This window comes from Hemiscyllium ocellatum, chromosome 32, assembly GCF_020745735.1.
Source record: "Hemiscyllium ocellatum isolate sHemOce1 chromosome 32, sHemOce1.pat.X.cur, whole genome shotgun sequence".
In the NCBI taxonomy this organism is placed as follows: Eukaryota; Metazoa; Chordata; class Chondrichthyes; order Orectolobiformes; family Hemiscylliidae; genus Hemiscyllium; species Hemiscyllium ocellatum.
This window is the reverse complement of record NC_083432.1, coordinates 33,438,018-33,566,388: the sequence shown is the minus strand read 5'-3', so window position 1 is coordinate 33,566,388 and position 128,371 is coordinate 33,438,018. Positions and strand designations below refer to the sequence as shown.

Genomic DNA, 128,371 nt, shown 5'->3' with positions numbered 1-128,371 from the left:
AGGGGCCTGGCTTTGATTCCAGCCTTGGCTGACTCCGAACTACATTCCAACCAACAAAATTTGGACCCAACCAGGACAACCTGTAAATCCCACAGCTACCTGGACTACACCTCCTCCCACCCTGCCCCCTGCAAAAACTCCATCCCATATTCCCAATTCCTTCGTCTCCGCCGCATCTGCTCCCAGGAGGACCAGTTCCAATAGCGCACAGCCCAGATGGCCTCCTTCTTCAAGGACCACAGAATCCCCCCAGACGTGATCGACGATGCCCTCCACCGCATCTCCTCCATTTCCCGCTCCTCCGCCCTTGAGCCCCGCTCCTCCAACCGCCACCAAGACAGAACCCCACTGGTTCTCACCTACCACCCCACCAACCTCCGCATACAACGTATCATCCGCCGTCATTTCCGCCACCTCCAAACGGACCCCACCACCTAGGATATATTTCCCTCCCCTCCCCTATCAGCGTTCCGCAAGGACCACTCCCTTCGTGACTCCCTCGTCAGATCCACACCCCCCACCAACCCAACCTCCACCCCCGGCACTTTCCCCTGCAACCGCAGGAAATGTAAAACTTGCGCCCACACCTCCACACTCACTTCCCTCCAAGGCCCCAAGGGATCCTTCCATATCTGCCACAAGTTCATCTGTACCTCCACACACATCATCTATTGCATCTGCTGCACCCGATGTGGCCTCCTCTATATTGGGGAGACAGGCCGCTTACTTGCGGAACGCTTCAGAGAACACCTCTGGGCCACCCGGACCAACCAACCCAACCATCCCGTGGCTCAACACTTTAACTCTCCCTCCCACTCCACCGAGGACATGCAGGTCCTTGGACTCCTCCACTGGCAGAACATAACAACACGACGGCTGGAGGAGGAGCGCCTCATCTTCCGCCTGGGAACCCTCCAACCACAAGGTATGAATTCAGATTTCTCCAGTTTCCTCATTTCCCCTCCCCCCACCTTGTCTCAGTCGGTTCCCTCAACTCAGCACCGCCCTCCTAACCTGCAATCTCCTTACTGATCTGTCCTCCCCCACCCCACTCCGACCTATCACCCTCACCTTGACCTCCTTCCACCTATCCCACCTCCATCGCCCCTCCCCCAAGTCCCTCCTCCCTACCTTTTATCTTAGCCTGCTTGGCTACTCTCTCTCATTCCTGATGAAGGGCTTATGCTCGAAACGTCGAATTCCCTATTCCTGAGATGCTGCCTGACCTGCTGTGCTTTAACCAGCAACACATTTTCAGCTGTGATCTCCAGCATCTGCAGACCTCATATTTTACTTACTGACTGTCTTTGGAGTTTGCATGACCTTCCTGTGTATGCTTGGGTTTGCTCCAGGTGTTCTGGTTTCTTTCCAAAGTCCAAAGATGTGCAGGTTGGGTGGATTGCCCATGTTAAAGTGTCTATAGTGTCCAGGAATGTGTAGGCTAGGTGGATTAGCTAAGGTAAATGCAGGATTATGGGGATTGGGTGTGGGTCTAGGTGGGATACTCTTTGAGGGTTAGTGCAGACTCACTGGGCTGAATGGCCTCTTTCTGCACTATAGGTACCCCATTCTAAGTGATGAATCAAGTAAAGTAACATTGCCAGTAGTTTCATGATAAACTAATTGTCTTACTCCAGGGTCAGGAGAAAGAAACTAAATTGCACTTATGTAGCATTTTTCATTATGATAGAGCATCCCAAAGAGCTTTACCACCACTTAGTTTTTTTTTAAAGTATAGTCACTTCAGTGTTTTAAAAGATACACAGCCATTAATTTGATCTCAGCAACCTTTTGCAATTAGAATATAATAGTGTCACAATAACCTGATTTTCTTTTCTGATTGAGGGATAAATGTGGCAGATCCCCAGGGATAACACCTCTACTCTTCTTTTAAACACCACAATGGAATCTTTTATGAGAGAACAAATGGGACCTCATTTTAATAATTCATCCAACATCGCCAACAGTGCAACACTCCCTCAGCACTGCAGTGGGAAAATCACCTTTGGGGTTTATGTTGAAATTTAAAGTGACACTTTAACCAATAACCTTGTAACTCAGAAGCAAGAGTGTTATAAACTGGCGAGGAGAAAGTGAGGTCTGCAGATGCTGGAGATCAGAGCTGAAAATGTGTTGCTAGAAAAGCGCAGCAGGTCAGGCAGCATCCAAGGAACAGGAGATTCGACTTTTTGGGCATAAGCCCTTCTTCAGGAAGGGCTGAATAAGGGCTCATGCCCAAAACGTCGAATCTCCTGTTCCTTGGATGCTGCCTGACCTGCTGCGCTTTTCCAGCAACACATTTTCAGCTGTTATAAACTGGCAGCTGACACCTACATTGTTTTGAATTTTTTTGGGAGGGCCATGCTGGCAAGGCCGGCATTTGGTTCCCATTCCTAATTGCCCCTGAGAAAGTGCTGGTGCGCTACCTCCTCTTCAACTGTTGCAGCCCTTACAGTGTAGGTACTTTCAGATTGTTGTTCGGTAGGGAGTTCCAGAATTTTGATATATAGTCATGGATCCAGATCATAATGATGTATTTTCAAACTCACAGGGATGAAAGTGGAACTATCATTAAAGGTATTCGACCGAGATGGTGATAAAGACATATATTTGGCTCTGACGAGAAACTTTACTCTGCACCTAAGTTTATATAGTTTTTGACCTGTTTCCAGTTTTTGGGATTCCACTTTGAAGCAAGTTATAATGGTAACCAGATAATGATAACAATGACTTATGAAAATAATTTGTACATCATGTACTTATTTTGGGTTAAGCATTTCAGCTAAATGAAGGTTTGAATTAACTGTCAAACCCTTCATGCATGTGTTTATCACCACCAGTCTCGAGTTGTCTAATGCTCCCATTCTCCATAAATGCTAGCTCATTTAATGCAATGCTGGCTCTGTACTTTCCTTGTGCTTAATGACCCATTTTTGCTCCCTTCTCCTCAAGTTCCTTAATTGTCTCACCCCTCCATCCCTCAATCTCCAGAGCTACAACCTCTCCCTGCAGTTTGGATGTATCAATTTATAAAAGACAGGAAGCAATGAAGAAAATGACACTTTGTGTTTCACATTGATCAGAGGCAACCATGACTAATTTGTGCGTTTAGCTACACTATCACCTGATGAAGGAGCGTCACTCTGAAAACTAGTGTGCTTCCAATTAAACCTGTTGGACTATAATCTGATGTTGTGTGATTTTTAACTTAGCCCAAATAAGTGATACTTCTGAAATATGAGATCAGTATGAACTGTAACACGAAAAAAATTCAGAATTGAGTCAATTATTAGAAAAACCTTTTCAAATTATATTGTGTATGAGTTTGCCCTTTATTTGGCCTGAATTGGAAAGGATTCTTGTTATTCATTAGATCTTTATGGAAGTTCTTTTTCCATGATAAACATATTTGGCATTAAGTGTAGCACATTGGCAAAGAGTTAAACTGTACATGATCTGAATTATAGGACTATGTTCTGACCTTGAAATCACTTCCTACTATTGATGACACTGAAGATATCGTGTGTGTAATTTGTAATGTTGTAACTCTCAGTATACCTTTGAGACATGTTCATGACACAATGATTGTATCATAGCATGTGACATGAGGGTATAAAGGTCTCATAGTCCATCTTACAAAGGGATCAATTGAAAGCATGCTGCTCAATTTTAATCCAAAGTTTGCTTATAATAGCTGTAGTAAACATCTGTGTAATACTTCAACATTGGATATCCAGATATCAGTTACTTGTGTTTGAGTGATAACATAAACATTGCTGCAACAGGCAAAATATCCTGCAGAAGACAAAAATGCATCATAATTGGCAACAGTGGCTGTCTTTATGGCAGATATTTAGAAAACTAATTAAATACTAACTGGACAAAAATTTTGGACCATCAGCCATATCAACTTCTGAGGGTATGGACAGCTGTACAAATCTATTGATAGCAGGATAAATGGGTAACATAGATAGCAGAAACCTTAGTGGATTGGGCAGAATCCAGTGACACCTTTACTGACTTGCAACTGTTAAAACAATGAATGCAGTTCTGCTTGATAGATGAAGCAATAGATGAGCCAATTGGCAAGGGAAGATTTTGCAGAATTAACACACACAGTCTTTCGAACAGAAAGATCCAGAAAAGATTAGGAAAATTCTCAGAAAATGTGACTTTTCGGACGATGAACTGTTGGAGAAGTTAACTGATTTCATCATTGCTTCTATATCAATTAAAGCTTTTAAGAAGGATATTGAGCTAGAAAAAGTCTCCTGTCATTGATGCACTACTTGATGGATGCAAGTATGAAGTTATAATCGCAACAGTCTATGCTACAGGTACAGCCAACGCCAAACACACACATGTACACAGACATGGTTAGCAAAACACAACAAACTAATAAAATCTGTAACAGATGAGTTTGCTGCACTCAGCTGAAAGATTTCTACTTTTTCTTTATCTGTCAAGCATGTGGCAACTGAGGATATCGAGAATCCATGTGCAAGAAATCCGCTTCCAAAGGCCAAACCAGATTCCAGTACAAAACACAGGTGATCAACAAGACAGTACAATGCAACACTGACAGCAAAGAAAGTGTTAAATGTTACATAAATGCAAAGTCAGCTGATCCAACCATGCAAAAGGCAAATTTAAGAAGATGATCCAGATTTCCTTTTGATAACGTCACTTGCTATGTCAACAGTATAGGCAATCCAAAGCTTTTACAATCTTTAATATCATATGTCCTGAAAAGACAGGATGATTTACATTAAAGACTCTAACTTCTGGGCTTGCACCAACATATTACCACTGCACATCCTGAAAGACATGTTCATCAGCAAGTGGCAGTGCATGGTACAGCAGATGAGAGACCATTTCACAGCATAAAATAGAGCACCAATTCTGTGAATTGGCAGAATCACACAGCAGTGCCAATACACCAGTTCATCTTGGCTTCCTGAAATCTTCTGCCTAATGGATATCAAATGGCCTGTGTGAACAGTTACAATCATCAACTGCTGAAGATGAACAACTACAAGAGTTGCAAATGAACGTTTTCCAGGGATGGCCTGACCATATTCAAAAATCCACCTGAGATGATTAGTTGAGTTTGGCCATACAGAGACCAACATGGTATAGCATGACAAACTGTTTTTAAGGGGAAACAAATCCTAACATCAAATGCATTACACCAGAATGTCATATACCTGTGAAATCAAGGGCAGGGTACTGAGGGCATAGGATGGCTAGCAAGTGAATTGATGTACTGGCCAGGAATAAATCAGGATATTCAATTACTCGTGAAGGATGTGAGGCATGCCAGTGGTGGAGGAAACCTCTACATTGACATGGTGTTCCATCTCCTCCATGAATGAAAATAGCAACAGACCTAAATTTCCCATTATTCAATAACTTGATGAGCATGACCATTGCTGACACAGTGAGCACTATTCTCAATTTATTCAGTAGCCTAGAATAGACAGTGCCTGACAATGGACTGCATAACACTGGCAAACTCTTTTAAGATATGTGTACTCGGTGAGGAGGAATCTGCATCACATCGCCACTCCACTCTCTGCATTCAAAACATCTAGCTGAACGTGTTGTAGGTACTATCAAATTAATGGAAAGTTATCTATTGACTGATGAGTTTTACAGAGAAAATTTTATGCATGTAATGACTGTTAGTAACCTTTAGTTATAAGTTATCTACTCACAATATTGCAGTTTAATTTTCATCAAAATGTTAGTCTCTCAGATTTAGGAGCTGGTTGCCTAGTTATGAAAGCTATAGAAGTATCCATGAAATACAGCCAACTGTTCCAGAGGAAGTCTTAAACTCATGAAGGCAAGACACAAGTGATCTAAGATGATTTTATATTAGTGAAGATGCTCATATTCAGTTGTAAAAGGCTTATTGTAAGTTTGTTCCTCATTAAGGCGAGTTACATATGTAAAATGCACCTAAATATTTCTAATATAGTGGAATTGTATAATGAGAACTACTAAATTTTAAAAAATATTTAAGCTTCTAGAAATGATTTAGCCACAACAAAATTTCTATTTCAACATATTGTTAACATGCATAATGGCTGTTTGGTAAATTTTTCCTGCTTCACCCAATTTAGCAGTTTACATACATCCTCTTTGTACCTATGCATTAAACTAATTTTCAAAAATGTTCACACTCAGCAGGGGGCCTTACTTGCTGGCAGTACATGTTCAATACAACTGGCTTTATTGTCTTTAATTGGCTGCAGCATCCTTTCCGTTATTTCTACGGTACGTTATGTATATTAGAAGGAGAGGTGCGATTTTCTGATTGCTCAACTCTTCCCTTTTGCAAAGGTTGATCACTTCATTATTTATTTAGTCAGTAGGGCTGAGCTGGGAGAAGATTTTCTCTGGGGTTTCGGTAGAGTATGAGGGTAAATACCTCTTTGAAGGAGAGGCTTCTAATACCTCGAGGGAATATTCTTCACCCTATTGCCCTTTCCTTCCTAGCCCCCAAATATTAACATTGAACTTGAAACTCTAAGTAATCCTCATCAATACAGCATTACTTTCAGAACTATTATATTTCCAGATGAATTAATTTTTGTTCATAACTTATATTGTTTAAAGATACTCCTTTATAATACATATTCCCATAAGCAATCAAAAATAGTGCCATATTGATTTCCTGCGCTTAATTGGGGTGCATTATATTTGTTTTTTTATGTGGATAAGCTATCACCAATTTCCAGTCATTTATCTTAAACCACCCATCAGTTTTTGATGGTCAGAGTGTGGTACCACATTAAGCTCCTCTCATTAGGTTGGTACAGCTATGAACGGACCCAACTTGCTGGTACCCAGAACGTATCCCTTTCTATACTCTCCAGAATTGTTTTCAATTCACTGCATGCGGTCTGAAGGTCACCCTTCACCAGGACTTTATCGATGAGATGACCATACTGCTCTTCAATATAAGCTGCTGACTGGACCATTTCCTGATATTTGTCTTCCTGCAATCAGGGAGAACAGAATTTTTACTGTAAAACCAATACTATGTTGAATACAAACACATTAGCAAGTACAGAAAATGCCACTGGAAAGGGAAATCTTTTCACAAGTATGAAAACTGAAACCACATAAGTGTCACAGATGATTATCATAGGCCATTTGTAAGTCATTTGTATGTTAGGAAGGATACTGTGTTTCACATGGATTTGAAGTCTGAGTGAATTTTATCACTAACTGTACCAATTGAATGTTGAAATTACACTTATTTTAATGTAAACTGCAAACTTTCCAAGTGATCTGCAGAACATTGTAGGGTTAGAAAACTGGCATTCTATTGTTAGACTGGAATGCTATATACTTACATGGAACCAAAGTAAGGGGTTTTTTTTACTTCTTTTCACACCCATTCTCTTCTCTGTCTCTACATGGATAAGTTAAACTTAACACAAATACCTTTAGATACAGCTTTGAACTGATTGAACTTACTTCTAGTTCTTGAACATTGTTATTTCCTGATGTTTCTGCTGTTGATGTGTTTGCCTTTGGTTCTTGAAGAAATGGTTTAACAAGTATCACATATGGTTTAAATTCTGCTGTCCTGAGGTTTTTAATTGTCTGTAAATTGACCAGCAGAGTAACTTGTTAATATTCAAATCATAACAATTCCACAACTATGTTTTATGGTTACTATTTCCAGTGTGAGGCAGTATTCTATCTCAGTGTATTAAAAAACTTTCATTATACAGTGGCTTCTTGATCATCTCAAATTGTTGTAAAATTACTTACATTGAATAACTCTGTTATGCAGCATCAACTATTGCAAGCATTTTCCATAAGTAGGACCCAATAAATAACAATGAGATAAATAAACAGCTAATCTGTTTTTGCTTACACTAATTGGAGATAACATTGGCTAACAATCAAGATGATTCCCTGCCCTGAGGTCTGCCCAGGAATCTGACTTAAATCCGCCCAAATAATGCAAACCTTGTTAATGCTGTTCTTGCCTAATGCACACTCTTTGCGATGTAACCTGTATGCCTCTATCTAAGTCTTTTTACACCATATGACATATAAATCCTTATTAACTATGATCTGCCTGTACTACTCATAAACAAAGCTTTTCACTATATTTCTGTACAGGTGATAATAAATCATTCAATCAGTTACAGTATTACGAACAGAGACATGTTAACATCTGAAACATATAGTATGACAGAGAACACATTACTAAAGCACTTTGTTTAGATTGTTTATTTACTTAATAAGAAAATCTTCCTTTTAACCAGAAAAATCAACGCAAAGAACTGCTATACCTGCTGTGTTTCTCCAGTACACTCTAGTTTTGTTCCTTTTAAACAGAATTGAGTAGATGCAATTTACATCACACTATAAATTTAACTTATTGTGTAATTAAATCGGGACCTAAAGATAACGTTTTTCCAAGAGTGTAAATCAAAGAAGAACTGGTCCCTGTTCTGCCTCAGGATGAGTCCTAACTCTCATCTTGCACAACATTCTGAATCATCTTATTTGAAAATGAGTAGTTGATCTAATTTCCTGTTGGCTGCGTCATGGCTTCCATTTTCAAGCTATTGTTTCCTAAGGGATGCTGCAACCCAGGATTAAACTTCCCACTCCCCTTTAGGATGGATGCCTGGGGGTGTTGGCGAAGGAGTGTTTGGGACAGTGTAGCACCCACTTGCATTAAAAGTAAGTACCTCTGCTGAATGTCAATCCTGCTTCAGGAGTCTGACATCAGGACTAAACGTCCACATTTGCTAAGAGTCAGACCAGGACAGCAATTTTCCCTTGGGGGCTATCTAACTATTCTTGCAACCCCCTCAGTTGAGCATGGGGCCTCTGGCTCTGATGAATTCCTCCCTCCCTCCCTCCCTCCATCTCCCTCCTCCCCCCCCCCCCTCCCCTCCTCCCCCCCCTCTCCCCCCCTCTCCCCCCCTCTCCCCTCCTCTCCTCCCCCTCTCCTCCCCCTCTCCCACCCCCTCCCCCTCCCCTCCCCCCTCCTCTCCCCCTCCCCCTCCCCTCCCCCCTCCTCTCCCCCCCTCCCCTCCTCCTCCCCCTCCCCCCTCCCCCCCCCCCCCCGCCTCCCCCCCTCCGCCCCTCCCCCCTCCTCCCCCCCTCCGCCCCCTCCCCCCTCCTCCCCCCCTCCGCCCCTCCTCCCCCCCCCCCTCCGCCCCCCCCTCCCCCTCCCCCTCCTCCGCCCCCCTCCCCCCTCCCCCTCCGCCCCCTCCCCCCTCCCCCCTCCTCCGCCCCCTCCCCCCCCTCCTCCGCCCCCTCCTCCGCCCCCTCCCCCTCCCTCCTCCGCCCCCCTCCCCCCTCCTCCGCCCCCTCCCCCTCCCTCCTCCGTCCCCTCCCCTCCCTCCTCCGCCCCCTCCCCCTCCTCCGCCCCCTTCCCCCTCCATCCCACCCTCCCCCCTCCGCCCCTCCCCCTCCTCCGCCCCCTCCCCCCTCCCTCCCCCCTCCGCCCCCTCCCCCCTCCCCCCCTCCGCCCCCTCCCCCTCCTCCGCCCCCTCCCCCCCTCCTCCCCCCTCCGCCCCTCCCCCCTCCCCCCCTCCCCCCTCCCCACTCCGCCCCCTCCCCCCTCCCCCTCCCCCCTCCCCCCTCTCCCCCTCCCTCCCCCCTCCGCCCCCTCCCCCTCCTCCGCCCCCTCCCCCTCCGCCCTCTCCTCCGCCCCCTCCCCCTCCGCCCCCCTCCCCCTCCCCCTCCGCCCCCCTCTCCCCCTCCCCCTCCGCCCCCCTCCCCCCTCCCCCCTCCCCCCTCTGCCCCCTCCCCCCTCCCCCTCCCCCCTCCGCCCCCCCCCTCCCCCTCCCCCTCCCCCCCCCCCGCCCCCCTCCCCCTCCCCCTCCCCCCCCGCCCCCCTCCCCCTCCCCCTCCCCCTCCGCCCCCCCCTCCCCTCCCCCCCCTCTCCTATTGTACGCATGCACTTGACATTGAGCTAGAGGTCTCCTCTGGCTCCAGGATGCTGTTCTGGCAAAATGCCAGTGAGCCTGGAAAGTTGCCCTCATTTGAGGCCTTAATTATTAACACTCATGAAGCAGGCAATTGATCTGTATATTAGATTGCCCTGACAAGACTAATCCAACCATCATGATGTGGCTTCCCTTTATTCTCATAAACAAAGCCTCATTCCTCACTTTCAGCCCTGCCTCTGTATGGCCATGAACCTTTAGTCCCATGGGAGTGAGTGTCAAACCTTTAACCTTTAAGTATGGAGATGGAACTGATATACCATTAGTTTGAAGATTCATTTTCATGCAATGCAAAGTTAACTTTCCTTTAGGAAAAATAGACTGAATCTAGAGGATTGTAGAGGTGATACTCATGTAAATAAGCTCCAAGATGCAATAAGCGTGTCTTGTTGGACAACACATTACACGATACTGTGCATTGTTCTCCTTCAATTTATATTGCTTTGACTGTTATGGTGAGCAACAGTTACCAAAGTGCTTACTTCTGGATTTGCATCCAATAAGCAAATCTTTTTTTTCAGCATAATTGTACGAATGGAATCTACATTTATTCCATATAGATTGTCTTTGTATTCTCCGTGTTCAACAAATCTAAAATAAAGAGGAAAGAGCAACACTTTATTCGGTTTAATCAATTTTGAACCATTTCAGTTTGAAATACATGGTCACAATGGCCTAAGATTTGTGTTGATGGAGAGGTTCTCATCTTATCCAGAATGGTACCGCAAACACAGGTCCAGCCTCAATCCCTGGACCCGATCTACATTACTTTCATGGAGTGTTTGTGGATCAGACTTAGCAGATCCACAGTTCACAATGGCAACTACAAATATTAAAGTGCAGATACCGTTAGTTAATGTGGTTTTTGTTGGTGGGATGTGCTAAACATGTCTTGTGCTTAAGTCTTAACTTATTGAAATTCTTTAGATTAGATTAGACTTACAGTGTGGAAACAGGCCCTTCGGCCCAACAAGTCCACACCGACCCGCCGAAGCGCAACCCACCCATACCCCTACATTTACCCCTTACCTAACACTACGGGCAATTTAGCATGGTCAATTCACCTAACCCGCACATCTTTGGACTGTGGGAGGAAACCGGAGCACCCGGAGGAAACCCACGCTGACACGGGGAGAACGTGCAAACTCCACACAGTCAGTCGCCTGAGTCGGGAATTGAACCCGGGTCTCCGGCGCTGTGAGGCAGCAGTGCTAACCACTGTGCCACTGTGAAGGGCCTGTTTCCACACTGTAAGTCTAATCTAATCTAGAGAAGTAGGTTTCCCTTTTGAAGAGATAAGTTACACTTTTGAATATGGTCTTGGGAGTCCTTAGGGAGATACCCTTTCAGAGAGGTAATGTGCCCTTTCGGATTCTTAAAAGTAGACATGATTCTCTGTTGAAAGTAGACTCATTCAAATTGTCAAAGGGAGCTCTCAAGTTGTCAACACATTAAATCCTCATCCTCTTTAAGTATATGAAAGAAAATAGTGCAGTTTAAAAAAAAACTACTTGCTATTTCACTCTTTTTTTGACATTAAGTTGAGGGGTTGTGTCACAGGATTAATACTACATTATTAATTTTATGAACTTTCACTCTCATGGTGGGATATCTGCATCTCACAATTTGACACCTCCAAGTGGCTTTTAAATCGGCATATAATAAAAATACTTGGGGTTTTACTCGGGGTTAGAGGAGATTTCATTTTCAATTGGCAGCACAGAACCTAAGTATTGCTGAAAGAAAAGATTCATTTTGTTGAATCTTTTTGTCTTATGCTCATCGAGATAATTTGCAAGAATCCCAATTTAAGGGAAACACATTCCTATAAGCTACGAGAGGTGTGTGCTGATTGGGTGGCAAGTGCACTCTGATTGGTAGAGACATTGCCATGGACAATGCACCAATTTATGATGACTGACAGGTTTGTTTAAATTTGATATCAGTCAGGTCGATTCTGATTGGTCAAGGCATTGCCCAGAGAAATGAACCAGTGAATGTCTGTCACCTACTTTGAGTTGAGACTGGTGGAGTGAGTGTTCTTTCTGTTTGCACACACAAGGCTCCGTGTGTTAATGTAGTTTCTTCCAATTCACCTGGCTGACAATCCCAAATTGTTGTCAGTGTAATTATTCCCACTCTTTAGCAACATGAGAATTGCTGGATGAAAAAAGAGCAAGGTCTATTTATTTCACCCACTGCTCTGGTTGGCACACGATATAGCAATAATGGACTTATTATGTAATACAAACAAGAACTACTTAATAGTGTTGTAGTTGTCAGATCAATTGGTTAACTTGAATCCCTATCTTAAAAATTAAATTGATGTGGAGGACTTCATTATATAATGGACTTCATGATGTTTAAAGATAATTCCTTTACTAAAATGACCTTACCTGTTCTTCTGAATATCTGCTTCAAATGAAAGTTTACTGACAAAATGATATTCCAAGCCTTGCCTCTCATGGACTTTCTTTTGCCTTGTTGTTGCTGCATTTAAGTAAAACTAGTCATTAGAGTTATAATAATCACTGAATGTGAAACACATGATTGCTTCTTTATTTGTCTGGAATGGCAGGCTCCATATGGTATGGATGGTTCAATCAATTGGATATTACACTTGGAAGCAGTAGCTTTGGGGTTCAAATACCAACAGGATTATCTCATCCTTGTGTGTTTGTTTTGTGATGAAGAAAAGGAATAATAGGATGTGGAACAAGAAACTGTCCACTGTTTTTATCCCATCACCTGTCTCTAAACACTTCGGGGATTAACATTGGAGTCAATAATTCATCAGAATTTTGGGACATTAATCTCTACAGGTAATCTGTCTTTAAAATTATCCCTAAAATTCATACCACAGTTTGAGGTCTAACTTATTGTCTTTCTACTATAGGTCTGAGTAAATTCTGGTCTTCCTGGACATCATTAGGTCATTGCTATGTCATTCCTCAGGACTTTATGAACAGATTTCTGCATTACAGGTTTGAAAAGGAAAATCCAATTTTCATTTTTTTTAAAAATCAAAAGATATTCTAAAAAATAGATTTAAAGACAATTAAGTGCTGTTCATATGCACATTTTAAACTGCCTTCTGACAAACCGAGCAATTAGAAATGCAGTAACTTCCAAAGTAATCAGAAAACACCAACTGCAGTGCAACCATCATAGTAGTACTGATATCAATGACACCTTAATGTTGGGTATCTTCTGAATGAACCTTGATGAGTAATTTTTCATCAAGGGTGAGGACACAAAGTGGCTTGAAAACAAGTTTGTAGTTATCGAAGTTTGTTTGGGTCAGAGCATCATATAATGCCACCTGCTGGTTAGTTCCATTAAACATAACAGTAGATCAATCAACCTAAAAACTTCAAGATTTGGAGATGCTGGCATTGGACTGGGGTGTATAAAGTTAAAAACCACGCAACACCAGGTTATAGTCCAACAGGTTTAATTGGAAGCACTAGCTTTTGCAGCGTTGCTCCTTCATTAGGTGGTTGTCAGAGCAGTGGTTTGAAAGCTAGTACTTCCAATTAAAACTGTTGGACTATAACCTGGTGTTGTGTGATTTTTAACTAAAAACTTCAAGCATAGCAAGTTGAAGAAAGAATCTATATCTGAAATAAATATTTAAATTTCCTAATCAGGCTAATCTCCATTTTATACCAGTGCAAGGGCACCAAGAAAGTAAATTTGTTTTTCTACTGCAGTAAAGGGAATCTTAAAAATTGCTTCATCTGTCTATAGGTACAAAACGTTCACTTTTAACAAGCTAAAATTGTTACAAGAATGTTTGATATTTAATGTTACTTGGAGAACTTAGGTTTTGAAGGACTGTGGAAAATGGATTTCAATTTTTGTGAAAATACCTGGACTATATTCCTAAAAGATATCATTGAAAATTCATTGTTTCACTGAAAATTCAGTGACCTTAGAGACTTTTACTACAAACAAACTTTGCTATAAATCACATGCCTGGTGATCACAGCTTGTTTCGTTGAAGATCTCTACTGGTGTCATTTCACACAGTGACTGGCTCTGAGTAATATTGGTTTATCTGGCTGGGAAAGGAGGGAAGCCTTCAAGCAACAAGCTGAGTTGCAGGAAAACAAGTGAAAAACATGCTGAATTGGAGAAAAGCTTACTATGAAGAAGCAGCACAGCTGATCCCCTTCATTTGTGAAAGAGAACCCTTTTGTTGAGTTCAGGGTGAAACTGGCTTGATCTATTAAAAGAGTGATTGAAAAAATATTCCAAGAGAGTATTTCATAAGCTATTTGTACTGCAAGATTTTAGAGGTAGCCATTTGTGATTAGTGACTTGACTACACCAATCAGAGCATCAGATGAAATGATTTCGGAATATTTTACATTTTATTTTTTTGCCTATAAGAGTAACCCATTGAGCAAAGTTTTTTTTTTCAGAAAGCAAGTTTCCACAGAGAATTTCTTTTGCAGTTTATAAGTCTGTGTGTATGTTTATGTTTTGGGGATATTTAGAGGGATAAGCATTTATACGTCTATATTATTGACTCAATGTTAACCAATTATTGTTCTTTATTGAATACGTTTTTTGTTTTGATATTCATGCTTATTGTTTAGTAAGAATGGTTATTATCATGCTTAATAAGAAACCTGGTTGACAGATCTTGTTGTTTAAAACCTGATACAAATGAGATTTATTAGTTATCTCGGTAACTGAGTAAAGGTTTTTATTTTATGTTGTAGTTACCAAGATGGTGCCTACCCTAGCTTGATTGTAATAATATCCCAATATCTTTTATAAACTAACTCATTATAAAGGGAAATAATGAAACTTATTAAAATAGTTATACGTGTACTATATAGACGTGTACTATATAGACTCACTGAGAGCCTGCTATTGGGTGCAATACAATCTTGGACCCTGAAAGTGGTATTAATCTTGGATAGGTTTATATTGAAAATTTCTATGTAGCATAATGTAATTCTAATCCTGCAGTTCTAAATATTCCAAATTTTATTTAGGAATACTGTAATGATGAGTCATTGTCTGTTCATTTTACCAAATTCTAATTTTGAACAGAAATTAGTTTACATCAGTCTATCACTCATCTACATCAAACCCAAATCTACTTAAGTTTAAATGATTAAATGCCTTATACTTACAAGGAACGGCCACATTATAGCGGTTGGGATTCTCTGCTACAATCCTTTGTCTCATCTCATTAACCTTAGCTCCTATAGAACCTGCATAGATGCACAGAGACAGGAAATAAATTTTATTGGCTCAAATTAGTTATGGTGTCCACATTATTCTGTACTGTTAATCATTAAGTCATAGAGATCAAGAGCACGGAAAAAAACACTTTGGTCCATCAAGTCTGCACTGATCAAAAACAACCACTTGAGAATTCCAATCCCATTTTTCCACACTTGGCTCTTAATCTTGTAAGCTTTGGCATTGCAAATGTATGTCTAAACACTTCTTACATATTATGAGGGTTTCTCCCTCTACTACATTTACAGGCAGTGAGCTCTGGATTCCCACTACGCTCTGGGTGAAAACATTTTTCCTCACAGCTCCTCTAAACTTTTTGACATTTACCTTAATATACCTTTAGATTTTGATTAGGACTCAAAAGGTTTATTTTCATCCAATTTAAGCTGTTACAATTCTTATACGAGTTCAGCAATGAGCTTGATGCAGTAATATTCCTGAATGATTTCTTTAGAACTTTCCATCTGTCGTTCTTTAATTGCGTGGGATTAAAACTTGGAAGAAGTCATGTGATTGTTCTATATGTACTGATTCTGGTACATACCAACAAGCACCACCAGCCTGTGCACATCATTGGGGCGGCGTTGGTAGGCAACCACTTCTTCATAGGTTAGATATTCTGCATCTTTCTGCTCAGTCTGTTTCTGTTCATTTTGATTTGCATGTCGGTCTTTCCTACTGAGTCGAAAACTTCTCCGTAAACCAGCTGAAATGCATCATTAACAACAACTTAAAAATAAGCAACTGCACAATGTAGCTATATAAGTGATATACCCGTACATGCAATACAATATTAATACAATGGCAAGTGACATGGAAATTTTCTATTAAAATAAGCAGATGCTCTGCTTCCTTTGAGTAGATGGCATAGATTTATGTTTAGTTCATATTGCCAGTCCTTCTGCATACCCAGGATGTTTTCATATTGTTCACATCCTGGTTTCCAAAGCCCTCCATAGCCTTGCCTGCTCCCTACCTCTGTAATCTTCTCCACAATAGCTGCCATCCTTTAATTCTAGCATCTCTGATTTTTAATACTTCACGAGTGGTGTCTTAACCTGAAAAGATTCTAAGTTTATATTCCCTACCATATAAATCCTCTTCTTGACCTCTTTCCTCATTCAAGATGCTAATAGAATGACCTTTTGTGCTAGGTTTTTGGATATGTGCTTTAATATATCCATAAATGATTTAATGTCAGATTGTGTTTTATAATGTTCATATGAAGTGTCGTAGGATATTCCTTTATGTTAGGAAAGCTATATAAATCTGAGGTGTTTTTGTTAATTACAACTTACTTATGTTTATTTGTATATAAGTAATTCACAAACTTCCTCCTCTTGACTGACACCTTTATTTTGACAGTAGTGAAAGACTTGAGGGTTTGTAGTTACTTAGTTATTTTCTGACTTTGGAGATGTTTATTTTCTTTTTGTGACTTAGTTGCAATAGCACAGTATGCCTCACAGTTGTTTTATTCATCCTTTTCCATACAAGCTTTGTCAGCTTTTTTGTTTTAATGTCTTGGTATGGCCATACTAAAAGATTTTAGGGTCAAGATTTTAACCTGTACCCATTAGGCCTTGGCATTTACTTATCCAGCATGGTACAATTTCCATAACTTTGCTGTCAATTCACACTTTCTCTGGTATTATTCTTTTACTACTCCCAGTTCACTTTCTTAAACTTCTCTCATTGCCTTGAAATTGGTGAGTTTAAAGTTGACTTTCTGAATATTGATTTCAGATATTTACATATGATCCTGTCAAATTTATACAATTTGTTGCCTGAAATGTTACGATGGCCATTTCTAGTACATTTTTTGAGTGTTGCTAATTGGCAAAGGACTGACTTGAAGGCTTGTAGCCATTTCCCATCCATTCCAGGCAGAGAATGGACTGAAAACAGTCTGGCTGCTAACATTACCACGGTCTAATAATGCTGTGGGTGGCTGGACAATTAATCAAAACTTGTTAGAAACCTGCTTGAAGTTATAATTCCTTGCTTTACCTCCATTAATCTATTTGCTCCATAATAAAAGAAACTGGGAGAAGATACTATGGTATTGAAGAATCCAACGGACATTTATTACAAGCAACTAATATGTACAGACTTTACATGCCCTAGGCATATAGGTGTCTGGGTTAATATTAAACCCTTACGTTACAACAGAGGAGCATGTTTCCCATAGAGTGTCACGCGTCAAATGATCCAAGGTAAGAGGAAATGCAAGATGTTAATGTACTCATGTCACATGGTGTGATTTCATGGCTATGTTTCTTAGAGGTATACTGAATGTAAGACAAAATGCATGGATGTGTTAATCTTCATGCGTTATGAACTATGTGTGGGCCTTTTTGTAGAGCAACCTGCCTACTTTGCCTTTGGGTATTCTTCTAAGAAATCTTTACATTTGTCAGTAGTCTTCAGTGTATATTAAAAAAAAAAGTTCCAAAGTGACTTTGAAGCCAGTTTTGCATGCAAATGGAAACCCAGATATATATTCACTTTTCAGTGCACTGCTTCAGAGGTCAAGGATGTGAATAGTTACCTTCTAATCACTATCAAGGAAACTCTTCTAGAAACATGAACCTGTGTGGGCAGTATTGATCTCAGCAATGATAACCTACCCAGTGACACCCTTTGATTCAAATCTAAGTTTTCCAATTGATGGTAATCATTTTGAAATAAATCATTTAATGTCAGCATTAAAATAACAATGATCAGAAAATCTAGGCACCACTCTGTAAGCTGCAACCTGAACCTATTTGACGAAGGCAGTGGAAGCAATTGGCACAATGGAATTTTAACCTTTGGAGTGACTTGAAAGAGAGGGGCTTAAAGGAGAGAAACAAGAGAAGAGAAAGCGAGAAATGTTGGTACAGTTTGATAGTAATTGACCCAGGTAGTGGTTTAGATGGAAGTACAAAGCTAGTAACTATGTAATTGTTTAGCAACAGCTCTGAATAAAGAGTTAGAAAAGAAACCAATCTTAATTCACACTTTTTTTGGGGAAAAAAAAGATAAAAAAATAGCAAAATACTAAGGTTCTAATGAAATTATATTTTTGAATAGAAAATTATTGTCAGAAGCCTTCAAGGGATAAAAAAATTCCTTGAAGAAGCCTTGAAAAGCATAGATAACCAGGACCTCTGTTTCATGATTGTTGAAGAGGTCAAATCCTGTTTGATTATTTCAGATTCTCCAACTTCTCTCATGTTATTAGTTTTATCACAGTCAAAGATTTTGTTAAGTCATAATTGAGTGATTGGTTTATACAATTATTCATTACTACTGGAGGATCAAATTGGGATTTGTTTTCTGATTCTGAGCTGTTTGCTGGCATTATGAGATTGAATGTTATGGGTTTCCTAAAAAAAATCACAAATCAGTGGGCTTGACTTTAACTTTAAAAGATGCATGAGATGGATTAGCAGAATCTAGATTCTCACCTATGTACAGCCCATTCAAATACCCATCACAATCACAGTCATCTGAAGAGACAGGGAAGCAGTAAATTGAAAGAGAAGAAACAATCAAGGTCAGAAAGCAGAAATGTTTTGTCAAGAAAATCTATTTGTGTTTGACAACAGTAAATCAATAGCAATTACAAAGCAGTCACATGCCAAGGTGGGAAATAGGAAAAATTGCAGGATGATTAAGTCACAATATATTTTCTGGAGTTGACCAGCTTGACCTGAATAATAAATCCTTGAGTAATTTAGAGACCTAGAGTCAGATGGGTTTATGTCATGGAAACAGGCCCTTGTCCATGCCAACCAGCTTTCACAATTAGGCGCAAGTGAGGACTGCAGATGCTGGAGATTAAGAGTCGAGAGTGTGGTGCTAGAAAAGCACAACAGGTCAGGCAGCATCCGAGGAGCAGGAGAATTGACACTTTGGGCAAAAGCCTTTCATCAGCAATGAGGCTGGGAGCCTTGGAGGTGGAGAGATAAATGAGAGTGTTGTGGATCTGGGGGAAGGTAGCTGAGAGTGCAGTAGGTGGATGGAGTTGGGGGCAATGATGATAGGTTGGAGCGGATAAGTGGTAAAGAAGATGGACAGGTAGGACAGGTCATGAAGGCAGTGCTGAGCTGGATGTTTGCAATTGGGATAAGGTTGGGGGAAAGGGAAATGAGGAAACTGGTGAAATCCACATTATTGTGTGGTGGGGTCTGTTTGTAGGTGGTGAAAATAACTGTGGGATAGACAGTTCCACGTAGCCAACAAAGAGACAGGAAGGCTGGGGCCCTTCTGGGAGAGCATGGCTACGGCTTTCATCTGGAAGAAGTGGGTGGATACAAAGGATAAATTGTTGAGGGTGAGGACCAGTTCAGCCAAACAAATTAGAGTGTCAGTGGAAGGGTACTGGTGGGGACATCGGGAGAGGAAGAAACAGAGGTCTTGGAAGCCCTGGTCATGGTGGATGGAGGGACTGGATATCCATGGTGAAGATGAGGCATCGGGGAGCCAGGAAAACACAAGTCTTGGGGGAGGTGGAGGGTATGGGTAGTTACCCGAACATATGTGGGGAGTTCCTGGACTGGGGAGATAGGATAGTATCAAGTTATGTGGAGACGAATTTGGTGGGGCAAGAGCAGGCTGAGATGATGGTTGGCCGGGGTGGTCACGCTAATGGATCTTGTGGAGGAGGTAGAAATGGGCAGTACAGGGTTCTCGAACTATGAGGTTGAAAGCTGTGGGTGGGAGATCTCCTGAGGTGATGAGGTGGTGTATGGTCTGGGAGATGATGGTTTGGTGATGGGAGGTGAGGTCATGGTTGAGGGGGCAGTAGGAGGAGGTGCCTTCAAGTTGGTGCCTGGCTTCAGTGGAGTAGAGGTCAATGCGCCAAACTACCACTGCACCCCCCTTGTCCACGGATTCAATGGTGAGGTTGGGTTTGGAGCAGAGGGAGTGGAGGGCTGTGCATCGTGAGGATGAGGGGCTGGAGTGGGTGAGGAGGGTAGACAGTTTTCACAAGTAATCTAGTCCCATTTGCCTACATTTGATCTATATCCATCCACTCCTATCCTGTCCATGTATCTGACCAAAAATTTCTTAAATGACAAAATTGTACTCACCTCCACTCCTGCCTCTGGCAGTCTGTTCCAGACACTCACCACCCGCTGTGCCAGAAACTTGTTCTTCTGAACCCTTTTGCATTTTCCCCTCTCACCTTAAACCTATGCACTCTAGTTTTAGACTTCCCTACCATGGGAAAATGCTGTTGCTATCTGTTGTATCTATGCCTCTCATGATTTTATAGACATCTATAACATCATCGCTCAGTCTCCTAAGCTCCAAGGAAAAAGAAATCCTAGCCTATCCAGCCTCTCCTTGTAACTCGAACCTTCAAGTCCAGGTAGTATCGTAAGAAATCTTTCTCAGTCCTCTTTCTAGTTTAATAATATCCTTTCTAAAGTAGGGTTACTAGAATTCCACATGTGGCCTTATGTTTGCAGTGTTCTATATGTGGCCTTACCAACATCTTGTACAGCTGCAACAAGACATCCTAACTCCTATACTCAATGCTCTGACTGATGAAAGCAAGCATGCTGAAAGCCTTCTTCACCGTCCTGTCTACCTGTGATTCCACTTTCAAGGAGTTATGAACTTGTACCCTGAGGTCTTTTTGTTCTATAACACTCGAGTAAAAAGTGAGGTCTGCAGATGCTGGAGATCAGAGCTGAAAATGTGTTGCTAGTTAAAGCGAAGCAGGTCAGGCAGCATCCAAGGAACAGGATATTCAATGTTTCGGGCAAAAGCCCTTCATCAGGAAACATCCTGATGAAGGGCTTTTGCCCGAAACATCGAATTTCCTGTTCTATAACACTCCCCAGGGCTCTACTCCACTTATTGAGTGTGTAAGTCCTGCTCTGGTTTATTCTACCAAAATGCAGCACTTTGCATTTACCTAAATTAAACTCCATCTGCTATTCTTCAGCCCACTGGCCCAGTTGATCAAGATCTTGCTGTATTCCCAGATAACTGTCTTCACAGTCCACTATACCACCTATTTTGATGTCAACTGCAAACTTACTAACCATACCTCTTAAATTCTCATCCAAATCATTTACATAAATGATGAATAACCGTGTACCCAGCACCAATCCCTGTGGCACACCAGTGGTCACAGGCTTCCCAACCCTCTAGCACCACCCTATGTCTTGTACCTTTAAGCCAATTTTGTATTCAATTGGCCAGCTCTCCCTAGATCCATGAGATTTCATCTTACTCAACAACCCTCCATGTGGTACAGGTGCACAATCGGAAATGCTCAGGACTAGCTGGTTTTCAGAATTCAGAAATGTTTGAATTTCAGAATACGTGACAGTTTGATGGTGAAATTTTTAAAAATCTTACTGAAGACTAGACTTACTGTGAGTAAAACGGGCCCTGAAACACAATTGAGGCCTGCCAGTGTTGGACCATGCCTCCCCCACCCCAACCACATTGCATCTGAGTGACATAGATCAAGTGGGTGTGGAGTTGGGTTAACTGTTTACACGCCAAACAACCTTGTTAATGAGAAAAAAAATCTTCATAAAAAGACCTTCGGACTTTGGAGCGTTTTGGATTTTGGGATTTCGGATCAAGAATTGTCTACCTGTACCTTCTCAAACACCTTGCTATAGTCTATGTGGGTAATGTCTACCGCACTGCCCTCATCTACGTTCTTGGTTATCCCTTAAAAAAACTGAATCTAATTTGTGATACACTATTTCCCATGCACTATTTCCCATGCTACCCATCCTAACAAAGTCCTTGCTTCTCCAACTGCTTGTAGATCCTGTCTCTCAGAATCCCTGTTCACAATTTACCCACCACAGATGTTAGGGTCACTGGTCTGTAGTTCCTAGCAGCCTTTCTTAAATATGATGCAACATTAGGCACCCTCCAATCTTCGGAACTTCACCCATGACTGTTGATGATACACATAACTCCGCTAGGGGCCCTACACTTTCCTCCCTTGCTTTTCACAAAGTCCTTGAATATACTTTATCAGGTCCTGGTGATTTATCTACTTTAATGCATTTAAGACTTCCAGCACCTCTGTTTCTATAATGTGGACTCTTTTCAAGACATCGTTATTTATTTCCCCAAGTTGCCTAGCATCCACACCTTTCACGAAGTAAATATTGACATGTGATATTCAGTTACGATGTCACTCATCTCTTGTGACTCCGCACAGAGACAATCTTGTTGATCTTAAAGAGGCCCTACTCTCTCCCCAGTTACTCCTTACCTTATTTGGCAAAGCCGTCTCGTGTCCCCCTTCTTTTGGTGGCACGGTGGCACAGTGGTTAGCACTGCTGTCTCACAGCACCAGAGATCTGGGTTCAGTTCCCGCCTCGGGCAACTTCTGTGTGGAGTTTGCACATTCTCCCTGTGTCTGCGTGGGTTTCCTCTGGGTGCTCCGGTTTCCTCCCATAGTCCAAAGATGTGCAGGTTAGGTGAATTGGCCATGCTAAATTGCCTGTAGTGTTAGGTAAAGAGGTAAATGTAGAGGAATGTGTCCAGTTGGGTTGCTCTTCGGAGGGTCAGTGTGGACTTGATGGGCCAAAGGGCCAGTTTCCACACTATAAGTATTCTAATCTAATCTAAAAAAAAACCTCCTGATTTCTCGCTGAAGTGTACTCTGACACCCTCTATACTCAAGAAATTCACTTGATCCCAGCTGCCTATACATGTCATATGCCTCCTTTTTTGTGATCAATGTCTCAATAACTCTCGTCACCTATGTTCCCTCCTCCTGTCACATTTTATTAGGAACATACTAGCCTTGAACCCTCATTAATTCACTTTTGAAAGTCTCCCACTTCCCAGACATCCTGTTGCCTGCAAACAGTTTTCCCCACTCAATCTTTGAAAGTTCCTGCCTAAGACTATCAAAATTGGTCTTGCCCCAATTTAGAACGCTCAATGTATCTTTTTGTAACTTTACAGAGAGAGCAACAATAAGGATGGATTTGTGTTTGAATTGGTTGATCTTTTCATTATCTACTTTATCAGTAGATAGTTGTTTTCAAGTTAGTATTGAGACTTTTAATGTTGAATCTTTAACATTTTTCATTACAGTTAATGAAGGTAGGTTCATTTTTGAAAACAATTATAAAGAATTTGTCACGATTCAAATTTATGAAAAGTTAGGCAGAAATCTTTTCAGATTAGTGCAGAAATTATATTTCCCAATTAATAAACATTTTTTTTACATTAATGCTCCTTTATGTCACTTTATGGGTTGTGTTTGTTAGGAAATTGCTGCCTGAAAGGGTGGTTGAGGCAAGATCAACACTCAAAGAGAATTGAATAAACGGAGAAAGAGGATTAGATTCTCTACAGTGTGTAAACAGGCCATTCAGCCCAATAAGTCCACACTAACCCTCTGACGAGTAACCCACCCCGACTCATTCCCCTAACCCATATTTACCCCTGACTAATACACCTAACACTATGGGCAATTTAGCATGGACAATTCCCCTGACCTGCAGGAGGAAACCAGAATACCCAGAGAAAACCCAAACAGACACAGGGAGAAAATGCATACTCCACTCAGACAGTTGCCCAAGATGGGACTTGAACCTGGGTCACTGGTGCTGTGGAGCAGCAGTGTTAACCATTGAGCCACCGTGCTGCCCTGAAAATGTATTGTAATCAGCGGGGAAACAGGAGCAATGGATCGAAAACTAGATAACACTGTCAAAGAACTAGCACAGAGACTAAGTTGAGTAGCCTTCTATGCTGTAAAGTATTATGATTCTATAAACCACCCATCAGAACTCTCAATGTCTTTGATCAATGAGACTAGGTTCAGGATTTTAGGTGGAAGATTGGTAGATAGAGATGAAGGGCTTATGCTCGAAACGTCGAATTCTCTATTCCTGAGATGCTGCCTAACCTGCTGTGCTTTGACCAGCAACACATTTGCAGATAGAGAGAAGGGCAAGACAGAACAACTGAGCCACTGAGGTGAATGGAGACATGAAGAAGATCATATGGGAATGGACTGGAGTTTGGGTAGTTGAAGGCAGGGGCAGGCTGTGATGCTGAAGAGGAAATCTGTTCCATATTGGTCTAAAAGTGTCAATACCTAATTGAGTGCCGGAAGTACCGCTCAATGTGATGGGCACTTGGGCAAAGACAAAGAAGCAATTCCAAAGAGACCTGAAATTAGTGTGCTCCAAAATGTCTCTTTCATGACACAACTCAAGTTCTAGTCTCACAAACTTGATTGAGATTTTTGAAGAAGTAACAAAGAGGATTGATGAGGGTAGAGTGGTAGATGTGATCTATATGGACTTCAGTAAGGCGTTCGACAAGGTTATCGATGGGAGACTGATTAGCAAGGTTAGATCTCTTGGAATACAGGGAGAACTAATCATTTGGATACAGAACTGGCTCAAAGGTAGAAGACAGAGGGTGGTGGTCGAGACTTGTTTTTCAGACTGGAGGCCTGTGACCAGTGGAGTGCCACAAGGATCGGTGCTGGGTCCTCTACTTTTTATCATTTACATAAATGATTTGGATGCGATCTTAAGAGGTACAGTTAGTAAGTTTGCAAAATTGGAGGTATAGTGGACAGCGAACAGGATCTGGACCAGATGGGCCAATGAGCTGAGAAGTGGCAGATGGAGTTTAATTCAGATAAATGTGAGGTGCTGCATTTTGGGAAAGCAAATCATAACAGGACTTATGCACTTAATGGTAAGGTCCTAGGGAGTGTTGCTGACCAAAGAGACCTTGGAGTGCAGGTTCATAGCTCCTTGAAAGTGGAATCGCAGGTAGATAGGATAATGAAGAAGGCATTTGGTATGCTTTCCTTTATTGGTCAGAGTATTTACAGGAGTTGGGAGGTCATGTTGCGGCTGTACAGGACATTAGTTAGGGCACAGTTGGAATATTGTGTGCAATTCTGGTCTCCTTCCTATCAGAAAGATGTTGTGAAACTTGAAAGGGTTCAGAAAAGATTTACAAGGATGTTACCAGGGTTGAAGGATTTGAATTCTAGGGACAGGCTGAACAGGCTGGGGCTGTTTTCCCTGGAGCATCGGAGGTTGAGAGGTGACCTTATAGAGGTTTACAAAATTATAACTGGCATGGATAGGGTGAATAGGCAAGGGGTCGGGGAGTCCAGAACTAGAGGGCATAGGTTTTGGGTGAGAAGGGAAAGATATAAAAGAGACCTAAGGGGCACCCTTTTCACATAGAGGGTGGTGTGCGTATGGAATGAGCTGCCAGAGGAAGTGGTGGAGGCTGGTACAATTGCGACATTTGAAAGGCATTTAGATGGGTATATGAATAGGAAGCATTTGGAGGGATATGGGCCGGGTGCTGGCAGGTGGGACTAGATTGGGTTGGGATATCTGGTTGGCATGGACAGGTTGGACTGAAAGGCCTGTTTCCATGCTGTACATTGCTATGACTCTAAGTAATCTGTAATTAGTTGCAGTAATGGATTAAACTTTATTTGTTTACTCATCGAGGGCTTCTAGTTCGACCAGGAAGCTAACTGTCCTCATTCTCACAACAAAATAAAAAATAACACTGTAGAAAAGAAATAACAAAACAAAGAGGGGAAGGTATAATAATAAGATTGAGTGAAATTTTGGGAGCAGTGGCAAAAAATGAGAAAAATGCAGCAAAAATCGAAAAAAAAAAGGAACAGTTTCTGGACATTGAGAAAAAAAGCTGCATTTGTCCCTTAGGTTAAAGCCATTAGTTCAACTTCTCACTAATAAGCAAAAAACATCTAATTTCCATATATTTGCATCTCATTATTACAAACTCACATGATTTCTGTCCAGATCCCAATTCTCCTCTCCTTCCCTAAGAAACTAGACGTTGCCAATTGACAACATGAAAGTCAATGGTTACCTGGCAGCAGCAGCTTATTGTTTGCTTCTCTTGGCTTTCAGACAACTCTGTTCACAACAACATTGTTGCATGCTCCATGTAAAGTATCCTCTTACGCTCTTTGTCTCTGTAAGTAGGCCTCACCAAATCACTACCCTCACTACTTCCCCATTGCCTCTTTCAGACAACTCACATAGCACTTCAGCCTTTCAGGACTTTTCTTTGTAGCTCAGGGACAGTTATGAATTGTGAGCTTTTGCCAAGGTCCTTTTACCTGCAGGATCACCCATGTATCTGCCCGGGCACTGGATGTGGTGGATCGGGGTCTTCATGTTAGTAGCCAACCTGTTCATTGAAGTAGCCACATGTATGCATCTGGATTAAAACAGTGCTGACAATGTTGGTGGACTCCATTCTTTGAGATGTGGAGACCTCCATGGACAAACAAAACAGAAAACTTCATTGTGTTGTGCTGCGCTGCTCTCCCATTGCATAACTCATTCTTAGCTTGCAACATTTTTTGATCCAGTTTACTGAAATCCTTTGACAAATCAATGTGCTATTCCCGTGCCTATCAGTGCATTTTGACAAAGTCATTAACAACAGAGACTGAGGATCGTCCTCTGCCTGGGGCTGAGCAAGTGCCTGGTCTCTGACAATCCTGTCAGTGACAGAGAGCTGGACATTTCCTTTTCAACTAGCTATGGAGATGCATCAATGACGTGCTCACCAGATTGTGCTCCCAGGGCTAATCTAGATTGAATATTCAATGAGGTGACAGATTAGACCTGGTGGAGGGTATGAGCGAGAGTTTTGCCCTGTGCATCCTCTGTGGCTTCCTTCCCCTAGATGGAGCTGGATCTGAAGCTTAAGGTCTCCAGCACAGACCTCTTCCTGGCCGAATTTCACTGTATACCACTAGTGCCTGCGTAAGAATGGAGATGGAATGAGATGTGCTAAAAGGGGTAAAAGCTTTTGCAGGATAATAATGAGTTAGTTTTGGATGCAATGGGAGAGTAGCACAGCACAACACAATTAAGCTTTCTGGGTTGGTTGTCCATGGAGGTCTCCACATCCCCAATATAAGCAAGTCTGTCCTTCTCTGGGCCAGTTTATTATCATCTTGTGCAGGGAGGAGACTTGTGTCCCCACCTCTGACTGGTTTTCACCCTCCTGACCTGGTTGTGAAATATTTTCATTGTCATAGAGTCATAACCATAGAAGCAAGCCTTTCAGCTCATCATGTCAATGTCGCCCACCAAACACTAAACTGAACTAATTCCATTAATCTGCACTTGACCAATAGCTATTTAGTCTTTCAGTGACAGAAAGAGAGGCATTGAGTATAATGAAAGTAGATGGAAGACTCATTAGTGAAAATGCATGAGCAAGAGAGGAGTTGAGTGAGTGAGTAGAAAACACGGAGAGCAGTAGGGTTACTATTTTGGGAGGGTGAGAGCTATTGACAAGTCATACTTTATGCAATTGTGAGAGTTGTAATCCATGATGAAAGACATGTACAGATGCAGTGTTCAAGTGCGTGGCTTGTGTTTGTGAGGTAGTAGAGAGAAAATAGTAGCACTTACCCTTGTGGAGTTACAGAAAGTCTTTCACCTCTGTCTGCAGTACTGTGCATTGCTTTAAAGTCCAGATAATGTACTGCTCAGGCTGCTGCATGGGACTGGTTGCTGTCTGGGACTGAGCTGCTGTCTGGGACTGACAGCTGTCTGGGACCAGGCTGGTAGTGGTGGTATGACCACCTTTGCAGATAAAAGGAATGGCTTTCCTATCCACCACTCCATTCACCAGTACCTTGAGGATTCCAGTCCACAAAGTCAGTTCCAGACCATTTCTGTGGGGAAAATGCTGTACACCAAGTATGGAAGCCAGTTCCTGGCTGGCAGTGCCTGATGTGCCACGGAGTTGGGGTATAAATATGGCACCCACAGAGTGAACATGGTAACACCATAGCTGCAGTGAGCACCCTCGCTTTTCCTGCTGCATGATTCTCCAAGATGGCCACAAGGAGGCCTATTGCGTAATTAATGAGATGCAGAGTGGAAGATTGTGTGAGGAAAATTCATCATGGCTCATGGTGCACCAGGCATCATGAATCTCACTCTTATAACAACACATTGCTTTCAAAAAAAAAGAAAATGCTAATTAAATCTAAAAAATTAGCTCAAGGGACTTAGAAATAATGTAAATTGAAAAGTTACACATATCAAAGACTTTGCATTTGCTGTGCATAATTGATCTCACAAACCTTGATTATAGAAAGTGTATTAAAATATCTCAACAATTTAACAGTTGCTATATTTGATGTATTCATGCTTGACTGTTAATGCAAATAATATTAAGAAAATGCAGGCTCATCAGGTTTTGTGAGCAATGATGGATTGGTGCCAAAAACAAAGTTTTCAATGCAATCTGTAAGAAAGGAAAGGACCACAGCTGCCAACTGCCTCTTTCTGCATGAATCAGTGACCTCAATTGCAATACCAAACCTGGAGTGTTGAATTAGATCCAAAAGTCCAGTCTTAATAATAATTTTTGACTTGTAAATCATGTCCTGTATTACTAAAGGCAAATTGTCAGTGCTCCTGAAAGATTAATGGATTGAATAGATCATAAGACCATAAGATATAGGAGTGGAAGTAAGGCCATTCGGCCCATCGAGTCCACTCCGCCATTCAATCATGGCTGATGGGCATTTCAACTCCACTTACCCGCATTCTCCCCGTAGCCCTTAATTCCTTGTGACATTAAGAATTTATCAATTTTTGCCTTGAAGACATTTAGCGTCCCTGCCTTCACTGCACTCTGCGGTAACGTATTCCACAGGCCCACCACTCTCTGGCTGAAGAACTGTCTCCGCATTTCTGTTCTGAATTGACCCCCTCTAATTCTAAGGCTGTGTCCACGGGTCCTAGTCTCCTCACCTAATGGAAACAATTTCCTAGCGTCCACCCTTTCCAAGCCATGTATTATCTTGTAAGTTTCTATTAGATCTCCCTTTAATCTTCTAAACTCCAATGAATACAATCCCAGGATCCTCAGCCGTTCCTCATATGCTACACCTACCATTCCAGGGATCATCCATGTGAATCTCTGCTGGACACGCTCCAGTGCCAGTATGTCCCTCCTGAGGTGTGGGGACCAAAACTGGACACAGTACTCCAAATGGGGCCTAACCAGAGCTTTATAAAGTCTCAGTAGCACAATGGTGCTTTTATATTCCAACCCACTTGAGATAAATGACAACATTGCATGCGCTTTCTTAATCACGGACTCAACCTGCATGTTTACCTTCAGAGAATCCTCGACTAGCACTCCCAGATCCCTTTGTACTTTGGCTTTACGAATTTTCTCACCATTTAGAAAGTAGTCCATGCTTGTATTCTTTTTTCCGAAGTGCAAGACCTCGCATTTGCTCACATTGAATTCCATCAGCCATTTCCTGGACCACTCTCCCAAACTGTCTAGATCCTTCTGCAGCCTCCCCACATCCTCAGTACTACCTGCCTGTCCACCTAACTTTGTTTCATCGGCAAACTTTGCTAGAATGCCCCCAGTCCCTTCATCCAGATCATTAATATATAACGTGAATAGCTATGGCCCCAACACTGAACCCTGCAGGACACCGCTTGTCACCGGCTGCCATTCCGAATGAGAACCTTTTATCCCAACTCTCTGCCTTCTGTCAGACAGCCAATCCTCAATCCATACCTTTGAACAATATCAAAGGCAGTTGATGCGATTCTTGTAATTATTCTTCAGCTGAGCTCAAAAATAAAATTAAAATAATAGCTGTCAATTGGAAAGATTCTCAAACTGTTCAGTTGAAGTTTTAAAAGGAATTCAGCTCTGACCTATAAACAATAACCTTGCTGCTTTCGCAGTAACATGTAACATGAGATTTGAACACACGCAAGTCCCAAAGATCATGGAGCAAGGATTCAGTATTCTACTGGCATCAATTAATTAGGGTGTGTTTACAATATTTACATAGAATAAATGCAGTGGTGTTTGTCGAGGTTCGTCCCGAGCAACGCCGTGACACGGGACTCTGTGTTCTACGGCCTGTTCCCCGGAACGCACACCGAGACGAATATCAACTGTGCCTGGAGGATCATAAACTCGGTGAAGGACGCTCTCTGGGTGGTCCGAAACCTGTTGATCTTCCAGTTGAAGGAGTTGACCCTGACTGAGTGTTGCAGACTGGCACATTCCAACGTCCAGGACTACGTGTTGAGGGACGCGCTGAAGCTTGGGGCAGCTGCCGCCAAGGCGCGGTGGGGAAAGACCACCGCTTAACATCTGCCTAACGAAGCACAGGGGGCCCATGCAGTCATTTGGGCTCTGCTGACGCCTCAGCTAAATATATGGGCATATGAGTGAGAAATGCACAGACCTATATATAATAATGATAATTCTGAGCTGTGTATGTAAATGTTGACATATGTATGGCATTTCCAAATGTACAGTCCATCAAGTTATTTTATGAATATTTTACGAATAAAGTATATTTTTGAAATAAAATAAAATTTACATAGAAGAAAGCCTGTTGTATTTAAAAGGTTAAGGAATTCTTCTTGAGAGCCCTCTTTCCCATAGAGAGAACCCTTTTTCTCTCCAAAGAGGGTCTGTTTGACTGGTCCAGCTACCCTCTCAGTGTCGCCACCTGCTGCTGGAGATTCTGCTGCATTCTTCCTTGCTTGAAACTTGACATTCTGACAATTACACAGTTAGTGAATGTTTGCTAAGCTATTGTATGATAAGCAGTTTGAATTGCATCAAGTTAGCTAGAATGTTCGAGTCCACATTAGTGGCAGCATTCTCTTCATGCATCACAATCTGAGCAAATAGTTATGGTTAGGATGATATCCTGCATTTTCTCAAGAAGATCTTCTCAGCCTCTTCCTGTTCTGGTACCTTCCAAGGTATCCAGGTCACACGGTGGATCACCCACACTGGAGTAGGTTGGTCAGCACATTAGGAATCATGTGATCAATAGCACTTATTGCTTCAGTTTTGGCCTCCCAGCAGGTCCTCTTATGCCTTTTTCCAGGGCTGAGGTAGGCCTCCCCACACTTGATTCACAAGTTACTGTTCACTCCAGGATTCCCCATCACTCTCTGATTCCCCTCCACTTGAGCTATCATGCACTAACACTTAAAGTTCTTCAGCACCAGCAGACTTCAGGCCTCAGGCATCTGCACTTCATTTTCTGAGGTTTCCCTGAAAACATACATGTGGCTACCTGTGTACAGCTGTTTGACTCTGTGAGGTTCAGGTTCCCATGGATCCTGTATCCTATTCTGACCCCTGATTTCGCAGGAATAACCTGCCACGATTTGGAAGGTCAATCCTGACAGCTTTACAATTATTCAGTACTTTACTTTTTTTCTTTCTTAGTCCTCTTTGATATTATTGTGAACAGAAGGGTTATCATTGTGCCTCCTGTGATGCTCGGTTATCCATTTATTGACCTGACCATCTCCATCATAAGATATGCTAAGCCCATGGAGATCCACAGGAAGGTCTGGTCTTGTCCAAAGGAGAGATGGCGAATAGCCTGTGCATGTGTGTGGTGTTATTATAAACATAAACCAGTTCCAGAAGGTACTTGGACCACTTGCACTTATTCTCAAGAGGCAAAGTGTACAAACAGTCATGCAGCTTACAATTGAATTGCTTGCTCTGTCCACTACCTACTAGATAATGGGGGCTGATGTGGCTCTTGGCAATGCCATTGACCTTGCAAAGCACTTGTAGGATCCTGGTTTCAAAGTTGTGGCCCTGATCACTGTAAATACTGAAACATACAAACCAAGAATGCGCACATGCTCTGGCTACAGTTGGTCAAGGATGGGAATGGCCTGCAGTGAACTTGGTGAAGAACTCAGCACAATTAATACAATATAATTCAATACAACAGGAACAAGCCCTTTGGCCCACCAAGCCTGTGCCAATTTCAATCCTTATTAAGACCCACTATTTATTGCCCATGTGCAGTTTCTATCCTCCTGTTTGGCTCTCATTCATGTGTCTATCAACATTTTAGCCTTAAACATTGCTAACATGTCTGCTTCCTCCACCACTACCACTGGCAGTGCATTCCAGACACCCAGTGTGTACATAAAAGTGCTCAATCCAGAAACTATAGTGATCAAGGACCTGAAAATCCACCACGAGAAATTCTAGAAATCTTTTCATGACAAGGAATCCTCTGCTGGGGTGAAGATGCTTCCCTGCTGCTGGAGCTCCTTTACACATGCATTTTTGGTTTATTCCCTTTTAAAATGGTACATTTGTAAGTCAGAAATAAAGCAATTTTTTATAACCTCTGTCCACTTTATACTTTCATTTGAATGCAAAGTGAAGTAAAGTTTCTCTCTTACTTAATCTGAAGTGCAATTCTGTTTCAGCACATGAAGTTTAAATCTTAAATATTACAATCATGCCCTAAATTTTGTGCTTTAATACATTGGTAATCTTCTTGATCTACTTAGAAACTTAAAGCATTAATATATGAAAATATTAATATTACTGAAGATTTACAAACATTGCTACACATAATTCTGTGTAAATTTCATGCAATTTAGAAGATAATGCAGCACCCACCTTTCTCACAACTTTGGTCATCTGAGTGTAGCATTAATAAGAGAAAAGGAAAATATTCATGAGTGTTATCCTGCCAGTAAACATTAAGTTGGTTTATTTGGTTAGACAGAATATAAAGGTAAAATCAATGCTGTTCAAACATGCAAATTTATTCTAGTTGTAACTTTCTTTTCAAACAAAATGCTTCAGCTGTAACATGATGAACCTTTACCTACTAAGAGACAGAAGTTGACCTCTATGATAAGAATTTTGTGCGTCCACTCTTTATTGGATTCAGATTTTTCTGATGACGAGGACATATGCAAAGCTCATAACCCATCTTTTCTCTTTCCAGCTGTTGACTGATCTGCTGAGTATTTCTGACAACTTCACTTACACTTTTAGTTTGGCATGATTTTCAGTTTTCCTTTTTTCCATTCCAGTTGACAATCTTTAGAGATGAGAATGGTTTTCACTCAGAGTTGTCAGAATCTGAACTGCTTGTGCTGAAAAGGTGGCAGAAGCCAATTCCTCAAAAAAAGTTCGAAGAGAGTTGAACAGGTATTTGAATATGAAGAGCTTGCAGGTTTACTGACTGAAAGCAGAAATGTGGGATGGCAAATGACTGCTCTTTTGAAGTAAATTTCTATGCATTGGATTTAATGCATCAAACCACTGAGGGAACAATGGCAGCTCACTCAATTGTGGGAGATGTGCCATGTCAGTCTCTAGGCGGCAGCAAACCCCTCTGCCCAACCTCCCACCCACCCCACCACCACTTACCCTGCATTAAATCATAAAGTGAAAGGGGCAGAAGATATGGCACCCAACAAGGTCCCAGTTAGGTTCATTATCAAATCAACTGACACCATTATCCCTAAGCCCACAGCAATTTATTGTCCACATATTGATTAAACGTGCCTCCCCTGCAACCTGGGATGGGGGGGGATGGGTGCCCATTGTGAAAAGGGAACCCAGCATATGTTTCAGCATTCCGATTTACAGGTGCTGTTCTCACTCATGAGTTATCTAATCCTGGTAGTTTTAACCAAAAAGAATAATTACAATCAACACAACTGAATCCATGCCCGAGCAGAATTGAACAGCAGTGGTAGGCGTTATTCTGTTTTTATCCTTAATAGTGTGGAAGCATGGACATCAGTTGTGGTTCCCAGGTGCCATTGTACTGGCATCAACTAACTCATGGATTTTGGATTCTAGTGATATTGTAGTACAATGGTAGTGTACCTGCTTTTGAGCCAGGCAACCAAGTTTCTAATCCCACCTACTTCAGAGGTATGAAATAACATGTCTGACCAAGCTGATTAGGACATGTAAATTTACAGAGCTTTGTTTTTGGTCTTTGTATCTGCTGTACAGATGTTTAATCATTATTTTTGCAAAATCAGTTATACACAATGATTTAGGTTCCAACCCCAAATGGGTGGCACGGTGGCACAGTGGTTAGCACTGCTGCCTCACAGTGCCTGAGACCTGGGTTCAGTTCCCACCTCAGGCGACTGACTGTGTGGAGTTTGCACGTTCTCCCTGTGTCTGCGTGGGTTTCCTCTGGGTGCTCCAGTTTCCTCCCACAGTCCAAAGATGTGCAGTTCAGGTGAATTGGCCATGCTGAATTGCCCATAGTGTTAGGTAAGGGGTAAATGTATGGGTGGGTTGCGCTTCGGCGGGTTGGTGTGGACTTGTTGGGCCGAAGGGCCTGTTTCCACACTGTAATCTAATCTAAACCCCAGAGCCTGTCTTTTCTGATTTTTAAAGTATATTTCAGACAGTAATGGTCCAAAATTGTAATATTACATATTGATAAAGGCTAGCCTTGTCTTCCTGGGGAAAAAAACTGTTTTGTTGCTATGAATAAATGGAATATGTTCATCTTGCATCTAGATGAACACCTTTGAGTCAAATCTTGAAAAAGACGTTTGTATTCTTTAAGGGCTATTTGGAACTTTGAACCGTTTCATTAATATATTGAAAAAGAAATTCAAACTAATGTTTAAAGTATCTTGTTTTAAAATGAAAATGCTGACAATATTTTGAATATGGTCTTCTTGCCATAGTCAGGTTCATCCTTACACTGAGGTAAACAAGCAAGAGTTGGTCTCAGGTGCAGCATCAGTATTACTGTGGTACACAATTCTTGCAGAAGTAAGACAATTACACTTAGATAGAACAACAAATGTCTGTACAGCCCAACAGATGAGACCCGAAGAGCTTGCCCAGATGAGGCATGTTGGAATCTCCATTATTTCTGTGATTCATACTCAATGACTTAACTGCTTCAGTAACTGGGAATGACTAACAGGAACCTCAACATTTCAATCCTGCACAGCATTGCTTTCAGGACCTCACTAAACCTTGGACAATTAAAGCATAGATAGCAGGAAACAAAATGAAAGTAAGTTTATTTGTTGATTCCTTACAGGATGATCTTTTACTGCTTTTCTCTTGTTCCAAATTCGCTTTTTTTTGCCTGTAGGCAAGTCGTCTGAAAATAAAAAAAAAGGGAATATTGAGAAAGTATTCTGTCAACATTGTCAAATCAAAGAAAAAGACACCTATGTTGGTACTCACACACTCATATATTTCAAGTTGCATATCTACTCTTCAAAGCCTATATATCTGGAAAGTGCTCTGTGGATACGTCAATGGCTTAGCTTGGAAATATAGCATCCAATGTCATACAGGTCATTCTGCTTTAGCACAGCAGTTGTATTCCTCTCCAACCTTGCGTTATAGAAAATCACTTATAGAAAATCATTGTAGTCATTCAATGGAAAGTTTATTTTATCCAAACAATATCCACAATCCGTCAAAATGCGTTATAACCAATTTGTGCCAACTGTTATAGCAGAATGACCTGTATTGAGTCATAAAGCTCATGAAGATATAAGATTTGAAACCAAATTTTGGGTTAGCTCATCTCAGCTGGGGCAATGTGCATAATATTTGTCTCTGATTTATGGTGTAGGAATTGCTTCTGCTTGCTTAAGAGTAAGAATAGGATTTATTTGCTTTTGTTGTCCTGTTATTGGCATTCTGGAATTAATTTTCCAGAGTCTTATATGAAACTAAGCCAAAGTATCAGAGAATAATTAACAACTCTGCACTCATACCCCATCTTGAACTATAAATTACTGTACTGTGTATGAACAAATTAATGCAGATGTTGGAATCTGTACAGAAAACAATAAATGTTTTAGGGTATACTATATATTATTTTCATATGGGAATTTACAATGATAAGATAGAAGGAGACGTGTGGTTTCAGTTCTGTGAGAATAATTGATTTTTAAATGGTCAGCAGGTCTTTTTGTTTTACATACTAAAATGCTAAATTCTAAGAAGACACTGATGCAGAGAGATGCCTAGCAGGGGATCTGTGGTGTTGATGAGTGCAGGGTTTATACTGCTGAATTTAAAACAATCAGAGAAAGACAGATCCACAGCCAATAGTTTGGTTTGAATTCAGGGCACAAGATTTCCATAGAGAAGAGAATTTTACAGGAATATAAGTGTTTTAGGTTGGGAAGCCTCCAAACTTTGAGACTTTATGCAGACGTTCTCATATTTTCAGAAGTGAAAAGTGGTTTAGGCCATCAGAATTGAAATCCTGGTGTGGGATATCATAAAACCGTCCCAACAGTCTAAGAAGGATAGAGTCAATAAAGTAAGAAATGAAAGAGTTAATGTAGGGTAATATTTCTTCGGGATTAAGTATGTAAGAAATAAATTGCTGGGAAATGAGTTAAAACTTTGTTTTGTTGTCTATATTAACATATTTCCCAACTGTCTTATTCACTTCACTTCTTTTTTTTTGTGTAACAAACTTGTGTTCTTTCATTAAAGAACATTGGCAGCCTTGTGTCTGTGTGTTCAATGATTGACCACCATAGTAACTGCTAAAATTAAACCAATGATTTATCAAGCCTGTTTTCATTCTGGGATTTGATTAGTCCAACATTACCATCATCTGGGATCATAACATTTTAAATCCACCCCAAACAAAATACTTATCATTCCAGTCTAACTATCCTTTTTAATAAAATAGTAAGACTTAACTATTATCATTCACTTGGTATAATGATTCTCTTGGTATAATGATTAACGATTGGTATAATGTTATTTCATTGGAAAACTGCATCCAATAATTTTATGGCAGATAACATGAGGATAAAAGAATACCATAGAATCTCATTAGTGGTGCATATACCTCTAAAATAGTATAATTTTGTGCAATATTTACAATAAATTAAGTTATAATAGTCTCTTACAAAACTTGACCAACTGAAGGAAACACACAGTTGTCTCAAATACATCAATTCTGGCTGCAAATATAACATAGCAATATTTTACAGGCCAATCTCTTCTGATTATTAACAAGATGGAGCTACCTTGAACATGTTCAGCTTTAATTCTACTGTAATACTACCAAACAAAAGAACCAATGCCAGTGTATTGGATAAATATTTGTGTTGCATTGTTGATGGAGTTAAACTTTTGTCATTTGAGAACAAACATAATTTAAGTGGATAGCATATCGAGAGAGATAAGGCATCAAGAGATAATGATCTTCAGACTTAAACTTCAGTGTAGCTAAATATCTGTTGTTTAGCTACTGAATTTGGTAGATAAGCCAGATAATGTTAATGGTAAATTCTGAACCATCCTTGATCTATAAGCCATGAAGGACAATAATATGCAGCAACCTACTTCTCTTGAAACTTTTTGGATGGAATCAGGCCTGCCCTCAGGTTTACGTCTTCCACACGCTTTGCTTGCCACCACACAGAGTCGTCCTGGCTTACAACCTGAAGGACATCCCCTTTCCTGAAAGGTAACCCTGCTTCTTTACAGGGAATCGCTTTATCCTCACTTGGGTCATAGTCAAACAAGGCTCTCACGTGTACCTATGGAAAAAACATCAATGCGTAATTTAGAATCAATTGCCTAAAAATGCTGCTGTGGCTTTCCCAGGTAACCTATTCTGCAAATCTATTGTTCCTTTTTAAGTGAGAAAAGAATTATCTAATTTTTATTATTTATTCAGTTTTAATTTATCTACTGTAGTAAACATTCACCAGAGTGGATAAAATTTTGTCATAAATTTGCAAACTTCCATGAGCACACATCAGTGACTTTTATTTCATTAAAGAATCCCAGGTTCCTTAGTGATTACTGAACTTTCTGATAGCTGAAATAGTCCTTATTTCTTACCTTTATACTTTGACAAGATTAATATCCTTCCTATGGATAGATGGCCAGACCAGATGGGTCTGACACCTTATAAAACACTTTTGATGATTTTCAATCTGTAAATACTGTTGCTACTTTTCCCCTTGTTGATAGGTTTGTATTCTTTTTCACTGTGACCAGAAGTGGTTGCTGATCATTGTGACTCATTATTTTATCCATCTAAACCCTATTATCTTGTTTTGGTCCCTCGCTCCATTCTGATTACTTGAGTTACCCAAATTAAATTGTGTCTGTAACTACTTGCCCTGCTTCCTGCAAGGTTTAAAATAGTAATGCTTCAAACTTTAAACCTTGGGCCTGGGGCAGGGGATCTCATTCATACCTCTTTCCAGCCTGTAGAGTTCCCATTTAAAGCTAAGTTGTTTCCTAATTTTGAGCTAATTACTTAATCAGCAGCATACTTTACCTCCTATTCCGTGGCTCCTTACCTTAGCCCTTAATCGTCGACGTGGAGCCTTGTGTAAAGCTTTCTGAAAATCCAAGTATAAAATATCAACTTATAATGCTGCTGTATTTCTTGCATCTTTGTTTACAATCAAGAGAATTATCTTAGAACTTAAGTTATTTGACTATAAATTCAGTTGTCATCAGTTTTATCTTGATGTATAGTTTTATACAGGGTTTAGGTTCACCTGCCTCTATCTACCTCTTTTGTTTGAGTAATTGAGCTGATCCCCAAAAAATCCTTAATCTCCTTCTTCAGAGAGCATTGAATGCAGAACTCAGCTCCACAATGGTTGAGACTGATGAACAGAAAAACCTCTGGCTTACCTCACTATATGCAATACATCTTATACTGCTGTTTGTTTTTCTTTGTCTAAATTTACCCTTTTTACTTCCATTGTATAGTCAGAAGGTAAGAAGCCTTGAGCATGGCATGACAAGGCATGATCATGTCATACACTGCAGTACAGGTAAGTCATTCACAGCCAAGAAAATAATACTATACTGTCGTATAAAGTTTCAAAATTTGGTGCATTTCAGCCCCTTCCTGGAACCAAGAATCAAAACTGGCATTGAATGGTTTGTGGAAATCTAACCGACTGATAGTTTTATAAAATCTATAGCAGCAACTAACTTCGAAAATCTGAATGGTCTTGTACAATATTATAGTCAGTAAAAGCCATGATTTCTACTGGAACTTCACTTAAAAAAAATGCAACCAGGGCCTGAAACCAAGCTGTTTATGACCAGTTTCCTGATGAAGGGCTTTTGCTCAAAACGTCGATTGTCCTGCACCTTGTATGCTGCCTGACCTGCTGTGCTTTTCCAGCACCTCACTCTCAACTCTAATCTCCAGCATCTGCAGTCCTCACTTTCACCTATTTATGACCACAGCTAAGTAACAGTGGGAATTGATTTCAATGGCACTGGATTAGAGATGAGAAAGAAAAAGTAGCTGGGGTTCCATTTAGACTGATGAACCAGTAAAACCTGCTGGTACGTGTGCAGGTGTGAGCATCAGATAAAAATATAATTACATTTGGCTGTGATTTTCCGTAAGAGAGTAGCCCCATTTTCCGTAGACTTTTGTGTTAAGAATTGGTGTGTGAATGAGGTCCTGAAAAGCATCAAATGCTTATAAAGTCTTACCTCAGCATTGATCAACACCTTCAGGAGCATAACAAAGATAATGGATAGAGTAAATAATTCTGGTAATAATGTTTTTAAAAATAATATTAATTGTAGGTGGTTTGTATAATAATAACAGATGCTTCCTGTACTCCAGTGAAATATTGGATAGTATATGTTTGTATGTATCTAAAACTTATAGAAGCAAAATAACTTATAAATGCATCACAGGGTCTTGTACAATTTGTTCCATGCCTGATAAGCTTTCTCATATCGAAATGAGTTAAATTAGAATTGCATTTTGATAATGTGCTGCACAATGAACAATTAGAATTTTAGTGGTAAGATGAACAGATCAATAAGATATAAACATCAGCCTGTAATGGACTGTGATTTATTTTATTTAGATGTCAAGTTTTGAATCACAGGACACCATCAATATTGAAAATTTAGGATAAAGAAAATCTAAGTCAGTATATTTAGATTGCATTAAGCTTGAGTTTAATGATGATTATAAAGGAGGAGGATAAAACTGATGAATATCAAGAACTATAGAGTTTTGAGGCTGTAGAAAATTGTGAAATATATGTAGAGGCTGTGTGCCATAAAAATCAACTGGACGAACAGTTAATGTGTAAACTGTGGTCTCTGGACTTGGTTTCAGCTGTAGGGTCTGAGGAAAAGTTGCAGAGTTTTTTTTTGTCTTTTTGAACCTTTTGTTGCCTCTCCTGGTGTTGGGTGGTGATGATGCGGAGATGGCTATTAGGAAAAATCTCTTCTCCTTACTCCAGGCTCCATGATTGCAGGCCAAGTTTGATGAGCTTACTGATTTCTCTGATATGTTATTTTCCTTTGTTTATATTTGGAGAAGAGAATGAAATATAGGCTACCGTTATATTGATGTACTAGAAGATTGAAATACAGGGAATGTTGGGGCTACAATATCAGATCTTTCAGCCTAACTAAAAAAAGATTAAAATTTTATTGGAGCGACCTTCTCAGGCATGATTACAGGTTGCAAGCCTTGAAGCGATGAGTTCAGAATTGTTAAGGTAATAGATGAAAGAAAAATAACATTACTGGAGCCAGCTATAGCAATGGAGGAGATATGAAAATTTTATTTACAATCATGGGAGATAATAGAATAGGGTGAAGCCTATGAAGATTCAAACTATTAGATGTTGTTTTGGCTTATTAGATACATGAAGAAACTGCGTATTTTTAGACTTGGAAGAACTAACAATTTCATCAAGAGCATAGGAAATTAGAATATAGCTACTGAGTTATAGCATTGTAAAAAAGATTACCGACTACATTCAGTCTAGAGGAAGTTGCTGATTGCAAATATCTGAAAAGCAAGCTGAACTGTCTAGATGATGTTTGGAGTTGGTCATTTCAATGAAGAAGGAAGAGAGAATGAACAAATATCTTTCCGAGTTATTTGGAAAGAAACTCCAGATGAACTGCAGCCCACAAAACACACAAGGAAGATAGGAATGGCGGTAAGAGTTTGAAATGATGATATAAGACGGGTAAGGTCAGAAGCACACATTTTGAGGCAAAGAGGTGAAATCGGGATCAGAGACCTTACTGCAATCCAGAAAGGCAAGTTGTTAACAAACCCATTGAAGGTGAAACTTGCTATCAGCCACAGCTGGGAACATGACAATAAGACTCATAAGAGCAGTCTTTGAAAAAATGAGCAACTGTACCATCAGAATTGTAACTGAATGGTTAAGAAAAGCATAAAATTTGTGAGCTGCAACTTCAATGTGAATGATTTGGGGAAAAACACCGATTGGAGCTTCATTTTCTAAAGATGAAGTTTTCAATGTTGATAACAGAATTTAGATGCATTTGAGTGGAAGTTATGGTTTAGATTTTTAGAAGGACCCAGTGACATCAAGATGCTATAGTATATCCAACAGTAAAAAAGAAAGAGACATTACCCTTCCAGACCTGCTGAGTAACATCACTTGTGCAGGTCAGAAGATGATAAGAATTAAACTAAATGAACAATATCAGCAGTTGGACCAATTGGTCACCAACGGCAAGATAAAAGTACTACAGTGATATTTTCTTAAAGGTATCAATTTTTCTGAAAACATTAGACCTTTATTTTAAAGAGACTTTCATCCACCTACTCCCAACTTTCATCTTGGTGCCCAATATGGACAAATGTTCCTGTCCAAAATTTAGCAGCAGACATCTTTTGCATCAAATAATGGGAAAAGTGGGAAAACACTGACAAGTTGTCTTGTGACAAAACCCATCTTTAAACTGCCATAATACAGTTGTCCTTGCTAAAGAGGTATACAACACAGTGGGACATCCAAGCTCCACTGCTGAGTGCAATTCCCTTATGCACTTGTTGGGAGAGACATAAATAATTCTGCATTGTGTCTCTACAAACTAAGCAGCACATTAGCTGCCCGAAAATCAGCAAATGAGGAGACAAAAATTTGTCTGAAGATTTGTCTTCACTAAACCCTACCCAATTTCAATCATTTCAACCATACTTTGTCTTCTTCAGCCTAACCCTGAATCTTTTCTCCAATAGCACCTTCATTTGCATTGGTTTGTTGACATGTAAGACTTTCCTTGTTGTGTATACTGGGGGTAATTTTATGGATTTAATGGGCATTTCAGGCCTTAGAGAGTTAATGAAAGATATGACAAATTGTGAGGCAATTAACAGGTCACCAGCAGGCCTTCCATTGGGATCAAGATCTGGGAAGTAAGAAATCCCAGCTACTGGTTAATCAGATATCATGGAAGTAGTGACTGTTGTGAGGAACATATTCACTATCGGACCAGTATTCGGAGTAAGTGATGGCAGGAAGGGTCTTGAACAGTTAGTAGCATGGGGAGGTTGAGGGTAGTCAGTGGGACTTTCAGACTGCTTATGAATGAGGTTTCCAATCCCATTGCCACCCCAGGAGACCACAAGCAAGCTGCTGGGGTTTCCTGCATGATTACAGATCTGCCTACTGATGGCTGTATACAAGCAAGGGTTAAAATCCTTCAATTGGTGAAGTGTGGGCATGTCTCCATGGTTCTTCCCATTACGGACATAATTAAGTCGAAGTAGAAAGGTGACAAGGTCCTCAGCAGCTATACTCCTGCCCCATTAAATACCCACCATGCACCTCCAAGCATGGCACAGGTGGCCATTAAATCCTTCCCAGTGCTTCCAGATCAGCTTCTCTAATTTGCATTCTTATTTAGAAAACCTGTATTAAATCATTTATTTTAACCTTCTCATCCCTTTCATTAATTGACAAATATCCAGCTATTCACTAGTTCAAGTCTAATACATATTAGTGTTCATTGCTAAAATAATATTTTTCCAGTGATTGGTCAAGCTATTGACATTACAACATTATCTGCTAAATTAATACAATACAGCATCTTTAATACTACTTGAGTCTGTCCAAAAATCATTGTCACAATTCTAGTCCCTTTTCTTCCTGAAAGCTGTTTCTTGGCTCAAGGAGATGCTGTCCTTGATTTTTTTCAGAGGGGGTAATAAACCGGGCCGAGATCCGATCAGTCTGATTTGGTACAGAGAGGCCTTTTGTTTATATGTAAACAGATGAGACTTCAGGCCAAAGTGGTCATGCTTTAGAAGTGACCTGCATAATGAAAGGGGAGTGGTCAGCTCTCTAGCTAGCTGAGCTGAGCAGTTTTAGTTCAGTCTTGAACTGGAAAGTTAAACAGGGAGCTGTGAGGAAACTCTTTCTCTTTTTCAACCCTTCAACTTCAACCTGTGTTCCACTTATACCGGTTTTAAAAGGGAGTTTGCTTATTGAGACTGTTGTACATATTCGGAACAGCATCATTAAGCCTAGTTGGATGGACTGAGTTAGGTAGGGATTCTTTATTCTGTTCTTTGTGTTTCATTGTGTAATTTTGTGAATACATTTTTTGCTTGTTTTAAAATCTTGTAGTCAACCTAGCTATTTTACTCCAGGTAACTTTCACTGTACACTTACCAAAACAAATTGCAAAGTTAGGTCTAGGGCTGCCTGCTTAAGAATGTTTTGAATGGTCTGGCCTAGTCCATAACATCATACACTCTCCTTACCTTTGTTTCATTTAGCTGGTCCTCTTCTTTGACAGCTGGAATTAGCTTTAACGTTATTGAACCCTGACACTGGGCCTGCACAGATAAAATATTTGAAACATCAAACTGTTGTGTCCGATGAGATCTGTACCCTTCCCTTCAGTTCATGTCAGTTTTGTTTTAAATCTGAAGTCAAGACATGTTAAATGTTCTACAAAAATTGTTTTACAAACAATTCCAGGTTTGTTCATATTTTTCACTGCTGTCAGATCATGTTGAGGAATGATTTAAAGCAATGAGATAACATACACATTGTCAGAAGTGTACTATCTACTATCTTCATGTTACTAAATGTTAGTATGTCTTCATCTGTGCATGAGGTCTGCTGCTGAGAAGACATTAAAAAGTGTGCAGAAAGATGAATATAAGTGGTCCCAGAGAGGAGGAACTTTAATTACATGAATAACATGAAGAAAGTGATATTGTTCTACTTAGAGAAGAGAAGACTAAGAAGCGATTTGATAGAGATTGTGACGATGCTATCACTTTATAAAGGTTATTTTGTCCTAGGTTTTTTTTGAAGAGATGTTTTAAAGGCCAAGGTGCCGAAGTGTCTAGGTTTAAGGAGCCTTTAGGTATTGTTTTAAAACAATTTAATAATGGAAGGGGAGTGGCCAGTTCTTCCAGTCGGCTTTCTCTTAGTTTTTTCTTAGCTATAGCTGTCGCAGGATGTGTGAATACCCGAAATGCTGCAAGCTTCAATAATTAATTCCTAACTGACTTTCTCTGCAATCTCTTTGGATTGATATTGTAAGAATCTGTGTTTGAATTTACCTTTTTGCCAAGGGCGGTGTTTATGGGATGTTACTATGTTGGAACAGTCAATTAATTAAGTTTTCCAATGGTTAAGTTATTCTAAATTCCGCTTTATATTGTTGGTGTTTCAACAATTTCTGTTTTGCTTAAAGCTGAGTGGATTGACCATTTGCATCACACATGAAACACCCACTTCATTTTTAAAATTAGAAAAAGTTAGGGTCTAGGCTACCTTCTTAAAATATTTTGATGGGGTCTGGCCTATCCCATAACAAGGTGTTCAAAATCACAAGGGGTTTGGACAGAATTAGATGGGAAGAAACTGCAGCCATTGCTGGGGTTCTGAGAGCCAAACAATATTGATTTAAGGTAATTGACAAAAGAAGAAAAGGTGATATGAAGGGAGTTTCTTTTATGTGGTGAGTGATTAGGGCTTGGAATGCACTCTCTGACAGTGTGATAGAGGCAAATTCAATCATTGATTTCAAAACAGAATTGGATAATTATTGCAGAAAAACATTCGCAGGTGTACTGGGAAAAGACAGGAGAGTGGGACTAGGTGAATTGATGCAGAGAGCTGGTACATGATAGGCCAAATGACCTCCTCCTGTCCTATAATCATCATGTGGTTCCTATGATATGGAAATGACTGATTTCATATCATCATCAAATGGCGATTTTATCTGCAAATTATTTTCTTTGCTATTTTTGAAAAGGTTTTAACATGTGTTAAGTGTTTAATGGCAACAAGGGCAGGTGGTAGCATAGTGAAAACAGCACTGGATTAAGTGATCCAGGGACCCAGGCTAATATTCTGGGGACAACAACAAAAATTGTTAAAAAGGCTGAGCAGGTCTGGTAGCATCAGTGGAGAGAAATCAAAGTTAATGTTTTGGGTTCAGTGATCCTTCCTCAGAACTGGGTCTTTGGATCCGAAACATTAACTCTGATCTTCTCTCCATAGATGCTGCCAGACTTGCTGGAGCTTTCCACAATTTCTGTTTTTGTTTCTGATTTCCAGCATCCACAGTACTTAGCACTGCTGCCTCACAGCACCAGGGACCCAGGTTCGATTCCAGCCTCAGGCGGCTGCCTGTGTGGAGTTTGCACCTTCTCCCTGTGTCTGCGTGGGTTTCCTTTGCGTGCTCTGGTTTCCTCCCACAATCCAAAGATGTGCAGGTCAGGTGAATTGGCCATGCTAAATTGCCCATAGTGATAGGTGCATTAGTCAGAGGGAAATGGGTCTGAGTGGGTTACTCTCCAGAGGATCGGTGTGGACTTGATGGGCCGAATGGCCTGTTTCTACACTGTTTATTATTTAATGTTCTGGGGAAATGAGTTCAAATTCCACTCTGACTGGAAGTGAGATGTGAATTCAATAGAATTTGTAATTAAAGTAAAAAGTGGTCTAAAGGTGATTCAGTTAAAAGAACAAATTTTGGCCCAGCCAGCATCACCAACATTCCATAAAAGAATTAAAAATCTTATTGGATGAAAGAATTTGACGAAGAAATGTAAGCTTTTGTAGCTGCAATAATAATCAGTATTACATGCAAATCTTTAAACATATACATTTTTATATTTAACTCCGGCATTTGAGTTTTGAGATGTTTAATATTAGATTTGCATGATACAATGTGCTTTAATCCTTCTGTCCAATTTTTATGCAATTGCTTTACCTTGAAGCACCATCGTCCACTTGTAGAATCAGTGCTAATGGTTTCCCCAGAATCAGTCTTTCAATGGATCGATAGAGCTTGCTCATAATTTAATAAAAAGCACTATTGCTCCAGAGCTGTCATACCAAAGAGGGAACTTTGAGACCACCAGGCTTTATTGAATAACTAGCCAACAGCTAAGGAAGTCAATACTTGCATGACAGTAATAGAGCTTGATCAAGTTAGAGATCTGAATTTCTAGCTAAGTAGCTACCATTACGTTTAAATACTTTGTAATGATCATATTATCTCTGTCTTCAATTACAATATCAATCTAAATTTAGCTGGAATGTTTATCAATATATTATTTTGTACGAAATATATTGAGAATTTAGATGAACTAATATCAAATATGCTTTAATGCTTAATAAAAAATTAAGAAATTAACCCTTATAAAAATAAAACCTCCTTCAAAACTTTGTTTACAAAGGTAACTATATACCAGAATCTGACTGATTTCTTCAGGTGTCTTGTGCTCAACTGGGATTTCATTGACCTCTCTTAGTTCATCTCCAACATGAACTAAACCTGCAGAATAAAAAAGAAAGAAAATCTTCAGAGAGGAATGTAGAAGTGTAGAACTCAGGAGCGGGGGGTAGACTATTTGGCTGTTTGAGCCTCCTCTTTAAATACTTTAAACAATCAAGCATCCATGATTCTCCGGGAAACAGAATTCCAATCTTTTACTTACCTTTAGGAGAAAAAAGTCCTTTGCATCTCGATTTTCAATAAGTAATAGAGTCATACAGCATGCAAGTCCCATTTGTCTGCATTTGGTCCATAACCCTCAAACTACTACCTGTTCATGTACCTGTAAAAATGTCTTATAAATATTGTAACTGTACCTGCATCTGTGACTTCCTCTGGCAGTTAATTCCACACGCCCTCTATTTTGAAAAGGTTGCCCCTCAGGTCCTTTTTAAATCTTTTTCCTCTCACCTTAAAAAAGTCCCCTATATATGAATTCCCTCAGCCTCAGGAAAAGATTTTGTTATTCACCATATCAACGCTTCTTATGATTTTACAAATCTCTATGAGGTCCCTCAACCTCTTCTGCTCCAGTTGAAGAAGTCTCAACCTTTCCAGCCTGTCCCTATCACTCAAGTGCTCGGGTACTGGCAACATCCTGATAAATCTTTTCTAACCCCTCTCTAATTGACCCCTTATCTCTGTATCTAAGTCCTTTGAATCAAAGTTTCCCCTTTAGTGGAAAAGTCTTTCAACATCTACCCTGCTCCCTCAGAATCTGTGTGTTTCAACGAGGTTACCCCTCATTCTTCAAAACTCTGAATTAAGGCATAATCTGTTTAGCTGTTATTGATAAGTCAACAGCTCCACCACAAAACTAGACTACTGAATCTCTTTTAAGTAGCCTGCATTGCAGGTTTTTCATTTTTTTAAAATACAGGGACCAAAACTGTTCACAGTACACCAGGTACGGCCTCACCAATACCATTTACACTTAAAAACTGTGTCACAGACACATTCTGTTGGACAACTAACAACATTTCAGAAAGAAATGGAGCAAAAATATGAAGCTGCAAATGACATTAGTAAGAACGGTGGCTCAGTAGGTTGCACTGCTGCTTCACAGTGCCAGGGACCCAAGTTCAATTCCAGCCATTGGGTAATTGTCTGTGTGGAGTTTGTACATTCTATGTCTGCATGGGTTTCCTCTGGGTGCTCCAAATTCCTCCCACAGTCCAAAGATGTGCAGGCTAGGTAGATTAGCCATGGAAAATGAGGGGTTACAGGGATAGGGTGGGTGGCTGGGTCCAGGTGAGATGCTCTTCAGAGGGTCAGTGCAGAGTTGATGGGCCAAATGGCTTCTTTTCATGCCGTAGGGATTCTATGATGATAAAAACAAGAAGCTAGAATCTTCAGGTGGGCAGATGGTGGGGAAGCAGTGGGGGAGGGGGGGATGTAATGGAATAAACTGTCAGAACCAGTGAGGAGTCCTGAGATTGAGCAAAAGTATATGAAGTGGGAGTGGGCCAACACTCTTTTCTCCATTTTCTGGTCCTACCATGGGGCTCCAAAAGCATAGGTGATTAGACAATGGCTGGAATTTTTCACTAAAACAGACCATGTCATTGCAACGGGATATGGTTTTGCCAGTGAGCAAGGACAGTATTCCAGGGTTCAGGGTACACAGCCTTTTAAAACTTCCCTCCAATTTTCCAACCCGTTCTATGCTATACTAATTATAAATACATACCCAAGTTCCAAAATTTCAAGAATATAATAAATATTAATGATTGTTTCCCTTTTATTATTAAAATATGCATGGCCTCAAAAGAATGTGTCCCTTGTCACTACTGGCAGAAACGAAAAATGTGTTGCTGGAAAATTGCAGCAGTCAGGCAGCATTCAAGGAGCAGGAGAATCGACGTTTCGGGCATAAGCCCTTCTTCAGCCCTACTGGCAGAAAGCGTGCAAGGACAGAAGCAACTGGGGAGCTGCAGAAATAACTGCCAAAAAGTCATCTTCCCCTGTTCTCTGCACTTGTGCCAAGAATTGAATGTAAAAACAGTGGAGAATGCCATATGGTTGCTGTAGGGTAAGGAGCCTATGTAGTAATAGACACAAAGGAAAAATGTCAAATTGTTAAAGCTCAGCGCTGTCCAAAGTGATAAAGAGAGAGAGTAGAATTCTACAAAATCTGATAAATTTTGAAAAGGGAACATTTTCTAGGCTATGAGGAAAGTGCAAACAAGTGCCAGTAATTGAATATTGCCTTGAAACATCCGGCACAAGCAAGATGGGTTGAATGGCCTCAGTCCATGATTCTGTAACGGATGTTTTCCCCATTGCAATGTGAAGGACACTTACCACTGCGGTCTGCAGCCCCACCGCGCATGATCCGTGCAACAACAACGGCGCCCGTTTGTTCATCCATCCTGATTGTCGCTCCCTGTTGGGAAAAACAGATTTGCATTTATCAAGTACGTGTCAACACCACGAGCCATCTCAGAGTGCTTTACACCAAAGAAGCACTTTTGCGATATAGTCAAGGTTGCAATGTAGGAAATACACACTGATAGGTCCCACAAACAGAAATGTGATAATGAGCAGATAGTTTGTTTCTTCTTTTTGTGATGTTAAATGAAAGGTAAATATTGACTGGGACATAACACCCAGAGAGTGTAATGCAATTTTTAACATGTAAGATCTGCGGAGGAGTGGCAGATAGAGTTGAAGTGCAGATGGATTTGAATTTGGATAAATGTGAGGTGTTGTGTTTTGATAAGACAAATCATTGCAGGACATATACTCTTAGGTACAGTCCTGGGGAGTATTGTAGAACACTGAGACACTAGGGGTACAGGTTCATTGTTCCTTGGAAGTGGAGTCGCAGGTAGACAACATAGTGAAGAAAACATTGGGTATGCTTACCTTCATTGGTCAGTGTATTGAGTATAGGAGTTGAGATGCCACGTTGTGCATGTACAGGGACATTTGTTTGGCCACTTTTGGAATATTGTGTTCAGTTCTAGTCACCATGCTATAGGAAAGATGTTTTTAAACTTTAAAGTATTTAGAAAATATTTACAGGGTGTTGCTGGGCTTGGAGGGTTTGAGCGATAGGGAAAGGCTAAATAGGATGGGCCAGTTTTCCCTGGAGCAGTGGGGGTTGAGGGGTGATCTTTTAGAGGATTATAAAATCATGAGGGGTGTGGATAGAGTAAATAGCCAAAGACTTTTTCTCAGGTTAGGAGAGTCCAAAACTAGAGGCCACAGGTTTAAGGTGAGGCGGGAAAGATTTAAAAGGGACCTAAGGGGCAATCTTTTCATGCAGAGGGTGGTATGTGTGTATGGAATAAGCTGGCAGAGGAAGTGGTGAAGGCTGGCACAATTAAAACATTTAAAAGGCATCTGGATGGGTAAATGAATAGTAAGGGTTTAGAGGGATATGGGCCAAGTGCTGACAAATGAGACTATGTTAGGTTAGGATATCTGGAGTTGGACCAAAATGTCTGTTTCCGTGCTTACATCTCTATGACTCTCTGACCCAAGCTGGTAGATGTAGCCTCGGTTTAATGTCCATTCTGAAGGTGATCACTCTGACAGTCAGCGTGAACTGATCATCACGGACCAAGTTCAGAAATACTTTGGTGTTGGAGGTTTGAGTGGGCAGTATTGCCAGACCTGGGTGTAAGGGTTTATGGAGCTGAGACAGCAATCAGACAAGAGTACTGCACATGAGTGAAGTGTAGGATCAAAAACACAGGGCAAACAGCAGCTACCAAATGCAGGGTGGTTCTGTAAAAACCAACACTGTTGGTGACCCTGCCAACAGTGTAGCACTTGCTCAATAATACACTGAATTGTCAACCCTGTTCTTTGTGCTAAAACCCTATAGTTGGCCTTGACCCCAGGACCTTGAGAGTCAGACATAAGACTGCTAACAACAGAATGAATAGATGCAGTTGTAAGGATTGATGTTTGTTCTGGCACTTCAATTTTCTCATTAATCTGTCACCCATATTTCTTTATATCAATGAATCATGGTGTATTTTAATCATAGGGCAGAACAAGGAGAAAATCTTCTTAGTTCTTCCAGAAAAAGTAATTTGATTAATAAGCTCAAGAATGATAGCTAGGTATATTAAAAAAAACCTTCTGTTTTACTTTCCATCATAAATTCAGCAATGTCATGTAGCACTTTAAGGTCGGATTCTGGTGCAATTTTGAAAGTCTTCCATTTAGTCATGACATTTTCTGCCATATTTATTGAAACAAACTTTTATATTTCACAAATATGTGGCTGCAATAAATGATCATTTAGATGCAAATTTTATTTCATCCAGTGATGTTATCACTGCTCTCGGCAGGTTACTCGAACAAAATACATTTAATTGTGGTTTTACACCTAAGATGACAGAAATACCATTGAAATAGTTAATTTCATTCTTTATTAAAATCTGCCATATATAAATTATGCGACGGCCTTGGCTTGTGGAATAAAGGTTGTTTCGACCACTTCATGCTACATCTTATATGAGAGAAACTCTCTCCTCCTGTTCAGTTATGACACATCTGATTTCCACACTTCCTACTACTATAGCCTTGCTGGGCCAGTTTGCTAAATGAATGACTGTGTTAAAGGTGAGAACTGTTTCAACTGAAGAAATTTAATCTATGATTTAAATTAAAATACTTCAGTTTGGATACTTTTAAGGCTTTCTCAAAGTAAAACATTCAATTCTTACTCGATACATCACTCAATCTCTGGAACATCCACTGCTTTCGTCTTACATTTGCACTTCCAGATACATTAAACATTTATATGGTTATAACTTATTGTGGTTGAATTATTAACCATGCTTAATAATTCAGTATGATCTTTTTTTCCCCAAATTCTCTGGAGAGTAACAAAAGGGAACCATTGTGACATAGAACAAAGGAGCAAATACAGTCGATGAGATGTAAATTGAGATTATAGCTGTTTAGGGATTTGCATCAGACCTCCAGAATATTACTTGCCCTGGCCCAAGAAACAAAATTACAGCAAATGTCCTCTGTGGTCGATCACATGATCAAACAATCAAACACATGACTGTATGCTTGCATGAAAGCAAAAGTTGCTCAAGTATGACTGTTTGGGAGACTTTCAAAATTGGGCTGAATAGGACATTGCTGAATATAAGATGAAAAATTAAACACAGGGCATTAATTATGTCAAATTAGAATTATGAAGATCCCCAATCTAATTGTAAGTTTAAATTCAGAGTACCAATGGCTCTTTATTTTTCACAAGGCGGACAATCTTCATAGATTCCTCCTCCTCCTCAGCTTCGAGGTCGTCTGGCATTGGTGGTAGCACAGGATCAAAGGCCTTGCGAGCTACTGTGTCATGAGCTGACAGCACAGCCTGTAATTGTCAACAAAATTTCACATTAGATGATATGGCATTTCGACACCTTTATTATCAAGCTGAGCAAATGGAGGCTAAATGAGCATTTTTAAAGATATTTGACATACACTTACAGAAAGTGAGAGAGATTATTTATATTTCAAAATCATCATGGTCGATTCTACTTCTAAAATGGATCCTTTGATTGGATGATGGTCAGCATTTGTTATTGAGGTGAACTGAGTGGATCATGAGACCATTTCAGAAGGTAGTTAAGAGTTAACTACATTGCTGTGGATCTGGACTTCCATGAAGGCTAGGCAGGATAGCTCAAAGAATTCTCGTAGATTTGGCATGACCTCCCCTTGGTGATACCATGCTGACTTTGCCCTATTTTACCGTACAGCTCCAAGTATTCAGCAATCTCATCCTTCTGAATGGATTCCAGGATCTTACCGGCAACCACGATTAGGAGAATCAGTCTGTAATTTTCATCTTTTGCCTTAATCCCTTTTTAAACAGGGGTGTCACATTAGCAAATTTCCAGTCCTCAAGCGATTCCTGAAAGATCACCAATAACACCTCTGTTATCTCTTCAGCTATCTCCCTTAGAACTCTGGAGTATAGTCTATCTGGTCCAGGTGATTTATCCACCTTCAGGCCATTCACTTTTTCTAGCACCTTCTCCTTGATGATGGCCACCATATTCACCTCTGCCCCTCACTTTCTTTAATTTTTGGGATATTACTCGGGTCTTCCACCATGAAGACTGACATAAACTAATTATTCAGTTCCACAACCATTTCCTTGTTCCCGACTACCATCACTCCAGCAGCCCAATGTCCATTTTTGCCTCACTTTTGCCCTTTATATATCTAAAGAAACTCTTACTGTGTTCCTTTAAATTACTAGCTAGCTTACCCTCATATTTAATCTTCTCCTTCCTTTATTTCTATTTTTGTTGCCCTCTGTATGCATGGTATGTATTCAGCACTCGGGAAGAAAGTGGAGAAGGGTCTATTGATCATTACCTCAGTTTGCAGAAACCCGTGAATGTGCGCAATTAAAGGATGAGCTAATTAGAGGCAGAAAAATACAAATAAAGATTCCAAAAGTGAAAGCACACATGCTGAGAGAAGACAAACATACAGAGAATAGCAATTGTGCTGTGCAGAATGCAGAGGTTGTGAATTGATAGCTAGACCATCTTCATGGTAGAATTGTTGTTTTATGCCTGGGATATCTGTCAGCATATAGGGGAGAACAATCACAGGCAAAAGGCAGGATACAAATACAATGGAAGACGTCATGTAAATGAGAAGAAGGCACTAAGATGATCGGTGTTCTCACTTCAAAATGCTGAATCACTTTTCACATTAGGGGTAGCGCAGTGGCTCAGTGCTGTCTCATAATACCAGGGGCCCAGGTTCGATTCCTGCCTCAAGTGATTGTGTGCAGTTTGCATATTCTCCCTGTATCTACGTGGATTTCCTCCGGGTGCTCCGGTTTCCTCCCACACCCCAAAGGTGTGCAGGTCAGGTGAATTGGCCATGCTAAATTGCCCAAACTGTTAGGTGCATTAGTCAAAGGTAAATGGCGGGGAATGGGTCTGGGTGGGTTACTCTTCCAAGGGTCGGTGTGGACCTATTGGGCCAAATGACCTGTTTCCACACTGCAGGGATTCTAATCTTAAGAAAAAAGTGTATTGCAAAAATGATGTACAACAGGCAATTACAGATAGCTGCTGAAGAGACACTGGTGAAAGGTTTTGACAAATCACTATACACTGTACAACAAGTTGGTGCATTCGATTTGCTAGGTTTGTGACTGTGGGAATAAGGCTTGCAGAAGGAGAACAACATAAAATATTGTACACTGACACATCATTCAGCATCATGACTTTCTCATACAAAGTGATTCAACACGGTGATCCATCAATTAAGCTCTTGAACAAAAGTTTAAACAATATGATGACTGCATACATGCGCCGAGAGGATAGATTACTGGGTACTCATTGCAATAACATGATTGAGGATTTGATGTGGCTGATCATAGGCAGCAAGCAAATGCCAATCATTCACCTGGATGGAGTCTAAAAGTTGGACCTCAAAGTATGAAAGGAAATTTGCAACGCATTGCAGCACACTAAACCATTGACCTCAGAACACATCCTATAAGAGTGCAAAGTTGGGTTCACAATGTCAGGATGTGTTGTAGGAGAATATCATTTCCAAATAGATGAAACTACAGGACCAATTCAGTAGCTGTCAAGAACTGTTCCAGATCCGCTCAAGGCTAGGTTGAAAGGCAAGATAAAAGTTCTGGAAAGAAAGCGAGTCATCAAATCAACTCCTACAGAACAGATCAGCAGCATGAGAACACCGAATCAATCTGTGAAGTCTGCACTGACCCACATAGTATAAATAAAGCCCTGAATCTCACTGTTGCATACCAACCATTGAAGGCATTTTACCACAACCTGTAAAAGCAAATATTTGCACTATCCTAAATGCAAAGGATGGTTACTGGCAATTGAAGCGGGATGAAAAGTAGCTTTCGCTAAAAGCAAGCAAGTCATGACAGTAACACCACTTGTATGATAAATGATCAAGTCACCTTGCCGTGTGATGTCAGTGAAAAAGGACTTGGAATGACCATAATGCAGCAAAGTCAATCAGTTGCATTTGTATCTGGGGAATTAAGACAAAGAGAAAGACCTTATGATCAAGAAAGAATGCCTAGCCATTGTCTTTGCTTATGAACATTTTACTCAATACCTACTTGGAAGACTCAAAGGGACTTTTGAGTCTGACCACAAGCCACTCCTAAGCATTTTCTTCAAGCCTCTATCTGCTCCAAAGAATTTGCAAAGAATGTTACTCTGATTACAGAGATACCACCTGGGTGTGACATACAAGCAAGGGAAGCAGATGCATATTGCTGACGTGCTGTCGAAAGTAGCTGTCTTAATAAAGATAATGCAGGATGCTACAACAGAGTGTGAAATCCTCCAGATTCAAAGTGAAGCAGCAGCTTGCCATGTTCTGAATGTTATCAGTCCAGCAGAGACATTGAAAATAACAGGAAAAGGCCTTGCTCAAATCAAGCAAGCCATCCAATGAGAAGCAAATCTCTAACTGTTGCAAGAAGTAGTGATCAAAGGATGGCTGGAAAACATCAAGGTCACTCCTGATGTTATAAGAACATACAGAAGTGATTTGACAGCCCAAGATGGTGTATTGTACACAGGAAATGGAGAAATTATTCTGAAAGGGCTGAGAAGAAAAATGCTAAAGCAAATCTAGGAAAACCATCAAGGAATCAAATTAAGTCTGAGGAAGACAAAATATTTGGTCTACTGACCCACCAAGTGTGGCAACATCAGGGACCACATCAGCTAGTGCAGGACTTGAAATGAGGAACAATCTAACAAGCTAGAGAGCTGCTGATGACTCATGATGACATCCCAGATAGACAATGGATTACGCTGAAAGTAGATCTGTTCACCTTGACAGGATCTGATTATTTTGTCAGAATACTTTACTACACTGATGACTGGGACTGGTTTACTTCAGGTAACCCCACTGAGATTGTCGAATGCCTAACATTACACTTCAGCCATTGTGGTATTCTTGGCATTGTCATGGGTGACAATGGCCTTCAGTTAATGAGTGAATAATTTAGTTGCTTCATGAAAGATAGGGAAATTCAATACTACACACCGTCTCCCTATTATTCCTAGCCAATTGGAGTAAAATTGTATAAATTCCATACAGATGGATATAAGGCAATTCTCAAGTGGCAAAACACATGGAAAGGTACAGAAAGTAGTCTAGTACAAAAATTAATTTTGGGCTGCATAGAAACTATTCTTTCAATATCAGAAAAACTACTGACTCCAGAAGTAGAAACAAATGTGAGTGGAAAAAGAGGAAAAGGCAGAGTGACAGTTTTTGTTTTGACAAGATTATTAAACCCTTGACAGAGTTTAGTGAGTACTGGAGAGCCAGTCAGGGTACAAATGTTCAACAATCGCAATAAAAGTCATCCAAACTGATATTGTGGGACTTGCTTGGAGCAGTTATCACCCCAGCTGAATATATAGAAGTAAATGACTAGACATCATCTTAAGTGCAGGCACACACAACCAACTGCAGAGTCTGTTCCTCAATTGAACGTGGCTAATCAGAACTAGCTTTTTATACAAATCGACCATTAGATACAGAGGTCCATAGTAACCAAACAATAGAAATGTAACAAAAGATGGCTGCGACAGCAACAACCCATGGAGGCTGACCTTCATGACAAACTTCCATGATACTGCTCTGATAGCCTGCTCTCTGAGGCCTCACACTCTCTCTGGATCCATCCATTTAGAAGGCAGATGGGCTAATTTTAAATAGAGTCACTTTATTTGATAGATATTGCAGAGGACCCCATCCCTGGTCAAAAATCAGTAGTTTGTCACAAATTGCTGACAACAATACAGTTCAAACACCAGCAGAGTTGGCACCTGCAAATAGTCCCAGTGTTGGGTTGCCGAGAATTGTAGAAAATTCTAGCCAGGCATATCTCCAAATAATTAACACTTGCAAGAATACCATACTTTACACTTCCACTAAAATAACCAGTTGCAGCTCCCAATCCCATGAGCATCTCACTTGTGCTACTCACTGGACCAAACACCAGCTAAAGTGTATCTGCCCTGAAGGATTTGGATTTTCACTTTGAAAAGAGTCTATTTAATATAAGTGAGAAGGGTCAAGTAGAGGTGATAGTAGAGGAACAAGAAATTAGTTTGTTGAGAACCCCAGGGATTTGGATTTCCTGAGGCTAGTTTTACAAAAGAGTGTTGCTATCACTGTACCACTGTACTCTGAATAATAAAATAATCCACAGGGTATAATGATAATGGAAATGAGCTCAAGCTGCATCTGTCAGTCATATAGTCAATATGGCTCCTAGTGAGGAATGATGGGCCAAATGGCCTACTTCTACACTGTAACAATCTAATTCTGAAAGTGCTGACAAACTGACATGTCACCTGGACGTGGGAACTTACAGGCCAGTCTGTCTGTTTTTGACTCTGCAGCCCTTTCAAAAGTCAGCTTGTTATATCTAATTCATGAATTGTACACCACCATACCTACAGCTGGCATAGCCAGGCCTCAGATGAACTCTGAGTGCTGGTGTGTTTTGGTATAGTTGTTATGTTTTTCAGTCCAGTGAGGTTACTGACAAAATCCCTGCAGATTGACTGGTGCTGAGCAGCAAGAATACAACTATATCATGGTAGTGAATGTGATATAATTGGATGAAGTTGTTTCGTTGTTCAGGGATTATGAAAAACAAAGGATTGTTTTCAGTTCTGTAAATGGAGTAAAATTGTGCAATTTAAAAATAGTTTGTGAAATAACTGCACAAAGGCCAGTATCCCATCACCAAGTCACCTTTTATTTACATGGTATAGTACACTGGCTCTGACCAGCCAGCTCAGAGTCACTGCCTGAAGTTAGGAGACTCCCTGAGTCCCTTGTTTATATCTGTCAGCCAGGGCTTCCTGATTGACCCAGGTTAACAACCCGAATCAAGGATCTCATAATCAATGAGATCCACTTGGTTCTAATTACTACAGTTTATATGGTGCCTTTTTGAAAAAAAAATGTTTTTCTTGAATGTCAGCTTATAATGCATTTGTACACTGTGTTTAGCTAACATGGATATCTTTGAATGTGGTTCTGGCATGAGACTGGCCATTGTTGAATAGACAACACCTTCTCCCTTTTGTGTCAACATGAAATCTATTTTGAAATCATGTTGATTTTGAAATAAAGGCAATCCCACCTACTCTTTTAAATTTGCAATCCATCGCATTTCTTTTTAGCTCTATTTGTCAGTACTATCATTTGCTTGTTGTCCAAATTACAGATATTAAGGGGAAGTGGTGCTCGGTGCAATCAATTATTTTCCCAGGTGAAATTTAATGAACATGTAGAGGTAGGTTCCATGTTTAACTTCCAAAGGCTATTTTGAAGATGTTCTCTTAGCTGGAGAATGTTACATGATGTGCATGATTTCAATTGAGAAGAGGAGAAGATACACATCTGCTTCTGAAGGAAGGTGACTGGATGTGAAATGCTACCTCTAATCTCTCCCCAGAGATGGTGCTGAATCTTCCCAGCAATTTCTGTTTGTGTTTTTGTTTCTGATGTTCTTTTGTTTCTTTTTTATTCATTGTTTGTAATCTTTCTCACTTTTAAGGTTTATGATGGCCGGAAGAAGAGTCAGGTCATACTTTAGTAAATAGCGTTTCATGAACCTAGGATGTTTGAAAGCTTATATGTGTCAGTGCAGTACCTTTCAAATGTTGTCATGTAAGGGATACAGACATAAATTCATGATCATACAGCACAGAAAGAGACCCTTTGGTCCAACCAATCCATACCAATCATGTTCCTAAACTAAACTCCTCCCACCTGCCTGCATTTGATCCATATCCCTCCAAAGATTTCTTATTCATGTATTTATCTAAACGTCTTTTGAATGTTGTAACAGTACCCACATCCACTACTTTCTCTGGAAGTTCATTCTCCACATGAACTTCTCTCTGTAAAATAAAAAACACCCTCCATGTCTTTTCTAAATCTTTCTCCTCCCACTTATAAATATGCCTCTTGTCTTCAAATTCCCCCACTCTAGGGAAAAAAAAACACCTGCCATTCGCCTTATCTATACCCCTTATGATTTTATAAACATCTATAAGGTCACCACTCAACCTCCTATACTTCAGTGAAAAAGTCTCAGCCTCTCCTTATAACTTAAACCCTCCATTCCTGGCAACATCCTGGTAAATATTTCTGAACCCTCTCCAGCTTACTAATATCCTTCCTATAACAGGGAGACCAAAACTGGACACAATATTCCAGAAGACGCTTCACCAACGCTCTATGTAATTGCAATATAACGTCTCAAATCCTATACTCAAAGGTCTGAGCAATGAAGGTAAGCCTGCACACTGATGTTCCATAAACATTAATAAGATTAATGGGAAGGAAGATTGATAGGTAGGATGGATCATGAGGATGGTGCTAAGCTGGAAGGTTGGAACTGAGGTAAGGTAGGGGGAGGGGAAATGAGGAAACTGGTGAAGTCCACATTGATGCCCAGAGGTTGAAGGGTCCCAAGGCGGATGATAAGGCATTCTTCCGTCAGGTGTCGGGTAGTGAGGGAGTGGTGATGGAGGAAGCCCAGGACCTGCATGTCCTCAGCAGAGTGGGAGGGGGAGTTGAAGTGTTTGGCCATGGGGCGGTGGGGTTGATTGATGCTGGTGTCCCAGAAATGTTCTCTAAAACGCTCCGCGAGAAGGCGTCCAGTCTCCCCAATGTAGAGGAGACCACATCGAGAGCAACAGATACAATAAATGACAACACAGCAACACAGTCTTGACCCTGATCTCCAGCATCTACAGATGTCACTTTCTCCTTCTCACTCAGAGACAAGAGAGCAGGAGCTTGCTTGAGACTCTGAGTCAAGGTTCTGTGTACTTTTTAAGTTTTGACTGTGAATAAATGTGTGTATTTGACGAGGAATTAATGACATTCTCATATAAAGATTAATTAAATAGTTTAAAATTAAAAAGGATAATTATTTATTTACAATGAGATGCCTTGTACTAAAATAAAACCTTTACCTGTAGGTGTGGCTTGGCCAATAACTGCATTAGTTCTCTCGTGTCATTGCTGTTCTGTCCACTCTGCAGCTCTTCTGATATCTATGAGAAGTTTTAAAAACAATGATGACAAAGTTGCAAAAATGACATATTTACATTTCACCTTAATCCAATTCTTCATGCTTGGCATAAAGTTAATTAGTAATGCAGGGTTGGATAAGGTGCAGAGTTGGATAAGGATAAGGACTAGCAGGTTTAAAACAGAAGAGATGAGGAAAAATTACATTTCTTAAAGGATTGTGAATCCACGGAATTCGCTATCCCAGAATGTGGGAGGCTGATACCAGGGCATTGAATAAATTTAAAGAGGTGATAGGTTTTTAATTAGTAAGGGATTAATGGGTTAAAGGGAATGGAAAGTGGAGTTGATGCCGAGATGAAATCAAACATGACCATATTAAATGGCAGGCAGGCAGGCTTGAGGGGATGAACTGTCTACTTGTTCATACGTTAGGGTCAACAGTGACCATATATATTCAGCGACACCATGAACTATGCAGAGCCTGGTTCTGACCCCATGCTACTAAATGGCTGATGAGGTTTCCTTACAGAGAACATGATTGAAAAATTCACTTATCCTGTTCTGAATTCTCCCTGATTTACCATACCATTTTTCTTTCAATTCCAGTATAGCAATATCACTCCCCATTACACCAGAGCTTTTGTTAATGCAACATGTAGTGTACCAAGCTAATACATGATTAAAGCTACTGTGTTTCTTACATATATTAGAACGTTTATAGCAAGAACTACTACCAGAAGCAGAAGGTGCCTGACACCCAAGACAAGGGTAATGGGCTGGTGTGCGACTTCATGAGGAATCAGTTTGAAATTTTGACAGGCTTAATATTACTTTGTCCTCAAGATTGACATGAACTCTCCCTAAGCTGTCTTCTACAAAATGAGTCCAATAAGTAGGGAAAAAGATATCAGTCTTGTGAAAGGCGGAGTTCAGTATTTTAGGAGGTTTACTTACTATGGTTCTGGCTTTGAACTAAATATAATCTTTGGCAGGATTTTCATCAGTAGAAGGTAACAAAGGAAACAAATTGAGCACCTTCACCTTGGCAATGTATAGAAATCTTGTAGAAAACAATGTGAAAAAGGTGTAATCAGGTAAGGAAAGCACTTTATCCCACAATACGACACTTTATATTTTCCTTCATAAATTGATGGCTGTCTAATCTGAGAGTACAGATGTTTGCCAAATGTGAGGACCAAAGTTTAGACCTCCCAAATTATACCATAAACATAACATTATCTCCTTGGTTAGTGAGTTCTGCTTTTTTTAAAATTCTAGGTTTCCATATTCCATTGATTTAGAATCATTAAAGGGAATAGTCACATAGTTGGTATGCTATTAGTCTAATAATTCTGAAGCCTGGCCTAATGAACCAGATTCTGGAGTTCAAGTCATGTCATGGCTCCTGGGGAATTTAAATTCAGTTATTATGTAAACACTAAAATCAATAATGGTAACCGTGAAGTTACCGGATTGTTGCAAAAATTCATTGTGCTCACGAGCATCTTGGCCTAAATATGAAGCTAACCCTTCATCAATATGGTTGCCTCTGAAATGACCTAGCAAGCTGTACTGTTAAAGGTAGTAAATGCTGTTTTGCTCCTGACACTCATATCCCAAAAATGAATTTAAATGAATGTAACAGCACAAATCTTAAGAAAAGGAATAAAAGCCTAACACAAGTAATGACACTGCTCTGTCTAAGCATTACTCATTGAAATGATTTGCTCACCAGCTTTTTATATTCCCGAATGAGTTACAAATATTGATGAAACTTCTGGCAGTGTAAATCATGACCGTCCAGCCCTTCTCTTCAGTCTCCTCAATTCTAGAAACATGTCTAATTACCAAATACATTCATTTACTGATAACTTCAATTGCCCAAGTTTCAAAGAGTGTTACATAATTGAATTAGTCTTGGTATATTTTTAGAATCCTGGGTAATTTGCATTACTGTGAAACTCTAGTTTATGTTCAATGGTAGTTTTTAATAGAAAACTTAAAGGTACACTTCCCGGTTAATTTGTTCTGTAATTCTATTTAATTTATCACATTCTTGTTTTGAACTCTTTTGAATTAATTAAAAATCTAGCACCAATATCAAAATAGTTCATTGCTTTTCTGTAATGGATGTTCTTACCCTAGAGAATAAGTAAAAATCTGGGGAATGAAATAGATGCCTTTGAAATGTTTCAAATTCTTGTACAGATAATAGAGGACAAGTGAAGAGGTATTTGAAAAGTAAATGTCAGTAATTTGGCTATTTGATCAGAGTTAAAAATCTACAGAGATGTCTCTTAGTGGTGACTAACAGAAAGATGTGTTGACTTAGGCGAATAAAGATGATTGACATCAGAGAGTGGTTGAAGACAACCTACAGTGGATGTGCAAGTATGGTGCAAAGCAAAGGAGTATGACATAACAGGATATGAGATCACTTGTCAAGCATAAGTACAAGCAGATGGACAAACTGCTCAGTAAAAAGCTGATAATCTTGCATTATTTAGTTCACTAGAAACAATGGAATGAAACCTTGGATCAATGAAATCAATGCTTTCAGTCATTAAGCATTTCATTCAACTTGCCATTTATTGAATAATTTAATTGCTCTCTCTTGCTAAATGTGCTTTCCATATTCTTTTCACAATATCCTTCTATCTCATGCTTTCTTATTATTCAAAGTTCTGATCCAAAAGAAAACGAGTATTCAGCTACCCTGAGAATTATATTATCTAAATGATGACTCAGCTCTGCCCTCAATCTGTCTCAAATTTGATTTCAAAACTCTACATATTCTCTGTTTACTTAGTCTCTCCCTTATGGACTCCTTTCATTGTTGAATTATTTAGGGCAGATGAAATTGCATTTTAAAGAAATTTTTACAAGCATTGCATAATTTGCTACAAATATCAAATTTCCACTCTTCACTCACTGAGGCTCATAAATATGGTCACTATGCTGTAATGAGTATTGAGAAAATAGACTTTATACTTTTCTAACTGTTTTCATTAGATTGAGGAGCAAGAATGACGAAGGTCAGATTAATTTTGCCTATATATCCTTAGCATTGCCAACAATATAATGTGTCTGCTTAGTCTGCTATTAATGACGTTACATCCACTTACCATTGGTAAATCGATTGCAGAGTATGCTCTGACACTATAAAGGAATTATCCTTTTAAATTCGAAGTGGAGAAGAGATGTTGAGGTTGTAATGTCACTGGACTAGTAACCCAAAGAGTGAAGCTGATCTTCTGGGAACATTGGTTTAATTCCCATCATAGAAGATGGTGGAATTTGAATTCAATAAAAATTCTGGAAATTAAAAGTTGGACTGATGGTGACTGTTGTAAAAACCTATCTTGTTCACTAATGCCATGGGGGAAGAAAATCCTGTGGCCTATACATGACTACAGATCTACAGTAATGGAGTTAACTCTTAAATGCCCTCTGAAATGGCCTAGAGATATAAACAAGGGCAACTAGGGAAAGCCCTTGCTAGTGATGTCTGTATTTCATACAAATATATGTAGAAAGAAATTCCTCTCAGCCCATGCAGGAATTGAACCCCTACCATTGGCACCACTAACCAGATAGGCAGAAGTGGGTACTGCAGATGCTCGAGATTAGAATCACGATTAGAATGGTGCTGGAAAAGCACAGCAGGTCAGGCAGCATCTGAGAAGGAGGAAATTTGACTGGAAAAGTCTTCCTGATGAAGGATTTGTGCCCGTAACATTGATTTTCCTGCTCCTCAGATACTGCCTGAGCTACTGTGCTTTTCCAGTACCACTCTAATTTTGACCACTAACCAGATGTCCAGCCAACTGAACTAATCAACCCTTGGGTGACTGCGTGGGTTTACACATTCTCCCCAAGTCTGCAGGCGTTTTCTTTGGGTGGTCCAGTTTCTAGCCATAGTCGAAAGATATGCGGGTCAGGTGGATTGGCCATGGAAAATGCAGGGTTACAGTCATAGGGTTGGGTGGCCGGTCTGGGTGGGATGTTCTTCGGTGTGGACCCGGTGGCCAAATGACCTGCTTCCACCCTGCTGGGCTTCTAATTCCCTGATTCTAACCCCATGTGAATCAGTTATTTGCAATGCAATCAAATGAACAATGTTATACTGATGATGAATGGATTTCTGTTGTTGAGCTGGCTTATTATAGTTACTTACATCCTCGGCTAAAGCTGCTGCACTATGTAGGGCAGGAGTTGGTCCTTGTCTAACAAATTGCTGCAGCTTCTGATGAATCTGTAATGGAAGCAGAGACTAGTTACTCAACTTTTACTCTGTCCACTATTTACTGTCCACTATGATTAAATAAACTGCAAATAAAATAGTCAGGCATCAGAGGTCAATTTTCCACCAGATGCTCTGTTATGAAATTGGCATTCTGCAGCACTTAGTGATGAAACAAGTGATATTGTCGAGGTATGCAAAAACAAACTTGGAACTAAAACAGATTAAAATTAGGTAACAACAGAATCTATTAAATCTAATGGTTACGGTTTTCAATTTACAATACATTGCTATCAATATCACACTTTAATTCAAGGTTGTGTGAAATAAATGCTAACCAAGTTTTTTAATGGGATCGCCATCTATTTTCAAATATTGCATATTAATAAACCTCTCACTGAAGCCAGGGTAAGCAGGATGTTTTATTTCACAGTACAACGTCATTAAAGTTTAGCACAATATGCAATATTATACCTTCATGAGTGAGTTGAAACTATGTTCGCTGAAGACTTCTGTCAGGAAACCAATTTCTGCTGTGAGATTGGCATCTGGTCTTAGCTGTGCTGTCAGAAGAGCCAATATTTCATGCAATCCTGTACAGAAAACACTACAATGATTTACATGGACTATAATAGAAATCATCACAATGCAGAGGGGCTGCCTGGTGTTTAACATTGATTTCTCGAATGTTGGGAGGTCTTTCAAATGTTTTGCTATTAAGTATGCTGAGTAAAGAACTTTGAATCTTTACCTATCACTGCAGTCTGAGGGATATACACTTGCACATTTGACCTTAAAGGTTAACGTAACATTTCTTCACTTATTAGGCTGTTGCATTTCAGACATATTTTGGTTTTAAACACTTATGAACCACAATCCTTGTAGTAACACTGATGTTCATCAACTCTCTTCTGCTAGATTTGTATGGTTAGTAAGAAAGAACTGAAGTAACATCCCAGAGAGAAAACCAATTATCCTTTTTTGATTCTTGCCCATTCCTAGACATTGTTCAAAAGCAAATTATCATCACTTTATTATGAAGAAGTTTCATGTTTACTATGACTTGAAGGAATTGCAGGAATGTGGAAAACTTGATTTGTTTAATGTTTGGTAGAAATATAGCAAATGTTTTACTAACCGGCTGCCGATGATCCAGAAATGTATTGGTGATCCAATATTCTCTTTGATCAAGAGGTCCAAATAATCAAAGTAAAATGCTTAGTGAGTCATAGAAATGTAATACAGGGGGCAAACACATCAAACTTAGACTTTACTTTTGTAGTGATTGTAATGAGGTCAGCCAGGTGGCTCATAGAATATGAGTTCCCAGATTAGGGGAGTTAATCTGGTCCAATCAGGGAGCATGGGTTGACTGTTATAAACAGGAGTGTCAGAGATTCTGTTCACTCTGACAGCTGGCTCTGAGGAAGCTGGATCAGCATCAAGGGCTTTGCACTTGTAAATAAACGGGGACTTGGTGATACGACCTTGGACTCTGTGGAGTAATTTCAATTTTCAGCATAAATCACTTAAAGAATAACTTAGCTGAGATTTACTGGCAGAGAACATTCTCACATGCACCCTCAACTGGCTACACAGAGCATCATGAAGATCGTGATAGTACAGTATACGTCCTGGGATATTTCAAGGATATAATTTTTGCCAGTTTATTGAGAGAGCTGGTTCATTAGCTGCCAGTTAAAGCAAAGTTTGCTTTAACTGGAATCGGTTTCTCTAAAATAGGTCATTTAAAGGTCTATGGGGACATTGGAATTTTTTAAAATCCAGTCTTCCAGGAAATCACATGACTGGTGATAGTTACTTGTCCTGTTGTGAGACCTTGCCTGGACTGTTTGAATAGTGACTGGATGGAAGTGATTCAGTATCTGGAATTAATTGGGGGAACAGGAAGTAGAGCAACTCAGCTGATCTCTCCTATTTCTGAAAATAACACTCCTGTTGATTTCAGTTGGAATGTATTGCTTTCTCTGAAAGAGAGATTGAAAGAACTTTTCAGCATTATGTTTCCTGATTAAGCCATGTCTGAAGACTCCAGAAAGAGCCATATGACTAGTGACTTGACCATACATGCCAGAACATCTACACATTATCTCTTTTATCTTCTAGCATAACCCAAATGCCAGAAAGTTTATTCTTTAAAGTGAATCTCTGCAATGAGAAATTCAATGTTTCCTCTTTTCTCGAAGAATGTCTGTGTATTTTGGGTAAATTAGTGGAAAAGATGATATTTGAATGCTAACTGGTTATTGCAGCCTCATTGAATGGGTTTTGTTTTGATAATAAGCTAATAATTTGTTTCTTAAAGAACCCATTGGATCTTTTTATTTAGACCTAATACAGATGTTTAATTTGATAACAAGGTAGACTATTTTTCTTTTTATGTTGTGAGTTATGGAGTAGTGAGATGAGAGTGACAGTGCACTCGTCCAGCCTCAGTTATAACAATCCCAAGATAGAGATGATTGGCTCCTATTGGTATGCTATAGTGTTTAGGATATGATACTGTGACTTGATTTGTTGAGAAAACTGTGACTCTACGTGTAGAAAGTTTCTGTCTCATGGTGTCAAAAGCATGGCAAAAGGGAGGTCGAAGTTCCATCTCTTTCAATTCCAAACAAGACTTTACAAAATCAAAGCCACCTACATTAAATGAATCTTGGCTATTCCAACAGGTTATTTTTGAGTTATACCAGGAGCTCAGTGAAACCCATGAGAAAGCTTTGGGGCTTTGTACATGACTCCAGCAATGTCATAAACAGGAAATGCAAAGCATTATATCCAGAAATATTTCATAGCATCTTGTCATTTGAATACAAACATTGGCAATGGGATTCTTTTAAACAATAGTATGGAAATTTGAAACAATTAAGATATAACTGAGATGTATTTATATGTAATGAAGTGGAGGTGCCGCTATTGGACTGGGGTGGGCAAAGTCAGAAGTCACACGATACTAGTTTATTTGAAATGACAAAGTTTTGGAGAGCTGCTCTGAAAGCATGTTATTTCAAATAAACCTGTTGGACCAATGACCTTCCCATTTATAAGCATATATTTATTTTAGGACTCTTGTGACACGGTGATAGGATCATTATCTCTGAAACAGAAGACCCTCGTTCAATTCCTATCTGCTCATGAGTGTGTCATAACACATCTGAACAAGTTGATTAAAAATATCTACTTGAGAAAGCTTTATCACTGGTTTGTTAATCCAAAAAGGCAAATAATTATCTGGGGGTCTTGGGTTTGAATCCAACTAAGACAGAAGGTGGAATTTGAATTCAATAAAAAATATGGGGTTAAAATATGTTGATTGTCATAAAAGCCCACCTAGCTCATGTACTTTAGGGAAGAAAACTGCCATCCTTTACCTGGTCTGGCCTACATGTGACTCCAGACCCACAGCAATATGAATGACTTTGAAATGGCCAAACAAGACATTCAGATGTACCAACCATTAGAAAGGAGAAAAGATATAACACCAGACAGACCACCTGACATCAATTAAGGCATTGAAAAGAAAATGGCAGAATCAGTCCTGTTGAATATGCAACAGCCTCCGTACTAACATCTGGGGCCCAGACCAAAATTGGGGGACTAGTCCCACTGACTGCTGGAGCAATATCCTGACATATTCACACTCATGGAATCATGCCTTACAGATAATGTCCCAGACACCATCATCACAATCCCTGGGTATGTTCTGTCTCAATGGCAGGACAGACTCAGCAGAAGTGGCAGCACCGTGGTATACTGTTGGGACTGAGCTGCTTTTAGAGCCCTCAATATTGACTTTTGACTCCATGAAGTCTCAAGGCATCAGTTCAAACATGAGCAAGGAAACTTTCTGCTGATTATCACATACTACCTACTCCTAGCTGATGACTTTGTGCTCATCCATGTTGAATAGCATTTGAAGGAAGCACTGAATGTGGCAATAGCACAGAATATATTCTGGGTGGGGTGCTTCTATTTTTACTAACAGTGGCTCACCAGCACTACTACTGACTGATCTGGTTGAGTCCTAAATGATGTAGTTCCAGACTGGATCTGCAGAAGATTGTAAGTGAACCAACAAGAGGAAGAACATTCTCCCCAATCTGTCTGCCACAGATGCACCTATCCATAGCAGGATTCCTAATGAAGGACCTATGCCCGAAACATTGACTCTCCTGTTCCTTGGATGCTGCCTCGCCTGCTGTGCTTTTCCAATATCACACTTTTCAATTCTGATCTCCAAGCATCTGCAGTCCTCAATTTCTCCCAGTATCAGTAAGAGTGACCACTGTACAGTCCTTATGGAGGTGATGTCTCAGCTTCACATTGAGAAAAGCCACCATCATGATATGTGGCAGATGGGCTGTAGCAGCTCATAAAAAGAGCTCACCACCACCTTCTCAATGGCAACAAGAGATGAGCAATAAGTGTTGACTCAGCCAGCAATGCCCCTTCCCAAGAATGCATGTAATAAAAAGTTTCTGACCTCATCTAATAACATTCCTTAAGTAATGATAATTCAATAGAATATATCTTTTCTTTAGAGCAAAACAATACAATCATTAAAGTGCTCCTTTTGCGTCATGTGTATTTCTAAAGCAAACGTTGATGTTTTAAGTAATATGAATTATCCCTACTTAGATTTTACTATTCTATACCTTCCAGTATGTTGCCAGTATCCAGCAACTGTTTTATTCATTGTACTGCCTGATTTACATTGAATATGATTATAGAAACAATTTAGCAGCACAGAAAGAAGACATTTGGCTTATTAAGTCTTAGTAGGTTCTTTCTGAAGAGCTATTTGTTTAAGCAAACCCGGTTCTAACCCATATTCTGGCAGTTTTCATCTTCAAGTGGCTATTCAATCCTCTTGAAAAATCAGTTCCAAACTTGCAATGTATTCCACGATCTAATTCATTGCTGTGCAAAATAATATTTCCTCATATCACCTCCCGTTCATTTGCCAATCAACATAAAATTGCCCACTGGTTATCAATCCTTCAGCCATGGAAGAAGTTTCTTTTTGCTTTTTTTGTACAAATCCTTCAGAGTTTTAAAGACTTCCATCAAATCTATCCTTGTCCTTTGTTCTAAGAAGAACAATTATCAACAAGAATTGTACAATGGGTCCATTCCAATGCCTTCATTCTTAAACCCTATAACTCAAGGAAATCATGTTGCATTTCCCATCAAATTCTTACTCTTCATTACAATAGCTGCTTATCTTTTGTTACTAACAACTAAAGAGCTTTGAATAACACTTCATAAATAAATGAAAACAAGTACCTCCAGTGTTAACAATTTCTCAGCACTGACTGAATCGCTTAACACTCGGGCTTACCTCAAAACATTTATTGAATCCAACATTTATCTCTCAACCAAAGCCAATAAAACAAATTATCTGGCCATTTATTTCAAAGTGATTTGTCAGATCTTGCTGGATATGAATTATATTTACCGACAATAGAACAGTGACTACACATCATTGACTGTGAACTGCTTTCAGATGTTCTGAGGAAATAAGAAGTACTTTGTGAGTATAAGCTCTATGTTAATTACAGTTCAGTTACAGAAGCTGATGGTGATGCTGCATTTTTATTTGTGACTTCATCAAATTTACACTGAGTTCACAATCCAAAAAATGAGCAATGCAATTCAGTGTATTAGATTGACTTTAAGCCACCCTCTGAATCAAGGAATGCATCATTTTCACGTTAAGTTAATCATTTATTATAACTGAACCCAAACTTACTGCTCTCTTCACTGGACCAGATTCTCTTACAAACATTGCTTTGGCAATAGCGAAATTTAGTCTCAACAAAAAAAAAGGTGTAGAGGTTTTCTGCAGATTTTTAATGTATATGAACATTACATTCGATAAATTCATCACATGTAGCAGCATCACTAGCTCATGGAGTATGGTGACATTGTAGTCGGCTGTGATTGAGGTGGCTGCTTATTCACTTATGTCTATATGACCCTGAGTGGGATGATGGTGCCTTTTCATGGTCAAGGCAATCAGTGGCACTAGTCACTCCAATTCAATAAGGTAAAAACAATGACTGCAGATGCTGAAAACCAGATTCTGAATTAGTGGTGCTGGAAGAGCACAGCAGTTCAGGCAGCATCCAAGGAGCAGCAAAATCGACATTTTGGGCAAAAGCCCTTCATCAGGAATAAAGCTTCACTTCAAGTTATTAGCAATGACTTTAGCTGAGATTGTGGGGAAAACTTACAGAACTGCATCATTACTACTGTTTCTATTGCTCACCCCATGTCATAATATCCAATGATTGCATATCTTTGTAACATCTTCGAGTAAAAAATGAGGTCTGCAGATGCTGGAGATCACAGCTGCAAATGTGTTGCTGGTCAAAGCACAGCAGGTTAGGCAGCATCTCAGGAATAGAGAATTCGACGTTTCGAGCATAAGCCCTTCATCAGGAATCATAATGAACATTACATTATGATTCTGATGAAGGGCTTATGCTCGAAACGTCGAATTCTCTATTCCTGAGATGCTGCCTAACCTGCTGTGCTTTGACCAGCAACACATTTGCAGCTATCTTTGTAACATGAACTGCTTCTTTCAAATTTATTGCTGTATTGTTTCCTTCTATAACTATATTTTGTAAACATATTAAAACAACAAACTTACAATTGTGTAGCACCTTTTATAACATTAGCATATCTCAGGCACAAGAAGAAATATTGGCAACATAAATCCCCTGCTTCTCTTCAAGTAGGGTCATGGTCCTGTACACTCGTCAACTGTAGTGGTTCAGGTTTGGTTTAAAATCTCATTTAAAAGGCAGCACCTCGAGTGCCAATATATATTGTTTGCTCAAGGGTCTGAAGTTGGACTTAAAGCAACAACCAGCTCTATTATAATACACATGGTCTTGCGTTGCTAAGGAATATCTGCAAACTCTGCTATAGGGTGAAAAAAATCAACTTTCATTAAAGAACATAACACCAATACCAATATCTAACTTAGACATCATCTTTCCATGAGGCTGAGAGAGCAAGGTCATGTAATCACTTCCTGTGATGAGGTATACTCTTCTCATTCATCACCCAGTAACCACTTATACTACAGAGGTTGTTGTCATGACCTTCTGACACTGTAAGAATGCTTACAGTGAACCAAGGCTGACATGAAGTACTAGGACTACACAGAAAGGTAAGAACTTGAAAAGTCCCTGGTAGAATTCTATTACTCAAATTGTTTCTTGATACTTATAGACAGAAGTATTTTAGATTAAATCCAACCATGCCAGCAGCCTTGTGATCCTTCACTGTTTACACTGAGCGCCTACAATGAGAAACATTTTTGGTGAATTATCTGACAGACTTGGTTAAAGCTAGCCTGTGTCTTAAACTCAATTAATTATTTATCAATCTGGTGAGAGACAATGTACACATTTCAAGCCTGTGGAAGTCAGTAATTGGGACATTTTATTTTAAGTAGACATGCACAGCGGAGATTGGATACCGTAAAGTGTGTAAGCTACAAAGGTATAGCAAAATGTGACACTTTATCTTCAGTACAAATGGCAGTTTAGAAATAGACTCAAATTAGGTCATGAAACAGCCTTCATTTGCCTTGATTACTTCAGTTGCATTTATAATAGTGTTTGCTACTACAGCTAAGATCAACCAATTGAATAAAATCCAAGCAAATATCATATGCAGATAAGGCAGCAGAAATTGAAAATCCAATCGCAAAATCAAGATTAACAAAGTTAATTTGTGTAGTTGACCTTTAAAACTAAAATTGCTGTTTGCTATTAATTTAAACTCTCAAGTGCTCTAATGCTTTTGAGATAGTGTTGAGGCAAAACTGCATTTCTGCATCGTGTAATTTTAGAGTTCATTTTCAGATTAATATCTTCTGACAATGTGAACTATAAATTCTTTATAGTAATCCTTTCTGAATATTCTTCTATTTTTGTAATTACAAAATTCTATTCTTAAAGAATTAATATGCTTCTAAAAATGGAAATGTTGGACTTCTTGCATTCAATCAGATCATACTTAAACAGTTATATATGCAGTTGAAAAATGAATTAGTCACTTGGGACTATTGTAGTCATTGCCTTTTGACCTCTACTCTTGTACTTCATTAATTGGCTGATTTAATTACTCTCATCTGACAACTCATTGAGGACAAACGTCAGAATGAGGTTTTCATAAATCTGAAGTTAAAGTTTGTCTTTTAGTGTTTCTGAATTCAGATTTTATTTTAACCTTGAACTTGTGTTTTAGTCTATGGCATAACCTTTTAACTTTGAAAGTGCACAGTTCTTTCTATCTTTGATGATTTGCTTTCATCACAGGCATTATGCTATCTGTCAGCCATGTCCATTGTGCTGTTTTAGTGTCAGTGATAGCAGAATTAGGTCTGTGGGGTTATGCTTCATAATGTACCTCAGTACACATTTATTCTTGAGAAATTTCTGCATTAGCTCTGCATTACTGTATCTCTGAAAAGATACTTCAAACTTAAACTCTACTAGTAATTTGACTAAAAACTGGCTTTTTTGCTAATTATCTCTGTTTTTTTATGTAGGATCTTGTTATGTACAGGTGAACCTCAATAACAATGATTGATTGCATTTTAGAAGTAATCCATCAGTTAGAATACACATTGGGGCATCACGGTATATACATTCAAATCCTTCAAAATAATATTTTCAGTCTGTTTTAACTATTTAGTAAATAAGTCAGTGAGGTTGAAATGTTAATATGGAGGTGCCAAAATTGTCCTTCTTTGCACCTGCACAAGTGTGGGAAGTCTGACTGAGGACCACATTAAACTAGGCATATTGCTCAATGGTCAATTAATCACTCAATCGCTGCATATAATTATCATTTTACAGTCAGTGTAAAGCTGTTGATGATGGTATGGTACAGGTGATCAAACTGAAAAATAACAGACATTCATCTCACAATGCTAGTACTGTGAATACTTTCCAGAGCACAGCTGAAAATTACCCTCAGCATATGCCAGCGTCTAGATGAAGGTAGCAAGAAAGTTGCTAACAAATCGGTACTACTGTCAGAAGAAGAAAAAGTAGGAATCTTTCATTGTTCGTATGACATCAGTTCTGCCATTCCTAGCAGGATGGCACCACCGGACACATATTCCCTCCACCTCTGCTATCAGCCTTCCCCAGAGACTGTTTCCTTCAATTCACTTCTCCTCCAGACCCAACACCTCCCACGGCACCTTCCCTTACAATTGCAGAAGGTGTAACACCTGCCCGTTTGCCTCCTTTATCCATAGCTCCAGATAGACCTTCCAGGTAAAGCAATGATTTATGTGCGCCTCACTCAATGTACTCTGCTGTATTTGCTGCTCACAATGTAATCTCTTCTACACAGGGGGGATGAAGTGCAGACCGAGCGACTGCTTTGCACAATACCTGGGTTCTGTGTGCAAAAGTATGCTTGCCACACCACCATGTTCTCTGACCACCATCTCTCCATCACCTTCCCCAATATTACTTGGAATCCTTTACTGCCAGGGGCTTAGATGGGGCAAAATTTGTTCAGTTCATTCAGGAGGGTTTCTTGAAGCAATATCTAAATAGTCTGAATGAGGAATGGGCTGTACTAGGCCTGGCCAGATGATCGAAGTTTCAGTAGGAGAATGTTTTGGGAACAGTGACCATAATTCTGTAAGTTTGAAGAGAGTAATGAATAAGGATCAAACTGGTCCTCAGGTGAAAGTGCTAAATTGGGAAAGACTCATTAAAGTAGTGTTAGTCTAGGACTGGAGAAATTAGACTGGGGGAGGTTGTTTGACGGTAAATCCATATCTGATATGTGGGAGTCTTTTTAAAGGCCAGTTGATCAGGGGTCGGACCAGCATGTTCTTGTGAAGATGAAAGATACAGTTGGCAAGATTTGGGAACCTTGGACGACAAGAAATGTTGAAAGTTTAGTCAAAAATGAAAAACAGAAGCATAAGTAAGATTTAGGAAACTGGAATCAGACAAGGTCATGAGGAATATAAATGAAGCAGGAAATGACTTATGCAAGGAATTAGGAGGGCTGAAAGGGGCCATGAAGTGTCCTTAGTAAGTAGGATTAAGGAGAATCTAAAGGCATTTTATATTAGGAGCAAGAGGTTAGCTAGAGAAAGAGTAGGTCCACTCAAGCACAAAGGAGGGCATTTATGCGTGGAGCCAGAGGAAGTGGCTGAGGTCCTTAATGCACATTTTGCATTGGTATTCATCAAGGAGAAGGGAATGGATGATGGTAAAATTAGGGAGGTGTGTGTTGGTATTCTAGGGCATGTTGATATTGAGAAGAAGGAGGATATGTTCCCAGTATGTGATGAAACTAAGGGAGGCAAAGGAGGAGTTTGCTGGGGCTTCAAAATATACCTTTTTATCCTCCTTAGCCACAGGAGAGATTCAGGAAGACTGGGCAATAGATTACGTTGTTCCTTTGTTTAAGAAGGGCAACAGGGATAATCCAGGACATTATAGGCTGGTGAGCCTTTGCATCAGTGGTAGAGAAATTACTAGAGAAGATTCTTAGGGACAGGATTTATCTGCATTTGGGAAAAAAAATGGACTAGATTTAGTTAGATTTAGACTTTTGTTGTCATATATATTCAGGTACAAACATACAGGAGTAATGTGAAAGGTGTATTATGTTGCCACACAAGGTGGCAGTTTAGGTACTAGTACCTGAGTACAGCATCTTAAGAACAAGGTAGAAATAAAGAAAGAAAGCTAAAAGTCAAACATTACAATATTTCAAAAATGCTTGGCCGTGCTGGGACCACACCTCCTCCTCCTCCTCTTTGCCATGCTTTCCTTGCACAGTCCATTCCAGGAGTCCCACATCAGCCTACCATGCCACCATCAAAGCAACCGCCACTCCTGTCAATCTACCTGGAGTATTGATTCAGGTCTACCGCATCGCCGCAACTGACTGATGGGATAGTTAGCACTGCTTTATGTGGGGGAAGTCTTGTTTCTCAAATCTTAGTTTTTGAGGAAATGTTGAAGATGATTGATGAGGGAAGGATAGTAGATATTGTCTACATGAAATTTATTGAAATATTTGACAAGATTCCTCGTGGTCGGCTGGTATGGAAGATTAGGTCAAATGAAATCCATGGTGAGTTGGTAAATTGGACATAAAATTGACTCGTCATAGAAAACAGAGGGGTGAGAGTATTTTTCTGCATGGAAGTTTGTAACCAGTGGCATTCCTCAAGGATCAGTACTAGAATCTGTTGTTTGGAATATACATTAATGATTTAGATGAAAAAGTGCATGGATTGATTCATAAGTTTGCAATTGTAGTTAATAAGGAAGGTGTCAAAGGATACAGCAGGTTACAGATAAGTTGGAAGGTTGGGTGGATAAATGACAGAGTTTAATCCAGACAAGTTAATTCACGCATAAATGTAATCATCCTGTTGTACCTGCTGCTGTTGACAGAACTGGCATGGTGTCTATGCTGGATCCGAGCGACAAGTCTTTCAATTTTTGAGGATTTTTTTTTCATTCAGTAGAACCCCTGCAGAAGAGGATGCAAATCATAAGAATATACATTTTCAAACAGTAAACTGAAAAAATGTTTTATAGAAATCCACTGAATATACCAGATTAATTCTTATTCTGTAGAATTTCTGACTGTCAAATTCCCAATAGTAGCTACCTGGCTATGTGGAGGTCTTGATGCATAGTGGACAGTATGCCCACTTTTGAGCTAGATGCTCCAGGTTACTAGGACTTTATGACCAAGGAAGGATCTGCATAATGCAGTTGATCATCAATTTGCAAATCATTAAAACACGCGCCAATGGTGGGTAGTAAGAATGGGATAGATTCCCAGTCAGCAATATTGGCTCCTTTACTATCTCATGCCATATTTCCAAACTGTAGGTGCATGTAAAGATATGTGTTACCACAGCAACTTAGACTCCCTTTGACACACCTTACTACCATATATCTGGTAGTTGGAAAGGAAATTAAATCTTAAGGTAGCAAAACACAACAGGAAGTGTAAATCAATTTCTGTGTAAAGATTATCACTATGAGCTAATTGACCTGAAAAGTCATTCAAAAGGTTAAGATTCCTATTGCTGAGAAGCTGACAAGTATTTTGATAATCTTTAAACATGAATAACATTCTTTGATAATGTTGTTGTTTTGATCAAGGCCAGCTACATTGATGCAATTAACCTTCCAATTAAAGCCCAATTTTCCCTTAAATTTTCTCTTTCTTTACCCTGAAGGTACTATCACCATTTTCGTTACCATTATTAAGCCACCAATAGCTCTCCATCTATGTTCCTTCATGATTGAAGCCTTAACATTGAATATCAGCTGACTTTTCAAATACTTCATTACCTGTGTTCACCTGTAACCCCAGTGTATTCGTTTTTTCAGTCACAATAATGAAGAATTTTCAGAAAAGGACACTTTGGTTGACTTTTCTATTCCCTTCACTAGAAAAAGGGTGATGTGTGCCAATACTATGCCTTTGGGAGATGTATTTAATTCTGCTTTCTATTTGTGAAGAAAGGCTGAGACAAAAGTAGCGAGCAGTCTGCATCAAAGCCGATAAAGTATACAGCAGGCCTTGGGGTTTTACTGTCAAGTTGGAACAATATAAACAGCCTGAATGAGTGGGGTTAAGCTCCACCAGAGCCAGAACTTGCAGTTTTACTTTTTTAGTAGCAGTAGCTGGAGTCTTGAAGCTGTGTTTAGAAGCTGCAGTACATCTCTCCCTGCTACTCTCTGTCTGAGTTTTCTCTAGATGTTTTTTACTCCTTGACTGGAGAATTGAAAAGACTGAGACTTACTATTTTAATGAATTTTATTGAATTTGACTTTGCCAAGGGTGTGCTTATGGGATATTGCTATATTGGAACAGTTACTGTTCAGTACTTAAATAATCAATTATTCTGTTGGAGTTAAATTATTCCAATTCCTTCTTTATTTTGTTGTATTTTAGCTATAGTGTGTGAATAAAGTGTGTATTGCTTCAAGCCTGGCAGTTTGACCAATCGAATTGCATCTGGAATGCAACGCCTGGCACTTGCCTTTGAAATAAGAAAAGAGTAAGGTCGAGGCTATCCTCTTAATAAATCTTGAGGGGATTTGAGCTGGTCCATATAGTTGATATCAGTTTCAGCCAATGGTACTGATGCCAACTGAGATCAATGAATTCAGCATAGACTTGTGATCAAAGCTGCGGTAACCTTCATCATGATAATTCAATATCAGGCTGAGCCAGAGACTCAGACAGTGGGCAGGAGGCCAAAAAAATTGTGATGGAAGTCGGTGGGCTCTATTTCATGCCATTGACAGTTTGCTCTTATTATTAAGCCCCATTCTCAAGCTATTTTGAGGATGGCTTCCACTGAGGGGGGTGGTGGGAATTGGGCAGAAAGTCTATCCACATGCAAGTGTTGAGTATTTCATTTAACTCATTGTAAGAGCAGCTAACATCCAATTTCCAGCATAGCTTCTCCCTGGAGTCAGTATCCCAGTGGTAGACTAGGAGACTTGATACAGATTCTAAGGACCCTTACTTACAGCAGCAGGCTGCATCTGTGGATTAGAATGCAAAACATGTTCAGAACTCGGAGGAAGCATCACTTTTGAACCAAGTATTAAGTCCTACGGCAAAGGCTAAATCCTAAGGTCAAGGCAGAATCCTGTGCAGTGCTTCTGAAATCTGCAGGATAATTGTTCACATTTAAAACACTGTCCAATGGATTTATCATGAAAGCCCAGTGTTGACATGTTCAATGTTATGTATCTACATAGGGTCTTTACAGCATGGAAAGAGACCTTTGGCCCATTGAGTCCAAAGCTAGTCACAAAACATCCATGTTCAATGGTTTGACCAATGCAAAATACCTGACATTTTTTGACATCAAAAGTTCAACCAGATATTGTGAGCAGTGAAAATATTTATTGCACGGTTATGTTAATCAGGCAAAATTTTAAGACTGCACTCAAGCTTGTTCTTTGAAAACACGGTTGCTTAATTTTTAATGCCTGGGCTGGGAAATCTAACCGGGAAGGCTGCATTTACTGTGAAAAGGAGAAGAATTTGCACCAAGGCATATTGAATAGGAAGAGCTCAGCTTTGATCGCTGCTCTGAGTTAACTTCTCTCTGCCAGGGAGGCTTCAGTATTCTTGGATTAACCAGAGGAGATAAATTCCTTGTTCAAGAGAATCTGCAGCCTTATGTGCTTATGATTCAATGAATATTAAAATAGTAAGATCAATGAGGCCAGCTTTCATTCTTGAATCTCACTTGCCCAGTGGTAGCACCAACTGGAATTATAATAGCAGTCAACCTATATTTTTCAGCCTGCAAATGTATCTCTAACTTCCCTCATAACGGCATGAGGGCACTGGGCTGTATTGCAGTAGTTTAAGACACACCCACTGTTTTGAATTAAATGCTGATGACATTTTAAAATGGTGATCATCCACACCCATGCCAGCAGTTCACGTTTACACTCAATATATAAAGTCGACCCCTGTTTTTGGAAGGATTTTTTGGGACTTTCAAGGTCAATGTATATGCTGACATCTATGATAGTTTGGCTTCCTTTTTTTTAACCTGGCGTTTAGATTAGGTTGAACAGTTCATCTGAAGACAAATAATTAGATTTGAAAATGCAACCTATTCAGTCTTAGCCATTCCTGATGTTTATACTCTACACAAATTTTAATCTAAACCTCATGTATATGTCGTACTGGTTCCATATCTCTTTCATTCCCCTTTTCCTTCGCTCTATTTCTTCTATTCTTCATTGTTGTTATGGCCTCAGAAAATTTGATGTGCTTGAGTGCTTTCCTGCTGGCAGGAGATTGAATGTCCATCTGTTACCATGGAGAAATTGTGACTGGTCTAATGCAAAACTGGCATAGATTTCTTGCTGATTAGTTTGATAAATTACATTAATTGCACTGGAATTAAAAGAGAGGAATTAATGGCTGAGGCATTCAGTCATAGATTCAAGCCTTCTAACGGTTTTGAAAATTATGAATTATGAAAATTATCAATAAACTGCCCTGTACACCATCTTCAACATTCATATAACATAAACTTCATCCGTACAAAGATCCTGTGAATTGTCCCCATGCAATTACATCCACCAAATGCCAGCTGTGGCTCAGTGGGTAGCCTCTGATTCAGAAGGTTGTGGGTTCATTTCTCAATCCAGTAAATTACGCACAACAATCTGCATTGATATTCCAGTTAAACTGAAATCTCTCTGTTTACTCCGGTGAGTGTTAAAGATCTAATGACACTATTCCGAAGAAGAGCAGGGCATGTCTCCCTCAAGCCCTGATCAATATTAACCTTCACTCAACCTTTCTAAAATAGTTGATGCGGTTGTTCTTATTGTTTGTGGGAGAACCTTGAGTTGCATTCCCTACAATAAAACTGTGCCTATGCTTCAGTATTACTTCATTGGCTGAAATACTTTATGAAGCTCTGATATCATAATGATATGATTTTCTTTATTGTTTCAAAAAAATGAAAACAATGCCTTGTGATTCAATTTTTTTTCACTTATGTACAGAGGTGTCAAAAAGTGAATCCTAGATTGACTGCAGTAAACATCTTGTGAAGATGTCATGGGGATTAGTAGGAAGACCAATGTGCTTCAAACAACTGTTTGTGGTAATGTAGATCATATTCATGTAACTGGCTAATGCTTGCAGTTATGCAATAAACATCATACAGTTAATTCAAAAAGACTCTTCTAGTTAGACAAAAAGGGTGGGTTTCCTAATCCATAATTGGTTACTTTAGACTTGAGGAACCCACACATGTGATGGCAATGGTGGACCTTTGCCCGAGCAGAGTGAGCACAATTTGTAGATAGTGCCAACTAGGAAAAGTTGAAATGTAGGATTTCAAGCAAAACCAAGGAAAATGCATGCTGGTAACTCTGAAGAATTCAAACACCCTCAAAAGGTGGGAGAGCTTCCATTACAGCTAAAAATGGTAAAACATTCCAGTACTCCAATAAATTATGGGATGACCTCCAATACCTTAAAATAAAAATTTGTAAACAAGATAAGACACCTAATCACACCAGGAAGCTATGTTATCAAAAATAGTATGGTCAGGAAAATTTAATTTCAGAGATGGGCCAAATGGAACGCAAAATTTGACTTTCTTGAATTTTAGAATAGCTTCTGAATTGGATTAAGGCAGAAGCTGAACAAGTAAATAACACTTCTACACAGTACACAAATGGGAGTATAGCAGATTGCATTATTGAATGGCAAGGATAATGAACCATGAGACAAATTCAAAGACGTTTTGAAAACTTTTGCCAATTATTTCATCCTCAGACTTAATAAAACTCTGGAAATGACATAATTTAGCAAAACAATATGCAACATCCAGATGCATCCTAGATTTTTAAAAAATTATTTCTAGAGGCTAGTGGAGAAATGCAACTGCAATAACTTAAAATCAAAGTTCAAAAGAGATTGTTATCAGCATTACCGATGTATCTTTGTCAGTTTATTAGTCCAATCAATTCCTAATTCTAGAGTAAGCCATTCAGTTGGTGAGTAGTGTGGAGGTCTTGGATCAATATTAATAAGAGGAGAAACAATCTTATACAGGGGATCTATCAAATCTATTCAGTTCTTAAGATATCAATCCACAAAAGACATACCCGATAATCCAATACACTAGGTAGGATAGACGTTGGAGATTAAAGGTCCTTACCAGTACTATAGAACAGAGGTACTTCACAGGCACAATCACTGCCCAGTTTATAAAACCAAATGCTTTTATTGTGTTTTTCTTATTTAATCTGATGAGGTTGTTGCTAGCTAAACGAGTATTTATTGCTTGTCCTTAGCTGTCTTTGGACTGAGTGGCTTGCCAGGCCATTTTAGAGGGCTGTTGAGAGGCAAGCACATTGCTATGGGTCAGGAGTCACATGTAGACTATGCTAGACGAGGATGGCAGATTTCTTTCCCTGAAGGATATTAGATTAGATTAGATTACTTACAGTGTGGAAACAGGCCCTTTGGCCCAACAAGTCCACACCGACCCGCCGAAGCGCAACCCACCCATACCCCTGCATTTACCCCTTACCTAACACTACGGGCAATTTAGCATGGCCAATTTACCTGACCCGCACATCTTTGGATTGTGGGAGGAAACCGGAGCACCCGGAGGAAACCCACGCAGACACGGGGAGAATGTGCAAACTCCACACAGTCAGTCGCCTGAGTCGGGACTGATTAGTGGGCCAGATGAGTTTTTCTAACAATTGGCAATGGTTTCATGGTATTGGTGGATTCTTAGTTCCAGATTTTTAAAAATTGAATTTAAATTCAAAATTTAAGAAGATAGGGACTTTCAGAAAATATGCTAAAACAGGACATAGCCACAAATAAACAAAATACCAAAAAAGTAACCGACAAATAAATATATGAGGTCGGACATTCTACAGAAACAGGTTAGTGCTGCAGAACTTTGCTGAAGTTACATTGGAGTGAAAGGCAAAGTATTGGCTCAGTGGTTAGCCCTGCTGCCTCAAGCAGAAGGGACACGGGTTCAATTCCACCCTCTGGTGACTGTCTGTGTGAAGTTTGCATGTTCTCCCCATGTCTGCGTGGGTTTCCTTTGGGTGCTCCGGTTTCCTCCCACCGTCCAAAGATGTGCAGGTTAGGTGGATTGGCTATGGAAAATGCAGGGTTACAGGGATGGAATGAAGCATCTAGTGTGCTCCTAATACTCGGTCAATAGTGGGAAGATGAGTTTTCCCAACAAACTACCCTTCTATTTAGACCTGAAACATGCACATCCTAAACCAAACTAGATCACTTCAGGCTTGAAGGAACCCACACATAATGATCTCTATTTCATCTTCACCCTCCTTGGCTGTCTTGGTGCATGCTTTCTTCCACAACTGACATATAAGGTCATCCCCAAAGAATAATTTACAGGATCCTTCAATCAATTGCTAAGATTGACGAGGATGGCACAGACGGACGTCACTTGTTTTCCTTTACCCTACCTCTGCACAATGCGAGTCTGTTTCTGCTGATACACTTAACTGACCCCCAGAGCTATTTGTTTGCAAAGAGATCACAGCAGTTCTTACAGTGGCTAAACCAAATATTGTGCAGCATTTCAGTTGGAAGAAGACATCCTTTCTCTTCTCCATGCTGCCTTAAGTATTCTGACCTAAATTTAGGAAATCATGCATCAGTTATGAGACATTCCTTTGAATTATTGACATGTTATAGATTCTCAGTAAAATGTAATTAATAAAACAATCAATGATTTGAAATGATGTCAACCATGCCTCCTCCCCCTCCCCCCCCAACCATCCTTCCAAATATACAGTCTGATAGTATTTTGCATCAATTTCATTTTTTAAAATTGATTCATGGGACGACATGGGTGTCACTGGCTGGGCTAGCATTTATTGGCCATTCCTACTTGCCCTTGAGAAGGTGGTGATGAGCTGCATCCATGCCACACTGCAGTCCATGTGTCAAAGGTAGACCCACAAATACCATCATTAAGCATGTTTCCAAAATGTTTACACTATTTACTGTAAGGTTAAATGTCCATGATCAATACTACATTCAGGGCTTGAGGAGGTGTTGAGAAATGCATTGAAACTTTGTAAGTATTGGGTTTCAGAAAGAGGAGTGAGGATGAGGATCTGAGAGACAAATTTCAGAGGAATCAGGGAGTATTAATACCCAATGGTATCACGGCTGCAATAGGCCCTGGCAGCAGTTACATAGGCACCCTTACCCAAAACCACCCCGCACAGGGAAACCTGACAGGGCTGGCCACCTGGTGAAGGCTGCTCCCATCTGCTGCTTTACTTTGATCAGTGGCACAATGATGTCTATAAGTAGGTGTTGATTTCCCACTTTAAGGGGCTCAATTGATGGCAGGCTGGCCAATGCTGATCATGCCGATGGTAAAATTGCAATGGGGCCAAGGATGGGCTGTGCATTGCATTTTACATCCCCTACTTCCACCACCACCAGGGACACACAAAAACCAAGCTGTATATTTTTGTATACCTTGTGTAACAGGCATCTGTAGATTTTCAGGAAAAGCCAATAATTTCAGAACTAAAGTATAACTCTGAAGATGAAATGTACAGAATTCATAATAAGGTTATAAAATAAAGTAAATAATAGACAACATGTTTCACTATTGCTGGCTTTTCCATTTTAACCAGCTCACTTGTATTTTATATTGGCTCAAATCAAGCGCGTATGTCAATTCCTTAAACCTTTCATGATATAAAAGTCAACCCCATGACTTGACTTTAAGTCTTGTCTTTGACTACAGTTTTGTTCCTTGCAAGTTTGAGAAGTGATGCATTAAGTGGTATCAAAGAGGGAGTTGGATGCATGCCCACATCACAAAATTACCTCTAATTTGGTGTTAACTTGGGAAAATTCATTCAGATAAGGTAAACAGTACATGGACTGGAGCAATGCATCTTTCACATAAACATTACAAAACAAAAGTCCATGATCACAAATGTATAGATATTAAGAACTGTTTTTCTGAAGTTGGGCTGAGCTTTATTTTGAAATAGAATGATAGAAACATTACTCTGCACCATTCTCCTGCTGCTGTGAGATTGTTCTATTCTCCAACAGCGAAGAACTCAAGAGAAACCCAGGTTTGGCATTGCACTGCTCATTTCCCTGATGGAGGCTCAGTGAAACAGCCTCTACCATGAGGTCTGCTATCACTTCCATTTTGGTGTCAGATCATCATGGGAATGCAAAAATTGTTGTATCAAAGCACTTTGAAATGTCTTAATTTCTGATGAGACAGCCTGTGCATAATGGCATTTGATAGAGTAATAGACGCCTACAGCACAGAGACAGGCCCTTCAGCCCAAACTAGTCTGTGCTATCCACACTAACCCCATTTACCTGCACTTGGCCCAGATCGTTCTAATCATTTTCTAACCATGTATTTGTCCAAATAACTTTTAATTGTTGTCAATGTACTTGCCTCAACCACTTCTGCTGGCAGCTCATTCAATATACTTACCACCCTTTGTGTAAAAAAGTTGCCCCTCAGGTTCCCTTTTACTCTTTCCCCTCTAACCTTAAACTGATGCCCTCTCGTCCTCGATTCCCCAACCCTGGGAAAAACACTGAGTGCATTCAACCTAACCATACCTGTTGTGATTTTATATACTTCCATAAGATCCCCCCTCAGACTCCTATGCCCTAAAGGAAGAAGTCCTAGCTTGCACAACGTCTCCCTATAACTCAGACCCTTGAGTCCTGGCAACATCCTTGTAAATTTCTTTTGCACTCTTTCTAGTTTAATAACATCCTTCCCATAGCAAGATAACCAAAACTGAACGCAATACTCCAAGCGTGGCTCACCAACGTCCTGTACAACTGTAACATAACTTCCCAACTTCTATACTCAATGCCCTGACTGAAGGCCAGACTGCCAAAAGCCTTCTTCACTGCCCAATCTACCTGTGACTCCACTTTCAGAGAATCGTGAACCTGAACTGCGAGCTTTCTCTGTTCCACTATATTCCTTAAGGCTCTACCATTTACTATGAAATTCCGAGCTTGATTTGACTTTCCAAAATGCAAGCCCGCATGCTTATCTTTATTAAACTCCATTTGCCATTTCTCGGCCCACTTCCCCAGCTGATCAAGGTCCTGCTGCGATTTCCGATAACCTTCCTCACTGTCCATGATACCACCTATTTTAGTGTCATCTGCAAACTTATTAATCATGCCATGCACATTCCCATCCTAATCATTGATATCGATGACAAACAGCAATGGGCCCAGCACCGACTCTTGGGGTACATCACTTGTTACATGCCTCCAATCCAACAAGCATCCTTCCACCATTACCCTCTGCTTCCTACCAGCAATTTATCCAATTCATCAGCTCACCCTGGATTCCATGCGATCTAACCTTCCAGAGCAGCCTACTATGTAGAACATTATCAAAGTTCTTACTGAAATCCATATAGACTATATTTACCCCTCGACCCTCCTCAACTTTCCTGGCCATTTCAGAGATAATATACAGGTTTTCTTGATGATGGTCCGTGATCCTGCTTTTTACAGAAGCCAGGACAAATTACCAAAGGAGACATGAAGCAGGACTGTATTCACTATATTACCAGATATGATTTGGGAAAATTACTCCTTTTAGCAGCTTAGGTTATCTGAAACCCTTTATGGGCATGTTGTCTTTTATCATAAAGAGCACATTTACAAAACTGCACTATCTCCGGAAATTAAAGTTTTTGAAAATGCTGACTTTTATGCAATAATTGCTGAGTTTACTTTCGTAATCTTTCTGAAACATCTGTGCTCTAAATTGATAATGCTGACTTCAGTTAAAGCTGAATTAAGAGAATATCTTGAGGAAGTATTCCTATTTGCATGAAGAAAGCTCACTACATCCTTTAGCCAGCTTTTGCCAGACTTATTTTTGAAAAGTATATCGATATATATATATATATTATTTATATATATTTATATATATATATATATATATATATATATATACACACACACACACATACATACACAGTTGACCAATGTACTGTACATTGGGATTGTTGCTTAAAAACAGATTGCCAACAGTTAATAGAATTATGCAGCAGAAAGGCCAACAGCAGAACTTCTTTAAACCTTGGAAATAATGGGATCTGTTGGCATCTTCAGGAAAAAAAAGCAATGATCACATACTGCCAGTCCAGAATTGACCACGTTTCAGCATTTTTATTAGCACAGTAGAGACGTAGCTGGTAATCACTGAACAATTTCAAATTGGATTTATTCCCATCTTCCACTTCAAATCACTAACTGAATTTCCTTAGATTGTATCATCTATTTCTTACAGGTTTTAACACCAAAGAAATTAAAACAACCCCCTCAGCTGCATTAAAGTCCTCCCTCTTCCATCCTAATAGAATTTAATGTGTTGCAACACAATTCTCAGCCAGCTAGGTTCTGTGATCATTTAACAATGCCACTGCATAATTGATCACCAAGCTGTAGTATTTAGGATCAGCCAAAACACAAACACAGGTTGCTCGATTTCTGGTAGCATTCTGCCTTCCAAAGAATCATCAAAATGAAAGCATAAGACCATGATACTCACAAGAGCCTGTGGTAGCTTCAGCAATGATCAGCCTGAGATTTCAATGAGCTACGTACATCGTACAGTCACCATATAAGTAGAATAAATCCTCTGTGTAACCATTCTGGATAATTAGTGGAATCGCTCTGCTGTTTTCTAATAGTAAGGCAGGCACAAGCCTCATTTGAAAGTGCCAGGGATGTGGGTGTGAGAACAGCTAGTTACGACACGATTTGAATGATTTACCAGAGCCTACTGTAACATTGCTACCCTATGCTGCTTACTGTAAGCTTTAGCACTTTTGCAGCCAATGTTAACCCTTTGTGATCCAAAGTACTTGTGCACTGAGCATGTCTATAATACAAAGGAAGTTAATTAACTGTTTCAATTCAGGAGTATTTATGCATATTTTGTCTATGTCTATATGTGGTATTTGAATCCATCTTGTTATTTTTCAGTTACAGATTTACAGTTTTTTTCTGAAAGAAGTGTGCTTGATGGTTATTTTATGAATTGGGGATTTAAGAAAAATATTGGTTTGTAATAATTCTGCTTTTCAATTTAAAAATAAAACATATTTTCTCCATATTTGATTTACCCTTTTTTTGGTTCGGTGTCAATGCACTCCTAGAGCTTTCTCGTCATACTAAATGGTCATAGAATCCCTACAGTACAGACATAGCCCATTCAGCCCATCAAGTTAGCAATAACCCTCTGAAGAACATCCCACTCAGACCCAGCCACATAACCCTATATTTAGTATGGCTAATCGACACATCCCTGGACACTATGGGGCAACTTAGCATGGCCAATACACATAACCTGCATATCTTTAAACTGGAGCACCCAGTGGAAACAGACACAGTGAGAATGTGCAAACTGCACACAAACAGTTACTTAAGGCTGGAATTGAACTCAGGTCCATAGTGCTATGAGGCAGCAGTGCTAACCATTATGTCACTATGCCACCCAACTGTTTTTAAGTGATTGTCAATGGATTGGAAGCATTTGGGGATAGGGAGTCATTAGCACCAATTTGTGTCTTATCTTCTTCTGGACAGTAACGAGTGGCAGAAACACTGGGTGATTTCTATTTCCTTTCCTGGCCCGGGGATGTTGAACTGCCCTGTTACTTTGCTCGAAATTTTCTCCCTGTGTTTCTTCAGCATTCCACCATCTCACTGGATACTGGAGTGCTCCCTTTATTATCTGCTCCGTCCCTTAGGACCATCACAATGCACAGCTCAGAAGATGCTGGATAACCGAATGATCTGCTTGAGCTTTACTGCTTTCTGGCTCACTTTATTTTTTACAACAACTACATTTTAAGAAATGCAAGTACAAAACATCTGTAAATTTTGGGAAACTGAAATTAGATCATGATGTAGCACCTCTGGCAATAATTGAATATGGAGAAGATAGGGTGTCATTTTGGACAGCTCTTTCATCGGAATTGTCTCCAGAACCTCACAGCATTGTCTGGCTCTGGGCCTGGGAAATGATCTGTTAAAGAAAATATATTGGGTCTCAGCTGGGATTCACGGAGCTTTCCTGTTGCCTAATGTGACTGGAAACATTGCGTGTTGTGACAGGGTTAGAAGAGAACCTGACTGGACCAATGCAAAAGAAAGCTACATGGAGTACACCATTACTTTTCCGATAGTAAAGATGAGTTGAATGAATGCGTACCGGTATTTGTGGTCCTATTTTGTGATAAAGTTTGAACACATTGAAAGGATCAGTGGGCAAACTATCCAGAATATTTCCAGGTTAATGACTTTGCTTTTTCTCCAGCTTTGGAGAAATCAGCTGACACCTCAAGACCCCATTCCAGTGCTTTACAGATTTTCCTTCACTAAATTGGACAGACCCTCCTAGACTTGTTGTCATCTGTGGAAGAAGATTCAAACAAATTAAAACCGATAGCACAAAGTTTTAAGAGAAGGACATTGGTACAACTGTAATCAATGATTCTTTTGGAGGTGCATGTATCATTGGGATAACTTGATGTCTGTAGAACTGCAGGGGCCAATACTTTATGTGGCAGCCCTTGTCCTGCTAATGAGAGCACACTGTCGTTGTCAGGATATCTTTAAAGGTGGGTAAGTAGATCCATAGATCATCAGATTTTCTTTAGAAGTATATCTGCACTCTAAAGACAGACACCACACTGATATCTCAACTGTTTATATAGACTCGTAACAGCTGGTAATTGTATCTGAAGTAGCAGTTGGCTTGCATTTTGAGTTTTCCCCTGCCTCTATTCTCTGAGGACATTTACTGTTTATCTTCCCTCTTTACCAGCAGGCAAAATGAGATTGGAAGCTAATTTTATAAGGAACTACAAATGCAGTTCAACCTGGAACCATTCAGAACATTGATACAGAGACATGCTGCATTTGAAGGTTGACCAGTATTATATCAGGCAAATATAAAAGATCCAAGGATGTTGTTTTTAAGAAGAGCAAGGATGATCTCAGACTGTAATTCTCTCAATTATGATATGGTCATTATCAAGGCCATTATTCATGGGGCATTACTGTGCATAAGTTGACTTCCTATATCACAGCAGAGACTGCATTTTAAAGGTGTTTCATTGACTGTAAACTGCTTTGGGGAATGAATTCTCAAAGTGGAAAAGTGGGATTGCAAGGTGAAACTTTGGGGTTCCGAGCTTCAAGGTAGTAATGGTACTCATGGAGCTCTAACTGAGGTATAGCAATTGCATCCTGCATTAACAGAGAGGGCCCCAATTAATACGGGTCTCCAACCCCACTCATTTCTCACTTGAGAGTTGTGACAATTTTCAAAATGGGTTCACAGTTAGAAAACATTTGGGAAGCATTACTTTGGTACATCCTTGGACAGTTAAGAATATTATAAAAAGAATTTGTATGACTAATATTGAATATTAATGAAATCAGCTCCATATAATTGAGGAAGTCTTGGTACTAAAGCTATGAACCTATATATTAGAGTGTGTACATATATCTGTGCATCTGAGGTAGAGATGTATTTAGACTACCATTAACTACTTAGGTTTCTCATTAAGCCTAGGGCTGGGTTTCTCCATTTTTAAGCTAAAGTGCTAGTTTCGGAGAGTTTCAGGGCATATGCCCCATCATGGCTCATAATGACTTTCCTCACACTGTCTTCTTCTTCTCACCTTCTTATCACCTGCTAACCTCTATGGCATTCTCTTTGTGCAATCATATGGCTGCAGAAGCAAACTCTCTACTGCTACCAGGACTTCTGGCATACAAATTGCTTGTGCCATATATAAAACCCGTCTGACCTGGATACAAATAATGTCCTGGGCCATTATTGTCTCCAGGCTCAGAAAGAATGTACAGCAGTGCTGGAGAAAGGTCTAAGATCTTCTGTCCTCCCATGGGTAGTTGTCACCATCTTCTCTCTGTTGCTGCACATTGGCTCTAACTATGTCACTACATACAAACCTTGCTAATGCTCATGAAGCTACCAACTTCACTGTTGCATGCAACATCTGGACTCAATAACTCTCACCCACCTCATCCTTCACAACTGCTAACCTGTTCTGTGTCGGGCCAAAAAGCTACAGAGGTTGGCAGCCTCCAGGTGGATGCAAAGTGATTAAGTGCCAAGAAGTGTAGCTAACAGCCACAAGATATGTTCTTTATAGATGCATGAAATAGCTGTGTGTATCTGTGCACAACAATCTGGTAAGGGCATGCAAGTCAGAGGTATGATTTCAAACGTTAGATCCTGAAGGGCTGAGAAGGATTCTGAGTAGGTCTAAGATCAGCCATGATAATGTGGTGGGATTGTTGTTTTGTTGATATGAAATTCATTGAATGAAGAAAGAGCTTGACTGTGGGGTATTGTAGGATACACTGGTGAAGGGATATTAAAATAGTCGCCCAGAGAAGCACGTAGTGAGCTGCGTGTGCCAAGTAGCTGTGCTGATTTACAAATCAGGAATTGTTGCCATTTACTTTCTCAGGAACAAATGGAAGGATTACCAAGACTTCCTCAATTATATGGAGCTGCATAAAAATGAAGTAAGATTATCTAATATTAAGATGCAAATGCAGGGAAATGGGGCAGCGACGGTTTATTAGTGAGATTCAAAACTAGTCATTGAAACCATAAGGGGAAAATCGGAACAATTCTTCTCCACATCGAGATTCAGACTTCTTCAATCTCTGTATATTTTTCCATACTTCTTGCCGTTGCCATGGCATTCAAGGGCTGGGAAGATTTTGCTCTTAATTTTTCTTTTCTTCAGTTGCGTCCTCTCCCCCAACCTCACCAGGCTCTCTTCATTCCACCAGGAGAAAGTGAGGATTGCAGATGCTGGAGATCAGAGTCAAAATGTATGGCACTAGAAAAGCACAGGTGGTCAGGCAGCATCCGAGGAGCAGATGAGATGAAAACTGAAGCTCTATATCCAGAGTGAATCATTGGTACAAGATGGAATGCAAAATGTCAAGGAATAAATACATTTTGAACAGTGTGTCCCAAAAGATGTCTCCCTGATTTTTGTTTAATGGATAACTATTGATGGCATTAGCAGAATGCTGAAGTTGAGAGATAATTATTTAAAATGGTAGAGAAGATTTGGTGCTTCATACTGAGAGGGATCTTTCAATTTATTTTCCTTTTAACTTCAATGCTTTTTTTTAAGTGACTCATCCCACTTTCTTGAGTACTACAAGAGGTAGGAATAAATGTTGATCTTGCCAGCAATGCTCACATCCCCTAAGTGAGAAAGCAGAATAAATATTTTAAAACTAATGGCTGATGGGATCATCAGGGGCAATAAACGTGGAGGTGTTATTGATCTAAATGATGTGTGGGCGTTGAATGAGGTTACTAGCTACAGTCATTAGCTCAGGGTGTTTTGTCAAATGTCTCATTACTGCAGTCTCTGTATTAATAAGTTCCTTTTATATTTTTGGAATCTGTCATTTCTCCCAACAATTTCTCTCAATACGATCGGGATGCTAGTGGGGTGAGTGGATTAGGACTGGGTTTGGTGGGCAGGGCTGAGCTGGATAGGAACCCATTCCAAATTCACTAGAGTGAGGCGAGGGAGATGTTAAATGCAGGATCTGATCTACTCCTTGAGTGACAGTGCAGTGTTGTTGCTGGCAGGTAGCTTTGGGTGCAATATTGGACTTGTAGAAGCTGCAGCTTACACCCTCCCATGCCCCCAACTTATGCACCACCGCCCAACAACATCATAATCTTCCAGGCTCAGACACTTCCCAATATCATAGGAGATTGGCGCTACAGCTGTACCCTATCTTATTTGCTTTTTAAATGCTGCCTCGCCTGCAATGTGCTAGAAGCATAGAAAATAGCAACAGTAGGCTAGTGGGCTTGCGGCTGACTGTCGTTACAGAGTCTTGGGAAAGGCTTGTAGCTGACCGCACAAGATGGAGAAACACCCTGAACCAACACCTCAACATGGGGGAAAAGAAGCTGATGAGCACTGCAGCAGACAAGTAGGCACGCAGGAAGGAGTGCACCAGCTCTAACAGGTTAACGACCACATACAGATGTAACCTTTGCGACTGGGACTGTCACTCCAGTATTGGTCTCTTCAGTCACAAGCGGCATTGTTTTAGGGAAACAAAAAGCTAGAACAATGAGGATGGAATCCATGGTCAGCCATGACCGAGATAGGCCTCACCCACAGTAGACTATTCAGTCATAGAGTCATAGAGATGTACAGCATGGAAACATACCCTTCAGTTCAACCCATCCATGCCAACCAGATATCCCAACCCAATCTAGTCCCACCTGCCAGCACCCGGCCCATATCCCTCCAAACCCTTCCTATTCATATACCCATCCAAATGAGTCCGTGCTGCCATTCAGTATGACATTGGATAATCATTCAGTTCAGTATTCTGTTTCCAATTTCTCCCCATATTCTTTCAATCTTTTAACTCTGAGAACTGTGTTTAACTCCTTTTTGACAACATTCAATGTTTTGGCTTCAACTGCTTCCAGTGGCAGAGAATTCCACAGGCTGTGGCTGAAGGCATCTCTTGTCAATCAAATTCCTGGCATTTTCTTTTCTGATTTCAGATTCCCAGCGTTTGCTATTCTTGTTATACTTGTACTGCTCAGTATCAGCTCTGCTGTAAATGCCTTTGCAGGCAACTGCACCATATATCAAACAGGGGCTGTGAGTCATTTCTAAATCTTCCATCCTGCAGACATTCAGCCAGTACTGAAACACAATACAAGTGAAAGCAAGTTCTAGCAGCAAAAGATACTGATTATATTCCTGGTTATTCATTGTTCCATTAAGGTTCAACATTGTCAGTTTACAGTGTAAATCTCCAGAGGCTGACACTATGATATATACAAACTGCAGCAACATTAAATTAATTGTTGTTTTATTGGTTTTTAAAAAGTTAGCTGTTAGATCTTTTCTGGACTCCTATATTTTTTCTTGGGAAAGCCTAGAATCTCAATCTGTAGAGAATGCATTGCCTTCTATGTCAGGACGTGTGATTAAATTGAAGACCGTGCAGAGTAAATGTTCATTTTAAAGTCAATTTATGTACTTGCTCTGTCATGTGCGATTAAATTGAAGACTATTCACAGTAAATATTCATTTTAAAGTCAGTTGATGTACTTTCTCTGTCAGCTGCCCTCAAATATAAATGGTGAGTGCTCATTAGCCATGCCAGTCCATAAACATATAAAGTGTATGAAACTGGACTCAATTTGCATTAGTGTGCTTTTCGCCTGTAAAAGCAGGGAGAGTTCCCTGTGCATTTACATTGTACACTGTGCAACTTAACGATGACGGTGGAAGTTTCACCCTGATGAACAAGACTTGTTTGTGTAAATTTGTTGACTTGGATCTCCTACTGGTGAAACATTGCTCCGCAAGGAAGTTTTTGTTATGCGCTAAGCCTGGCTTTCCAGTGTAATCTCTCACAAACAAGGTTTTTTTCATTCCGAGAGCACAGATTTAGAAAACTCCCCCCTGTGCTGAAGAGATGGTGGCATAGCGGTATCCAGAGCCCAGGCGAATGATCTGGGGACATGATTTTGAATTCTACCATAGAGTCAGAGAGATGTACAGAATGAAAACTGAACCTTTGGTCCAACTTGTCCATGCTGACCAGATATCCTAACCTAATCTAGTCCCATTTGCCAGCACTTGGCCCATTTCTCTCTAAACCCTTCCTATTCATATACCCATCCAGATGCCTTTTCAATGTTGTAAATGTCCCAGCCTCCATCACTTCCTCTGGCATCTCATTCTACATATACACCACCCTCTGTGTGAAACATTTCAATAGGATTAATTTATCTGGAATTAAAAGCTATCCTGATGGTGACTATGTAACTATTGTTGTTTGTTGTAAAAACTCATTTGATTCATTATTGCCCTTTAGAGAAGGAAATCAGCTATCCTGATCTATTCTGGCTCGCATGTGACTGGTTGACTTTTAAGATCTCCAGCAGCTCCTCTTCTGTATTGTGGACTCTTTTCAAGGAATCACTACATACTTTCCCAACTTCTCTAGCTTCCATGCTTTTCTCCACAATAGATACTGATGGGAAATATTCATTTAACATCTCACCCATCTTTTGTGATTCCACACATAGCTGGCCTTGTTGATCCTTAAGGGGCCCTATATTCTCTTTAGTTGCTCTTTTGCCCTTAATGTATTTATCCAATCTCTTGGGATTCTCCTTACCTTTATCTGCCAAAGCTATCTCATGTCCTATTTTTCTCCCCCTGATTTCCCTGTTATGTGTAATCCTATTGTCTCTATATTCCTCAAGGGATTCCCTTGATTCTAGCTGTCAATACCTGCCACATGTTTCCTTCTTTTTCTTAACAAAAGCCTCAATATCTCTAGACATCCAGTTTTCTCTTGTCGTACCAGCCTTCACTCTGACAGGAACATACTGTCTCTGAAGTTTTTGTTATCTGACTTTTGAAAACCTTCCATGTGACAGTCGTCCCCTTTCCTGTGAAAAGCCTACCCCAATCAACTTTTAAAATTTCCTGTCATCATAACTTGCCCGGCTCCAGATTAAAACTTTAACTTTCAGACAAGGCCTATCCTTTCCCAGAACTATTTTAAAATTAATAGAATTATGGTCACTGGTCATAGAGTCATAGAGACGTACAGCATGGAAACAGACCCTTCAGTCCAACCTGTCCATGCCAACCAGATATCCCAACCCAATCTAGTCCCACCTGCCAGCACCCGGCCTATATCCCTCCAAACCCTTCCTATTCATATACCCACCCAAATGCCTCTTAAATGTTGCAATTATACCAGCCTCCACCACATCCTCTGGCAGCACATTCCATACACGTACCACCCTCTGCATGAAAACGTTGCCCCTTAGGTCTCTTTTCTATCTTTCCCCTCTCACCCTAAATCTATAACCTCTAGTTCTGGACTCCCCGATCCCAGGGAAAAGACTTTGCCTATTTATCCTATCCATGCCCCTCATAATTTTGTAAACCTCTATAAGGTCACTCCTTAGCCTCCGACACTCTAGGGAAAACAGTCCCAGCCTGATCAGCCTCTCCCTATAGCTCAGATCCTCCAACCCTGGCAACATCCTTGTAAATCTTTTCTGAACCCTTTCAAGTTTATAGAAGGATACAGCGCAGTACAGGCCCTTCGGCCCTCGATGTTGCGCCGACCGAATCCTAAAACAACATCTTTCCAATAGGAGGGAGACCAGAATTGCACGCAATATTCCAAAAGCGGCCTAACCAATGTCCTGTACTTCTGCAACATGACCTCCCAATTCCTGTACTCAATACTTTGACCAATAAAGGAAAGCATACCAAATGCCTCCTTCACTATTCTATCTACCTACGACTCCACTTTTATGGAGCTATGAACCTGCACTCCAAGGTCTCTTTGTTCAGCAACACTCCCTAGGACCTTCCCATTAAGTGTATAAGTCCTGCTATGATTTGCTTTCCCAAAATGCAGCACCTCGCATTTATCTGAATTAAACTCCATCTGCCACTTCTCAGCCCATTGCTCCATCTGGTCCAGATCCTGTTGCAATCTGAGGTAACCCTCTTCACTGACCACTACACCTCCAATTTTGGTGTCATCTGCAAACTTACTAACTGTGCCTCTTATGGTCGCATCCAAATCATTTATGTAAATGACAAAAATTAGAGTGCCCAGCACCCATCTTTGTGGCACTCCACTGGTCACTGGCCTCCAGTCTGATAAACAACCCTCCACCACCACCCTCTGTCTTCTACCTGTATCCAAATGGCTAGTTCTCCCTGTATTCCATGAGATCTAATCAGTCTGCCATGGGGAACCATGTCGAACACCTTTCTGAAGTCCATATAGATCACATCTACTGCCCTGCCCTCATCAATCCTCTTTGTTACTTCTTCAAAAAACTCAATCAAGTTTGTGAGACATGATTTCCCACGCACAAAGCCATGTTGACTGTCCCGAATCAGTCCTTGCCTTTCCAAATACATATACATCCTGTCCCTCAGGATTCCCTCCAACAACTTGCCCACTGCCGAGGTCAGGCTCACCAGTCTATAGTTCCCTGGCTTGTCTTTACCGCCCTTCTTAAATAGTGGCACCACGTTAGCCAACCTCCAGTCTTCCGGCACCTCACCTGTGACTATCGATGATACAAATATTTCAGTAAGAGGTCCAGCAATCACTTCTCTAGCTTCCCACAGAGTTCTCGGGTACACCTGATCAGGTCCTGGGGATTTATCCGCTTTTAACCATTTTAAGACATCCAGCACTTCCTCCTGTTTTGCAAGATGTCGCCATCTATTTCCCTACAGTCTACATCTTCCATATCCTTTTCCACAATAAATACTGATGCAAAATATTCATTTAGTATCTCTCCCATTTTCTGTGGCTCCACACAAAGGCCGCCTTACTGATCTTTGAGGGGTCCTATTCTCTCCCTAGTTACTCTTTTGTCCTTAATATATTTGTAAAAACCCTTGGTCCCAAAGTGCTCCCCTACTAACAGTTCAGCCCTGCCTTATTTTCGAAGTGAAGTTTGAGTTTTGCTCCTTCTCTAGTAGATACATCTACATATTGTCAAAGAATATTTTCTTGAATGCACTTAACAAATTCCTCCCCATCCAAGCCCTTAACTTAAGGTCATCCTAGCACGGAGGTATACAGTCAGGCTGGAATTCCCGAGAAGTTCATGAAATTAACAAGTCAGATATGGGCAAAGAAACCTCCAGATGATTACCTCTTCTCATCCCTATTCCTTTACCTTGATTGATGAATCAGTACTCTTCCCTGTCAAACACAACTTGGAAGAGGTACTGAGGGTGTCAAGAGGTACAAAATGGGCTCTGGGTGGAGGACTTTACTATCCAACACCAATAATAGCTTAGTAACCAGACGGGGTCAGCAGCAAATGGTGAGGAAATAACAAGTGAGAAAAGAAAACTCATTGACTTTGTCCCCACCAATCTATTTGTTGCAGATTCATCCATCCATTATGGTGTCAGTGCAATTGACCACCACATAGTCTTCTGGTGATGAAATTGTGTCTTCACATTGATAATACCTTCAGTCAGGTTGAGGTGCACAATCATCATGCTAAATGCAACAGACTTTGCAACTCAGTATGGGGCATCTATGAGGTATTGTTGGCCATTGGCAGCAGTACTATCTTCGACCGCACCTCATGGCCTGGCATATTTCCCACTCTACCATACTTTCAAGCCAGGAGATCAATCCTGGTTCAATGAAGAGTACAGCAGGTCTGAAAGGTGCACTCAAAGGTGAGGCATTGATATGCTAGAGTTGCAACACAGCACTATTTGCATGCCAAACAGAAAAAGCAGCATGTATTAGGTAGGTCTCAGTGATCCCACAACCAGTAGATCAGGCTAAGCTTTGCTGTCCTGTCATATCCAGTTGGAAATGATGATGAGCAATTAAACAACTAATAGGACATGAAGGTCCCTACAAATATCCTCATCCTAAATGGTGGCAGAGCCCAACACATCAGTTCAAAAGACAAGACTGAAGTATTGCATTCTATTTCAAACAGAAGTATTGAGTGGATGATCCATATTGGCCTCTTTCCAAAGTCCTCTGCAATGCAACTCCCAGTTTTAACCAGTTCAAGAAATGGCTGAAGATTCTGTATACTGAAAAGATAATGGGCTCTGATACTATGGTATTCTGTGAATAGTACTGAAGGCTTGTGTTCTAGAACTTCCTGTGCCTCTAGCCAAGCTGTTCCAGAATAGTTACAACTCTGGCATCTAACCAACAAAGTGGAAAATTGTCCAGATATTCCCTGCATGCAAAACACAAGACCAACTCAACCTGGTCAAGTACTGCCCAATCCGTCTATTCTTGATCTTCAATAAATTGCTTGATTAGATTAGATTACTTACAGTGTGGAAACAGGCCCTTCCGCCCAACAAGTCCACACCGACCCGCCGAAGCGCAACCCACCCATACCCCTACATTTACCCCTTACCTAACACTACGGGCAATTTAGCATGGCCAATTCACCTGACCCACACATCTTTGGACTATGGAAGGAAACCGGAGCACCCGGAGAGAACGTGCAAACTCCACACAGTCAGTCGCCTGAGTCGGGAATTGAACCCGGGTCTCGGGCGCTGTGAGGCAGCAGTGCTAGCCACTGTGCCACCGTGCCGTCAGGACATCTCTGCAGGAGTTCCCCAGGGCAGTGTCCTAAACAAAACCATCTTCAGCTGTTTCATCAATGACCTGCCCTCCATCATAGTGTCAGAAGCCATATATACCCATATGCAAAAAGATTTGGACAACATCAAAGCTTGGATTTATAAGTAGAAAGTTACACCACAGATTCACACCACAAAAGCACCAAGCAATGTCCATCTCCAACAAAATCTAACCAATGCACCTTGCTTTCAATGACATTAACATTGCTGACTCTCACAGGATCAATATCCTGAGGATTTCATTGACTAGAAACCTGAACTGGACCTGCTATATGAAAATTGTGGCTATAAGAGAAGGTCAGAGGTTTCAAACTCTGCAGTGATTCAAACTCTGCACTCATCTCTTGATTCCCCAATGGGCGAAAGTGAGGACTGCAGATGCTGGAGATTAGAATCAAGATTAAAGTGGTGCTGGAAAAACACAGCAGGTCAGGCAGCATCCAAAGAGCAGGAAAATCGACATTTCGGGCAGAACCCTTCATCAGGACTCATTCCTGATGAAGGCCTCCTGCCCACAATGTCGATTCTCCTGCTCCTTTAATGCAGCCTGACCTGCTGTGCTTTTCCAGCACCTCTCTAATCTTGACTCTTGATTCCCCAATGTCCATCATCTAGAGGGCAGAATATAATGGGATACTCCCCATTTGCCTTGATGAGTGAAACTTCAACAACACTGAAGAAGTTTGACATCATCCAGGTCAAATCAGCCTGCTTGATTAGTCACCCTATCGACCACCTTCCACAGTCACTCCCTTGACCTCTGATGTACAGTGGTACCTCTGAGTCAACAAATGTGTATCATTTAAAAGAATCTTCAAAACTCATGACCTCTTCCATCTTGAAGGACAAGGGCAGGTATATGAAACACAACCACCTGCACACTCCCATCCAAAAAATACACTGTCCTGAGATGGAACTATATCACTGTTCTTTCACTGTTAGTGGGTCAAACTCTTGGAACACTCCCCCTTCTGAACAGCGCGTCAGTGTTGCTACACCCCAAAGACTGCAGTGATTCAAAAAGATGGCTGACCACCACTTTGTCCAAGGCAATGTGGATGGGCAATATATACTTGTCTCACAAGCCATGCCTTTATCTCAAAAACAAATAAAATAAAATTGCCTCTGCTCTCATCTGTGCAATCAAATTCAAACACATTTTCCAAAATTGAGACGGAAAATGAAGTTCAAGTGCCATGATCCCTGATAATTGCCTGTTTTCTGCAGTAATCAAATAAACCTTTCAAAGCAAGGGGGTTATTGCGAATGTCAATTTTTTTTAACAGAGATCGTTGTTTTGAAGCACCATTAGGCTAAATTAAAGCAAAGGAGGGAAACAAATAGATGTGATGCCAATCATGCCAAGCACATTTGAACAGGGTCACCCTTTTAACTGGTTAGACAGTGATCTACAGTGAGTTGTACAGAAGTTGACTATTTTGTCCATGCTTGTTTATGGTACATTTAGGTATCCTTATAAAGTGTTGGCTCCCTACTGAGAATGCAGATTATTGCTTGGAAATTGTAAGAGACTTGCAAGGAGCAAATGGTTAACAACATACCACTGTTCAGTGACCAGGTAAGAACGTAAGCATTTGGACCTCTACATGTTGTGTTGAGTCTTGGTGTGGTGGTCAGTAGTTTTTCAGAGCTTTTGAGGTGGTCAGCTGACCTATCACTGAAAATCAGGATCACTGCTGAAGTTAAGCAAAATGGATTTTGCTGTTACAGTATCGTTATTTACTGTCGTCACAATAACATTGTTACTGTTAGTTTTAATAAACTTAGACCTGAATGTTCCAAACATCTCAGAGCCTCTTCTTCATTGTGAAAATGGTGGCAGAGGTCAGAAATCCACCTGAACACTTTCACATGGGGCACTGGGGAAGGTGGCATTTTACATTTAGGGCCACAGAGTTATACAGCATGGAAACAGATGCTTCGGTTCAACCTGTTCATACTCACCAAATATCCTAAACTCCTCTAGTTCCCATTTGCCAGCATTTGGCCCATATCTCTCAAAACCCTTCCTATTCATGTATCCATCCAGATGCCTTTTAAATGTCATTATTGTACCAGCCTCTACCACTTCCTCTGGCAGCTTGTTCAATACACACACCACTCGCTGCATCAAAAATCTGCCCCTCGGGTTTCTTTTAAATCTTGCCCCTCTCACCTTAAACTATGCCCTCTAGTTTTGGACTCTCCCACCCTGGGAAAAAGACTTGAGCTATTCACCCTATCCATGTCCTTCGTGATTTTATAAACCTCTATATTGTCACCCCTCAGTTTCCAACGCTCTAGGGAAAACAGCACCAGCCTATTCAACTTCTCCCTACATCTCAAATCCTCCAACCCTGGCAACATCAATAGTTGCCCAAATAAAATAGCCGTTACCTCCACCCAAGTTTGATTTTCAAAATAAAACAAAGGAATGGAAGACACAATGTAGTGGATTAACTAGACCTGGTAGGTGCGTGTCCAAACTTTGCAGAATTGCTTAGATATGTGGGGTACTCTTTTGGAGATGTGTAGGTGCTTTTTATAAATCGTTCAAAAGTTGCATCATTTGCCACAGAAACAGCACTATATCATTTGCAAATGTTTTTGCTCTAACCAGAGGTAATAGTTTAGCAACATTACTGCTAGACTATTAATTGAAAGACCCAGGGACCTGGATTTAAATCTCACCATGGTTGATGGTAGAATTTGAAGTCAATGAAAATCATCTAAAATTTAAGAGTATGATGATAATGAAACTGTTGTCGATCATTGAAGAAGATGAGGGTGCTGAGATACTTTCACACACCTTCAGCCTCTTCAGTAAACTCCACAGCCTTAGGTTGTTCTTCAAGTGGATTAGTTGGGCTGCTGCAGGAGTACCACGGATATCCATTCCAGCAACCATGTGCCAACAATGTGACAATCCTATACACAGCTACTCACTTGTGTATTCCGTGGATATTAGCTTCCTAGCTTGTTGATCTAAGTGACTGAGGGAGGCTGGCAACCTTTCTTTGCCAAGACGCTGCTATTGCATCCATTCTGAATGCTGTTACGTGTATTTCTCCACGAGATTGACCATCTCACATTGGGGAAAATGAGGACTGCAAATGCTGGAGATCAGTGTTGAGAAGTGTGGCGCTGGAAAAGCACAGCAGGTCAGGCAACAGCCGAGGAGCAGGTGAGTCAATGGTTTTGGGCAAAAGCCCTTCGTCAGGAACGTGATGAAGAGCTTATGCCCGAAACGTCGACTCAGGCAGTTCCTCGATGCTGCCTGACCTGCTGTACGTTTCCAACACAACACTTTTCATCTCACATTGACCAATTTCATGGTCAGAGCTCTGAGCGTCCGGCAGCAGTGAACTTTTCCACCTGTAATCCAAAGCTTCAATCATCTTGGCACTCTGTCGGATATTCGCTCATATGTATCTAATTGTCTCAGCACAGTATCCCAATAAGTTGACACCTGATCTTCCATGTTCCTGTCCAAAGAGCATCATCATAGATTTCTTCTTCTTTCTGAACTCTGATGTAGCGCCTACACCCTGTCTCCCCAACTCTACATTCCTGCCAGCTGCTTGTGTCTAAGTTGATGGAGTGTGCTTCCCTAGTAATATCTGAGAGATGAGTTGGGCCCATTGAGTCAGAGTGAGCAGAGCTTGAACCGGTGTGGAATTCAAAAGGAATTATTTCGGTAATGCTCTTCTCTTGTCCCCTTCTACTCTGTAAAGTGACAGCATGACCTGCACCATTTCACCATGTTCCAAGTTGCATTTATCATTTATGATCTGCAATTCATTATTGCCAACTGCGATGAAGGTATCCTGGCTGTTTCCATGTGTATCTGCTCCAGGGCTCTCACCTATTGCAGCTTAGACTGACATCACACACCATCCCCCCACCACCAATGACACTACCACCTCCCTCACCTACAATTTTGAGCCATCCCCTTTGCTTTCTTCATTTCTAAAGACAATGTGAGTTGATGTTATGCAGGAAGAACTCTCTTCAATGAGTCAGTGCATCACAGCTCTCACCCACACCTACATATGCATCTTGGATAGACTGAGCCTCAAAACTATAGCGGATGAATGTGCCAGGTCATGGAATCATAGAATCCCTACAATGCAGAAAGAGGGCATTTGGTCCATCAAGTCTACACTGGCCCTCTGAACATTATCCCACCTGGAGCTATGGCCCCCAACCCCATCCCCATCCCCATCCCTGTGACATTGCGTGAGGTTTTTGTCATAGCTAACCCACTTAACCTGCACATCCTTGGACAACTTGGGGAAATTTTTAGCATGGTCAACTCACCCAACCAGCATATCTTTGGACTGTGGGAAGGAACCGGAGAACTCAGCGATAAACCTCACAGATACAGGGAGAACATGCAAACTCCACACAGATAGTCACCCAAGGCTGAATTGAACCCGGGTCGCTGGTGCTGTGAGGCAGCAGAGCTAACTACTGTAACACTATGCTGAAGGTTTTACACCTTGGCCAGAAAACACAGATGCAACCCTTCATCGTGACCTCTGTGCAGATGAGGCAAGCTGCTCACCTTTCCAGAAGGCTGTGGTCATGGATGTATTTCTGGCACTGAACCCAGGATCTTTGGTGTCTCCAAGTGCACTCGTGGCAGCAGACATTTCCAACGGTACTCTTCATGATGCCTGGAGGATTGCACCAGCCTGAAGTTAAGTAATGAGTCTCCCGTTCTGTACCTCATCATGCAGCTTCTTAATCACCTAGCATTGGGGCATCAGGACCCACTCTTTCCTTGGTGTTTCCTTCACGTGACATTCTATCAATACAAATGAAAAATAGAAAGGGTTGAAAGGAATGTAAGCCATGCAACTTGTTAGGATCTAAAATCTGGATTTAGGCTGTTGTCAGGAACAACCATTTAATACATGTCCTTACTAACAACAAAATGGCTTCTTCATGAGAGTAACATAACAAAATGGCTTCTAGTCTGCACATAGACAATTCTGTTTAAGATGGATTTTAACCCTGCTAAAAGCTGCATTCCTGAACTAACTGAACCAAAGATTAGCAGACAATGCTTCCTCCACAGTATGGAATTAATTAAGCTAGATAGGACATTACCAACTATCCTAGCTAACCTTGGAGATACAGGTGCCGAGAGATAAAATGTGCAAAACAAAGTTAGTTCCCTGGAAATATCATTGGCTTAATATTATGTGTATAATGTCATTTTATTACATTTTTTTGAATTTGCTCTGTAATTAAGGCTGTACGATTCCTTAATAACCGTATAAAAAATGTCTTTGTTTTAAGCCATTCGTGCAGCTTTGTCCTATGACCACAGAAGCTTTTAACCTCTGTGTTACTGGACAACCTGAGCCCAGCCATGGTGATAAAATATGAAATCATGCAGAACTGGACCGAATTGCTAGTGTTTATTTGACCCATTGCAGAACCAAGGGACTCCTCCTGTGAGTCGAGATCTTCACTTGCAATGCTCTGATTATGTCTGTTGAGATAAGCTAATCATTTTCATGACATTATCGATAAGCACGATTGAAGTATTCCCAGAAGTGTCAAAAACGTGTTCTACTAGCACCAATATCACTGGAGTTCCATTTTAAAGTATACAGGACCAGTATGGACTAGTACCAGTCATTTCCATATCAATGAATTTTTAACTCCACAACATGAAAAGAAATCTGTACCTTTCCAAAACAAAGTTCTGATATATCCAGGCCTTAATGTGGATTATTCTGAATCATAAATACTTAGAACCACAGTTTGTCCATTCTCAGATTTGTTTAATATTTCTAAGGAAAATTTATCACTTCAATTCAGATACTGCTGCTGCTGTTTCCTCTAAAGAAATGGTTGGGGAATGACAATGTACAGGACAGTTTTTGTGTGTTTGTGCACTTTTGTAAATCAGGTATGCTACAATACAAAACATGGAAACACCTAGCTATTGAATCTGCTCAGAATGAAGGTTTTGTTGAATTTCTTCAATCTCAATTAAATCACACACTGAACATCTGTGCTTGTCATGATTTTCTGTTCTGCTGCTGTTTTTAGATTAGATTAGATTACTTACAGTGTGGAAACAGGCCCTTTGGCCCAACAAGTCCACGCCGACCCGCCGAAGCGCAACCCACCCATACCCCTACATTAGAGAAGAGAAAGGTCCACTTAATGACAGGCTTGTAATTAGGCATATTTTAAATGTGTCTGCATTAACATTTTGAGAGAAGTTGCAAATCCATTTGCAAGGAATGTATATTTCTGTATATTTTATTCAGCACATACTGAAACATCAGAGGTACGGGATTCAGTCAGACTCCATTATTGCTCATAAATATCTGCTTGAAGACAGCAAAGCCACTTCAGTATTTGAAGTTTAATCCCATGGGGTTTGATCTTAGAGAGAGGGTCTAATTATTATCATTGTGCAGTCAGTCATACAGAGTCAGGAAAAACAAGTGCAGCTACAATGATTTTGCAGCGCATCAAATTAGGTTTCAGATACACCTACTCTATAATTAAAATTGCTTAATTATCTGATGATATAAGGTTGTAATACTAAATTATCGTCATTATTTACATTATTTAATTTAAATGATTGAGTAATTCAAATATTTTCAGTGCCACAAATGACTACCTTATCAGGATTATGTCGTACAGATTTTATCTCATTATTTATTGATGAATTTGACTGGAATTAATTTCCCTGTTCTGAAAGCTCAGGGTCAGGGATATTTATCAAAGGATGGTTAACCTATAAATCAAGCCCTTGCTATATTTTGATGATAGATAGATTGATGGCACATGAAATTATATCATTGTTTTTATAGTAAAGTATGATTTAAGTGCATTAGCTGAAATTTATCCTTAGACCAAAATCAAAAAAACAAAACCAACATTTTATGGAAATTGAAACCAAAGGAGAAATGTTGGAAAATAAATTTGCTTTTATTTTATGGAAATTGCTGAACACTTGGCAAAGCCTTTAACTGCTGATTAAAAAGCCTATAATTCAGGTCTTGATGCCATTTTCCTCTGTATATTTGACTTAAAGCAAAAAATGTGATTGAGAATTATTAAGCCATGTGACATTTCTAAACATTGGAATTGTCTATAAAGAGCTCTCCAGTCTTGAATCGTCACTTGGCTAAGAATTACTAGCTGTAATTGCAACAATTAAATGACTAAGAATAAATCATATGACTTAAAATGACATATTCAGCCTGAATAATTGTGGTTTGTTGTCAGACTTTGCTTGATAACAGTCCTGTGAAGATTTTTTTTTACTTTTTGAAAGGTGCTATCTAAATTAAACATGTTTTTGATGATAGATGACTTCAGGTGATTTGTTTTGTGATTAAATTGTGTAGTGACGACTAAAACATTGCAAAACAGAATGTCATGTGAGCATGTTAATGTGCTAATCCCTAATTTCTGACTTATAGCTCTAAGTTTCTAAGAATTGTGGTTTTTGGATTAGGTAAATATATGGGCAGTATTGTGGCACAATGGTGAGCACTGCTGGCTCACAGTGCTAGGGTCCCGGGTTCGGGCAAGTGAGTAGGTACGTTCTCCCTGTGTCTGCATGGGTTTCCTCTGGATGCTCTGGTTTCCTCCCACAATGCAAAGATGTGCAGGTTAGGTGAATTGGCCATGCTAAATTGCTCATAGTGTTTGGGGATGTGTAAGCTATTTACATTAGGCAGGGGAAATGTAAGGTAGGGTACTGGGTCAGGTTGGGATTCTCTTTGGACAGTCGGTATGGACTTGTTGGGCCAAATGGTTTGTTTCCACCCTGTAGGGATTCAATGAAAACTCTGGAAGCATGAGGAGTACCTGATTAAGGTATTAGCCCTTAGACAGTCAGTAATATTTTCCAAACACATACATGCTATCGATCAAAATCAACTGGTCTCTAGGAGAAACAAAGAGAATTATTTTTCAAAATTTCAGTTTCCATACAAGATACCTCATGAAATTATAATTTAGTTTTTGCTCTGTAGGTTGTTGTTTCATTAATTTAGGCAGCACAGTATTGGGTATACAGAAATATTTGGCTGAAAGCTATGAATATGACTGTATTAATTATATTACAAACTAATGGAACATGATGTATTTATACAAGGTTGCCAAGTGTGCATGTCAAAATCAAAATCATTTGTGCAGTTAAACCATTCATCTGTGCCTGCAACCCATTTATTATCTTGTAAAGCAGGTATTGCTGATAGAACTCTATAATTTTGTTTGTGTGTTGTGCATCTGTGTACATAAATGAATCTCACCCCACCTGCTGAGCACAGCCCTCTCTTCATGTGATGCTTCAAAACCATTTGCACTATACCCATGGGTTTTGTTGTGACGTTACCTGGTTGCATAATTGCCTGCAAACTAGCTCCTAGCCTTCTGTCCTATCCCATATAAACAATATGGAGGCATGAGATTCATTTATCAAAAAAAAATGCATAAATTACAACAACCACATTAAATCTTACAGTCAAAGGTACCATTAGCTACTGGAGTATATTTTATAGTGCCTCAGTTGCAAGTAACACAGAGTTTTCTGCTTGTAATATTAAATGTATGACTTCTTTTGTCATTCAAGGGATATGGTCATTGCTGGCTGGTCCAGAATTTACTGCCTCTCCCTAATTGCCCTTGAGAAGGTGGTGATGAGCTGCCTTGTCGAACTACTGCAGTAAAAATGTGTGGAATGCACACCTGCGATAGCATTTTGTCAGTTTCGTCCTTTAACAGTGTCTCTTGTGTGAGCTTATTGGTAGCTTTAAACAGAAAATGAAACCACAATAATTATGTTCCACAAGGCAAAATATTTGAGATGCATACAAAAGTCTCAGTATTAGTGGTACAATATTGGACTAGAGAGACTTGTCTAATTTCCAGAAAATGTTTTGAAAAGTATTACTGACATTTTCATTTGAAGATAATTCATTTTCAGAATATAAATTAGTAATAAAACAAAGCATTGTTGAAAAAGAAAATCCACTCTTCTTCCAACAACTAAGTTTCATAAATCATGTAGGAGTCTTTTGATGACATCAGTGATTCTTGTTTGTTGGAGAAACAACATGAGTCTCTTGCGCATTTGAAGACATTAATCTAATTTACTGAAGTGTATAAGATTCATCTTGACACTAATGCCAGCAAATACTTGGCAACAGCGTTTAACCCAATAAGAACTGTAAGATAGTCCTTTCTACCAGCAGAAATACTACTCACTAGGAATCTTAAGTTGTGTTTTAGCATCTACATCTTTTGGGTTGAATAACAATCTATAACATGTGTACACTGTACTAAAGGAGCCTGTAGTGAAAGCTTTTTTCCCCCTACAACATTTTGTTATTGCTGATAACTCTCAGTAAGGTCAGTATGGGCATTGCTGAAGATCTCCACAGCTACATTCTTTCTGGAGAGAGATGCAATTGTTTTTCTGTCATGGTTTATCCTGAGCAGTTCTGTGATGGACTAAACTCTGCTCTATACACTGTTTCCAGTGTGCACATTTAGATAAACATCAACTACAGGAAGGGATGGAAACTGTGTCAAAATCCTTGGGCATTATGCTTTAAACGGAGCGTATTCATAAACATCAAGAATTTAAGCAATTCAGGTTAGATATGTGGTATGCAGAGAAATGAAGTTATATTGTTAGTTTGTGGCAAAGTTGCCCCTTTAATAAGGTTATGCTGTCCTTTGCTTTTTTTTCCAGGAAGGTCAGAAATAACACAGACTCCAAAAAGTCTGGGGTTGAAGGGATTTAGGGCCAATTTGATAGTAGCTAACTGATACTGCCTCAGACAGAAGGCTTTCAAGTTAAAAGAAAACCCTTGTACAATGGGAGGAGAGTGGCCAGTTCTCCCAGCTCAGCTTTTGTCTTTGAGAGACAACTGGTGGTGATTTAATTTGATAGTCACCATATCTAAGGTGAGGTATCCACAGTGGCTCTACCTACATGTCTTTTAAAAGTATTTGAGTAAAACCAAATTATCAGTGATTCCTCTTTCACATAGTCAAAAGGATATGGACTCTAGACCTCATGCTGGGACTTTGAGCACAGATCTATGTATTGAAAGTGTACCACCGTGTCAAACTGCTAAATTTTGTCTGAGAGGCTAAATCAGGTTCCTCTCAGGTATACCCGAAAATGCCAGATTCTTAGCTAATATTAGCCAAATTACCTAGTCATTATCATGTGACTTTGCTGTATAGCCATAATGTTTACATTTCTGGTAAGTATATAGCAGGCTGTAAAACACTTTAGGACAATTTGAGATCATTCATTAAAAGTGCTAAACAAATGTAAGACCTACTTTATAAGTGATGATGTCTTTTAAAAATATCTTTTTTTTCTAAAATGGGAGAGTGGATTTTATATTACAATAAGAAATTTAGTGATGTGGAAAAGATCCTATTTTGAGTGTTCTTAAATCCAAGTAAATAAGAATATTTGTCAAAGTCTTCCCACACTGGAACTATAGCATGTTGCCTCCTTAATTAATTTCCATTGTCAATTCAAAGGCATATTGATTACCAATTTATTAATTGTCTAATATAATTTGGATAAACAAGTTCCATCTGATTTCCTTCTCTTTTGTTTTTAACTTTTGTCCTTTATAAAACACTGCTATCAAATATACAGAGGAGAATCTAGTCCTCATCATAAATGTCATAATAACACAACCTGAATAAACTAAAGTTTTTCAACAGAGTTCAGAATGCAAGTAAATCTGAGCAGGCTGTACATTGTTGCATAAGATATTGGTCAGACATCATCTGGAATACTGTCTATAATCCTGATCTACTAATCATTTGAGACTATTACTGTCCTTGAGTGGATATAAAGACAAGTCACAAGATTGATTCCAAGTTTAGATAGTCATAGATTTTGGGGGATGTATAAGCAAGTTGAATTGTTTCTCTTGAAAGACAGTGCTTGTGGGGGCAAGGGTGGTGTGAGGTTGGTGGAGGAGATTGAAGTGGGTTGCGTCAAGATTAGAATATTTCCTTTTCTAATCTATGCAAATTACTCAACAGGGCTGGGGATTTCAGATAACAGATAGACTGAAATCTAAATATTTAAATGTTAAGAGTAAGAAGAGAAATTGAGTCAAATGCTTCCCCCTCCCAAGGTGCAGTAGGAACCTTGACACTGGTTCCAAGAGAATTCTCCATAGAAATGGACTTCAGTGGCGACTGTATGAATTTCCAGAGAGACACAGTTTGTGGAATAATGATAAGATAGTTTACTCGTGAGGTTCAGCATTTATCTGTTCCAAACATTTTTGTTTACTGGGCAATTGAGAGCAGTCAACTGGTAGAACTGGGAACAAGAACTGCAAATGATGTCTTACCTGAAATTGGGATAAACAGTTCATGATGCCAAATAAATATATACTTTTATGTTGGGACCTTTAAATTACTAAAGTATTGATGCATATCTTGATAAAATCTCTGCCAATTAATTGGTTGAATAATGAACAGTGAAACTATAGACATTGCACCCTTAGGGGACATTCAATATCTCCTTTAATTAACATTCATTTATTTCAGATCACTCCTCCTTGACACACCCTGGGGTGGTTCTCCTATGTTAAAAGGATGATATCAACTCATGTCGCTATGTAAAAATGTAATGGTTTTATCTTTGAACAGTATTTTTGAATCTTTAATCATTTTCAACTTATTTAAAGTTAACTCCTGGTAGCTTTAAAGGTTTAATCGTTTTCCACTTTTATGCAAATATTTTCTACTGGAACAGCTCAAAGTGAACCTGAGATTCGTAGCCTCACGGCTTCTGGTTTGTTACGTTTGCTGGTATTATATTAGTTATTCTGTTTGCTGATATGACATTAATTATTTAAATATTGTGCACTTTGAGATTTTGGAAAGACTGATTCCAGTTCTGTTAAACCGTGAAATGTAGTCACTATGATTCTCTTTTACCAATACTTGGAGATATAAGTAAATTAATAGCAAATGTATACATTGCTCACAGGTCTATGATGCCACTATAACATATACCTGACAATGTACAATATAAAAGAAATGCATTTCAGCAGAACTGTATGTATCCGATGAAGGATCAATATAAACGGTAGTGGGTATCAAATAAATTATTTTTGTTTTTATGGAATATTTACATAGTCGGAAGAGGTTGTCAGTTATTTGTCAGTTCTTTAAAATGTTCACTTTGTCCTCTCATCTCCTGACCCCGACACTGATGAATATAATAATTTACTGATACACAGGTCTGCATATTATCTCAAATACAGTCCCTAATGTTTCTCATGCAAGAACTTTATATATAGTTTATTTTACAACTATTAGAAATCTTAAACAGCTTTACAACCGACCAAATACTTTGTTGAAGTATAGTCATGGCTGCAATTTCCAGCTACTCCAAAGTCATGCCAGAACCTCTCTGAACAGGTTGCTTAAAGCTGTCTGCAGGAATATGACAGCTCATGTGTAGAGCAAGCCCCCACAGCAGCAACATAATAATGACTAGATAATCTGTTTGTTCTAGAAATGAAGTGTTTTTTCTCTCTGAGGGTTGTGAATCTCTGGACTTCTTTACCACAGAGGGCAGTCAAAATTGTTTTGTTTAATATATTCAAAGCTGAGATCAACAGATTTTTCATCAGTGAGGGGTTCAAAGGAAAAGATAGGAAAGTGGAGTTGAGGATTATCAGTCGAGAAGTTGAGCATTCCTGATGAAGGGCTTTTGCCTGAAACATCAATTTTCCTGCTGCTCAGATGCTGCCTGACCTGCTGTGCTTTTCCAACACCACTCTAATCCTGAGGATTATCAGATCAGCCATGACCTCATTGAATGGTGAAGCAGACTTGATGAGATGAGTGGCCTGCTTCTGTTCCTACATTTTATGGTCTTATTTGATGTTAAGAGATAACTATAGACCAGAACACTGGGGATAACTTCCTTGCTTTGCTTCACTATATTAGATAAGGAAGAGGCTGGAAGAGCACAGCAAGCCAGGCAGCATTAGGAGCTGGAGAAGTTCTTTTTTGTCTTTTGCTTCACAAATTGTCATATTAAGCCAACTGAGAGGGCAGAACGGGCCTCCCTTTCATGGTGCATGTGAAAGATAGCACCTCTGACAGTGCATCACTCCTTCAGTACTGCATTGGTGTCTCAGAATTGGATGATATTTTCTCTTTAACACAATTACATTTTACACATAGACAGATGAATATCTCTCCCCTAGTAGGTGAATTCACAATACTCTGAATGCCAGTGTTTTGAGAGATGATTGGCCAGTTTCTACATTGCAAACGTTACTTTTTCAAATTTTTCTGAGCAATGGAAAGTGGTACCCACCCACAGACAACCAACGGCACATTCTGAAAGAGGAATGTCATTATAACTTCTGCTGTTTGATTGAGTTGTTAGAGTGGGATTGGTGGGTTGTGTGAGGATAGTTTTAAGAGGTGTATTTTGTCCGTTTTTAAATGAAGAGAGGTTGAGACAGAGGTAATGAGTGGTCTGTTCAAAGCCAATGAAGTAAACAGCTTGTGAGGCCTTGGGTTTTTTTTTAAAGTTGGAATAATAGAAGCAGCCTGAATGGGTGGTATCAGGCTCCCACTGAACCAGGTTTAAGTTAAGCTTTCAGCAGTTTTTGGGGTTTTGATACTGCCACATGGTAGCTCAGTGGTTAGCACAGCTGCCTAATAGCACTAGGAACCCAGGTTCAATTCCAGCCTCGGGCGACTGTCTGTGTGGGGTTTGCACATTCTGCCCGTGTCTGTGTAGGTTACCTCCAGGTGCTCTGGTTTCCTTCCACAATCCAAGGATGTCCAGATCAGGTGAATTGGCCATACTACATTGCCCATAGTGTTCAGGGATGTGAGGGTTGGGTGCATTAATCAAGGGTATGTGACACTGGAATACATCTGGGTGTGTTACTCTTCGGAGTGTTGGTGTGGCCTTGTTGGATTGAAGGGCCTGTTTCTACACTGTAGGGACTCTGTGGTTTGATGAAATTCTATCTCTCCCATCTCTCGCAAAATGCTTGAGTTGTCTCTCTCTGCCTGAATTTTCTCTTGATGTTCTTTATTCCTGGAGTGGAGAAACATTGCATGTGAGACAATCTATTTTACTGAATTTGCCTTTGCTAAGGGTGTATTTATGGGATGATACTATATTGGAACAATTGCTGTTTAGTTGTTAAATATTCTACTGTTCTGGTACCAAAAAAAAGAAATTGCTGAAGAATTTCAGCAGGTCTTCCAGCATCTGCAGAGAGAAATCATAGTTAACATTTCTGGTACAGTGACTCTTCTTCAGAACCCTTCTGGTATTCTGTTAAGTCTTCCAACAGAGTTAAACTTCGACTAACTCCTCTTTCTTTCTCTTGTGTTTCTATTTTAGCTGTAAAGAAAGAATAAAGTGTGTTTTGCTTAAAGCCAAGGAGTTTGACCAATCAAATTATATCTGGATCACAGCAACTTCCACTTACCTTTTGAATAAGTAAAAATTCAGGTCTAGGCTATCCCCTTTTTTATTTGAAAGAGAGTTTGGTCTGGTTCATAGCAGGTGGGATAGGGTGGAGGCCGGTGAAAGTATACTCGGTGATGCTAAATAGGTCATTTCTGTTCCTTTGCTGAAAATGTGTTGCTGGTTAAAGCATAGCGGGTCAGGCAGCATCCAAGGAACAGGAAATTCGACATTTCGGGCCAGAGCCCTTCATCAGGAAAGGGCTCTGGCCCGAAACGTCGAATTTCCTGTTCCTTGGATGCTGCCTGACCTGCTGTGCTTTAACCAGCAACACATTTTCAGCTCTGATCTCCAGCATCTGCAGACCTCACTTTTTACTCGAATATTTCTGCTCCTTTGTCTGGTGACCCATCACAACTGATAAATCTCCTGCCGGGGCCATGTTCTGGTGGAGTTGAAATGCAAACTAACAGCGCCAAACGCATTTGTTTCTTTCAAAACCTTTGATAATGCAGTTTGCCAACTACTAAAATACTCAGACTTTATCTTGCAGTTAAAATTGGCAAGATTAGTACTAAACAGATCATGTTTAAATATTAATTAATATTCAAAACAAAATTATCTGTACACAATCTATCTGTGGATTTTATGCTGAATCAACCTCCAAAAAAGTTTCATTTTTTTCTCTAAGGATGCAGATTCCATCCTCTATCCAGGATGTGCGGTCAGAATATTTTAAATTTTATATAACAGAAGTTGAGTGAGTTCTAAACTGACCACTACTTGTTTAATATTCCTGCTGTGCTGACTACAGACCCTGCTCCTATTCTGCATAAAAACAATATGCTTTTCTTAATTCCTAATCAGCCATTTTCATTCCAAACAACTGAATTAGAACACCAGAGAATTAAATAGGCCTGAACATAGTTTTGATTTTTCTTAAAAATGAATTTCTGGCTAAGAGTATTCTAGTGAAAAATCGCTCTGGAATAATACAGCATGAATTAGTCACATTGGGGTATGTGGGCTGTTAATTGTTGCCATACATAAACAGATTGCAGTTTATGTTAGCTGGCTGTTAGTTATCATTTGGTAAAGAATACCATTTATAATTCCCATTTATCTCTTTTCGCAGAACTTTGTAAGGCCACAGAATTATTGTCCAATTAATTGCACTCAGATTCTGCAGCTGAAATAGAAAACATGATTTCCTTCTTGTTCATCATGTAACCCAACATAGTCACTTCTAATTAGCAGTTGTGGCAAGGTCATGAATTGGAATATATGGCTGAAGGAAATCTTTCCTCATTTTGCAATCACTGTCCCAGAAACGGGACTAAGTCTGTCCCAGTTAATAAGATAGCTGTCAATTATAGCAAACATTCCACTGCATCTTTGAACAATAATCAGTCTGAGCTTATAGTTGTTGACTCTTTCCTGAAACCAGAAACTGATCGTTTCACTTGCGGAGGAATTTGCTTAAGTGTTTTTAATGAGCTGCTTGTGATTGGAAGATTATTGCCTATGTACAGTGGATTTTGCAAATAATGATAATATTTATCATGATCTGATTTGACTGCAAATAGTTCCATGCAGAGCCTTACCTTAAACTCTTTGCCTCCAAAATGATGCAGTACTTGTGTTGCAGTATTTGTTAGGAGGAGATATCTGTTTGCTCATCAGCTGAACAACGAAAAGATTTCAGATGTACACTGGTGACATCTCGTTCTACCTCAACCTTTATCTGTGCCAACCTCTCCATTGCCCTATCCTGCTGGTTATCCTGATGTCTGGTCTTCAACTGAAAAGTGAAGAAAACGGAAACTGTTATCTTCACTTCCTGACCCATGGTTTGTTTCCTAGATGCTGATTCTATTCCACTCTCCTGTCTGAATCAAGACCAAATAATTTACAACCACTGCCTCCTTATTCACCCTGAACTGAGCTTCAGACACCAAATTCTCTCAACATAAAGGCTGCCTAGTGCTACCTCTATAATGATACAGCAGCCCACCTCTGCTGAAACCCTCATTTGTACTTTTATCATCTCCAGACTCCATTATTCCAATGATTTTGTGGCTAGCCTCCCATTCTTACTCTCCACTAAATTGAGATCATCCAAAACAGAGAAAGTCATATCCAAGATTGCACCATGCATCACCTGCTGAATTACGTTGCCTCAGCTTCAGTGATTCCTTGCTTTTAGAATTTTTATCTTTGTTTACAAATTCTTCCATTACCTCACACTATCTCTGTAACATACTTCAACTTTATAAGCCTCCAGGAGCTCTGTGGGCTTAATGTTCCCTTTTTTTTGGCATGGTGTTATTTTTGGTGAGTTTCATTTAAAATTCCCTGCCAATCAATTTTCCTCTGCACACCTCTTTAATTATACTTTCAGGCTTTTTTTATGCCCCCTTTTGTGCAATTATGTGATCAGGGAGGCCAAAGTTCTCCCTGGTGCTGTTAATACTGTTGGCACCACATTTAAACCTGAGTTCTGAACCACTTGCAATTTTCCCCTTCATAACGTATTGCTTCTTCATTTATGACAATAGGATGATGCAGTAAGGTAAGCTGGTACCCCAGAAAGGGAATGTGATGGAAGGAACTGTGAGTGGTGGTGGAAGGGATGATGTAAAGATGCTCCATTCTCTTTCCTGTGGGCCATCAAAGGATCTCACAACCCCACAAAAAGCCAGCTGGGATCTAGATAACAGCTTGGGTCAATGTTGTGCTGTGCATCAAGAGAAATGCATGGCAGTGCTGCAGGAGTCTTCTGAGTTCCACAAGGGTACTTGCCATTATCTTCTCTCTACTTCCTCACACTCAGTAACTTCCTCTTGACAGTCACCAAGGCTAATGGTCCACACCTCTCGCCATTGCATCCACCATCTCCCCTCAATTGCTCTCAGCCACTTTGTTCTCCTAAGCTACTAAACCTTCCTGCCCTCTGTGCTCACTTGCTCGGTGCATCACACCACCTTTTCTGTTCTTGCACCATCACAATCCATTTTCATCTGTCTCAATCCCTCCATTTTTAGTCTCATTGAAGGAGGACTGGACAAAGAGAGCTGAGAGAAGCAGCTCACTCTCTCTGAGGGGAATTTTCTCAAAGTGGCTGGAGATGACAAAGATCATCCAATGGGGAAGACTGACACCTCTATTGAGAGGCAACTCAGTAAGCTTCATTGAGCTGGGCTTTGCTGGTCTCCCATTATGACCACTGTTAACTTATTCTTAAGTTACTCATGCTCTTGCTTTTACCAATATTGCACAATCAGTGGTCTCTCTTTACTCATGCACCAGGGCACCCACAAAATAGCTGCCTTGAAGGGGCCAATCCTTTAGCCTACTAGCTCCTTCTCCTCTGAGGAAGCAGAAGCCACTGGTCACTCAGATGGTGCACCAACCAGGCTTTCTCCTGCACCTACCCTGTTCAGAGAGTTTCACCTCAGTGTACTCTCTATCGAGATTAATGTTGATAGCACAATTTGGTGAGAACATCACTGGCACAACTCCACAGCTGGTCATGGACGAAACATTTCAGTTCGCTGGCAATCAGAGAACTGCCAGAAGAGGTATGTGCTGAGGTAGGATCCCAGGGGTTCAGTCATTAATGGTTTTATCCAAATGTACAGACATTCACAGGAACAGCCAATAGGTTTGTCTGAGACACTCAGTAAACTTGATAGAGGTTTGGAGGAGTCCATCAGTGTAATCTGGACCTCTCTGGCTCTGAAATGTGAGTTTTTAGTTGTCCCCATGGCCAAGATAGGCAGCCAGGTCCAGCAAGATGTTCAGTGACTGCTAGGAATGCACACAGGCAAGCACACATCGCTTTAGCCACTGTAGTTCAATGTCAGCAGCAAGGTGGAAGGGGTTGAGAGACCTCAACCTCTCCCCAGTGGCCCCATCCTCTGAGGAATAAAGAGTGATGCCTGGAGGTATCCAAACAGTAGAAGGCTATTATTACTTATGGTGTCAGCAGACACTGGGTTAATAGTTAATTGTGTTGGTGAGATGCGAAATGTCTAGGAGTTTAAAGTAACAAGGCAATGAGATGAAGTGAATGAAAGCGAAAGCAGAAATGGAGGCGCTCAGCAGTCTGGCAGCATCAGTAGAGAGAGAGAGTGAGAGAGAGAAAAGAGTTAACACTTCGAGTCCAGTGGCTCTTCTTCAGAGTTACTCTGGGTTTCTCCAGCACTTTCTGTTTTTCAGTCATATTTCCATCATCCACAGTACTTTGTTTTATTTTAGGTATTGCGAGTTAATTGTATTCAATTAACCTAAAGACAAGTTAGCCATAACCTGCCAGAGTTTTATGGTAGGTATTTGGTTGAAGATAAGATTTCTAAAAGAAATTGTAAGCCTGGACATTGCCCCAAAACATGTATCTTCCAGTATCTGACAAAAACTACAAACAGGACACTTAGAAGTTTATTCTCTGGACACTTCAGAGATGTCAAGTCCCTCCATCTCCACCTTGCTGATGATCCCCAACTATGCAGAAGTTGAAGCAGTGGTCAGTGAACCTGTGTCTGGGAAGGACATCTGGGGCCTCTAGTCACAAATGCCTCCACACGTGTCACCCAATTCTTCTAGGCCAACAGCATCTACAACAAGCTGCTGGGATTGATCCTTGATGCAGTGGAAGAGATAGGGAAATAACTGTTTTGGCCTGTCAGTAGAAGGCTATTATTACTTATGGTGTCAGCAGATGCGAAATGTCTAGGAGTTTAAAGTAAACAGGCAATGAGATGAAGTGAATATCTGTCCTAGAGTAATACATCATGTCCTTCATGTCTTTTATGCTTCCTGGAAGAACCTTCCTAAAAGGCTGCAAGGTGGCTCAGTGGTTAGCACTGTTGCCTCACAGTGCCAGGGACCTGAGTTCGATTTCTGCCTTGGACAGCTATCTGTGTGGACTTTGCACATTCTCCCATGCCTGCATGGGTTTCCTCCGGTTGCTCCAGTTTCCCCACACAATCCAAAGATGTGCAAGCCAGGTGAATCGGCCATGTTAAATTGTCCATAGTGTTAGGTGCATGAGTCAGGGGTCAATATAGGGTAAGGGAATGGGAGCTGGGTGGGTCACTCTTTGGAGGGTTGGTATGGGTTTGTTGGACCAAATGACCTGTTTCATCACTGTAGGTAATCTAAAGGCTTTAATTAGTGTGGAGATTATTACTAATTGAATGAGGCGCTCTTTGGAAATGTCTCCCTCCTTTCAATAGCTGTCGCATCTCATAACAAATTGGTCAATAGACTCTTGAGGTTGTTGTTTGCATGACATGAGTTTCTTGATCCAATGACCTTCTCATACCTTCCCTGCGTCTTTCTGACTGTCCAAGAAAAGATCAGACATACTAATTCTGCAAAGCCAGTCCATGCAAATGGCAAGGAAAATTTTCAGAGATCTCTCCTTGGGATCATTCATCGTTTTAATTGTAAACTAAAATTACGTACATTGTTTGAGTTACTGTAACTGAGTAAAGGTATGTTTGACTACCCATTCCACATTTAAGTGTTTTTTTGCCATTTCTGGTTGAAGTCTTTGTCTCGCTTTTAAGAAGTTGAGTTTGTTTTGCTTCTCCCACACTTTTCCCCCTTTACTACCATTTCTATGTAGCTTTGTCTGTTGTTGCTCATACCTGGCCTTAGTCTCCCTGTAAAAAATGTTGAGTTAAGAAGCACAGCCTTGTTGATATAAAATTGCAGGCTTTGAGCTGCAAGTTTCAATCACTAGATAGTGGAAGTGCCAAATAAGCAATGATGAAATCATAGGCATTCCCTCTACAAAATATCAAAACAACTGATCTTTGGACATAGGTATGGCTTATTAGTGTAGGAAATCACTTTTTATGATTTGTGAGCTATATCTTCATTCAGGAGAGCTTTGTAGCTTTACTCTGAGGATCATTAAACTGACACTTTTTAAAAGACAAATAGGTTCAGCATGCTATTAGTTCATTTTGTTTAAGGGACAGAGGCAGAAAGAGAGAATATTCACTGTGTCAGCACAGGACTGTAATCATCAGCCTTGCTTCTAGTTGCAACTTCCCTGTTAGAAATTTCCTTTCACTTGAAAGGTGTTGAATTTGAATCAGAAAGAAATTAACTCTGTCTTCTGTGCTCACAGAAACTGATCATGCTGAAATTCTGAAATCTTTGATGCCCCGGGCTGTGTTTCAAATGATCATCAATTAGCTTTTTAAAACATCTACCATCAAAACCTGGGAGCTTTCTTCATAGGCAATATCGCTACTTAGCATGACGCACATTTTCCCTCCAGCAGGTTGTTTCTTTCAGATGTAGCAAAGCTTATGTTATCTCCAATAACATAAGAACTCAAGATGGGTAACATGGTCTTGAAAGGTCCAGTAGATGGTTCTTACAGCCCACTGATATATGCAAATAATATAATCAGACGTGTTTTAGTGTCTGGACAAAGTGCAGAGTGCTTCAAGTGTTCCGATTTAAGATGGTATCTGAGAATTTCAGATCATATGCTATGATACAGTGATGAAATCTTGAGCATATCTCTTAAAGGTACCCTGACATAAAGATAGCCTGGAGTGACACCATGGGATAAGATGCTGAAATGTAGAACGAGAATTATGAATTAGACTGCAGATAGGATAGTGAAGAAGGTCATTGGTTTGCTTTCCTTTCTTGGTCGGGGTTTTGGGTATAGGAATTGGGAGGTCATGTTGCGGCTGTACAGGACACTGGATGGCCACTTTGGGAGTATTGCATGCAATTCTGGTCTCCCTCCTATCAGAAGGATGTTGTGAAACTTGAAAGGGTTCAGAAAAGATTTACAAGGATGTTGCCAGGGTTGGAGGATTTGAGCTGTAGGGAGATACTGAGTATTCTGGGGCTGTTTTCGCTGGAGCATTGGAGGCTGAGGGGTGACCTTATAGAGGTTTATAAGATCATGAAGGGCATGGATAGGATAAACAGACAATGTCTTTTCCCCGGGTTGGAGGAGTCCAGAACTAGAGGTTATAGATTTAGGGTGAGAGGGGAAAGATACAAAAGGGACTGAAGTGGCAACTTTTTCACACAGAGGATGGTGCGTGTATGGAGTGAGATGCCAGAGGAAGTGGTGGAGGCTGGTGGAGGCATCTGGATGGCAATATTGATAGGAAGGGCTTAGAAGGATATAGGCTAGATGATGGTAAGTGGGGCTAGATTAGGTTGGGATATCTGGTCGGCATGGACAATTTGGACCAAAGGGTCTGTTTCCATACTGTACATCTTTATGACTCTGTTAATGCCAAAAGTTCTTTACCAAATCGATTGATCCCACGAGGGCAGATCAGTTGGTCCTATATAATCAGTTAATATTATCTATATTAATTCATTCTTACTTTATAAAATTTATGCCCTGATAATTTCTTTGCTATTATTTTAGCAAACTCAGCTCTTTTTTTCTCATTTCAATATCTGCATATCTTATTATTGGTTAGCAGGGAAGTTAAGAATACATAGCTCACACTCACAGGTATTTCTTCATGAAGGCAAAAACTAGAACTTCCTTCTACTGGTAATAATATGACTTGTACTATCACATAACATTATTTTTCTTTGCTCTTTAGACTGAGACACTAACCCTTCGAAATGCCTAATGAATGATTGACATATTTATTCAGTGGCTGAAATCTCTGCAAGCTGTCTTAATGGGCCTATCAATTTACAAATTAAAATCATTCAACATCAAGAAATACAACTTTTAAAAAAAGTAATTCAATAAAAATATCCTTCATGTTCAACTAATCTTACTTTATATTAAGCAACTTAGCAGAGCTGGATATTTTATTAATTATGATGTAAACGTAACAGTAAGTCATAAATACCTGCAAGATTGAAAAGCTTACTGTATCTTATAGCCATTACTTTAATAGTAAATCTTGTAGTGTTGTATGAAAATAGTAAATCATTCATTGCATTGTCTAATCTTAGTGCACAGTAAATTATTTTTATATTTCAGTGGAATAGTTAATCTTTCAATATGCACACTATATCATTGAATAGAATAATAAATAGTTTATACATTCTAACAAAACTAAATCTTAAAATATATTAACCATTTTTAACATTCATATTTGTCTATTTTAGGTTCTTCATCTCTCTGGTTGAGCTGAACATTTTCTAAAACTTTTCTAAGCATCAGAGTTTAAATCTTGCTTCTTACCATTTACAAAAAGGTTGAGCACTAATTTTCCAGACCTTTTATACTATTTCTAGTCAGCTTCTCTTCATTTCCCCGAATCCTAGCCTCTGTCTGAGCAATAACCCCTCCTGTGTTGAAGACCTAAAGCTGAACTAGTATCTCCAATGCAAAGTAATTTTCATCAGCTCTCCTACATGCATTATGAGGCCAAAGTTAATCACCATTGTAAAAAGACCTTTAGAAACAAAAGCCCTTGGATTACGAAAACATGCATTGAAACTTGCTTGTAGTATCTTTTGTGCTGCTGCAGGGAAATGAAATGTTAAAAATGGTTCAAGTGAATCATGTTCAGTATTGAGATGTTAATAGTTTCTGCAGCTGGAGACAGTCTGTGTCACATTTAGATTTCCCCAGGGTGTCCAACAGCTAAGGAAATCATTGAAAGATCCTGAATTTGAAGCAGTATCTATCATGTACATGCCTGGCATAGATTTAAAAGTGCTATATATAATCATTCACATGAACACTTTTTTACAACAAAATCTTTACCACAAATCCTATAGAATTAAATCTGCTCCTCTCCATAACAAAAGAACCAATAACAAAATTAGAAATGTAGATGCGTGGGATCTATTTTTTTTTATTTTTAAATTATTTGTGATTTATGATCTTACAATTGTTTGGTTAGCTTTCATAAGGTTAAGTTTTTGTTGCAGATGTCTGATTTAATTTAAACCACAGATAATTTGCCATATGTTCAATTTTGAATCTGTATTGTAATACTCTTTTCTCAGCCAGAGCATTAGTCGGGATGTTATCTGTAAAGCAGTCACATGAAACAATGTCATTAGCAAAGATTTTGTTCTTTTTACAAATGTTAAGTAGAACTGGAGAGCAAGTAGCTACAAGATTTATTCTGTTTGATTGCCAATCATTAGTATGGTCCTCCATTTTTGACTAGAAACATTGGTACTTTTAAAGTACATTATCAGAGAATAAGAACATCTAGGCTGTCATCTCTTGACGATCCTCAAAAGCTGTTAGTCAGAGAGGAAAGGGATTCCTTATAATATCTATATAAAAACATCCTTTCCACAACTGCTTTAACTATGATTCAGACCATGAGTAACCTACCGTGACTAACCGTTGTTAAAATATCTTTTCCCCTATTAAGTCTTTTTTTTTGCTTCCCTTATACACCCAATGTATTCTGGAATGTAGAACAACATGGAATTTAATTTTTGATTCAAGTTCTCAACTTCTTGTGACACATTTATTCTAACTCTGTCAATTATATTGGTTTGCTATTAATAAACTAGACAAATGACATTTAATGCTATGGGCAGGGCAGAAATCATTTGAGTATCCATTAATTCCCCAAAGAAAGAGGACCAGGGAATATGTGCCTTAATCATTCAGCAATTCACTTTATGACTTAACTATGATTATTAACCAAGTCCCGATTGATTGTGCTTATTTTTATAATATAGTTTCATAGCACACTGAAGTTCCAAGTCAGTGAAAAAAGCAGTTACCATCAGTGAGGAATTATTACATTGAGACCAACCTTGCCTCTCAGTTAAAAGGTCTGGCTTTGTATCCTATTCCATAAACAATATTATGTCCATGTCACTGCCATCACATTTTAAAACCTAATTTTGATTGCAACAAATATTTTTTGTTTATTTTTAGCACACACCTATCACCCTTCAATTAAAATGTAATTTAATAGAAAGTGAAGAAGCTAATTGCCAAGGTTTTCTTATCTACTATTTCTCCCTGAGACAAAAATAATAAATTAACAATATCAAATACACACACTTAAACATGAATGGTAAGTTTAGAAGGGACAGCAACTGGTACAGAGAATTTGAATAAAGATCCACACAGATACAACATCCTATAGTCCTCCAGATGTTAGATTCTTAACCTGAGACCACAATTGTTTAATGATTGACTTGTATCCTCAACAGTAGTGGAATCTATAGTTATCTTTGTGTCCTCAATGAATGGCTGTTTTCTCAATTTGCTTTTTTTGCAACGGGTGCTGTCTTTTGTCATCAGAGGCATTAGAGGAGAGAGAATTCTCTCTCTAGTTATCACACATATTTTCTACTTTCTGCTCTGCTCTTAAAACAGCTGCTGGAATATTGTTCACTGCATTTTCCAAAGTCTGCCTCCATTGTCTTTCCAAACTGGATAACTATCAGTTGAGTCTTTCATCTCCTAGTATGTGAACATATCGTGCATGTATGCATTAAACAGAAAATGTGAATTTCTTGATGTCAACTTCATTGCCTGATTTGATGTCTTTGGATGAGTCAATTATTCTACTGCAGACTATTTTGTTTATTCCAGTTAAGTCTCAAAGTTGCGTCAATCTGCAGTCAGATGATGACTGTAACCACATATAAAATCAGTTCAGGCCATAAAAATACACATGTTAAAAAATGATTAATATATTTTAAGATTTATTTTTGCTAGAATTTATAAACTATTTATCATTCTATTCAATGATATAGTGTGTATATTGAAAGATTTACTATTCCACTGAAATATAAAAATAATTTACTGTGCACTAGGATGATACAATGCACTGAATGATTTACTATTTTCAAACAACACAGTAAGATTTACTGTTGAAGTTATGGCAATAAGATACAGTGAGCTTTTCAATTTTGCAGCTATTTATGTTATACTGTTATGTTTATATCACAATTAATAAAATATCCAGCTCTGGTAAGTTGCATAATGTAAAGGAATATTAGTTGAACATGAAGGATATTTTTCAGGTATAACAGTCAGATGATGTTAATTATGAAATTTGATAGTCTATATTACTCACTATTGTAACAATGAGCAGATTCACTGAATTGCAAACTGAGAGAGTTTTGCACTGTCAAAGAGGAGATCTTAAACTGGGGTTCTCTTTCATCTCTATAAAGAATCCCTTGACATTACAGGACTCAAAGAACAACAAGGGAATTCTCCCCATTGTCTTTTCACTTATCCATCAACCAACATCATACACCTAGCTTGCACGACCTCATTCTTTTTTCTGAGATTGTGTTATGCTGCTGTATTTCTAACAGAGTTAAAAATCACACAACACCAGGTTATAGTCCAACAGGTTAAACCTGTTTTTGTGTAATTTTTAACTTTGTCCACCCCAGTCCAACACCAGCACCTGCTCATCAATACTTCCATCAGTACAACTGCGATGGCATATTGAAAGTGTTGCTGTGCATTCCTTGGGACATCTTGAGGTAGCGAAAGGAGCTGCAGTTTCTTTTTTCTTTAAATGTATTGTCTTTGAGGTGTGTTATGTTTCACGTTGGCAATTCCCCACATAGCACTGAAATTTCCCATGTTTTAGCAAAGTGCTTTTTTCCACTGCGTCCCAAGGCAGCTTTACCCACATGATCTTCTGCATTCTGGCTCATTAAATATATAGCCAGCCTCTGCAACCACGTGGCAAGAGAGGTGGAAGTGCCCACCTCAGCTGGAACTTTGTGACAGCTATACCACTGGCACCATGTTAAAAGCCCAGCCGCACAACCCTTCAGACACTGCAAGCCATAACGAAGGAACCGAAGGAACCACAGACTCTGGAAATCTGAAACCGAAACGCAGCAGGCCTGGCAGCATTTGTGGAGCCAAATCAGAGGTAACATTTCAGGTCCAGTGATCCTGCTTCAGAACTGATGGTAGCTAGTAAAAGGATGTTTTTTTTTAATCTGTCGGCGGGGGAAGGGTGAGCAGTAAGTGGAGATAGAGCCCAAAGAGAAAGAAAATCAGTTGGTTAGAAAAAGGAAAGGTTAACGACTTGGGGAATGAATAGCTGCTTACGGGAACTATTAGCGAGTTAGAATGGGTAGTGTCTGATACAAGCCCTGATCTGCCCTTCATGCTATTATTGATGACATGATCCTGAAAGGAAGGTTTGCCCTGAATGATGCTTACAGGGACCTCAATGTTGATGGAGTTGTTGACAGGAGGGACATCTTTCTTCAGCTGACTGTTAAAGGAGGTCGTGTCACGAGACAGAGACTACCTGGACCCAGATAGTGTCATGGCTAGGTGCATTGTTTTGGGTGAAACACCATTAACAATAGCGTAGGAAAAAGGTGAAAGAGCTCCTCTACTCCGCAAAGTTAAGTGCCAACATCCTCTCTCTGCAGTCTCACACTCTCAGGGATATCCTCACACTATTTCTGCCACAGTGCACACCTCTCTCTGCAGTCTCACACTCTCAGGGATATCCTCACACTATCTCTGCCACAGTGCACACCTCTCACCAAAGCTCATGGACTACAATTCCAATTATTGCATGTGTTATGGCCAAAGAGTGGCTCCCACCTATCGCATTCTCCGTGATGACTACGCCTCCCATCCATCCTTAGTTCCTACTTACTCACTGAGGACAAATCACCAACTTTTCTGCTCCTGCATCCCCTCTTACCCATTTCCATCGGACTCTCTCTCTCTTTTTGCCTCTTTGCAAAAGCAAATAGCTCACAACTGGATTGAGAGAGCAAACTCGAGTAGGGGGATGGTGGACCCAAAGCTCTTTATATCATACAAGGAAACATCTTACATCTGGCTGGAGAAGATACAGTTACTCACGTGGATGCAGGGAGATCTTGATTGGTAACCAACCCAGTAAGCTTTGTTGTACTGTACTGTGCCGTTCTCTATCATGAACACATCCTGCATATGATTTTATCCCCATTACAACCAAGTCACTCTCTTTGCTTCTGAAGGTATTAGCAATTCTCTAACTCTAAAAGGCCAGTGCCAGAGACCCTGAGCTCCACATTCACTGGCAAGACTTTCAACTGCACCCTCACCATCACCTTGGTGGATTTTCACCAGGAGCACAATCTGATGAGCACAGCTCTAGCATCTCCACAGCTGGATAAGGAAGAAATGCCCTGGGTTTCTAGCACTCAGAGAACTGCCAGAAACCAGCCACCTACTCAGCCCCAGGCAGAAGACAGCCCCACAGTTTTAACCAATCATGACTTTGTCAAAATGCACAGATGTGGCGCAGGAGCAGCAGGTAGGTTTTTCACAGGAAATTGGTCAAGTGAAGGGATTCATCAATATTATCCCTGGCATGCATGGAGGGGTCAGTAACTGCCACGGAAACCCAGGTCCAGTACACTCTTTGTTTGCCAGACATGTGCATGAATCTGCACTCCATCGCCAGAACTATAAGTGCTCAGCGTTAATGGCAAGGTCAGAGGGGGATGAGGAACCTTGACCTGACTCACAGTGCCACTTCTTCTTGGGGAGACATTGATGCCAGTGGGCATCCAGGCGGAGGAGGAGACACAACCCAGAAGCCTCCTCACAGAACACTCCAAAGATACCTCAGCTCTCCATCTGCCTCTACCTTTTGCACCAAAGAGTACAGAAGCCCAAGTTGAGGAGGATGATCCTGCAGCTGGTTTTGGGAATTACTAGGCCCTTGTTGACAGACAGTGACTTGGGAAACCATCCCCAAACCCTCCTATTCTCTATGAGATCACACCATTCCATCTTCAATTGCCTCCTTTCATTGTAATCTTTCCCTCATTGTCCCTGTCTAACGGAAGCTTGAGCTTTTTTTTAACTCATTCACAGGATGAGGGCATCACTGGCCAGGCCAGCATTAATTGTTCTTCCCTAATTGCCCAGAGGACAGTTAAAAGTCAATTGTTGTGGGTCTGGAGCCACAAGTAGGCCTGACCAGGTAAGGATGATGGTTTCCTTCCTTATAGGACATTAGTGAGTCAGATGGGCTTTTCTGAAAATTGACAATGTATTCATGATCATCATTAGATTCTGAATTCCAGATTTTTATTGAATTCAAATTCCACCATTGGCCTTGGCAAGATTTGAACCCAGGTTCCTGGAACATTACCTGGCTCCCTGGAATAACAGTCCAGCCAGAATCCCACCAGGCCATTGCCTCCCATTGAAAGTTTCTTACTTTCCTCAGATCTCTTTGGATTGCCACCTGATGAGGCCCCTGAGGATTAATGCACAGATTTAGGACTGGCATATAAGACTGAACAGAGCCCAACTCTGGACTGATATCTCACAGTACCCTGACTGATGTGTCTACAATCCACAGACTGGTTCCACTAAACCAGGGGGTGAGCACCGCCCAATCCCTGGGATGCAGGCACAACCCCCCAGACTTTAATAGGAGCATGCACCTGAGTGATTGTCGTGAAACCTGGATGGAATTGGATACGTCCCTTGCCTGGCTATGGTGACTGTAGTCTACCTTGATTCTATTAAGGACTGCTTCTCTTTGACATTCATTTGCTTGATGCACATGCAGTGCACTTACTGGGTATGCTGCTGCCCTATCATCTGGAAGCAATGCATTTGTTGAGTGAAGATGATAAGAGAAAGAAATGGTCTTTTGTTTTCATTTACCAGCAATCGTGTCTGATGTTCATCAGGCTCATGTGAAACTAAACTGAGCTTAGAGGGCAGGTGATTTTAAATAACTTCTAAGTTAATGAGTTAGCACCTTGGCTTCCTAGTTGGTATTGTTTCACAGCAGTGTTAACAAGAGAGCATTTACAGAAATTGATCCACTGTATATTTATCCTTGATCACCTGTACTAGAACATCTGTACTAGAATGTCAGTACTAGATGAACTGAAACAAAAACACTGATTGTTCTAGTTAAATCTGAATGTTCACTCTTCAGTTTGCTCAGTGCGCATGTGGCCTGCAAAACCCAGCATTATGTATCGCAGAGGATCAGGGGTACATCAGAAAGCAGTAGTGGAGAATTATAATGAGGAGAAAGTGAGGACTGCAGATGCTGGAGATCAGAGTTGAGAGTGTGGTGCTGGAAAAGCACAGCAGGTCAGGCAGCATCTAAAGAGGAGAATCAATGCCTGATGAAGGGCTTTTGCCTGGAATGCCAATTTTCTACTCCTCAAGTGCTGCCTGACTTGCTGTGCTTTTCCAGCACTATGTTCTCAAGAATTATAATGATCCTAGTTTACTTCGAAAACATGAGTTTTCCTAACTTACTAGATCAGTGGTCCCATTCAGGACTTCTATGCACCAGCACAGGTAAGACCTCTTCATAACATCACCCTTTCCTATCCCTCGAACATACTCAAAGCTTCTGAGATCTCTGTACCCCTCCATGGATGGGTGAGGGGAGTAAGTTATGAAGAACCTTATAGAGAAGCCACAAAATAAAGAAATTTAGCCTCCTGCACCCTCCCAACATCCTGTTCCAGCAGAACTACAGAACTTCAGTACAAATGAAAAATAATGTACGCACTGTTAAAGCTCCTCATCATGCAATCATCAGGACAGACACAAGAATGCCAAATTTCAAAGACATGGGAAAAGGACACTGATTGGTTTGCAAGTGGATTCTGATTGGTTTAAGTGTTGCTATGGACAATGCATCATTGAACAATTTTTCCCTAGGTTTTTCTGAAAGTTCAAAAATGGGAAATTAACTCTGATGAGTCAAGGTACTGCCCCTCCCGACTTTTATTCATGGCATATTACTTTTTACCAGAACATCAATAGGTACAAGATGTTCACAGGTTCCCCTCTATCCACATTGGTTATGACTTCCTCAATACTCCAATAAATTAGTGATGATTTTCCTTTTACAAAACTACGTTGACATTGAGATTTTCTAAATGCCCCACTGTAACCTCCTTAACAACTTCAAACATTTTCTCTATGACAGATGGAACAGGCCTTCGCTTCCTGCTTTCTATCATTCCTTTTTCTTGAATAGAGGAGTCACACATG

At 40.0% G+C, this 128,371-nt stretch overlaps 1 protein-coding gene across 1 annotated transcript; it reads right to left on the bottom strand.

The window, feature by feature from the left end:
* Positions 1-6,827: 6,827 nt before the first annotated feature.
* On the bottom strand, positions 6,828-86,329 carry LOC132830840 (MAGUK p55 subfamily member 3-like). Its single transcript, XM_060848721.1, has 19 exons — positions 86,210-86,329; positions 75,482-75,576; positions 64,486-64,604; positions 63,946-64,023; positions 59,708-59,788; positions 51,898-52,035; positions 48,993-49,074; positions 46,603-46,688; positions 43,648-43,722; positions 37,446-37,642; positions 35,156-35,220; positions 32,739-32,759; positions 18,710-18,751; positions 15,802-15,963; positions 15,146-15,226; positions 12,392-12,485; positions 10,478-10,586; positions 7,492-7,620; positions 6,828-7,007 (listed from the first exon to the last, which is right to left on the bottom strand). Exons 2-19 carry the CDS (start codon positions 75,504-75,506, stop codon positions 6,828-6,830), a joined length of 1,764 nt encoding a protein of 587 aa, XP_060704704.1. The 5' UTR covers positions 75,507-75,576; positions 86,210-86,329.
* Between the last annotated feature and the right edge of the window lie 42,042 nt (positions 86,330-128,371).

Excerpts from the sequence above, each read along its gene's own strand:
- LOC132830840 (XM_060848721.1), bottom strand. The coding sequence starts at position 75,506 with ATGCCAGTTCTGTCAACAGCAGCAG. Across the intron at positions 18,752-32,738 it reads TGACCAAAGTTGTGAGAAAG|ATGACTGTGATTGTGATGGG; the intron begins GTGGGTGCTGCA and ends CTGTCTCTTCAG. Across the intron at positions 12,486-15,145 it reads CTATAATGTGGCCGTTCCTT|CAACAACAAGGCAAAAGAAA; the intron begins GTAAGTATAAGG and ends ACTTAAATGCAG.